This window comes from Oreochromis aureus, linkage group 4 (genome assembly GCF_013358895.1).
Source record: "Oreochromis aureus strain Israel breed Guangdong linkage group 4, ZZ_aureus, whole genome shotgun sequence".
Classification (NCBI taxonomy): domain Eukaryota; kingdom Metazoa; phylum Chordata; class Actinopteri; order Cichliformes; family Cichlidae; genus Oreochromis; species Oreochromis aureus.
In genome coordinates, this window is record NC_052945.1 from 29,241,374 (window position 1) to 29,372,242 (window position 130,869).

Here is a 130,869-nt window from a genome sequence, read left to right on the forward strand (position 1 = left end):
TCTGAAATATTTGATATTTTTTATTTTGAGTTCTGAGGTCAGTTTAAAATCTCACTCACTATCAACAAAGCAATAGATTTAATGTTATGTGTCATAGCTGCGGCTTTAAAGTGTCTCAAATTATTATCTCATATTAATTTAGCAAGAAATAATTTTTTAACTGACGGTAGGTTGATTCACTAGAAGTCCTCTCTGATAGTTTTCGATGAAACCAGTCAAGTAAACCTATTTTATGAAGCCTCTGTGGAAGTTCTTGACTCATGTGCATGTTTAGCAGCGTGTTAGAGTTTACTGGATTGACTCTAAGGAAGGGCGATTAGTAATTTGTTAATTTGAATGGGAGACACCAACGCTGCACAATGCATTAAAAAAAACACTCATTTATTTGCTTTCTATCTCTGGGGTGATATGTTGAACTCACATGGTAGTTTATGTGTAATAGGTGGGGGATGGGGAGCCATAAACATTATTTAATTAAATGGAATTTATAGATCCGCTGTTAATTACACAGAACTGACGTCATTAGCTCGAGTTAGAGCGAAGCGTGGACAAGGAGAATTAGCAGAAAAAGACTTTTCCTGTATCTCCAAAGGAAAACTGATACTGAATGAACAAAGAATGAACAACCTTAAATTATCAGTTTTCATTTCTGCAGCTCTTTCTCTTGCTTCTCTTTGCACGCTTCCATTTATCCCATATGAAACGTGTTTAATCCAATTGGTGCTGGACATGAAATTTTGGAAAAATGGATTTCAGCGAAATCGTTTAGTTTGTTTACAGCTAATTGCATCATGCCGCGGCTGTGCGATGTCTTGAGCGTGCTGATGATGATCTTTACAAGTTGATTTTTCTAACATGCTCAGCTGACTGGAAACCAAACACAACCTTGGAGGTGAGGCAGGAAAAGTTTCAAGGGTCCAAAACACTGAGGCTAAAAATGGTTAACTGGATCGTTCTGTTTGAGCTTCATGGACTCTGGACTATAAACAGGGAGAAAAACACTGGCAATATCCTTGAAACAAGCAGAAGGTTTTGTCGTTAGCAAACTGAGGCCTCTCTCAAGCAGATCATTTCAGCTGAGATAGTTACTGACACATGTTTTGTTACCAGAATGAATTCATGCCCCCTCTGTGATATCTGATGTTTATTCAGAGCAAAGTATTTAAGATAAAAAAAAAAGAATAAACAAAGTGGCTCTTTGAGAAAAACTCTGGCACTTACAACTCTATGAGCTGCAGTGACCCACTCCGCTGGGTGAGGTCTACAGCCAAGCGCATTCCCATCAAATGTTAAAGGCTGGATTGATCTTAGGGCCAGATTATGAACAAATAGATCTTTATCTTATTGCTTCCTGTTGCTGGGAATCTGATATACACTTATATTTGTAAATAACTTACTTAGAAATTTGATGACAGGTTTTTGAAGGTACATGATCATAAACTGACTTTTTTCTTACTTTATTATATTAAAGGCAAAGTTTATATAGATGACTGAGAAATGAGCACAACGACCAGAGAGCACATTCAGAGCTTACATAACTATCACCTGATTCTTAAAGTTTCCACAGGTTCTTTGCAGTTAGCCGTCTTTGCTCTGCTAGCGCGCTTTGATTCATGTTGACAGTAAGGCTCAGGCAAGTGACTTGACTTACGCTGTGGAAACACTGAGGACAGAGGAAAAAAACCAAGTAATTGCAGGGGTCAGAACTGGATATCCCTTGATTTTCTAAAGGTCATTTTTACATGGGGTCTCATGAGAAATGGCAGCATAGTCAAAGGACCTGAAGTAGAGATGTGTAACTGTCATTCTTTGGTCATTTTTTCCCCTTTTTTATGTAACTGGAAAAGTAATATTTTTAGCAGGAAGACATTTCAAAGTCGGATAAAACAGAACAAAAAAAAGTGTTATTTTGAAAGCAGCTTAATAGCTAACAATTCTTCATTCAGTTGCCTTTTAAAACACAGCAAATTGAGCTTTTTGGTGTCTTTCAGCTCAGTGTTTTTTGATTTTGCAGGCTTTGATTTATTTAAAGCACTGTGGCTTCATAAAGGTGGTGAAAACCTGCGATAAACCCAGTGTGTGATACTAAATAGCAAGCTAGGAATCAGCTAGTGCGGGTTGATGAATTTCTCAGCTGCTAAACAGGCATGTGTCTTTCCGCAGAGCTGGCAGAGAGTAAAATTAGATGGTTAGAAAGCCTGAAAAAGAATGATGCTTAAAGGTGAAACAAATGACTAATGTAAGGAGATTGAGCCAAAGCTTTGGCTCCAGTGATCATCCATCGGCATCAGTCCTGTTCATATCTCCCTCTGGCATGCCAAAAATTTAGTCCTCTTAGCAGCGACTGTCTCAGCTACGTCAGGCTCGTCACTAATGGTGCAAACAGCAGCAAAGTGCTGGCCGCAGACCTCAGTGTATCACTTGCATGAGTCATTTAAGTAGTCCCCCTAAATTTAGCACTTTCAAAGGAGAACTCGTGCAAATATAGAGGCAATAAAACTGAGATTCAAAAATAATTCTTGACACAGTGGCTTTTTATAAGGAGAGCGGATTATACTGACAGACTAGTGTTTTTACAGCTTGTTGCACTTGTCAAATTATCAGCTAATGCAAGGGTTAGGATGTTAAAGGAATAGCAGGGAATCAGTTTGATATCACAGCAGTTTGTTAAATAGTCACACAATCTAATCTGTCCATGTGTGGCTATAAGGAGAGAAAAACTTCTGGAACTTCTATGTGTAGTTGCCTTTTAAGTTTGGTTAGAATTTTCACAAACTGGACAGAGCTCTGAATTAAAACAGCAGACTCAGAGACAGACAGTGAGTTTACTGAGGCTTTTACAGAGCTTGACCTCCAAGGCGGGCGTGAACAGCAGGTAAGTGAGATTGGAACAGCAAAGGAAATGTGCCGGAGAGGAGAATACAGGTTTGTGTATGGTGGGCATTTTGGAAGTTCATTTTCCCTAGGCAGTATTTTTAGTTTTAATTCTTACTCAGTCACTTCTTAGAAGGTGGCAAAAGAAAAGCAAGCAGAGGCTCAGAGGATTTCAGATGAGCAGGTGAGAATGTGATGGAGAGTGTGCAGACAGGTTAGTGGAATCTTTTTCTTTTCCACATGCAGGGCCAGGTGAATAGTTGCAGGTAAGTACGTAGAGGTGCATGTAAGGCTTACTTCCTTGTGAAAGTGTTGTAGGTTTTCAGGAGAGATGCAATTTAATTGGGTTTCTATAGCACCAAATCACCACAACCCTTTATGTAGTGAGGTAAAGACCCTACAATAACAGAAGGGAAACCCTCCAGCAGCCCAGGTGTATTGCAGTGTAACTAAGGGAGGATTCAGGGTCAGCTGATCCAGCCCTAACTGTAAGATTTATCAAAAATGATAGTTTTAAGCCAAATCTTAAAAGTAGAGAGAGCGTCTGTCTACCAAATCCAAACTGGGAGCTGGTTGCACGGAAGAGGGGTCTGAAAGCTGAAGGCTCTGCCTCCCATTCTACTTTTAAATACTCTGGAAACCATAAGTAAGCAATGTGAGAGCAAAGTGCTCTATTGGGGTGATATGGTACTATGAGGTCTTTAAGACACGATGGCGCCCAACTACTCAAACCCAGTATGTGAGGAGAAGGATCAAATGCCTCTTTCACTGGAGGCTGATTACCATCACCAGGGCAACATCGATCTGCCAGAGAATAGCTGCTCAAGCCAGTCAATGCTGAAAGGAGCAACAGGTGTGATAGCTGGAGCTCGGAAACATGAGGAGAACACCTGCAGGTGCAGCTCAACTTTCCACCTGAGAGAGAGACAAAGCAGAAGAGGAGAGCGAGAGAGAAAAAGGAAACAAACCCCAGGCCTGCCCGGACCACGACATGCAGTCACCAAACTCCATTCAAGCAAAACACCATCCATCACCGTGTATTCTCTGCAATGTGAGGACATTAAGGGACAAGGGCAAGCTGAAACAAGTTTAATGTCACCGCCTGGAGCTGAGGCTGAGGATGACCAGCAGTCAAGTTTAAAATAGCTCAGACGTGTCACTGAGTTTTGACTTATTGCCCTTCTCCAACGACACCAATGGATATAGTCAATACTCATGAGGGAATTTGTATTTTGAAGGCCAGTAAGGATAAATTGCTAAAATGTCAAAACCACTTAAAGGGAATATTTTTAAAGCGTTGACCAGGGGGCTCAGTCAGCGAACTGCGACTGTCTGTGGAGGACTTTGAGGAGTCACTGCAACAAACACAGCCACCAGGCCCAGATGATGCAATGTATCCTGCAGGCCCTCCATTACATAATCATGCAACACGTCACGAGTCTTGTGAACCAACGTTTTGCCTCATAACTGCAGCAGGCCTGCTCTGAAACAAGACAGACATATGCATTAAATAGAGTTATGCATTGAGGTCGTCTGCAGACTCGTCTCTCTGTGCCTGACCTTTTAGGGATGATTCAGCCTCTTGCTCACGCTGGATAGAGCCTGTTTTTTCACATTGATATTCACTAATGGAGTTTTCATTTGATTTATGCAGAAAGCGAATGATAAGTGGTGTCCGCCCTTGTGCCGCCGCTATTTCGCACTTCTTTTAGTACGGGAAGTGGCCGTTCATTAAGTCCGCTTGATGAAAGACAGGAATTCAAGTGACTACAGTACACCTAGATTTTATCGAAAGGAGCCAGACAGCCACAGCGCTCAAAAGGCGGACCAGAAGTGTTTGACGAGTTTGAATATGTGCAACGCTAATGCCATTGTTTATATGGTAAGCACGTTGGGGGTTGACTGCAGAGATTTAATTGTGCAGCGGCTGTGGCAGGAGTGACATGTGGCGACCGGAGGATCCCAGTGGGGAGGTCAGCTGGGAGAGGGAGAGGATCCTTGTCATGTTAGAAGCAAACAAATCCGCTTTAGTTTCCCTTTTTGACCAGCTAGAGACTAAAAACGACATTAGTGGACGACAGTGGATAAGTTGTGTGAATTTGTGCGGCTGAAAGGAAACAGCACAAAAACGTAAGTGGCTTTCAGGCGGTATTAACTGCTTTCATGGTCACTTGATAGGGGTCGAGCTCGTTTTACACATAACATTAATGTATCGCCTTACACACGATGCATAATTACACATCAGGCGTATACAGTAGAGATCCACATTAGTATTCATTAAAAGTCACCATGATTTTGTGTGAGTGTGTGTGATGGTGTGTATACAGCTGATTCAGGAAGTACCCAGAACCTTTTCTTGCATCCATCTATTGCTTTATCCATCCATCCATCCATCCATCCATCCATCCATCCATCCATCCATCCATCCAACTTTGCACACCTTGGGTCTCATTTATAAAACTTAGTGTTGGATCAATACTGCAGAAAAGTCTCTAATGGCCCTAAACCTTTAGTAACCCATGAACACCTGCAGGGAATCTTCCTTTTATAGATTGCATTCAAACTGGAAATGTGTCCCTCTTGTCCCACCCTCTACACCCCTACATCCAACCATAAACCACTCACCCATAAGCAGTCAATGGAAAGCACCTCTTAAATGTTGATACATAGAAATGAGTCTGCAAAAGAAATGGATTTTCCAGTACCTAGCAGGGCTGCTGAATCCAGCGAGCGTCCAGTGTCACTGCAGCATTTATGTGTCTTTGCAGCAATGCAGCTGATTGATAGTCAGTGCGTCCCCACTCCTACAATGTCATTTGAAAGCTCTGATAATAAAGCGATGTGTACATGTATACCATGCTTTTGGTTCATGAGTTCATTGCTATCTTCTAGCCTTATTTTAATATTACAGCCGTGGATGCCTGTTTATGATTTACTGCCGTAGCAGCACTTGAATTCTTGGTCTTAAATTAGCTTCAGTCTCTATTTTAAGTTTGTTATTCCTCATGTTCAGATGAAGACGTGTTTCCATAACGGTTTCATTGTTCTGTTTCCTTCTGTTTGGTTTGCACTGTTGCCTTGTCCCTGACTTTATGTTAATGTGAGTCTCTTGTCTCTGTTTAGTATTTAGTTACTTTCTGAGGCCCGTACTACAAAGCTGGGATTTATCTTACTCAGGATTAACCTTGAAGGTGGTTCACTTCTTACTGGTAACTTATACTGTGACCCTCTAGATTAGAGATCAGCAAGTCTTAAATCAACACCCATCAGTTTTCTGGAAGAAATACCATCACTGTTCCGGGAAGATCTTGGACATCTGTAGAGTAGGAGGGTCGAAAGTTTCTCATCAGTTAGATATCTTTGTGTTTCCATGGTGACCGTCAGCAACAAATGTTAGATCTTGGACACAGCTTTTTCCCTGATTTCTTTTTTTTTTTCTTTTAGCTGCAAATTTGACAACAATATCATTATTTTATAAGCACCCATTTGTTCTTGTGGACCTTACATCATCACTATATTTGCATGTAGTCAAAGTCTACGTTTGAGTTTTATTCTTATAACTATTTTTCATTATCAGACCATTAAACAGCACCAGGGCTGCAGCTGAGAGAATAAAAACTAAAACTGTCTTTTAAATTAATTTCATAAAACTGATTATGATCCATTAGAGTCTCCCAGTTCTTAATGAAAGAGCCTTGATAAGTCTGTTCACTTACATTAAGGAGCAGTGTGGTTTGCTGGTTGCTTGTTGAAGGCGTGTTTAAGTCAACACGCGGGGATCTTGAGGGAGACCTTTGATATTTAGATGTGTTTTCTCTCGAGCCTGCGGCCTCCTGGATGAAGCGCTGGGCTTCTGATCAGGTTGTCACGCCTTTCAGAGGGATTCTGTGATCGTTGTTTGGCTTTACTGCATGCAGGGAAGAATAGAAGCTGAAAAGTTTCATGATCAAAGCGATCAATAAAGCAACGAACCACAAAACAATTAAGGGAGATGTGTGGCAGTGTTCTTTGACTTTGGCTGATCTGCTGCACCTGAATTGTTTTGATTATGGTGGATTATCAGCATTAAAACTCATATTAATGTAAACTCCAATGTCATTATTAGTTTTTATGTCAAAATGGACCAAAACATTTGGAATATTTAATATTCTGTTTATTGGTTTTTGTGGTGGCTGCAGTTATAGTCACACAGTAGTAATATCCACCAAATATCAGTGTAGAGGCTTACACATAACACTACACTCACATTTTTCTTTCTTTAAATATAGGATTTAATTTACAGGATAATAAATAACTGGTTTTGGTTTAGAATTAATTTACATACTCACATAATACTGTATTCTAAAATAAGTGTGCACATTTTAGTTTACACTGTTATGTATGTATGATTTAATTTCTTTGTTTTCTGCGTTACCTCACTGGCAGCTGCTCCAATCCCTTGATTGATGAGCCAAGAGGTGGAAAAGGGGCGGAGCAAGCCTGCCAATTGGGTCATACCACAATTCTGGATCATGCGGGGGGAATAGAAGTTGTTATGTTAGTTTTAATTAGGTTTTGTGGTTTTACCCCTTTTGTGTTTTTGTGGGCTGATCAGCCACTATTTAAGTTTCTCCTGTATCTTGTTTATGTAGGTCAGTTTGTTTGAGTTAGCAGTATTGTTTGTTACCAGTTTTTGAGTAGAATTCTGTTTTTTTGACCTCTTTTATGGGCCCAAGATTAAAATTTTCTGTATAGTTTAACCAATTTTGTTTTTGGGTTAAATAAAAAACCTTTTTTGGACTTTCACCTGTGCTCAACTTTCCTTCACAGCTCGGTCCATCACAGTTTTTTTCAGTTACATAGCATATGGGTGGCTAATTGGTGACTGCATTGGTGTCTTTTGGGTATATAATTCTAAACTTGAATAAAAAGAAGTTGGATAAAACACTATGAAAGTAGAAAAAGAAAACAAATCTCACGGAGTACTGTGGAAGTGTAGTGCGGACGGGACAGAAACTAAAATCAAAATCATCTGAATTATGAGGAGAAAAACATGCCGGTAATGTGTGTTTTAGTTACATGAGTCATACAGCACTGTAGATATATGTTTGCTATTGTCTGCTAGCTGCTAACTTGTCACTTTTGCTGCTGGTTCGTCGTTATTGTCTCCCCTGTAACTGCTTTTGTTCTGTGTGTGTGTGTGTGTGTGTGTGTGTGTGTGTGTGTGTGTGTGTGTGTGTGTGTGTGTGTGTGTGTGCGTGCGCCTGTCTAGGCCACCGTAGACAGCAAACAAACAACCATAAAAACCCACAAAAAGTTAAATCCTCTTCTCAGCCCAGTATTTTTTGTACACTCCCTTTTAACTTAATATTTTGCCATTAGTTGAGCTTCACCCCTTTTAACACTGACAGCATTTAAAGACTTTTTACCAAAAAAGGAGAAGAATAAGAGAAGAAGAAGAACCAAGAGAAGAATCTTGTGAAGATTAATAGGGACCAATTCCACAGAAATGGCCACCCACACTGTTGTTTTGCACTGTTGTCTCTGTTTTGTCACTTTCAAGAAAAAAAAGTGTTCCTCAGTAACATAAAAGCTCAAAGGCGTCACAACCACACGGCTCAGGCATGACAGCGAGCAAAGACATCAGGATGCTGCTGTCTGTGTAATCGTACATACACTGCACATGTATTTGCGTTCATTTATGTACTGAAATTGTTGCAGTAAAGTTGGAGGAAGTCTTCGGAGGCTTAAGGCAAAGTGAAAGTCCAAATTTCTCCAAACTTCCTCGTCTCTGTTTTTGACAAACGCGCTTTCACTGAGTCAGACCAAACCAAACAGCAAAACATGTGCAATTATGCAAAAATGTCGTTTCTAAAACATGGCAATTATGAGGTTTCCTACTAAATAAATTCCAGATATCAGTCTGACAAACAAGCAGCATTTAAACCTCATCATACTTGAAACTGTCACAAAATGATCCTCATTGTAGACAGACCGCGTGAAAGAAGGGGCACTGACTTTTTCAGTAGACGTGGAAACACGGAGGCAATATAGGAAAACATGGGACTTCCTGCAAAGGTCAGTGTTTCTGTTGAACTTGTTGTTTATATTCGGCCACGGGCAACGCCATTCAGCCCAGAAGATTGCTGTGCAATGAGGCGACGCATTTAAGGTCCAAAACATGACCGCTGGCATGGGTGGACCTTCTGATATTTAAGGTGTCAGGTAGAGTTTGTTTTAAGAACAGTAAGAATTATTGCTTAGCTGACGTCTGTTGTTCACTGTGACACAAAATCACATGAAAGGCGTACTTACAGCTGTTTTTGTCATGTGGTTTCCTGTCGGCCTGCCTGTACACAGCCCGGCACACATCCAGAGATGGAAAAGATGTTTTTAAAGCCACCTTTTCTGTTTTTTTTGTTAGCTTTTACTTTGATTTAATTGATCTCGTTTTGCATCTTCAAGGAAACATTTTCCCTAAAGTATGTTTTGGCATGCGATCTGGAATGAAATGTTTACAGCTAAATAAAACACATTTTTGTATAGCACTGTAATTGGACTCGGTTAGTCATAAAGCCTAAAAAGAAGAAAAATAAACATCTTTTTGGCATATTTGATCACAGCATGCGTGCATGTGTTGTTACAGACCTTTAACAGCCTGTTTTTTTTGCTACTAAAAAAAGGGGGGGAAAAGAAAATGACGTCCTGTTAGGTCACAGTTATGGCTCATTTTGGCGTAGCTCTGCAGATGGAAAACGGTCCATAGTTGGCAACCTTTCCTTTTTTGTTTCCCACAGCAAACTGACTTCCTGTCCCACCATCCTAACAGCCTCCCTCATCAGTGGATCACTCATCTGCACCTCCGTCTCTCCACCCAAGCTCTTTCCCAGTTGTGAATACTGAATTCATCCATTTAGTTCTACGTGTGCAAGGTTTTAAAACTGGACAGGACTGCATTAACCCAAGCTAATGGTGCTTTAGCTGCCCCTTTCTCTAATGGCATGCTGTGTCACTCTGTGGGACACTTACACATGCAGTTCACAAGCTTAGATGTGAAACAGCACTTGTGTTTTTCAATTCAACTTATCTGGTATACATGCACACTCCTCACTTCATTTCCTTGACAGTCAAAGAGGATTTTCCACACACACAGCAGCAGCATTGTGTCTAGGAACATAGAGGTGTATTGTGTACATTAGCCTTATCATTTTACAGCAGATTCCTCATGCTGTTTTGATATAAGGTAACGGTATAATAACACGTTCTCTTGCTCGAGGAAGAATTTCATTAGTCTCTTAAGTGCAGAGATACGGCCGATTGGCGATGTTGGAAATCCGAGTAGCTCCGGATACCTTCTTTTCATTAACCGAGTGCAGTCTTAGCAGCTTATTATCTGTCTGGTTCTCTGGTGAACTGGAAAATCACGGTGTTGCAGCTGTGGGCCCCAGAGGTTGAAGCAGACATGTTTGTATCGGTGGGAGCACAGCTGGTTTACATTGATGAGAGCTGACCACAGAGCTGCTGATGTTGTTCAGATGAGTCTCTGGAGAACGGAGTGCGTGTTTTAATTTCTAAAGGATTAACAGACACGGACACGTCTCTTTAGCAGCAAAAGCAAATATGGAATGCAGATTAAAGTAAATCAAAGGAGGAATTTTAATCGTTTCTAACTTGATGTTTTGCGTCTCGAACTTCAGTAACTTTGCATGCAAAATAAGCCTTCATGCTGCAAGCCCCTCAGTTCACCCGTAGTGTGAAACAAGCTGTTTACAGTCCCTTCACCCTGCCGTTAAGCCAGCTTTCATGTGATTAACTTGCCCCTCACAAAAATATAAGGTTTAAACAGCAAGTTAGTGGCACTTCTGTCCTCACAGTAGAGGACTAGCCCCTCTCTGTGACATCATAGAGAGCCAAGAGAAGAAAAAAGTGTCTAAAATAGGGAATTTAGGGGGTTCATATTGAATTACTCGTGCAAACTGTGCGTTTGTTCTTTGACACTTTGGTTTAATATGTTTAATATAAGGAGTTATCTTTCTAGCAATCACAGAAAATATAATTTGAAACATCCTTAGAAGACTGCTGTCATACAAAGTCAGATTTATTTCAGTCAGCAGCTTCATCACTGCACATTAAAAGAGACACTCTAAAGAAGCTTTTTGTTTTCCTGCAGAATTGTGCAGGTCTGTCCATGTAGATTCAGAATCTATACATAGTTATAGGCTTAACATTTGAGCCCCTGCATTGTTTGGTGAGGTGGAGCCCGAGACAGCCGGATTCTAAAATATTCATATGTGGGACACAGGATTTCTGGCCTGTTCATTCCTTGCACTCATGAAAGTCTGTCTGTCTGCAGGAAATAAGTGATTTTCAATGACTAAGACTCCCAGAGGCGGTGTGTGCACAGTGCAGCTCTTTAGTATAAAAGCAGCCAGTCGCACTCGCGGCTCACAGAGAACATGCTTGTGCAATGCAACAGAGAGGCTGCTTGTTCTGAGAGAGGAGCTCCTTACGTAGTTTACTAATGAGGAAACACTCCAGGTGAAGGAGTCATCGTTCTTGGGCGCAAAACAAGACAAAATAAAAAACTGCTTGGATTAACGTGCTTTCACATCCATCGAAGATGACTGAGTGTCAAAATCAAAGCGATCCCGATTATTCTCATGGATTTTACATTGCACGGGTAAGCAGAGTGGCTTTTAAAATGTTAACTTTACATGAAAAAAACGTGTGTGTGTGTGTTTTGTTCTTCTTTTATATCAGAAGATAGAAAACCTATGAACTCTTAAAAAATGTAAAAGAAACAACTAAACTAAACTTCTTTGTGTCCTTATAGGCTTTTTTATAGCTCTTTTTTTTACCCATGTTTCTGATGATATGTTAACAGGCACAGAATAATATGGGGTTCAGATAAAGAAACAAACCACAACTAAATCTTTAAATCTGTTTTGATGGACAGATGGACAAAGTGTTTAGACTAAAAGACATAATTTTTCTCCCCCGTGTATAGATTCCTGTCTCTGCAGCATGCGCGCGTCTGCATGTATGATTTCCTCTGTTTTGATTCAACATAGCGATAGTTTTGTTGCTGCCTCTGCTGTACTGTAACTACACTTTAAAGGAATGTGTGTAGCAGTGTCTCGATGGCTGTCAGAACTTGTTCAGACTTCTCTTCTTGACTGGTATGAAAAGATAAGTTAGGCTATTTCCTCCGAGCCGTCTGAGGGTGCCCAGAACAAATTTGTGGCTCTCAAATGTAAGTCACGTTATCCCGAGCATCTTTCGCCTGCTCCAACTGAGAAGAAAGTAAATAAAAAGTTCTTGTTATTTTAATGCTGTTCCCATGTACACACACCTGCTGGTCCTCCAGGGGTACGTGGTGATTAAACACGTGAAAGAGCAGTTTGAATGTTCTCAGAGAGCAAGAAGAGGGCAGAGTGGGTGTGGATCTTGAGGATTAGGGTGTTTGTTTGGGTTTTCTTTTTTATTTCACTCTTTGATTTAAACTATTGGCCAGCTGTGATGCTTACCAGTGGTATAAACAGCTGCAGCGAGTTTATGCTGCTCGGTCATAGTGGATTTATGTGGCGGTGGACAGTCATGCAGAACGATTTACATAATTTAGACAAGTTGGAGCATCGTTCTTCAATTTATTCTTCAGATGTTCAGTCTGGGTGGGATAAAAATGTTACAGCTGAAAAAAATCCTAAAAGTATCAACTGGTCGCTGGATTGAAAGTAAAAATCAGAACTTGTTTAAGGGTTTTTTTTCTTCCCCTCATGAATTGGTCAATTTTGAGACACCGGTTAGATATTTTGTGGTTTGTGCAGTTACAGTTGTTATTCCTCAAAAATGAATTAAATTAGGAAGCTTTTGAGTCTCACGTTTATGATTTTAATTCAGAGGGAAGACCCTAAGAACATGCTAACACTCCTTTTTCCCCTCTCAGTGTGTCCACAGCTAAAAGACCCACATCAGTTCAAGAGTCCGGTGGTGATGCTGGCAATGCAGCACTCCAACTCCTCAGGCATTAGTGCCTTACTTCCCCTCTCTAACCACACCGCCGTGGCAAAAGAGCCTAAGATGGAGGCCGTAGTAGCAAAAAACACCACCCAACCCCGAAGCGACCCCACAGCTGCTGGCCTAACCATGACGCTGGGCATCATTTTCAATGTGGTAGCCCTCATCATTCTCGTCAAGGCTTACAACCGCTTCCGTCGGCGGACAAAGGCGTCGTTTCTGCTCTTTGCAAGCTGCCTGGTAGCCACAGATCTGGCTGGACATGTTATCCCCGGATCCCTGGTGCTGAGTAGATACTCTACAAGCACAGAGGCAGAAGCCCGCCTGGGCTCTACTTTTCAAGATAATTCTACAGATCAAGATGCCTCGTGCTTGTTTCTGGGGGGCTGCATGGTGTTTTTTGGCCTGTGTCCACTCTTCCTAGGCTGTGCCATGGCCGCCGAGCGCTGCCTGGGGATCACCAGTCCTTTGCTGCACGCTCGTCTGGTGACCACAGCTCGGACAAAGATGGCGCTAATACTGATCTGGCTCCTAGCTTTGTGTGTAGCACTTCTACCTTTCATCAGTCTTGGTGATTATACATCCCAGTTCCCAGGGACTTGGTGCTTTATCAGGGTGATGGAGGGCACTAAAGCCACAGATCTGGCCTTTATGATATTATTCTCTGGACTGGCTTTGAGCTCGCTGGCCCTGGCCTTTGTGTGCAACACCATCAGCGGGATCACACTGGTGAGAGCCCGGCTAAAGAGGTCCTGCTCCCAGCGGTACACGACCAGGTCTCATGACACAGAGATGGTGGTCCAGCTGGTGGGAATCATGGTCACTTCCAGCATCTGCTGGAGCCCTCTGCTGGTGAGTGTGCAGGACCTTTGATCATCGAACTAGAGTCAATACTGATGCACTATATGATAAAGGTGTGAATTTTCAAATCACAGAGTTCCACAGAGTTTCAAGTTCAAACATTTAGCACCAATGTGAGTTTTTAAAACTTGCATTTTTCTCTTATATTGTCATTTAAATGCACCATTATGTTAAAGAACAAAGTAGATTATCCAGATAAAATACATGACAAAAACAAGTAATTCCTAATATATATATATACATATATTATGGATATACAATGTCCATAGAACACATAACAAGATCCCCTGAATCTCCATAATTAGCCATAATAACAGACCTTTCATAGAAACATAATAGGAGATTCCTATATTTTACAAGCTGGTCAGTATAATAACGAGCTCATTCATTTGTTCACAAATGCGCTCACAATTATGTAAGATTTCAAAGTAGAAAAGCATAGTTAAAAAAATGGGACTCTACACTAGAATATTTGATGAAAGTTGTGATGTCGGCTTAAATATTGCTTTATTGCCACTGATGCCATTTATTAACTGAACGTATCTTTAATTTGTCTTTTTATTGACATCGAAACTATTTGATTTGCAGCTAAACTAGATAAAGAATAATTATGTTACATTGCAACTTCAGTTATAAAAGATACAAAATTCAATTGCAAAATACTGAAAAAAACAAACCAGATGCTTGTTTGAAGATATATGAGCTCACATGACTTTGCATGTATGTATTTGTTATGAGCCTAAAGGTTCTTCTTTTTTTCTTCTTTTTTTAGATCTTTGGATTGATATCAGCTATACGGTCCTACACCAGCTCCACATTTAGTGACAAAGAGACTTACAAACATCTCATGATGACAGGTGTCCGAATGGCCACCTGCAATCAGATCCTGGATCCGTGGGTTTACATCCTGCTGAGGCGTGCCATCCTCAGAAAAATCTACCGCATTACTAAAAAGCAGGCCAGCTTCAAGGGAAGCACTCTCCGGCGCTGGGAATTCGGCTCCTTTCAGAACTCTGAGAAAAACAAAGTTGATCCCAAAAGTTTTAAATAAAAAGAGCACTGGGAACATAAGCTGCCCCGGTTTAAATAAAACTGTTATTGTGAGTGGGGATGTCAAATGTTCTGAGCTGGACTATCACCTACTGCCTAAGGAGAAGCTCTTGTGGCTTTAAAAGGGAAGAAACGCTGACTACAGTAAAGAGAAGAGTTTGTCCTGCTTGAAAGCAGATGTAAAAAATGAAAAAGAGACTATGAGCAGGACTCTTCCGTGTTCCCATTTCCTAAAGTAAAGACTATTTAGTCTTAAAGAAAACATCTCAACTAAAAAGTTTGGCCTTTGATGTTGTCTTTTTCTTCTCTGAGGTAATGTAAATGCTTAGGCAACAGCAAAAAGATGTGAAAAACTCCACATGTGTGCACAGTGGAGGGTTGTGACATGAATGTGAATAAGCGTCTTTATTGTGTATTTGTTAATGTATCAGCAGTGTATCTACTTTTCCCTGAGTGTCGAGGGACTGAAGTGAAGCTATGTGCTGCAAAAGCTAACTGAATGTGACATTGGATTTTTATTTTTATTTTTAAAGGGAGTGTAATAAAAAGTTGTATTGTCTCATTTTGAATTTTCATTTTGATCATTTTTGTACAAGATATGAAAAAGTTCCTTTATTTAAAAAATATCCCAATTAAAGATAAAAGTATGGGAATATTAACATTGAGTTTAGAATGGCAGTTATTGTGAGGGTTTTAGGTTCAGTTTCAAATTTAGACTTTAAACCTTATTTTGGACAGTAAACCACAATTTTTTTGAAACCAGCACACATTTCTTTGTTCTTACAATAAAATAAAAGCTTAAATTTGGGGGGCGGGTGTTGTAGCAGATTGCTGCCCCTCTCTGAGCCTGGTTCAACCAGAGGTTTCTTCCTGTTAAAAGGGAATTTATCTTTCCCACTGTCATCAAGTAGGGGGTCATATAGGGGTCATCTGATTGCTCTTTGTTGGGGGGGTTTCTGTGTGTGTCTGTTTTTTTTATTAAAAAAAAAAAATTATTGTAGTGTCTTTAGCCTACAATATAAAGTGACTTGATGCTACTGCTGTCATGATTTAGCGCTATAAAAATAAAACTGAATTGACCTGAACTTGTAACGTGCGGTGAAGATGAAGCCAGCCGCGGAGGTGTGCAGGTGGATAGCGAATGAGTAACAGCTTCGAACTTTCCACAAATACTTTATTTAAAATATCAAAAATAAAAATGCTACCTCTACTACACATTACTTGAGAGCACACCATTCCGCGTACACACGGAAGAATGTATTACAGAGATGGTAGAAGAAGAACAAAAAAGGGGGGTGACACACCAGTCATGAGACAGGAGGCGCCTGTCTCATGACTGTCTCATAACAATATTTTTCATAAATTATGTATAACGATAACTTGGTGATAGACCTTTGATAAAAAAGTATATGATGGTGTGTCAAAATCAACTGTTTGACTTCCAGATAAGCAGCGCAGTAACAATGTAATGCTGAAATGTTCATGTTTTCGTGAGCTGATTAGAACTCAGTTTGATAAGATGTGGGACAATTTTAATTTGAAAAGACTATTCCAGACTGTAATACTATACCAGGATCAAGAAAAGTATTCTGTGATATTTTCATTATAATTTCTGCAACCCCTTTTTTCATACAAGATGCCAAAGTTACTTTTTATTTTTAAGCATTTTTTTCCAGTACTTTTCAGACCAAATCCTTAAATAACTGTCATTATTCTTGTGAGGGAAACTTTATGGAGATCTCTCACAGTAACACACAAGCGGTGGAAATGACCACAAATATTTGTTATGTAAGATAACTGTCGTGACAATAACATTAGTCCCAAAAATCGCTGAATCAATCAGCCAAGTGTTGAGAATTTAATTCAATGCCTTGATTAGCCACGCCCCAAAGACGGTGTTCCTCAATTCTATTTGTAAATATTCAAGTCACGTGGAAATTTAGTCCAATGAGCACCATTCTCTTCCCGGATCGTGGGCGTTTCCATTTGTGCTCCTGCTGCCGAGACCGGGAGCTAGCGTGTAGCGCTGTGTTAACGACACAACGGTAAGTAACAAGAAAAGATCCGAATTAATGACTTTAAGCATTTATGAATTAACAAACTAAGGAAGCTGAATACCAAAAATAGTTCAGTAGCTCGAGTATATATTCTATCCTGGGCTCGTAGGCTTCAGACGTTGAGCTTTTTTTTGCCATTGTTCGGCAAAGCTAACATGCTAGTGCTAACTGTAGCTGAGGTTTCAATGGGGTCTCGTTTTGTCTCCTCTACCATTTTGGTGTCTGATAAGCAGCAGACAAGGACTTAAATTCAAAATTCTCAGTTAATCTGCATCCTATTAATGAATTTTGCAATTGACAGGAATAATGGTAACACACATGGCTGTGTTTCCCGATTTGTGGAGCATGTCTGCGCAGCTTTAAACCGCAGGCGGTCGGTTTTTGTCGGGGATGCGAGCTAGCTGCCGTCAGCAGCCAGACTCTGCGCCGAATTAAAATGGCGTCTGTTTTTAAATTCACGCGTTGGAGCTGCGAGGGTTCGGGTCCTGGTTGTTTCTTCAGAAACTCGGTTTTCTTCTTGACGTAAAAGTGACGTTTCAGTGTGAAGTTTTAGTGCTTTAGTGGCTCGTGGGGAGTGCGACATGAGCTCATTTTGGCTTTGTGCCATGTTTCGGTAAGTTGTTGACAGGTTGGAGCGTAGAAAACGGGGCAGTGCGAGCTGTGTTTACGATTTCAGCTCTTTTACGTTATGTCAGCTTTGTATCCAGGTACAGAAAGGTAGACAGTTTGTGCTACAGTATGTGAGACCTGTGGGTGTGTCGTGATTAATGAATGAGAAGTCCTGCCCGCCCACTTCACGCCACTATTTGATCCAGATCTCAGCGTTTTGCTGTAGTAACACAGTAGCAGCCACACTCACCACGTCAGACAACACTGATGAACACTCAGTCATCCGTGAAGGTTCTGCTGTTCCCCTCCACTCATATTAATTTGTTTTGTATTTGCACCAGTTTGGTTTTTTATTTTAGTTAGAAATTTAAAAAAAAATCTAACATGATTGCCCTTTATTCTGAAATATTGTGGTTTGTGGACACGAGTGAGTCGCATTAATTGCGTTTTTATTTATTACTGTGAAGCAGGAGAGGCTGGGCCTGTTTAGTGCCTGAGGCGTGTGAATCTGTGCCAGCTATGTTGCTGCAGCTGGAGGCCAGAGATGCCAGTGAAGTGTAAAAACATTTTCACCTCTGAGCCACTGAATGTTGAACACCAACAATCTTGAAATCAAAAAATTGTGGGTTTTAATTTTGCCCTGGTTTTTGATTTTTATTTCCGTCCCTCAGACTCGGACAGCAGCAAAGTCATCTGCTGCCAAGACGACCATTTTAATACTGTGGGTCACTGGATAAAGCAGCCATCACGGTCTCCACAACAGCAATGGTAAAGTTTTCATTTTTCAAGTCTTACTGCGTGTTGTTTATAGGGCAGAGGATATATATTAAATACCAGTGTTAACAGGACAAATGATTGTGACACATCTGATGCAGCCAGCATGTTGTTGTTCCAGGGTGCCCGGGGCTGTGGAAATACATGCTGGCTGCTTTCACATCACCGCCATCACTCTCCCATAACTTGGCTTTGGTTGCCTGTGCATACCCTCTGCTTGTGTAATGACTAGTTTTAGAAGCTTGACCTCTGTGTTCAGTATTTTAATTCATCAAACAAGGTCAGGGGAAGGAGGTCTTAGTCTGGTGGCCCGTTTAATCTTGATAAATGTTTTTTCCAGGTTGAGCAGGAGCTATTTCATAAAGCTGGATTAGTAAAGTTAGTTGAATAACTGTTCTGAATAGGACCTGGACTGAAGTTGGAAGAGCTGCTGCATAAGTGTGTTAATCTGATTAATTGTCCCAGGGTAATTCAAGATGAGGTATTAATGTATTTTCAAGAGCAAAAGTCAGACTTTTATCTGTGGAATGCGAGGTAATAAATGTCATGCACATTCTTGTCATGCATTGAAGTCTGGGTAGTGTTACGATGGGAATGCTTTGATTGAAACTAGTCTCTTGTGACAGATATGTTTCCCTTAAATTCACGCTGTTGTTTCTTCTCACCACTAGCCACCACCAATGCGCCACCGCGCCATGCGTGTTTTCATGAATGACGACCGCCATGTTATGGCAAAACACTCTGCCATCTACCCAACACAGGAAGAGCTGGAAAGTGTACAAAACATGGTGTCTCACACAGAGAGAGCACTCAAGGCCGTCTCTGATTGGCTGGATAAACAGGAAAAAGGGACGACAAAGTCTGACTCAGGCACAGAGACTGATAAAGAAAGGTGAGATGTTGGAGACTTTGGTGAGTAAACAAGTACCTTTTAAAACCAAATCTAACTTTGTTTCGTTTTATTCTTCTCCACTGTGCATCCGGTGTCTTTTCAAAGTGAGCATAAGGATCAGGCCACCCGCTCTCTGCGTGGCGTCATGAGGGTGGGACTGGTTGCTAAGGGCCTGCTACTGAAGGGGGACCTGGACCTAGAGCTGGTGCTCCTTTGTAAGGACAAGCCTACCATCAGTCTGCTGAAGAAGGTGTCTGAAAACCTTGTTACACAGCTCAAGGTGAGAAGTGTGTCGATTCACTCTGTATGTGGAAAGTCTTATTTAACTCTAACATTGCTGATTCAGATAACTTAAAACTAAACTAAAACTAGATGTGATTTAACACAAGTGAAAATAAAAAGTAGATTTAGAAAAATGCAAATTAAGTGAGCAAACGTTTATAAACTCCCAAAAGTAACTCAAATAAAACATGATTACTATATTAGTTTTAGTCTTTGTGGTACATTATCAATCTGACGTTTTGGGTCATGTCTTCATAGAGACTTGGGGTGCCTATGTGGCTGTGATGCTACTTATATTGTGCCTTATGCTTCTAAAGTCTTAGCCTTACCATCATTGTAGTCATTTGAAAAACTAAAACGGCACATTTTAGAACAATAAAAACTAAACTGAAACAAGCAGAAGCTGAAAGCTAACTGAAATTAAACTGAGTTGGGAAAATTATTCTCAATTTTGACATGACTGATGTTCTGGGTGTCCGTGTCATCCTGTGCAGTAAGGCCAAACAAAACTTCCCACTGGCAGCATGCACAGCAAGCAATGACTCCGGCCCAAAAAGCAGCTCCTCTTTCTGTGAGCTGGGAAGAGGAAATGTAAAGCTAAAATGAATTCAAGGGAGTAGTAAACTAATGAAAATGTTATTTGGCTGAAATCATCCGCCTGCCAGTATTTGTATTTTAAACGTATTGATTAACATTGTATTACGCACGGAAAGCTTGTATTTTCGGGTTAACCCTTCACACTTGGGAGTACTTTTTAATTAAAATTTCAGTAAATTTAAGCATTAAATAAGCTCAATCAGAAGCGTCTCGCTTGGGTGAAAACCCCTCTGACCCAAAAGTGTCTGCAGACGGACACATTTGTGGGAAAAATCATAGTAATGGGGATTATGGAAAAGCTAGTCGATGCCTTTGTTCTTATGAAAGTGGAATCTGCTATTGCCTCACCAGTGAGAATTTGGTTGGATGAGAACATATCCATTGATATAAGCCTTGAGATTACATCTGTACTGGTATGTAAACTGTTGGGGAAAAGTTACTGGTAGCAGTTTTAATAAAACAAAATTATCTAGGACCAAGAATCTATATTTGCTAGCTTCATAGATTTAATGGCAAACTCAATATCTTTAGAATGAAACAAGACATTAGGGCTTTTTATAAACCCAAATTTAGAGGAAAACAATATTTCATTCAAAATCCCTGGGTAGTGTTATGGGTTTTTTTGTTAAGGAAATCATACAGTAGAATAGTCTTTGGTATCCCTACACGTGCCCTCCTTCATGACTGGATAAGTTAAAGAAACCAATGTCAAGTCTTTTTTTAAACTGTACTGATTGTCTTGTTTTCTTTCTTTCAGTCGATCACAGAAGACAAGTATGTGGTGACCCAACAGATCCGTGAGGCTAGCATCGTCATAAAGAACACCAAGGAGCCCCCTCTCACCCTCACAATTCACCTGACGTCCCCTTTGGTCCGTGAAGAGATTGAGAGGGCTGCAGCTGGAGGTAAGCTCCTGATTGAAAGCCTCAGTGTTTTTCTTTCTTTTTTCTTTTTTTCTTCTCTTTCTTCTTTTTCCCCTCTTTTTAGTGGCACCCTGCTTCCAGCAGGGAGGCCAGGCAGGTAACCAGCCTAGACAGATATTGTTTATTGGGCCTTCAATGGAGCTAGGGGACAAGAAATGCAGTCACATAATGAAAGTGTGCTATGCTTATAGCTCTCTAGACACTCTCGTAGTTCCATGTAATGTAATTGGACATTTTTGATGGCCCAATATACAGTATAGGGCAGGTAGTTTACTGACTTCTGAAGACGTGGCTTTCTCTTCCCCCTTAATGATCAAGGTCACCAAAGAAATGAAGGCTTACTGAGAATTTAACCAAATACAAAAAGAGAGACCACTTTGTTTGCATGTGTTTTATCATTGATGATGAACAGTTTGCATTGCAGCAAAAATGAGTAGCAAAACGTGCAGTGAAACCCAGCAGTGGGCTATTGACAGTCTCTGATGTTGTTGAGCAGGGAAAGCTCGGGGTTGCAGATAATGACAAGGGACGCTTGAATTCGCCTGCCCAACCACACCCAAAAATCCAGGGATTGGTCCCACATGTCAGCCAGTAATAATTAATGGCAATGTGAAACGTGTAGTTATTTGGATTATTGGTAGCTATACAACTAAACATTTGTTGTATTTTGCGTTTTTTGAGTTTTCAACAATAGACCTCTACCTTGACTTTATCTGTAGCTTCATGCTCACAGTGATGCCCAGTTTGGGACTTTATTTATTTATTTATTTTTTCTTTTTAAGCCATCAGTTTTGCTGCAGTGTGGACTTGTTTTTTTTATATCCACCTTTTGTGTATCTGATCATTTTTGCCTGTGGTTTCAATTCTGATTCTCTCTGTCAAGCCTTCTAGTTTGTCAATTTTTAGGGACGCTGGACCTTTGACCAACTGGCCGCTCTCTGTCTCGGAAGGGGCAAAGCGCAGTGTACCCAATATAGGGGTGAAGGGGAGGGGCTCTACCTCCTGTTAACATCAGAAAAAGAAAACTAGACTGTTTTAGGCAATGAAACTAAAGCATCCATTTGAGTTGAAGCAGCTATGGAGAGACAACCTCCCATTTGATGCAACCTATAATCCCTTTATAAAGTTGCCTTTCTACGTCAGGGATTTATTTTTATTTCTTGTAGTCTTTTATTTTTTAAATATTCCAGTTACAATCCACTCTGCATTACAGTCACTCCGGTGGAATTTAAGTGTAATTGTTACGTGCCGGGTCATGTCAAACCATATTAACTGGGAGGTTGGGAGCGTTTGGTGGTTCTCCAGTGGAGGGGTCCCCCTCCCCTTCCCCCTCCTGGCTGTGGTTTGGGAAGCCTGCCTGTGTTCCCCCTGGCCGGCTGACAGAACTCCCCTTGGTCAAACTGTACCTTGTCTTCTTATTCCACCTGCCAATAGAAACGCTTTCAGTCAACGATCCCCCGGATGTTCTGGACAGGCAGAAATGCCTAACTGCCTTGGCGTCTCTCCGCCACGCTAAGTGGTTCCAGGTTTGGATCTTGTCTTTATTTGTCTCTAAAACAGAAGTAGTTTTGAGTTTGGTTTAATGCTGTTTGTCTTTTATTTGGGCGTTCCATGTGTTTTTTGTTTTTCTTTCTTTTTTAAAATTTACTCTTTTGAAGTGTACTTCCTGTAGTAATTCTTGATGACCTGGATGTTTGTTTCTTAGGAAACCTTTGTCATTACACTGTTGTAGAATTGTTTTACTCACATAACAGATTTTTATTGCTTTATCATTTCATAAACAGAGAAATTGTTGCTTCTCAGTCCCTGATTTTCTTTGTTTTCATGTTTAGCTTAACAGCTTCTTAACTCAAATCAGTAAAAAAAAAAAGGGCGGGGGGGGGAGACTAATCCATGGTTTGTCCAGGTGCAATATTTCTCTAATGTCAGTGTTGCTGTGAGTGCTTTGTCATTATTTTCACACTTCTGCAAGTCGCAAGCTCCACATTTGGTAGTTTTCTGAGAAAGGGTTCCTTGTAGTTAACTGTGTTTGATTATATCTCATTGTAGTATTTTCGCCTGTTTCATTTCTGGCTTTGACACTATAACGATCAGTGCTCCATCTCTGCAGCTTGTTATTGTAGAGTATGTGGCCTCAGCTGTTTCTGCTCTCTGGCTGTTTCTGTTACTCTGTCTGCCACGAAAGCAGCAGAAATATTGCACCTTGAGTCATATTTTAAACTTCCTTTGCCGCTAACTTAGTCATGGCCTCTTTTAATGACAGCACATGTATGCGTATCCTCTGAAATGGCACACTTGTTAATCATTTTAAAGTTGACATAAAGTTTGAGGTGGCTTTAGTCGCACATTCATATGCATGCTTTTTCCCTACAAACAGAAACGAGCAGTAACTACACCATTGATCATGTTGGCTATTGATTTGCAGACATAATTAGGCTCTTCCACCAAAGTGATCAAACATCATTCTATCACTTAATCTCTCTGGACATTTGCCATAATGACAAAGCTAAGCTGCTGTAGTCTGTGTGGCTTCATTTTAATCTTTCCACATATTTGAATATTTATCTTGCTTTTTGTTGCGTACAGTCTGCTTTTCTGTTGTGTTGTTGTTGTTGTTTTTCTTGTTGTTTTGTTTTTTGTTTAACTAAGGCTGTTTGTCCCCCTCGTGCCCCTCCCCCGACCCCTACTTGTTTCCTCAGGCTAGAGCCAATGGGCTTCGCTCCTGTGTCATTGTCATCCGGATCCTAAGGGACTTATGCGCCCGCGTCCCCACATGGGCCCCACTCCGGGGCTGGGTGAGTAAAAGAGAACAGCATTATTATCAAGCCTTTAAAAAAAAAAAAAATATGCTGATGGTGCCTTTTGAGGACTATCAGATAAGTTGTGTATATATATATTGCCTAAGGCTTATTAAAATGGCAAAAACACAAAAAAGAAACTTCAAAATTCCTGTGTTATTGCTTTCAAGACACCACTATCTCACGTTCTAGTACTATGACCTGAAATCTCTTTGTGTAAGTAACTGGGCTTAAAAATAGCATCCTATCTGTCATGCTTTGCAGCCATTGGAGCTGATCTGTGAGAAAGCCATTGGCACAGGGAACCGGCCCATGGGTGCAGGAGAGGCTCTGCGGAGGGTTTTAGAATGTCTGGCTTCAGGAATCCTCATGGCAGGTATACACCTGAGATCTCTTCTCAGAACTTTAATTGTGCAAGTGTAATTGTATTTGTTTAGTTTATGTGCTTATCTCTAAGCACAAGCCAATGCTGTCATTTGTTTATGTTGTAAGATGGGCCTGGAATTTCTGATCCATGTGAGAAGGAGCCAACAGATGCTATTGGTCATCTGGACCAGCAGCAAAGAGAAGACATCACAGCAAGTGCACAAGTTAGTGTGATTAAAATTGTGTGTGTGTATCCACTGAAGAGTTGAAGCCAATGTGAAAGCCTGTAAAGCTGCAGTGCCTCAAAAGGGCCCCGCGAGGCTGGCTACAAAAGCTAGTTGATGTCCGTTGAAATCTGTGTTTAAATTCCCAAATATGCAGCAAAGGAAGAAAAAAATCATGTTTACAGCCTGGTACAAAACAACATAGCCTAACATGATCTGCATGGAGAGTGATTTGTTTATTTTATATTTTTAACTGATTTAAAATTTAGGTTTAAAATTGGGAGAATTGAGAAAAAATTCCAGTACTTTGCTTAACTTGAGTTAGCTGGTTTCTGTGATGCAGTCAAGCAGTTTATGGTTGCAGCATGCTGATGGGTTTTGCTAGCCATAGCTGGTGACTTAGCACTTTACCCTCTTGTCCAAATATAGTCACTTCTGACTTAAAATAAATGAATAAACAAAGCAATGGCTCAGACATTAACAACAGGGCTTCATAAACCAATGAGTGATGTCACCGTGTCTGTGTCCTTCTTTCATATACAGTCTGTGTTCTGCATATTCATGGGTATATAATTCACATCACGTGCTTGTTGCCCTCAGCATGCCTTAAGGCTGTCAGCTTTTGGACAGCTTCACAAAGTGCTTGGAATGGATCCACTTCCTTCTAAGATGCCCAAGAAACCTCGACCTGAGACTCCTATCGATTACACAGGTAAACCTGAGATTTAAGTTGTCTACAAAAGCACAGTAGACATAGAATTTTTTTCTGTACATGGTGTATATTTAATATGTGTTTAGTATAATTTGAATGATCTCATTGCACAACTTTGGTTGTTGTGTTTCAGTGCAAATCCCACCCAGTACAGCATATGCACCACCAATGAAGAGGCCTATTGAGGAAGAAGAGGGTACTGATGACAAGAGTCCCAATAAAAAGAAGAAAAAACTGCAGAAGAAATGTAAGTGCTCTTTTAGCTCGAGTTGCACATGAACCTTTAGCACATGTTTGAGTCCAGTAGGTTTGGCAGGTGTGTGTGTACTTATCTGGGCATGGCAGAACAATCTGTGCCCAGGTAGGTGTGGAAGAGACACACTCCACACCTACAGGTTCAGCTGTATCAGAAATCATGAAGTGTGCTGCCATTGATAATGTTACTAAAATATGTTCCTTTCTTTTTGAGTTAATTAACAATTTTGATTTTTGTTCACTTTCAGTAGGTTAAAAAAGATGTTTGGGTTTAAAAAATAAAACTAAATCACTACTTCCTGGTCAAAGAAATTTCACTAGTCTGATAATTAAAGTAAAACATTTTGGTTTTACTGTATATTATTATTGTTAGCATAATGCTGTTTTTCTGACTTTATCACCAGCTGCAGAGGAGAAGGCTGAGCCTCCCCAAGCCATGAATGCCCTAATGAGGCTCAATCAGTTAAAGCCAGGCCTCCAGTATAAGCTGATCTCCCAGACTGGCCCAGTTCATGTTCCTGTCTTTACGATGGCTGTAGAGGTAGATGGCAAGACATTTGAGGCTTCAGGCCCATCAAAACGCACTGCCAAGCTGCACGTAGCTGTAAAGGTAGGCAAAACATTTGCAAGACTGTCTGAAATGCATATTAGATTTCATTGTTGCCTTAAACCTCAGTGTCTTTCTCGTATGCTGTCTTTTTGTAGTTAAACTTTATTCTTGCGTCTTTTTAAACTACACTGAATCTTCTGTGGGCATCTTTTAGGTTTTACAGGACATGGGCCTGCCCACTGGAGTAGAACTAAAGTCTCCTGAGCCAGCAGTAAAAGCAGATGAGGCAGTAGTAGCAAACACTGTGGAACAGCAGAAGCCAGTAGTGCCACCTGTCGAAACTATCACTGCTGCTGCAGGAGCAGCCAATGCAGAAAGCACTGAGGCTGTAGAGGTATGTGTGTCAGCAACCAGCTTTTGGGTTGTTTCCTGTACTGCTCAATGTCTCATTTTACCCACCATCTCTTTCTTATCAGACTGCTCGCCAGCAGGGACCAATCCTCACTAAACACGGCAAAAACCCAGTGATGGAGCTGAATGAGAAGCGTCGAGGCCTCAAGTACGAGCTCATATCAGAGACCGGCGGCAGCCACGACAAACGTTTTGTCATGGAGGTGGAGATCGACGGGCAGAAGTTCCAGGGCACAGGATCCAATAAAAAGGTGGCTAAGGCTTATGCAGCTCTGGCTGCACTGGAACGGCTCTTCCCTGAGGGCTCTGCACCTGAGGCTGCTAAAAAGAAAAAGGGACCACCCATGGTAAGCATCCCATTTCTAAAGTACAGGCTCAAGATTTTTGCTTAAAGCATGTTTGTGGTGAAAGTAGCTGTGGTGCATGTTGTAATTTGTGTACATCAGTTTATGCACAGCTCAGTGGTAATGTACCATGACAGTGATCAAAGAGTAACATCCAACTTTAAGTTTGCATCTTGCAGTAAATGGATAGCTTTATTCTCTTAAGAAAAAGAAGCCAAAGTAAAGTTGTAAGGTCTTAAAGCACCAGTATATCTGCCGATATGCTTTGCTCCCCACCGCAATCTCATCTCACAGTCACTTGTATTTATATCTGCTGTTAAGGCACAGGAAGCCGCAGCAGTATTCTCTTGAACAGTAGGTGTTACCACATTGGCGCCAGTTTAGCTCGGTGGGATGAGCAGGCGACCATATACCGTTTAACTGAGAGAGGCTGGCCCGGGTTCGAGTCTGACCCACGGCCCTTTGGCCTATGTCTTCCCCTCCAGTTTCTTTGTGGAAAGTTTTTTATTTTTCCACAAAGAAACTGTTCAAACTGTTCTGGCATATTCCTCTATATGTCTCTGAGCTTCTTTATTTAAATATATTATTAAATTGGCAGTAAAAACCGTAAAGATTGTACAACACGCCAAGTTACAAACATCAAGAGTTGCATGACCAGCAGAATTTCCAAAAGAAGATCATGTTTTGTGTCATGGGACATGTTGTGACGTCAAAATAAGCTCATGACACAGGCAATGTAGCAAGTATAATGGCCCCATTACTGCTCAAATAAGAAAATGAGGAGTTAAAATTAAACATACTCTGTTCAGCTTTTCATGCATTTGAGTTGTTTAACTGCTGATGTTTGAAAGGATTGTGTCACATCTTAAAAACATGAGACAGTTGCCTCTTAACAGGCTGACAAGTGATTTCTATCTGAAGGATGCACAACAGAAGTAACTGCAAAAAAACCAAAGGGGGAAAAACACTCCAATGAGCATCTTTCTTCAGTGCTCTCTTCCACTCCCACTGCTACCTTGCATTTGGTTGTCAAGAGAAAATTATAGTCCACAGTAGGGCTTGCAATAAATGGAAATCTTCTGGTTAATGGTGGCAAACGCTGGCTCTCCTGATAACATGGATGAACTGCAGATTATCTTGTGTAGCAAAATATTATCCTGAGTGGATGCTGTTAGCCAGTTTACCAGATTGCACGGTTAACCTGGTAACTAACTACTTGATCTGCTAATGACATGAACAATGGCTAGGTTTCAGCTAACTGGTTAACTGTGTTTGCTAACGCTATTAATAGCAAAAGTATCATGGTATTGATTTGAACTCTTTACCCTTGAAAGTCTACCATGAGTAATCCTTGAAGCTCTTTCCTGGGCTGAGTGCTTCCTGTCATATTTCAGGCCTGCTTATAGAACAAAATGACTGGGTTTGCAACAGTAGTTAGCGAAGGTGGTCTCTGTGCAGCTACCCTTTGAAAAACAAACTATTCTAATAGTTGTCAAACCACGTCTTTATTGGTATTTACTGAGGCCATTAAAGGTACAGGGGAAGTCATCAAATGTCTTTATGTCACAAAGTGTTAAGATATCAGCAAATAAGGTACGGCACAACGCTAAGATAAATAACTAACATTTGCTAATGTTATAACTCATATGGGGGAGGTCGGCTAGCTGTAAAATATAGTTATGCAACATGTACTTTTGTCATTGGTACTGAAACTCGGGTATGCAGGAAGTTATGCTGAACTCTTTTTAAATGATGTTCATTTCCTCTTAAGCACACGCCAGGGTTTGGCATGATGGGAGCCCCTGGAGCTGGAGATGTCGGCGCCCCCAGGGGTAGAGGGAGAGGAGGGCGAGGTCGCGGAAGAGGCAGAGGTTTCAATAACGGAGGCGGCTACGGCCAAGGAGGTAATAACAGATCCTAGCTTTACTGGTACTGCTGGTAGACTTGGGCAGTGGGAGGGACACAGTGTTAAATCTCTTGAAAATAAAATTTATGTGCTCCTCCTAGGTGGCTTTGGAACATATGGTTATGGGAACAGCGCCAACTCCGGATACAGTGAGTATCCATTTCTTCCTTTCTAATCATGTTGTGTGTGAGAATGTAATCTTTGAGAATTTAGTCTCTCATTTACCCTGTGAGCTTCACAATTATATATTTTTGCCAGTGTGTTAGCATAGATGTTGTCCTCCTGCATCTGGCTAGAACTCTGGGAAATGCAGTCTATCATGTAAAAATGGTTTTTCCTCCAGCCAGCAAGACCATATGCTGGGTTGTTCCCAGTTCAGTGATTTTACATTTCTCTGCTTTAAGCCACAGGATTGAATCTGGTTTTGACAAGTCGCCTCTTATGAGTACCCCTTTCTTCGTTCTGGCAGCCTGTTCTGAGGACTGACCTACATGAGCGTGACAGGAGCAGAGAAATCTAAAAAAAAGAAAAAAGACCAAAACAAATCAACAACTCAGTTTGAACAAAATCTGACCAATGAGTATTTCACCTGCCACCATTTTAAGGCAGGAAAAAAAATTCAAACTAAAATCTAAATCTAATTTTGATCATTTTCTTCCCTTCTCTGCCCTGTCTCACTCTTTAGGTGACTTTGTCTCAGACTGCTATGGCTACCACGAGTTTGCGACATAGATGTTCCCCCAGTCTTAGAAAATCCAAAACTGTGCTGTAGCGAGGATAAAAACGGACAAAATACTCAGTAGTTTTCCGAAGCATCACGAACTCCCCTTCACCACCAAGTCCTCAACCCTGGGAACAAAGTGACAACTACCCTCTGCCCTGTCTTGCCAGTTCCTCTTGTCGTAACCATGGCACCTCGGGGAGATGATGTGCCACTTGCATGCATGTAGCCATAACACCTTGTGTTCTCTCAAGTTGCCGTGGATGTACCCAAACTCCTGGATCTCCGCAAGCTGCAGGGCCGATTTGTTGCAGAGTATCTTCACCCGTCATACTGGGGGACGGGGCTTGTTTCTGGAGTGTGATTAGCTGGCAGCTGGACTATACTGCCTTTTGGATTGTTGTCAAGACCACGACGACGGCCTGGTCTCTCTCTTTGTCTTCATAACGTTTTCTTGGATGCAAATGCTGAGAACATTTCCACATGAATTGATTTTAAGTTCACTCTTAATACTTTTTAGTCACTCCCATGTATTTTCCGGTTTGCTTATAAAAAGTGGTCATGTGGTTCATTCGAAAATGACAAAAAAATCTGCTGTTTCTGTGTCACATCAGCAACACTGTTTAAGTCATTACTGCACTGAATGCATGATGTTCTTATTTTGGGGATGTCTGCAGGTTTCAGTTTTCCATCTGTATTAAGTATTAAGTGCTGAACTGAAGCTGTTGGAACACAGAGTGGATGAATTGGAAGATCTGATGCGTGTTTGTGAAGAGAAGACTTGGTCTAGCTGTTTTTATATGGTTTTTGTTTTTTCAAATAAATGTGACTTCATTCATCACTGTGCTACTGCAGGCTTTGTTTTGATTGAGCGTGACAATTTATTGCCATTAAGAAACATGTGAGCAGTAGGTGCAACCCCTGCCATGCTATATTTGTTTTTATGACCGTGCAATGCTGTTGTTTCACAGATTACTACAATAACGGAGGTACAAACGGAGGACCTGGGGCATCAGGCAGCTCATCGGTTGGCCCTCCAGCTAACACAGCACCGGGCCCAGCACAGGGATCCTATGGTTCATACTACCAGAACGATGGAGCTTACACTGCCGCTTCTGCCAGCAAGCCCCTCAAAAAGAAACCCCCTATGCACAAAGGAGGGAAAGCATCTTTTCCAGGCCCCCCAGGGACAAATAGTGGGCCTGCAGGGGGCTACCAGTCTGGTAGCGGCTCAGGGCAGGGCTCCTATAACCAGTATGGCCCGGGCTACGGGCAGGGAAAGAAGAGTTTCAACCAGAACCAGGGGGGAGCAGGTGGATACTCGTACAGCACTGCATACCCGAGCCAAGTGACAGGAGGAGCTGGAGGTAATCAAGATTAGTTATGCTGGTAAAATGTTGGGATTTTAAGGATTCTAAAAAAAATGTTTGTTTATACACATTTTCATCACTAATTGTCATCGTTTTGGTGCAGGTTTCAACAACCAGTCCGGTTACAACTCACAGGGAGGCGGAGGAGGTAGCAACCAGGGCTTTGGTTCTCAGTACCACAACTCGGTGGGCTATGGCAGAGGAGACAGCAGCATGAACTACCAGTACAGATAGACTGCGTCCCTCCATCTGTGAATCTCCAGCACCAAGCACCCCGCATCAGTGTCTCAAGCCTTCTCCAAAGAAAGTGATTGACGGCTTGCCTGTGCTCTCTGCCTTTTCCATGTTTGCTTCGTATGTGCTTTTGGTTTGTATGTAGCACATGTGGGCACAAAACGAGATATCTGGACTTTGACGTGTCAGAGCCGAGTTGTTGCTGAATTTAGTGGTCTGTTTCAGTGGTCTGGTCAGTGCTTAGTCCTGTGTTTTGTTAGTTTATTTTTTCTTTTTTTTTAAATAATATTATTATTTTCTTTTTTTAATCGATACTACCAGTCCCCATTCTCATCACTAAATATGAAAACCGATGCTACAAATCACTGGCTTGCTCTGACTTGGTTTCCTTTAAAAGTTATGTGGCAACAGCATTTATTTCCACATGAATTTAGTACAATCTTGTGGTGTTAAACTACAGGGTTGTGTTTTGTTTTTTTCCTTTTGTTTTTGTAACAATTCAGTGGACCCAAAAACTGCTTTTCTTCAGTGCTTGTAATTTTGGCTTATTTTGTAATTTACCTACTGTGATGTAGTTATTTTAATAAATGGTTTTGGAGATTACTGGAAAGTAGACTTTACGTTCTGGTGTTTAAAGTCACATTTCTGCTCAATGTAGCTTTTGGATTGGGTGGGACTTGTTTCAGTTAATGTAAAACAAACTGTGTTTGTATTAATAAATGACTTTTATTTTGAATAAAAGCCTTCATTACAGTTTTGACTAAAAGTATCGGGTAACAGTTATATTCATATAAAGCGAGGTATTTCACAGGTTATATTTAGCAGGCTCATAGGACATCAGGAAACGCTACCAAAATTACAACTATAAGCATTTGGAAACTGGGTAAAAAATTGTTATGATTTAATTTTATTTATTTTAGTAAAGCACAATACAAATACAGGCCATTTATTTTATTGTCATGAACACATTTTCACCAAAAACTTAGTTAATTTTTCATGATTTATTGTATGTGGCACATGCCGCCTGATGCCACCCCAGTAGCTCCGCCCAGCAGTATGTGACTAGTAAAAAAGCTTTCTATTTGGTATCCATAAAAAAGATAAGATAATTCTTTATTGTCATTGCACAGTCATACATAGTACAGTAGTACAATGAAATTGGAAAAACTGTCCTACGTCGGCACTACATATAACACAACACGACACGATATGACACATCACAACGCAACACAAACAACACAACACAGTATATTAACTTAGAAATAAAAAAGAAGAATAAGTGTTATGTGTATTGCACACTGTTATTATTGCACATTAATTATTATTGCACCTTGTTATAAATATAAATATTGTTATTGTTTTAAACATTGTTACCTCCCCTAAAAAAGTCCAGGCAGGTAGCCAATCAGGTCAGCTATTTGCATTGATTAGGGCTATTGCCCTGTTGTAAAAGCTGTCCTTCAGTCTGTTTGTTCGGGACCTCAGCAGCCTGAACCTCCTGCCAGACGGCAGCAGCTTAAACACCCGGTGTCCTGGGTGTGTACAGTCTCGTAGGATGCTGCGTGCCCTCTTGAGACAGCGAGTGCTGTACAGGTCCTTCAGGGAGGGAAGAGGATGTCCAATGATTTTTGGGCCATATTGATGACCCTCTGGAGTGCCTTTCTGTGTGCTGTGGTGCAGCTGGAGAACCATACACCGATGCAATATGTCAGCACACTTTCAATGGAGCAGCGGTAGAAGACTGTCAGCAGCTCCTTCTTCAGGTCCATTTTTCTGAGGATTCTCAGAAAGTGGAGACGCTGTTGGGCCTTCTTTAAGACCGCAGAGGTGTTAGAGCTCCATTGGAGGTCTGTGTCTATGTGCACACCCAGAAACTTGAAACTGGAGACCCTTTCCACGCACTCCCCGTTGATGCTGACAGGCTGCAGCTCGGACTTCCTCCTTCTGAAGTCAACTACCAGTTCTTTTGTCTTGGTGGTATTGAGGTCCAGGTTGTTATCTACACACCAATCTGACAGCCTCTGAACTTCAGCTCTGTACGCCGTCTCATCTCCCCCTGAGATGAGCCCCACCACGGTGGTATCATCTGCAAACTTGATGACTGCGTTGTCTGGGTGGGTACTAACACAGTCATGTGTGTACAGAGTGTACAGTAGGGGACTCAGTACACAGCCTTGTGGAGAGCCGGTGTTGAGGCTGAGGGCTGAGGAAAGATGAGGCCCCACTCTAACTCTCTGTACACGGTCTGACAGGAAGTCTCTGATCCAGCGGCAGGTGGTAGAAGGAAGTCCGATTTCCAGCAGTTTAACTATTAGTCTGTCCGGGAGTATCGTATTGAAAGCAGAGCTAAAGTCAACAAAGAGCAGCCTGGCGTAACGGCCCTGCACTTCCAGGTGAGATATGGTGGTGTGGAGCGTTGTAGCAATGGCATCTTCAGTTGATCTGTTAGCTCTGTATGCGAACTGGAGTGGGTCGAGTGTGGGTGGCAGGCAGGACATGATGTGACGTCGGACCAGTTTCTCAAAGCACTTCATTATATTATATTAAGCTAGTAAGTCTAAGTATTTATTTTGTTTTATTAAAATATTAGAAATTTGATTCTGAACCAATTTCTTTGTTTGTTTGGTCCAAATTTAAAAACTAAATTGCACAGAAATAGAATATTTACGGTAACCCATTTTATGTCGCCCTAGCTACTCCTGCATGTTCGGCCTCTGAGAAAGCGACGTCACGTCCGGTCTCTTTCGGGTTTCGTAGGGCTACAGCATGGCGGACACCGGTGTGTTAGAGACGCTTTTACAGCGGGTTGAGAAGGTGGACGACGGCGTGGACAGCCTGGACGTGGCGACCAGCCTCGGGGTAGATCACCAGGTCATCGTCGGGGCCGTGAAGAGTCTCCAGGCTCTTGGTGACGTAAGTTTCACGAAGAGGCAGCGGAAGTTAGGCTGTCACAGTCAAATGCAGGGTGACTGATGCAATAGGTTGAGCTGACAGCCGTGTTTCTTACCTGCTGTACAGGTAATTTCAGCCGAGCTGCGCTCCTCCAAGCACTGGGAGCTGACCGAGGAGGGCACCGAGATCGCCGAGCAGGGCAGCCATGAATCCCGGGTCTTTAGCTGTATCCCCCTGGAGGGCCTGGCTCAGAGCGAGCTCATGGTTAGTGTTTGAAATTGTTAATTATTATCAGAATAACAAAGAATCTAATGCATTAGGTACCTGACGGAGGTAACTTGCTACACACTTAACAGAAGCAAGGTTTTGATTCTTAAATATCCCTGAAAGTCCACGATATTACGAATACAACATCCACTCTGCTGTTTATGTTCAGGTTTCACGTGTATGTATTTTATGTCTTGATGCATTCTCAATCATCCAGGAAAGTAAATCTCCAAAAGTTGAATCTGTTCATCTGGACGTAGACTTTTGTGGGAGAAACGTTTCATCACTCATCCAAGTGACTTCTTCAGTCTCAGCTGACTGCAGGTTTCCCCAAACCTTATAAACAGCACATTTGCATAATGACTGAAACCAGCCCACTGAAGGAACAATGGGCTGTGAGGTCAGTTCCTTAATCATAATTATGCAAATTCCCATGACCATTTATCAACAATCACTGACCAAAACCCACTGATCAAAGAACACTGATCAATGGCCATGAGTACCATTCACAGAGAGTCGGGGAATGGCTGCAATCACAGCATTGTAAGATGGCGAAAGATGTACCCTTAGGCCCCCTCCTCGGGGGACCCGATCCTTGGGGTGGACCAGTTTTTGGCGCAGCGTGTTTTGGGGTTTAAAAGCCACAGAGACCCGGTGTTTAGAAAAAATGCGTCTCAACTGTTCCGATACTCCTGACACATATGGGATCACTACAGGTTTTCGCCTGGGCAGCGGTTGTCCTTCTCTCCTGGATCGGCTGGAGCTTTCTTTAGGTGCCTTCCCAGCTTTGACAAAAGTCCAGCTGGGATAACCACATTTACTCAGGGCCTTCTTGATGTGCTGTTCTTCTGCCTCCCTGGCCGCTGTGTCAGTGTGCTGTGTCAATGGGCTGTGTCAATGGGCTGACCTCACAGCCCTTTGTTCCTTCAGTGGGCTGGTTTCAGTCATTATGCAAATATACTGTTTATAAGGTTTGGGGAAACCTGCAGTCAGCTGAGACTGAAGAAGTCACTTGGATGAGTGACGAAACGTTTCTCCCACAAAACGCTACGTCCAGATGAACAGATTCAACTTTTGGAGATATGTATTTTATGTTTGTCGAACATCAGGATTGAATTTCCCAATGTCTGCATCTCTTTTTTTTATTTCCAGCCTTCATTTTTGATGTTTCAGTTAAACTTTGTTAAACTCTGCCATCATCTCTGTGTAGAAACTGCCATTTGGGAAGATCGGCTTCAGCAAGGCCATGTCCAACAAGTGGATCAGAGTGGACAAGGCCCACGAGGGTGGCCCCAGGATATTCAGGACTGTAGGTGTTCCATCATACCCGCCTTTTGTTGTCGCCTTTTCTGATTGAGGTCAGTTTTCTCATTAAGGTGTGTGTTTTTGATCCCCAGGTGGAGAGCATAGAGGACCAGGTCAGGGAGAAACTGTTTCTGGTGCAGAAAGGCAACAGCACTCAGCTGGAAGAGAAGGAAAAGAATGAGCTGAAGAAGAGAAAACTGCTCTCTGAAGTGTAAGTCCTCTTGTTTAGTTAGTGGTGAATGTGTACCTTTTTCTGCCAGTAGGTGGCAGGAGATGATTAATTGATACTCAGGGGTTTCCCTGCTCATCCCATCCTGACTGGTATTACTGGATTCTGATTGTCTTACTGCATTAAGTAGCAGCACTTCTCAAGTTTTCATCAAGCTCAGCAGGAAAAAGAGATGAACATGCATAAAGTAGACAGACATTTCTAGAGGTCTTCAAAAACACATCTAACTGTATTGGATTTCATTCAGTATTGCAACAGGCATTATTTTCACTTCACATTTCTTTATGAAGTCTGCTGCTCATGGGGTTTCAGCCAAATCGCTGCAATGGTAGCTAGGAGCATTAAACCATCAGATTTTTTGTCACTTAGTGGTCTGAATCATGTTAGCTGATTTGTTTTATGGAGTTAGAAATTATTCTTATATACAGGTGGGAGGGATGGACAAATACATGATTTAAATGTTTTTAAATGGTCCCAATAAATATTTGCTGCTGCTGTTTCCAGTCATGGAAAGTGGAAGTGGAAAAAAGTCTTATGATTTCCAGAGTAAAGCTTTAAAACGAGCTTTACTTAATCAGATTAAGGTTGTACTGACACTCCTCTGCCTCAGCATGTTTGACCCTTTAAGTCTGGTTCATTTGATTAAATGTGATGGAAGAGGTGGGCCCCGGTGTGATTCAGCTGCATTCAGCCTGAGTGGAAAAATCATCACTGTGTTAAATAACCGATGAATCCGTAAGGCATGGAAGCGGATGTGCTAAAAACAACCACACTTGCAGTGTGTGTGTATTAGAGTGGCCGTGGTGGTGGGAGGGGTGATGTTTACATTTGAAGGATGAAGTGAAGAATGGCGAAGAGTGATGGAGTAAAATGAGTGGAACAAATAAAGATGTACTAAAGCGCACTGAGGTCCAGGATGCAAAGTAACCGTGTGTGTGTTTGGAATATGGCTTTCGTTCAGATAATATAATATTATATAATGATATTTTTAGGTAAAGCCTTTTATCATTACAGCTGCATATGATCTGCTCCCATAAAACCTCTATAAATCTTTTATACAGGTCTGTTTACATTTACATTCTCAAGTGCAGCTTCGATGCTTTGGAATAACCTTCCCTTCCATATTAGACAAGCATCATCAGGTCTTTAAATCCAGATTGAAAACCTATTTTTATTCCCTGGCTTTTAACTCTGTAGGAAACTGACACCTTTCTTATTAATTTTATTGTATTTGTAATCATTTTATTGTATTTTTAATTTTGCTAGTTGTTTTGATCTGTGTTGTTCAGCACTTTTGTCTGCCTGGTGTGTTTTTTAAAGTGCTATACAAATAAACCACCTGCCTGCCTGCATCAGCACCACTCCAATAAGCCCACAGGTGCCCAAAAGCAGCACAAATTAAGTTTAGCAACCAGCTTAACTTCATTTAAACTGATGTTTGAAGCGACACTCTTGTCCTTAAATGTTGCATCTTCTCTGAGCAGCAGCAGAGCCCCTGCCTAAGAATAATGGATGATGTTTGGGTGGTGTAAACAAACAGCTTAGAGCGCTGGAAAAAGTAATAATGATGTGTTGGATCTACCTAGTTGGTTTTCCCATGTTTACCTAAGTGTAGAACTAGACCTCTTGATTGGTTTGTGAAGTCACATGGGGACTTTGAATAAGAAAGTTGTGTTGTTGAATTTTGCAAAGAAAGATGTCTGTCTCCATCTGTCTCCATCTTGCTGTTTTTAATGGCTGATGTTCTGCCTGGTTAGATCACTTAAATGAACTCCAAAGTGCGTATTCTTCCTAAATCCTCTTATTCACAAGGCAATCGCTCATGAACTGTACGCCAGACAACAAAAGCACAAAGCTGATGTAACTAAGCATCCATCTCTTTAGAGACCCTGCTGTCCTGTCAGCACTTTCCCCCTGACCACAAAAAAATGTTGCTTTTAGTCACCTTTACATTTGATGGTTAAATAATCCTCTCAATGTGAGACAGACTTAACCATCACATTGTGATGTGGCAGGTTTGTCACAGAGGTTCTTGTATTAACCTCACAGGATCTCTGCTAACCAGCTTCTTTCTGTAGTGTAGGGAAGTGATCATGTCGTGGGTATGACATGATGTTTCTGTGAGAACATATATGTGGCTATATAGCGATGTTGGTCACAGCTGACAGTCTTTCCTCCTCTGACTGGTTATTCAAAGCAGACCCTGACGTCGTCTCCTGGGTCAAAACGGGTCCACAGATGGACGGATGTTCATGTTGTCTCCATGTAGAATGGAGGTCTGTTTAAAAAGTGAGAACTCTGGATTATTATTGCAAGAAAGGAGCTAAACATATGTTTGGTTTTCTGAACACCATCACAACTAATCTGTGTGGTACATAATGAATGTGCTACTGTGCCACACTTGCTCAGTAGGAAAAGAAATGGGCTTGAAAGTTTGAGGTCACAAGTTCAAATCCCTGCAGAGGTGTACTTTCTTTCTTTCTTGCTATTAAGAATGTTCTGCTTTATTTTATTCTAATCAATAAATTCACAGTAGAATTTACTTCCTGAACACATGACCTGCAAGAAGTACCTAAAATCCTTTATTTTGGAATCATTTTTCTGCTATGAAAGTATGAATGAACATGAAAAGAACTGCATGTTTTCACGGTCTTTAGACTCTCAACAGCAGTACCTTTCTGCGTACTGAAGTCATTCTTATTTGCGTTCAGGACTGTGAAGTCTTACTGGATCACTAAGGGCAACTCCTTCAGCACCACCATCACCAAACAGGAGACGGAGCTCACCCCTGAGATGATTGCCAGGTAAGAACAGACGCACTCTCCTCAGAGTTTCAGTAGCTCATCTGGTAGAGCGTGCACACAGAGTCCTCACTGCAGAGGCCTGGGTTCAATTCCAACCCAGGCCCGCCCTCCTCTGGCAGTCAGTGTCAGTCTGCAGGGTCCTGAGTGAGGACAGAGAAAAAATCTGCCCATAAAAGGGGACAAGTCCAAAGATGTGGACTCAGTCCTAAAGGCAGGGCAGGACAGATGCTTTAGCTTGCACTGCTTTCATGCTGAAAGCAACAAAATGAAAAGAGCGCCAGCACACTTTTGTTTTTTTGCATGAAATCATATCATAGAGAGGATTTGGCTAAAAGCAGTATCCAGATGTTGCACTGCCCAAAATTCAAATTGATATTCCGCGTGCTTCTCTGTGCTGATTACGTGCACTGTAGATTCGCCCGCCTCAATCATCTCAGCTGCAGATTAAAAATGGCAAAACGATTTGAGAGAAATGCGTTTGTGTTACCTGACTCTTCCTCCCTGCATGTGGTGTGTTCCAGTGGCAACTGGAAAGAGAAGAAGTTTAAGCCCTACAACTTTGAGGCCATGGGTGTTGCCCCAGACTGCGGTCACCTACACCCGCTGATGAAGGTGCGAACACAGTTCCGGCAGATCTTCCTGGAGATGGGGTGAGCAGCTGTGAAATTGGGAGAAATGCACACATGCGCATAAGAAAACACCCAGTTAACCGTCTGTTTCTTGTAGTTTCACCGAGATGCCGACCAACAATTTCATAGAAAGCTCTTTCTGGAACTTTGACTGCCTCTTCCAACCCCAGCAGCACCCAGCCAGAGACCAGCACGACACCTTCTTCCTGTCCGGTGAGCCTGAGGTCACCGAGTGGTGGAAATGAGCTGCGAGTTCAATCGAGAATGATTTCTGATCACCTGTCACTCGCTGTTTTTCAGACCCAGCGCACTCCCACCAGTTCCCACAGGACTACCTGGAGAGGGTGAAGAAGGTCCACTCTGAGGGAGGCTACGGTTCACAGGGGTGAGGCGTCATCACAAGCTCGCTTAACAAGTAACAGTGTCGTTGCTGTCACTGCATCTCATTGCATTTTTATCATCTTTCTTGTAGCTACAAGTATGACTGGAAGATAGAGGAGGCTCAGAAGAACATCCTCCGCACTCACACTACAGCAGTCAGCGCACGCATGCTGTATAAACTGGCACAGCAGGTGAGACCGTAGGGATGCTGCACTTCCCATATAAATCAGAGCTGTCTGGTGATTTGATTTCTTGGTAACACTTCATAATACAGCTCAAAACTAAGAGCGTAATTCCCGTCAGTAAATGTAATTTCAACATAATGTTTGTTTCCTGAAGTGAAACGTAGAGTATGTTTTAGACAACAAGAGCACAGCTTTTGTCATTAGCACGTCTTAAGACCTGCCCTTTAAGCACCCACTGACTTTTTGGACAGTGAACTAGAAACCTGACTGAGAGCCAGGCCTTACGCCTGACCTCACTAATGCTCCTGTGTCTGAATGTGAGTAAGTCCCTCCATAGAAGAGCAGCAGCAGATGATTTTAGGCGTGGGTTTACATTGTTTTGACCTCGTATGTGTCTAGTCAATAACTCTAAAACTCTTCTCCCCTTCCTTTTCTCCTCTCACTGACAACCAGGAGAAGTTCACCCCCGTCAAGTATTTTTCCATCGACCGCGTGTTCAGGAACGAGACCCTGGATGCCACCCATCTAGCCGAGTTCCACCAGATAGAGGGCGTAGTGGCCGACTATGGACTGACTCTGGGAGACCTCATGGGTGTTCTGCATCAGTTCTTCACCAAACTAGGTGAGGACTGATAGAGGACACTGGACTTGAAGGCCAAAGTTTGGGAGGGACAAATGTGCTGATAGTTGTTTATAGGAAACCTGCTAATACTCACTCTTTAAAAAAATTGTAAGCAGGCAGTTACAGTATCCTATTCTTTTACCAAACACCTGAATATTTTCTGTTATTCTTCAGGTGTCTGCTCACACAAACATGTTTCTTTTCTTTCTTTTTTTAGGAATTACCAAACTACGCTTCAAGCCTGCCTACAACCCCTACACAGAGCCCAGCATGGAAGTGTTCAGCTACCATGAAGGTACAGTGCAACTCTGTTTTTATGTAGCACTATTAGTCTAATTTACACACAACAGAAACTAAGCTTTAAGAAAGCCAAAAGAACGTCCTAGTCATCTCTTTTATAGACATTTCTGAAGGTACATATTAGGGGTGTCAAACATAAGACCCGGGGACCAGAATTGGCCTGTCAAAGACTCCAATCTGGCCCACTGGGGGCTTTGGAAAATGTGGAGGAGGACATAAATTTTAGACTTTTAACTAAGTTTTACAGCTTCCACCAATGATAGAGACCTCCCCCATGGCCATTCATACGACGCATCTCAGTCAATAATCGTGTAGTTGATCTTGTTTGCACTAGATGAGATGTAGTGTTGAAATTGTCCTTGTTGGTGGGCTGTACACAGTGAAAAATGAGTTTGACATCCCTGTTTTTTATCATTTCTTTCTATGTTTACAGGATTAAAAAAGTGGGTGGAAGTGGGAAACTCAGGAGTGTTCAGACCAGAGATGCTGCTTCCCATGGGCCTCCCTGAGGGTGTGTCTGTAATTGCCTGGGGCCTGTCTCTGGAAAGGTGAACGTTCATGAAAAGCAATACGAGTTAATTAGCTACAAGGAAAACTGAGAGGTCAGCCGCGCTAAACACAGCATGAGTCTAAAATGGGAGGACGTCAGTACGTGTCTCCCAAACTATAGTAGATGTTCCATGTAGGGATTAAAGGTGTGTGATTAAGTCTGTGTGTACTCGTAATCACTTCTTGTGTACGCACTGAGCTGACCCACATTGAAGAAATGTAGGTTTGTTTCCTGGAGAGGATTACTCCTGCTTGTACGGGAGTTTAATTTCTATTATCCTGTGAAATTATTTGAGGTCAGATTGAGTCTCTGTCTTTCTCTTTGCTTACTGCCGCTTTTCTAAAGTGAAGTCGTCCCAAATGAGTCGCTTGCTGGTCGCGCTGTCGCCGACTGTATTCAGCTTGCTGTTTGAATCGAGCACTAATTGAGTCTTAACTACGACCAACTGTCACAGCTAATAACCGTGGAGTGAGTGAGCTGGCTAATGTTCCATAATCCACGCCGAGTAATCCTTTACTACTCTGACCTCTGTTGTTTTCGCTCTCGTCTATTAGACACAACATAGTCGCGTCTCCCAACAGAACAACCGCTCACGCTGGCTTCTCCTCTGTCTCGCAGGCCCACCATGATTAAATACGGCATCAACAACATCAGAGAGCTGGTGGGACACAAGGTGAACCTACAGATGGTCTACGACAGCCCTATATACCGCCTGGACTCCTGAGTACCGCCCAGCTGTTGTTATTAATGTTATTATTCATTTGGATGGACCCTTTCCTTTTTATCTTTACCGTGTAACACCTCATACCCACGTCTCACCTCAGAAAGCCCGGCACCACCGCTGTCCCCTTTATCAAAGCTCGGCCAGTAAAAGCAGTTGGCCTGAAAGCGACTGTAGCACTAAAAGGGGCGGGGCTTTTTTCACCACAGCCTTCAGGCAGATCTAATTTCAAAGGGCTTTAACACAAAAGAGCAGCATTTTTTTTTTTTCTTATGAACTCCACACTGCAGCTGGGTGAATGTGAGGATGAGCCTTGAATTTGTTACAGACTGCCTTTTTTTACCACCTTGCCCCTGATCTACTACATTCAATCATCTTGTACAGGAAAAATAAAACTGCAACTTTTGGAAGTCAAAATAAAAGCTTTTTCCAGCTATCAGTGCAGTCTGGCTTGTAATTCTTCAAATGACCATGTTGTTACTTGTATGCATGTATGGCTATATAATTTACATGAGAAACATACACTGTAAAGGTAGTCCTCCCACACATTTCTAAAAGCATGCAGCTTTTCAGTGATATGCTGATCAGCAGCAGGATGACTGAGTGACGTCTGCGTCTTTACCAGAGAAACAACAAAGTTAAAAAGCCTTTTCAGTGGGAGAAACATTTCGTCACTCATCCAAGTGACTTCTTCAGTCTCAGCTGACTGCAGGTTTCCAATCTTATAAACAGTACAATGCAAAATGACTGAAACCAGCCCACTGAATGAACAATGGGCTGTGAGGTCAGTTCTTTGGTCATATGCAAATTGCCATGACCATTGATCAAAGACCATGAGTACCATTTGGAGAGAGTTGGGGAATGGCTGCATTCCGAATTTTTTTCCAAACACCGCAAGCTGCCAAAAAATCGGTCAACCACAAGGATCGGGTCCCCCGACACAAACAGAGTAACATAGTGTACGCTGTTAAGTGCCAGGAGGATTGCCATGATTTCTACATCAGGGAAACCAAACAACCTCTGGCGAAGCGAATGGCACAACACAGAAGAGCTACCTCGTCAGGCCAGGACTCTGCAGTCTATTCACACCTACAGGCCAGTGGACACTCTTTCAATGATGAGGATGTACACATCCTGGACAGGGAGGAACGCTGGTTTGAGCGCGGAGTCAAGGAGGCCATTTATGTGAAAAGGGAAAGACCATCTCTGAATCAAGGAGGGGGCCTAAGGGTCCATCTGTCACCATCTTACAATGCTGTGATTGCAGCCATTCCCCAACTCTCTGTGAACGGTGACCATTGATCAATGATCAGTGGTGTTGAAGACTGAAGAAGTCACTGATGGTTGAAAACGCTACATCCAGATGAACAGAATCAACCTTTTGGGATTTACTTACCTGCATGATTGAGCATGCATCAAGGCAGATCAGGTTGTAAAACTCTAAATTTCAGTGTCACATAACAGTCCTGATAGCTCTTATGCTGAATAGCGAGCTTTATGCTCATGCTAATGTTGGTTAGCAAAAACTCACATTTGAAACTGAACTGTACCATGACCATCAAAGAGATTAGAGTAGTATGGGACACCATTTCAGCATGGAGTAATCGAGTTTCTACCAAGTAGCTATTAAACACTGAAAGTCAGCTGACCCAAACCTTCAACAGATAGGCCGAGGGCTTGAATGGACCAAATCAAAATATAACTACTATATTAAAATGAGAGTATTTAGAGCCACTTTTGGCTGTACACATGCCTTTATTTTTAGGGGCTCAAATGTAATTGGACACATTAATCTAATAAAAAGCAGCTCAGTCAGATTAATGTCAGGTGACTTAACTCGGTCACTCCACAACTTATGACTCCTGGGTTGTTTTTCTAGAATATTTTAGGCTTATTTGTTCTGTGAAGCATGGAAGCTCTCAATTTACCGGTCGATCTACGTCCCGACCCTCACCTATGGCCACGAGCTGTGGGTAGTGACCGAAAGAACGAGATCGCGGATACAAGCGGCAGAAATGAGCTTCCTCCGAAGGGTGGCTGGCCTCTCCCTTAGAGATAGGGTGAGAAGTTCGGCCATCCGGGAGGGGCTCAGAGTAGAGCCGCTGCTCCTCCACATCGAAAGGAGCCAGTTGAGGTGGTTCGGGCATCTGACAAGGATGCCCCTGGGCGCCTCCTGGGTGAGGTGTTCGGGCATGTCCCACCGGGAGGAGGCCCAGGGCAGACCCAGGACGCGCTGGAGAGATTATATCTCTCGGCTGGCCTGGGAACGCCTTGGTGTTCCCCCGGATGAGCTGGAGGAGGTGGCTGGGGAGAGGGAGGTCTGGGCTTCTCTGCTTAGGCTGCTGCCCCCGCGACCCGACCTCGGATAAAGCGGATGAGGATGGATGGATGGATGGATGTTCTGTGAAGCAATGTCCATGCTGTTTACTACAGCATGCATTTCAGAATTCCTCCCCCTCCTTCTATCCCGGTCACATCAACAGTATAATACTAGAGATGCATTGTCACTGAAAGCCATGCATGCCCATGCATCACACTGTCTCAGCAGTGTTTTAGAAAGGGTGTAAAAGACTACAAAGATGGTGCGATGCCTTTTTCACCCCATCTTTCTTTCAGTTTGAAGAATCCGCCCAGGTTTAGATGTTTTATGGCAAAGACTAACACGACCTTTCTGTTCATGAAGCTGATGAAATGTTTAAACTCTCTGTATTTTCCTGCCTCGTGGTAAAGTGCTCTTCACTTCTGTATTTTATAATTTACTGTATTTTATAACCACAGAAAGGATCCCGTGATCATCCACCTCAGTTCCATGGATAATCCAGGCTTTTATAAGTTGCAGAGCTCACCACTCTTTCTTTCAAATTTTTATTCATTTATTTTTAGAATTTTGTAGTTGATTCGGCCTCATGTGGAATTTCACAATTTCTTTCTTTCTGAAGACTGCTGATGTCCTGTTTTGCCTGGACAAAGTTCAGAGAAAGTTCAGTTCTCAGATTAATTTGCTAAGCTCTTTCTCAGCACGTGAGATCAGTTTGACGGGTCTTTTACAGTTTTTAGGGCAGTTAACCTGTAAATTTCTTAATCATTTCCCGTCTGGTTTCTGCTCTGCTAAATTAGGACAAATTTGAATGTCTCATTTTAAAATGTTCAGGCCTTCGGTTACCTTTGAGCCATAAGCCGCATTGTCCCGTTCTGTGTACAAGACGGCTAAAGGGAATCCACGAGCGCGTGCAACACCTGCGATAAAGCTGCAGGATTAAGCTGCTCTGCGTACGTAAATGTTGAATAGCTGGAACTCCTTTAAGTCTTCCTCTAATCCCCGAGTGTCTTCAAATAACATTTTACTGAAGTGAGAAGGCCAGGAGGTTGGAAGCAGCTTTGTCAAAGACTCCAGAAAGTGATTTTGTGTACCTTTTTCTTTTTTATGAGTCATACATGAAGCATACCAAAATAACATTAAAGTCACCAACAAAGAGACACATTGCACTGCAAAAGATGCAAATCTGTGAGCAGACTTTACAGCTAATCTGTTGTTGTGCAGGTGGATTATAATGCTGCAGCAGATGGACAGTCTTTCAATCTCAAGGCCTGGATCATCATATGTCACTCACACTGGACACAGTAGCCCCCCTGATACATCCCAGACAGATTTTACTTAAAAAAAAAACAGAAAAAACAACAAAAATACTTTATATCAACACGTTATACCAACATGTCATGCTTTTTGTACTCATCTAAAATGTATCTCGCTGAAGATCAGGCACACAGAGACAATACACGCTGATCTTCTCCTCTTAATCACTTCCTCTTTGGATTCCCTGCCTGAGGTTGTCAGCTTTTCTCATTTTGTGACAACAGTCTTAAGCCATGTGGTGTAATACTGACAAATCCTTTAATGTGTTAGAGACAGTTTCATTACTGCTGCTCGCTTCACAGTCACTGAAGGTCTGCTGGTAATGACGCGGGATATGAGATGTGCAGTTTGTACATGCTGCGTTCCTCGCAGCCATCTCCTTCTGTCAAAATCATGTGTTATGCACACTCAGGCATGTAGTCAAGGTCCATGTCACAATCAGAACTCCCCTGGGATTTCCTTACTTGTTTCTGGGCAGTTGGGGAAACCTGGAGAGCCGTGACTCGGTGGGCTGTGGGAGTGTGGGAAGAATGATGGGATGTAGGGGATGGCGGCCAGCAGCAGCGGACTGGTCTGGGGGCTTTCGTCGCGAGATAGAGGAATGACCACATCGTCCTGGTCCCACACGTGGAAGGCATTGTGAGCAAATGGATGCGCTGAAGGGGGATGGCTGCCCATGCGTTCGGGATCATCCTTGTCTTTGTCTTCATCTCCAGGTGGACCAAGCATACAGTCTAAAGAAGGAAGACAGGGCTTAGCAAAGGAGTGTTCACAACAAACTGGAAGCTGTGAATGAGCAGGCTAATTGACCAAAGGTGATGCATTAATGGCGAAAACTGACAGATAACTGAAGTTTGTCTTAAAAAGAAAGCTTGAATTCCTGAACAGGCTGGCTGAAAGTGATTAACAAGTGGTTCAGTTTAAGCCTCTGTAGTACTAAAGCTAAACTAAAGCTACCAAGCACTGACAGTCCCCATTTTTTGGCATGTTTATTAACATGTAGAGCAAAAATAACAGCTGCTTTGAGTGCAGATGAACCCATTTGGATCACAGTGGTGTTAAAAGTACATGCATCAGTACTCAGTGTATCCTCACTGCTGCTGCATCCCTGTTATTGTACTCTCAGAGAAACAACAGCTGTAATCCAACCATTTCCCCAGAGGTCAGGGGTATCAAACAGGAGACCCAGGTGCCAGAACTGGCCACCAGTTTTAGACTTGTAACTGTATTTTCTCAGGTTTTACAGCTTTTACAACTGATGAAGTTCTCCCCTATTGCCATTCATTCTCCACCAAAGTAGTAAAGATGAATAATTAAAAACACAAAGTTCCTGTTTTTTCTACTGTTGAAATGTAGTATTTTACAGTGGGCTCACAATTTAAAAAAGACATTCTTTCAATTAACAAATAAAGTTCAGTTTTATAATTTCAGCACAGTCTGCACAATGAGCTAACAGAACCTTTTCTGTAATTTTACACATTTGTGTCTTACAATTTAATCCCAGAGCAGCATTTCTTTATCATGTGGATAAAAACTAAGCTGTAAAATTGCACTTCTTTTATTAAAATATCTCAAGCATTAAATGTGTAGTTGAATCTTTACACTGACACAAAGGGGAGTTTCACAGGCGCACTTCAGATCTAAATGGGCTGCATACACGGCCCACGGTGTAAAAGGAGTTTGACTTGCCTGCTCTGGGTGACGGGCACGTACCTGCTATGTCAATGGCCAGATCCTTGATGAGGTGTCCAATAATTGCATAGGCAACTCCAACTACTACCAGGGCGGCCATGAGCAGATACAGCACCGCCTTTGGTAAAGGGATGAGCTCCTTCACCGGGGGTTTGTACTGCCGGTACAGAGGGTCGTCTATCGACGCCGAGTAAGCGTAAGCGTGTGCTTCGTGGGTGGAGTTGAAACCGGTGAAATTATAACCATTCATGGTTACAGGGACAGGTGATGACACGTGTGGGCTTCTTCTTCACTTCTTATAACTAGACCATACTACAAACACGAGGGTGATATTTCTTACACGAAGACATTACGCAAAAAATGATAATAATAATAATACTAATAATAACAATAACAATAAAATCAATTTGCCGTCAATATGAAGTTCAATTCTCCAGTTTTACAAAGAAAATAAAACAAATATGAAGGGCTAAATGAAAACGAAGTCCTGATAAGTTTGCATCTCAATGCTTTACTTCTTCTCAGACACCAAATCCATCCAGTCCTTCAGCGGTAAAGAGCGCTCCTGGGTTGGGGTCCTTATGTAAGGTGCTGTGGGTGCCTGCTGCCTCCTGCTCTGTCCTTGGTGCTGAAATGAAGCGTGCGTCCCGCCGGCAGCTGTAAACTGTCAGGTCCGCCCACTTTAGCCCACTCACCCTCACTCTGCTGGAAACTGTCGGCTCACGGCAGGCTTATGCACCGCTACCGAGAAGTCCCCTGTAAGGAAACTAGTCCTTTCTACCGCGTAGAGATGCAATTTTTGCTCATGCACATAGCTCGGGACGTCCCCGGAGGTGGCAATGTCAGTCTGTCTTTCAGTTAAACTGAATAAAGTGCGGGTTTGTAGACGGGACACGGGGGTGAGCTGAACCTTATTAGCACCTTTGGGTTACCTTGAAGGTAACTGTGGGCAAAGACACTTCTTTGCAGCACATCCACTTTCACAGTCTCAAATGATCACACAAACACATTTTAAAAATGCGTTACCGCACACTGCCATACTGCTGCAGCAGTCACGGTGACTGGTTATGGTCAAAATGTAAATATATTATGTATGTTTTTAAATAGTAAAAAAATTACGAATTATAAATATTTTTTTTTATATGTTTTCAAGTGTAAAATCATGCAGACGTTAATAGGAGAAATGAGACTTTTGCATTCTTCTGCATTTCACAATAATGATGATCACTGTTTTGAAAAAAACAAAAACAATTCGAGACCTTTTAAAATAAAATAAATGCATAATCATAAAGTCAGAGAGGTATTCTCCGAGCATATGAGAGTTCTTCTTATGTCCAACATCTACAGGGAGTGCAGAATTATTAGGCAAATGAGTATTTTGTCCACATCATCCTCTTCATGCATGTTGTCTTACTCCAAGCTGTATAGGCTCGAAAGCCTACTACCAATTAAGCATATTAGGTGATGTGCATCTCTGTAATGAGAAGGGTGTGGTCTAATGACATCAACACCCTATATCAGGTGTGCATAATTATTAGGCAACTTCCTTTCCTTTGGCAAAATGGGTCAAAAGAAGGACTTGACAGGCTCAGAAAAGTCAAAAATAGTGAGATATCTTGCAGAGGGATGCAGCAGTCTTAAAATTGCAAAGCTTCTGAAGCGTGATCATCGAAAAATCAAGCGTTTCATTCAAAATAGTCAACAGGGTCGCAAGAAGCGTGTGGAAAAACCAAGGCGCAAAATAACTGCCCATGAACTGAGAAAAGTCAAGCGTGCAGCTGCCAAGATGCCACTTGCCACCAGTTTGGCCATATTTCAGAGCTGCAACATCACTGGAGTGCCCAAAAGCACAAGGTGTGCAATACTCAGAGACATGGCCAAGGTAAGAAAGGCTGAAAGACGACCACCACTGAACAAGACACACAAGCTGAAACGTCAAGACTGGGCCAAGAAATATCTCAAGACTGATTTTTCTAAGGTTTTATGGACTGATGAAATGAGAGTGAGTCTTGATGGGCCAGATGGATGGGCCCGTGGCTGGATTGGTAAAGGGCAGAGAGCTCCAGTCCGACTCAGGCGCCAGCAAGGTGGAGGTGGAGTACTGGTTTGGGCTGGTATCATCAAAGATGAGCTTGTGGGGCCTTTTCGGGTTGAGGATGGAGTCAAGCTCAACTCCCAGTCCTACTGCCAGTTTCTGGAAGACACCTTCTTCAAGCAGTGGTACAGGAAGAAGTCTGCATCCTTCAAGAAAAACATGATTTTCATGCAGGACAATGCTCCATCACACGCGCGTCCAAGTACTCCACAGCGTGGCTGGCAAGAAAGGGTATAAAAGAAGAAAAACTAATGACATGGCCTCCTTGTTCACCTGATCTGAACCCCATTGAGAACCTGTGGTCCATCATCAAATGTGAGATTTACAAGGAGGAAAACAGTACACCTCTCTGAACAGTGTCTGGGAGGCTGTGGTTGCTGCTGCACGCAATGTTGATGGTGAACAGATCAAAACACTGACAGAATCCATGGATGGCAGGCTTTTGAGTGTCCTTGCAAAGAAAGGTGGCTGTATTGGTCGCTGATTTGTTTTTGAATGTCAGAAATGTATATTTGTGAATGTGGAGATGTTATATTGGTTTCACTGGTAAAATAAATAATTGAAATGGGTATATATTTGTTTTTGTTAAGTTGCCTAATAATTATGCACAGTAATAGTCACCTGCACACACAGATATCCCCTAAAATAGCTAAAACTAAAACTACTTCCAAAAACATTCAGCTTTGATATTAATGAGTTTTTTGGGTTCATTGAGAACATGGTTGTTGTTCAATAATAAAATTATTCCTCAAAAATACAACTTGCCTAATAATTCTGCACTCCCTGTAGTCCAAACCCAGCTGGCTATTATTTTTGTCAAAGCAGTCAATGATATAACGCAGATTCACCTTACACTCAGGTTGTGTTATCCTTATAGTGATATATTTTATTTTTCCATGTAAAAGTCTGGTTAAAAATGGACTTAAACTCCATAGTAGTCAGTTTTGACAGTTTCAGATCCCCGTTCCAGGAGTAATATTATACAAAGGGGCAGCATTATTTACAAGCCTTCTTTCTTCTTAATTTGATCCTGACTCTGGGGACAAACACTTGTAAAAATACTGTGAGATCAAATGTTTCATCACCTGCAGAGAGAAGCACGATTACTTCCTTAAATACATTAATATTGATTTTTTCTTGCAGCAGAGCACGGACCCATGGATTGATGCCTGTGTGCTACAGACCTGCAGCAACAACATCCATGGACACACCTCCAAGATGCACACTTGAGCATTTATTATGCGTTAAAGTTACTGTGCATTAGACAACAACGTAAATCTCAATCTAAGTATGTCTAATTATTGCCAGCTATGCCGAAACTGGACATTTTAGGGGCACATTTAGTAGATCAGCGCTACAAATTGTAAGCCAGGTGTTTCTGATGACAGCCAGTGTTTTAGTCCTGGAAATTATTGATACATTCAAAGTACTGATCCCCGCCAATATTTCTGGAAACACATCACAACTTAATGGGAAAAAGCCACATTTATCTACACTGATACAGACTGGGTAAAGTGTTAGGAAGGAAAGGATGCCAGATCATTCGATGGAAATGAAAATGATCATCCTACAGAGGGCTGAATTCAAACACACCCTGGAAATCAAAGTGAACAAATGATGTGGCAAGCTATAGTGCATTTTGCAAAAATTTAATTGCAGCAACATTGAATGGTACTCTAGTTTGTATGGCCCCACGTGCTGATATGCATCCCTGACAACATCTGGGAATGTTCCTGATGTCATGGGGACTCTCTACCCAGACATCAACATCAGTCTGCTGCTGGAGGTAATTTTGTAGCTCTTGCAGTGCTCTTCCTGTTTCTCCTTGCACAAAGGAGCAGATACCGATCCTACTGATGGGTTAAGGACCGTCTGGCTGGCTCCTCCATGCTCTTGAGGCTGTGCTGGGAGACTCAGGAAACCTTCTGGCAATGACACGTATTAATGTGCCACTAAAACACCCTCCTGACTATTGGCTAATCTGTAATCATAACTCTAATACCTATTATACCGTGGTATAATTCTCAAACACGTAGCCTAAAGCAGATAACTCGTAAGCTGGAGAGGAAATGGCGTGTCACAAATTTAGAGGATCATCATTTAGCCTGGAGAAATAGTTTGCTGCTTTATAAGAAAGCCCTCCGCAAAGCCAGAACATCTTACTATTCATCACTGATTGAAGAAAATAAGAACAACCCCAGGTTTCTCTTCAGCACTGTAGCCAGGCTGACAAACAGTCAGAGCTCTACCGAGCCAACAATCCCTTTAACTTTAACTAGTAATGACTTCATGAACTTCTTCACAAATAAAATTTTTATCATTAGAGAAAAAATTACCAATAATCATCCCACAGATGTAATATTATCTACAGCTACTTTTAGTACCATCGATGTTAAGTTAGACTCTTTTTCTCTAATTGATCTTTCTGAGTTAACTTCAATAATTAATTCCTCCAAACCATCAACGTGTCTTTTAGACCCCATTCCTACAAAACTGCTCAAAGAAGTCCTGCCATTAATTAATTCTTCGATCTTAAATATGATCAACCTATCTCTAATAATCGGCTATGTACCACAGGCCTTCAAGCTGGCTGTAGTTAAACCTTTACAAAAGCCATCTCTAGACCCAGCTGTCTTAGCTAATTATAGGCCAATCTCCAACCTTCCTTTCATATCAAACATCCTTGAAAGAGTAGTTGTCAAACAGCTAACAGATCATCTGCAGAGGAATGGCTTATTTGAAGAGTTTCAGTCAGGTTTCAGAGCTCATCACAGCACAGAAACAGCTTTAGTGAAGGTTACAAATGATCTTCTTACATTCATTTGCGCAACATCTCTAAAATTAGAAATATCCTGTCTCAGAGTGATGCTGAAAAACTAGTTCATGCATTCATTACTTCCAGGCTGGACTACTGTAATTCACTATTATCAGGATGTCCTAAAAACTCCCTGAAAAGTCTTCAGCTGATCCAAAATGCTGCAGCAAGAGTACTGACAGGGACTAGAAAGAGAGAACATATTTCTCCTGTTTTGGCTTCCCTTCATTGGCTTCCTGTTAAATCCAGAATTGAATTCAAAATTCTGCTCCTCACATACAAGGTCTTAAATAATCAGGCCCCATCTTATCTTAATGACCTTGTAGTACCATATCACCCTATTAGAGCACTTCGCTCTCGCTCTGCAGGCCTACTTGTTGTTCCTAGAGTATTTAAAAGCAGAATGGGAGGGAGAGCCTTCAGTTTTCAGGCCCCTCTTCTGTGGAACCAGCTTCCAGTTTGGATTCGGGAGACAGACACTATCTCTACTTTCAAGATTAGGCTTAAAACTTTCCTTTTGCTAAAGCATATAGTTAGGGCTGGACCAGGTGACCCTGAATCCTCCCTTAGTTATGCTGCAATAGACGTAGGCTGCCGGGATTCCCATGATGCATTGAGTTTTCCTTTCCAGTCACCTTTCTCACTCTCTATGTGTTAATAGACCTCTCTGCATCGAATCATATCTGTTATTAATCTCTCTCTCTATTCCACAGCATGTCTTTATCCTGTTTTCCTTCTTTCACCCCAACCAGTCGCAGCAGATGGCCCCGCCCTCCCTGAGCCTGGTTCTGCCGGAGGTTTCTTCCTGTTAAAGGAGTTTTCCTTCCCACTGTCGCCAAAGTGCTTGCTCATAGGGGGTCATATGATTGTTGGGTTTTCTCTGTATGTATTATTGTGCTATCTACTGTACAATATAAAGCGCCTTGAGGCAACTTCTGTTGTGATTTGGCGCTATATAAATAAAATTGAATTGAATTGAATTGAATTGAATAATACCTCAGTTAACACCATTTAAGTGGTATTTAAATCCTCAAGTGAGAATAGAAATAGAAATGCTTTACATTGAGGAAATCGTTCACCATAGATGTGGTGATCAGACAAGTAGGCATGTTATTAGTGAAGGTGTGTTTGGAGTTATTGAGTGTTAACACCCTGATCTACCAAAGTTCACACTGCAAGGGCTTGATATTTCTACGGCAGGGCTGTTAGAGTTCAACCGTCTCACCTAATATACCTAACATACAATGCAAAGTATGGTAGAGCCTGCTGCTATCACATGTAGGATTAAGAAGTCCAAAAAATGTGTAGCCTTTAAGCCTTTGAGTTAAATTGAAGATGGGCTTTAACCTGCCATCCAAAAATTGTACTGCTCATACCGACAAACTAATCCTGTATTTGGATGTGGTCAGAGAATTGTCGTGTTTGTCCCTACTAAATGTGTTACAACTCTGCCGTTTGAGTCCCATCATGACGATGACTCATTTTGACAGAGCTGCTAACTCTCTGGGGTTATAATCCAGATGATTATTTGAGATGAAAAGCCTCCTAATTATCCAAGTATTAGACCGCCATGGCTGCTGCTAATGCCTGGATGAGGAAATACGAGCAGTCCTCTAATTTCCCATAACAAGAGAACCATCATGTCAGCTTCCATCATTCCTGACAGAAAGAACCCTGAAGACAGAGTCCATGCCGGGTACAATTAGTCACATATCCATACCCAAAAGGATGAAAGGCAATTGGATGAGAAAAAAAAAGCAATTTCCTTATGTAAGCACCATGTAAAACATGCCTGGGCATCATGTAAGGCTGGGGATTTGTCAGTTCTTTAATTCCCTCCACTTCAAAGTGGCAGCAACAGACATGCGATGGAGCTGGAGAGGATGGAGGTCTTTATCTGTACAGTGGCTTGCACAACCCAACATCCCTCATGGCCTTATGGATTAAAAAGAAAAAAGATTATCTGAAGCACTGACAATATTTTGTCCTGGATATGAAGTGAGGTAGACATGGAGAGACAAAACAGTAGAGACAAAAGAGCGGATGCCTGTGTAGAAGCAGGAAACTGCTGTGTGCTGTTGATATGTCACAGTTGAAGCAAACGTAGTGTAAGAACTATTTATCATTTATTACTATCATTTATTACCCCGCCTCTCGCCCTATGACAGCTGGGATAGGCTCCAGCGCCCCCCGCGACCCTGAAAAGGATAAGCGGAAGCGAATGGATGGATGGATGGATGGATGGATGGATGGATACTATCATTAAAGTGGAGTTAAATTTGTCTGAATCAGTTGAAAATGATCATATTTCTGGACTGATGTGACCCCTTCAGCACATTACTGCTGTTGTTTTGTATCTGTTCCCATGTAGCTTTAACACATAATAATCTCCTAAACATTTTTTAAAACATGTTTATGGGTTTAAAAAAAACATTTCTTTTCCTTTAACCGGCTACTCTGGGCTGTTGCATAAAAACACCACCTGCTGCACGATGCTACCACCACCATGCTTCATTCTGGGGTTGCTGATTTGCTCTGTTTGATTGTGTGTGCAGAACTGTTAAAATGTCTGTCATTAAGATGTTAGTTTTATTTGAGCATAGAAACTTAGTTTATGTAAAACTAAGATTTCTAGAGGTCACCTTATACTTACAGGATGCGACAGATGGCCGTCCCTCCCTGAGCCTGGTTCTGCTGGAGGTTTCTTCCTGTTAAAAGGGAGTTTTTCCTTCCCACTGTCGTCAAAGTGCTTGCTCATAGGGGGTCATCTGATTGTTGAGTTGTTATCTCTATGTATTAGTGTAGGGTCTACCTTACAATATAAAGCGCCTTGAGGCGACTGTTGTTGTGATTTGGCGCTGTATAAATAAATTGACAGTCCTGTTTCATCTTTTGTCGAACACATAAAGAGTATATTGATACAGGGACAGTTACAGAGAAGATACTTAGATTGGGGGATTTAAATAGAAAACTGTTTAGTATTGCCTTTACTGTATCACAGCTGCTTCTATTCTTGATTTCATTTTGAAAGACCAACAGAATAAAGACTCTTTAATGTTAGAATGGTAGAATTCACAAAACATAGCTGTGTGTAGTGTAGTGATTTTAACAGACTGTAGTGGTAGACAAAGGAACACACCAAGCTGCTCAGTGGAAACCTATTGAAAAAACACAAAGCTGGGAATGGGAATAACAGAGACTCAGGGTGGAGGCTCAGTACACAGTAGCAGATATTTCCCCAGTCACAGAGTTATGGGGGGAAAAAGAATGGCATTCTTAGATTTTTGTGAGCAGTTTGAAGCCACATGACAGATTGGCAGCCTCTCCGGGGTGTGCTCTGCCTCTTGCTAAAAGCCCCCCAGCAATCCTAGCTGGATAAGTGGTTAGAAAAAAGAAATGGATAGAAGCATTACGGGACTACAAGTGCATTTGATTATGCAACCCTGTGATTAAAATGATGAATAAATAAACCTTGTACCTTGGAGCTCATTACATTTTAAAGGGTTGCCAGTTTTACAGTGACTCCTTAAAGTATTCACAGCACTTCACTTTTCCACATTTTGTCATGTTACAGCCTCATTCCAAAATTGATTCAGTTCATTTTTTACCTCAAAATTCAGCACACAGTACCCCATAATAACAAACTGAAAAATGTTTGCTTGAAATTCTTGCAAATTTATTACAAATATGAAACAAAAATATAACATGCATAACATAACAGCCTTTTTTCTACACTGTGAAGCAGCCTTGGGTGCAATCACAGCCTCAAGTCTTTTTGAGTATGACGCCACAAGCTTGGCACACCTACTTTTGGGCAGTTTCTCCTATTCTTCTTTGCAGAACCTCTTAAGCTCCATCAGATTAGATGAGCATCACCACACAGCCATTTTCAGATCTCTCCAGAGATGTTCAGTCATGTTCGAGTTTGGTCTCTGGCTCAGCCACTCAGAGTGATCTTGAAACCACTCTTTGACGTCTCTGTACTTTGTTGCATTTTCCCTTCAACTATGACCAGTCTCCTAGTTCCTGCTGCCAAAAAACATCCCCACAGCATGATGCTGCCCCCACCATGCTTCACTGTAGTGGTGGTATTGACCAGGTCGTGAGCAGTACCTGGTTTCCTTCAGACATGACGCTTGACATTCAGACCAGAGTTCTTTGTTTCATAAGACCAGATAATTTTGTTTCTCATGGTCTGAGAGTCCTTCAGGTGCCTTTTGGTCAATTCCAGGTGGATTGCCATGTGCCTTTAAATGAGGAGTGGCCACACTGCCATACGGGCCTGACTGGGGAGTGGTGCAGAAATGCTTGTCCTTCTGGAAGGTTCTCATCTCTGCACAGAGCAACACTGGAGCTCAGTCAGAGTTCTTGGTCACATTACAGACTAAGGTCCTTCTACCCCGATTGCTCAGACTGGCTGGGTGTCCAGCTCTAGGAAGAGCCCTGAGCTCTTCCATTTACAGATGATAGAGGCTACTGTGCTTACGCCCTTATACACCAGATCTGTGCCTTAATACATAAAAACAAAAAAACGTGGCTCTCACTAAACAAATGCAAGTGAACTGCTGTGAATACTTTCTGGATGCACTGTAAGGAAAAGTTCAGGGTCATCTGATTGAGCCCCAAATTTATCAAAAATGAAGGCTTTAAGTCTAATCTTAAAACCCAAAAGAGGGTGTCTGTCTCCTGAAACCAAAGTGGGATTTGGTTCCACAGAAGAGGGGCCTGAAAGCTGAAGGCTCTGCCTCCCATTCTGCCTCCCAACAGTCTGAGAGCAAAGTGCTGCGTTAGGAAGTATGATATCCAATTAATCAAGACTTTATATTTAAAGAGAATGATTTTGAATTCAATTCTGGATGAACAGGGAGCAAATGAAAATAAACCAATATGGGAGAAATATGGTCTCTCTTTCTAGTCCTTGTCTTGCTGCAGTGTTTTGGATTAACTCAGGCTTTTTAAGGAACTTATAGAGTGACCTGAAAACTAAGTACAGTAGTCCAGCATAGAAGTGATAAATACAATAACTAGTTTTTCAGCATCAACAAACAGTCCTACATATTTGTTTAACATTGTTACGACTGATGCCATGAGGTGTTGTTTATCATGTTATTCTCATTATATAATTATAGTTCTCACCTGTTTATCTTAGTTAGGGAGATAAATTATTGTAATTTGGTTTATTTACTTTGATGAGGCATGTTTGATAAATATTTCTCATAGTTTCCCTTTGTTTGTTGTTTTGGTATAAAGTCCACCCAAAAGTTACTAGTTGCTAATTACAATAACCTGTTTTATCATAAAGTTCATCCAGATCTTTATGTCTTTAAGACATTCCTGCAGTTTAACCATTTGCTGTGTATCATCTGGCTTCATTGATAGAAAAACCTGCATAGCAATGAAAATGTATCCTATGCCTTCTAATAACACTGCCTAAGGGAAGCGTCTATAATGTAAATATAAACCACCCTTGCACAGGCCAGACCCAGACAGCCACTAACCCTGATGACAGCAGTGACAGTTGCCATACAATAACATGAAATCAAAAGCTGATTAAAACAACCTTTAAGCTTATAATAAAACCCTTTCAGCTTTTTCACGTAGAGTTGAAGTCAGTGAGCTCGAGTGTTATTTCACTGAACAACAGGATCAGGCCAGGAGTCCTGACATTTTTGAGTCCCACAGGTGCAGAGATCTGCTCCACACATTTCTCTGACTCCACATGTGCTGTGTCATCTGAGACAGAGAGAGATTAAACTACAACAAAGTGAGACGAGGATTATCAGTGAAATCCGCACCCAATCCGAACAGGGCAGCAACATTCATTTAGATGAGGAAAAGGAAAAGACAGCTAGGATTTGAGAGGTGGCATTAAGCTCCTCATGGACAGAAGAAAGAATCCTAAAGTCAGCTTAAACTGAACAACTTTTATTTCCTGTCAGACACAAATTATTTTCACACTTTATGAAGTCTTGTATGTTGTCTCTTAATCATTTACAAATATAACAATGCCTCACATTTTTCTCCTTTTATGAAGTTGTCACCATAGTGTACCGAAAATGAAAGCAGAGCAAAAAGATGTAGCCGGTCTCATCCAACCTGAACGTCACTTCCTGTGCAGACATTTGTTTGTTTTAATGTTTATTTGAGCGCTGATCAACAACTCTGACCTCTCGCAAATCATGCAAAGTTATGATCCATTAGTGTTAGATCCTGTAAAGTGCTACAAGTAATCACAGTATACTGTGTCTGACACACCAATTCAACATTTCAAATGCATGACACTTCACAAGCAAAACAGGCATTTATGTTTCGTAGCTTCATAGCGACAGTTTTATCTTTTTAACGCAACTATAACGGCAGCAAATCTGGATCTTGACCTTATTTGGAATTATTTAAAATACAAGTTTTTTCAGTAAACAATCCATAAAGTTGCTTCCTGTTGTGAAAAATTGTTCTTTAGGGTGTAAAAGAATCTCTTCTGAGGTAATTACGCTCTACAACAGTCCAAACCTTGATTGACACGTTCAAAACATGACACATTTTTCCCTAAATAACGCACTCACGTATGCTTTTTACAATCAATTATTTCCATAAGGGATCTGAAGCCTGCTCGTGACTTCTAACGGTTTTGATGCGATATGCATTTCTGACAGCTGTCCTGTTGTTTTGGGAAAATGGAAGAAAGGCATCTGAACTATTTGCCCACAGTGAAGGACTGCAATCCAGTGATGGCTCTGCCCAGGATCAGGGCATGGATGTCATGGGTACCTGGAGGAGGAGATAACACGGGGGTTACTCATGTGGAGGTGGGGGCACAGATGGCTGCTGCTCGGGATTAATGCGCTCTTACAAAACGACTCACTAGTGATGAAGCAATTTAGTTAAAATGGACATTTTTTTTGCATAATCTGCTCAGTCATAACCAAACCTCGTAGCGCACTTAAACACACATATTCAGACTGTCAAACAAGCCCTCACCTTCATAGGTGTTGACGGCCTCCAGGTTCATGACATGGCGGATGATGTGGTACTCGTCGGCTATACCGTTTCCTCCCAGCATGTCTCTGGCCTGCCTGGCGATATCCAGGGCTTTACCGCAGCTGTTCCTTTTCAGCATGGATATCATCTCTGGAGACGCTCTGTTAAGGAAGCACCAGATTTGTTAAGCATTGTTTTTCAGTGAAGTGAGAGTCTTTAGCAGGAAGAGCTAAAGATCATTTCTGTGTTTGTATCTTTTCACTGTGTCCAGTACCTTCATGACTACACTACAAACACCCAAAATGAGACTGAAACTTAGGTAATGAAATATTTATCATTTCGATGACATTCAGGCTTTACACTTTTAGCTTTCAGCCTTTTATTGACCTCATGACACTTCTGAGACGCACTGAGGGATTTTTTTCCCCTCGTTACTAGGGATGGGTACCGGTGTCCGGTGCCATGATGGCACCGGTTCTGACATAAACGGTAGTAACCAGACCGAAAAGCAGCGCACATTTCGGTGCTTTTTTTTTCCTGAGCCAATTCTAGCCAATCATTTTACGTTTCCGAGGATAGTAGGCGGGCCAGGGCGCGACGTTCTTTTAGAGCAGAGCTACAGATTAAAAATGTCCAAGGCGAAGCGGTCAAAAGTCTGGCTGTACTTCACAGCAAAAGATACAAACTCAGCAGCCTGCAACAAGTGCTTTAAGCTGATACTGTGATACTGTCAAAGGACGTAACACCTCAAATGTGATGAAACACCTGGCGACGCATAGCGTTCTTTTTTTTAAAGCCGAGAAATGCGCCGTGTTTGATAGCTTGCTGCGAGACCTCACACCGTGCACATCTACTGCGGGTGTGATGCCTGTTATTGGACCCGGAGTTAGCAACATCCCCCAAAAACCCGAAGAGTAGAGTCCTGGCCCCTAGCCCTGTCAGCGTAGCAGAAATGATGACGGATGATGATGGCAGCAGCAGCCGTTCTCCTCTGCGTGAGTAGCTTCATGTTGTTCGTGTGTAATTAACGTTGAGTAGGCTAACCACGTTATTACATTAATGCATGTAAGATGAACTAGCAAACACCGTCGTAGTTACATGCGGCTGTCTTCTTGTTTGATGGCAGATACTCCCTTCACCCTGGCCAAAAAGGCTAAAATGACCAAAGAAAAAGTGGAAAACAGCTAAACATGAGAGGTTTTTGGACAAAGTTTGTGTTTTTTCCATTGTTTAAGCACTGCTTCCAGCCAAGAGTGAGAACATATATGCCCTATAGCTGCAGAAAAGGCTAACATTGTTATCTTTTTACAAAAAAAAAACAGCTGAACATGAGAGGTTTTTGGACCAATTTTGTGTTCTCCATTCTTTAAGCACCGGTTTGAGCACCGTTTAAGCACCGGCACCGTTTCAAAAGTACCGGTTTGGCACTGGTATCGGATAAAACCTAAACGATACCCATCCCTACTCGTTACCCTGACAGAAAGAGACCACAGTGACTATTTGGTTTGAAGGATGGGAAGAGGTGCTAAGAGTCTGCCGCATCCCATCTAATGCCCTTTAGTTAGAGGATAGAGGTGCTTTTACTTCTTCTCATCAATAAGTCTGCCCAGCTGCAGACAGGACTGCAGGCCGATGGCGATTTCTGTCAGCATGTCAGCCATTTTCTTCTGCATCAGCTGGTTTCTTGCCAATGGTACTCCAAATTGGATTCTGTTGTGGAATAAAAAAACAAAAACAAACATTGTTATTATGAATAATTAATACACTACAATAAAGGAAAGTAAATTAAATAGAGTTTAAAAACATGGATTAAAAAAAAGGTCATTTGTTCGTCTGACCTGTCGAGTGTGTACTGACGAGCTGCATGGAAACAAAACTCTGCAGCACCCAGAGCACCCCATGCGATACCGTAACGGGCGTTATTCAAGCAGCCAAAGGGACCCTACAACAACAAACAGTAGTCATGAGTGATAGAAACTATTCAATTAATAAGTAATAAGTCAGGGATCGAATAAAACAAAGGGATGAAATAACATTTTATAAACATGCTGCTATACCCACCCCCAGGCCGGATGCTTTAGGCAGCAGATTCTCCTCAGGAACCTCCACCTCGTCCATGAGGATCATCCCGGTGGCCGAGGCTCTCAAGGAGAACTTCCCTTCGATCTTTGGTGTCGAGAGGCCCTTCATGCCACGCTCCAAAATAAAGCCGCGGACCTTCCCGTCGTCACATTTGGCCCAGACTACGGCTATATCTGCCACTGGGGAGTTGGTGATCCTGAAAGAGGAAGCAAATGAAACATTATCAAGACACATGAGAACTTTTTTTTTTTTTAATAAAGCACACAGAACACCTATATTTTATAGTTTCAGACTGTAGCTTTGTGGATGGTTCTTACCAAACGAAATCAACCAGTTTTACCTTTTACAAAAAAATGTCATATGTAAATTTATTGTGTTACAAGATGTAAATTGCACACAGCTTTACAGAATTAAATTTTAATTTAACTGCTGAACAAAGATAGAATAGGTATGGCCCTGAAAACAATAAAAATGACCCTAGTAAACTTTAGTATTATACACTACACTGTTACTGTTTTAGCTGTGAAGAGCGCCCCCATGTGTACATCTAATGACACAACACCCTAAGAAGAAAAATTCTTAGAGGTTACAAGAAGTGAAAGAAGATCAAAAACCAAACCCACACACACACACACACACACACACACACACACACACACACACACACACACACACACACACACACACACACACACACACACACACACACACACACACACACACACACACACACACACACACACACACACACACACACACACACACACGCGGTTAAAACCGATTGTACCAAAAGAACAAACAAGTCAAGTCTGTTTATACTTTGCAATTTACAGAGAAAAGATTCAGAATATTATGAATACAATCAACATGTCATATATTTACACTTCTTAAAAAAACATGATAAGGCAAAGATGGACACACAGGCATTAATGGGGTGCATCACTCAAAATAACTGCCAAACGTATTATTAATTCTTCAAGCCCTCCTGTCAAAGAGCCAATCATCTGCTTTCTTGCAGCCAGACCAGCAAACACGTGCACGTGGTTGAGAATCTGCACTACATTTGTTTGGTGTTCTTGTGGGATGAGTCAGAGAGCTTGATCGTGTGAGCCCTGACTGAATAGAACTGAGTAATACTGTAAATTATGCACATGTCAAACAAGTAATGTCGGTTTTGGAAAGTACTTTTAAACCATATTTTGGGTCAAAGTTACCACCAAACAACTTTTCAGTAGTTTGTATACAATTGTACCAGTGATTTCTATGAGTAACCACAAAAATTGCACATTTTTTTCCAGTACTTTAAATATGTGGCGTGGGCTTGTTAACTCAAAATAACTGCCAAACGTATTATTAATATGGCTGTTGAGTGGTTAGATGTGTACTAGGAGGACCGTGACTGCTTACCATGTCTTGGAGCCAGTCAGAGTGTAGGTGCGACTGGATGGATTGTATTTGGCTCTGGTTTCCATGCCTCCAGGGTCACTCCCATGGTTAGGCTCTGTCAGCCCAAAACAACCCAGGATCTCTCCACGAGCTGGGGCAGAGGGGATCACACACTCAGTAACACATACACCTGAGAGCTGATGAAGTCTGCATTGGTGTTTCACAGTTAAACCGGCAACATCAGAATTATTGTTGATAAAGTATTTTTACTGTTTTCCCTTCCTACCCAACTTGGGGAGGTACTTTTGTTTCTGCTCTTCTGTTCCATAGGCATTAATGGGATGCATCACCAGAGATGACTGCACGCTCATGGCTGAACGATAGCCGCTGTCCACTCTCTCTACTTCTCTGGCGATCAAACCATAGGCCACGTAGCTTGTCCCAGCACAGCCATAACCTTAGCATTCAACACAGGAAGAAGAGCAGCAGAGACAGTGCATAAAATGGGAACATATCTGTGTAGATTCTCAGTCATCCAGGTCATGGAAGCTTAAAGAGCTTGGAAAGAAAGCAAAATCCAGTAACTCCCTTTCCAAACTCTTTAGACATACAAAAAATAATGTTAAGTATTATATAAAAAGAGGAAAAAAGTGTAAAAGGCTAAAACGTTTGCTATTGAGACTTCCCAAAAGCAAACATTGCACACAACTTCAGTGTGCACAGGTCCACAGTCCATGCTCTGTCATTAATGTAAAAAAAAAAAGGAAAGAAAAAAAAGCCTGTTTTGCAACTGAAGTACGATGAGAGTTTATAGCTTTTCATTAAAACCAACATCACTGCCCAACATTTGACTGGACTGACCTTTAATAGTTGGACCCAGGACACCCATCTCTCCCATCTCTGACACGATTTCTCTGTGAAACACTTGAGATAAAAATGACAAAACCAGACATGATGTGCAGTTATGTAGCTAACACTTGTGTATTACAACACTAAATGAGCATATGCACTAAATGTTGCATATACATGTGGGCAAATAAAAAGCCCTCTCTCACCTTCGTTTCTGTTCGCCATCAGGATTCGAGGCATGAGTTTCTCTTGACAGTAGGTCCGGAAGGAATCTCTGATCATGATCTCCTCCTCAGTTAGCTGACCCTCCAGGTCCAGGGCATCACGCCAGTCAAACTGGACCTTCGCTATCAGGCATTTAGAGAACAAATTTAATACTTAAAGTCTAAAAAATGTTATTCAGAATTTTTTTTAAAGTGAACACGTACGTGCTTTAGGCTTCTGCTCTGTCTTCTCTGCATCTGTGAAGGAACAACACCAACAAAAAAACCCAACAGAAAAACATTAATACTATGAACTAAGGATCTGTAACTATTTAATATATCCTAATATACGATAAATTATTGTTTTTTTCCCTCTATCAAAACAGCAAATGGAAATGCAAGTGGCATTTTGAGAACACTATCTGAACTGAAGGTATATTTACTTCGGTATCAAACGCAGCTTCAAATTTAAAACCATTGTATTTCTACCTGTGGCTGTCAACTTTAAATGATAAGTCTGGACATCATGCTGATCATAACGACACTGATGGCAGGATGTCACTGTGGGTGATGAAACCACCTATACCTCAGTGGTGGGTTTCACAGTACTAACCGTGTGTGATAGGTGCTGCAGTTCCCTGTGCTCTGGAAGCTGTGATGAGAGCACATCTGTGAGGGTTGACTAAGAGACGACACACAGCCCTTCTCAATGCCATGACGAAAACGGGTCTAGAAAATAAGAAGACCTTTAAGATCCACGCTTCTTTATCACTTAGGCTAGTCAGGCTAACTAGTGCTACATTAGGTAACTTCTGTAGCTAAAAGCTAACAGCGCTAGCTCACTATTAACTTGGGAATTAATGTGCTAATTTCCAAATAGCTGAAATAAAAATGTATTATGTGTTGAGAATAACTGTTAACACCCCAATGACAGCCGTAAGACGAACTTTTACCTGCGTCAAGTGGAACAACTGACCCTCGACCTAGCTCTACTTAGGTTCCCTGGATGACTTTTACAGGACTGGACGTAAACACATTCAGTCTACGTCATCACGCAAAGGCCGTGACAAGTGTGGCATAATGCCGTAACTATACGCCTCTGACTGAACAGTAATCCACTATTCCCACATAGAATCAATCATCTTTCTAATGAAGGTTACACATATAATATCCGAGACCAAACAGGTAACACTACAACCGCTCGGCATTTTTGTGGCCATTTATCATCACTGAACATGACCGACTTTAGATGACGCTTCGGCAGCTGTAGCGCACTCTGATTGGCTCATTAGCGGGGGAGTGGCTGTTTGTGCTCCCGTTTCCCAAAATAAAAGCGTGATCGCTACAAGGAAAGAGCCTTATATATCATGTCAGCACCCTAATTCCAGAAGGTGGACGCAAGATTATAATTTCGTTTTTCGTTCATTATTTTTTTATTCAATTTTATTTAAGTTTTTTTTTTTTTTTTTTTTTTTTTACAAATGTATTTTAAAATAGCGCAGTTTAATAATTGTGTGCTCCCTAATAACATTTCCTTTCAATTCGAATCAGTTTTACTTGAATAATGCCAAATCACAACAGCAGTCACCCTTTATAAGGTAAAGAAACTACAATATTAGCAAGCACTTGGTGACAGCGGGAAAGAAAAACTTTCTTTTAACAGAAAGAAACTTCCAGCAGAACCAGGCAGGGAGGGGCAACCATCTGCCAAAATAGGTTGGAGGTAAGAGGACAACACAGTATTGAGACTGCACAAGTAATAATAAGATACCTTCACTTTAAATGTCTGTTTTGATTTCACGTCACAAGATCTGTTACACCACATATTTAGAATAGAATAGAATAGAATAGAATAGAATAGCCTTTATTGTCATTGTACAGGGTACAACGAAATTGGAGTGCCACTCCCTTGGTGCAAAAATACAATAATAAATATAAATGTAAAATATAAAAGGTACATTAAAACAAACAATAGTAAGTACAATATATACAGGATAGCACAATATATACAGGATAGCAGCATTAATATAATGACAGTATGGATAGCAGCATAATAAATGTATGGTGTAGCTAAGCAGTTTCAATTGTTTTTATGCTTATTTACTATGGTGATGGCTCTGGGAAAGAAGCTATCCCGGAATCTGTTTGTTCTGGTTTTATGTGACCTGTACCGTCGGCCTGATGGTAATAGTTCAAACACTTGATTGCTGGGGTGAGAATGGTCCTTGATGATATTGCCAGCTCTGCTGAGGTACCGAGAGTTTGCAATGACCTCCAGGCTGGGCAGAGAGCAGCCAGTGATCTTCTGGGCTGTGTTGATGACCCTCTGCAGTGCTTTCCTGTCTGCAACTGAGCACCCTGCATACCATGTTGTTATGCCGTACGTTAGGATGCTCTCTATGGTGGCTCTGTAGAATGTCACCAGCAGCCTCTCCTCCAGGTTGTTCCTCCTGAGCACTCTCAGAAAGTGGAGACGCTGCTGGGCCTTTTTACCACCGCCGTGGTATTTGCAGTCCAGGAGAGATCATCAGAGATCTGCACGCCCAGAAACCTCATGGAGTGTACCCTCTCCACACAGCTCCCGTGAATGTACAGTGGGGCCGGGTCTGCTCTGCCCTTCCTGAAGTCGAAGATAAGTTCTTTAGTTTTCGTGGTGTTCAGTTGGAGGTTATTAACTGAACACCACTCAGTCAGTCTGTTGACCTCATCTCTGTAGTCCGACTCATCCCCCCTTGAGATGAGTCCAACCACTGTGGTGTCATCCGCAAACTTTAAGATGGTGTTTGAGAGATGGGTAGGGGAGCAGTCGGATGTGTAGAGTGTAAACAGGAGGGGACTCAGAACACATCCTTGTGGAGACCCGGTGCTGAGTGTGATGGTGCTGGACAGGTGGGGGCCGAGTCTGACAGACTGTGGTCTATTTGTTAGGAAGTCCTTAATCCAGAGGCAGATGGGGGTGGGGAGTCCCAGGTGAGACAGTTTCTGGACCAGGATCTCCGGGATGATGTGATTGAATGCTGAGCTGAAGTCCAGGAAGAGCATTCTCACATAGCTTCTCACATTTACACTTAAATATTGTTCGTTTTATTTGATAGCATCGTAGTTTCTATCAGATTTTTTTAAATCAGTGCCAGTGATGATGCATATTGTCGATGCATATCCATATTCTTTATTGTTTTTATTTATTTATTTATTTATCTTTTTTTTACTCTTCAAATAGCTGTTCAGCACATAGCTTGAAAGCGTTTTATAAATAAAGTTATTATTGTTATTATAATTATTATAGGTTATACAGTATTAGTTTAGATATTTTTTGAATCCATAGTGTCTCAAACAATAAAGAAACCCGACTTATTAAAAAGAAGCAACATAGCCCAATTCAAAAATCTGTCTTAAAACAGCTCTTGTCATTTCTTGTCTCTTCCTATGCCACAGTACATTTGATAATGTTATTGTTTATCATGATATCATGTAAGGGTATTCCCCTTCCACAACGCTTTTGCTTTCCATAGCTAAACTGTATTTAACTCAAAATACTTGAGTGATTTCCCGAAGTAAATTTACACCAGGTTTTTATTTGTGTCATGGATCTTCGTGCATTCTCTGGATCAAGGGGAGCTGTCGTGACTCATACACAGCGCAGAGTCTGAATAGGTAATGTTAAGCCTGTAAGTTGAATTATGAATGAATAAATTGCTTTTTATAATTAATGTTGTCTTGGATTTCATCGGCCAATGAAAGTTATGCTATGTCATTGCTTTGCTGCATTCTGGTCCAATGAATATGATTTTTTCGCTGTGAATTGGTAATAATATCCAAACAAATCATCAAGCCCTCGTTAAATATTGAGATGAACCGCATCTGCTGCATTGTTATAGACTGAACAAGCCCTGTATCACTAACGGTACCAGACATTAACACAGTTTCTGGGAACATAAACTCCCGCCTTCGGCATCTGATTGGTTGCATACCCTGTCCATCATGGCATCCCTGATTTTCATTGGTCAACGCTCTCCTTTGAGAAATCCCCCTTTAAACGTTGGCAGAACGGACAAGATTTTGGAGCGGACTTATACAAAGTGAGCAAGTTGAGGGAAGCGCAGCACACGGACGTCTGTCAGGGCTGGAAATGCGCTTTAGTGATCGTACGTGAGCATCTGTGGTCCAGAAGAAACATTCCATAATCATGGAACTGGAAGAGAAATCGAAATACGGTAAATATTTAAAGTGTAAAACGGAGACGCTCACTTCATTTGTCCAAAGTCCTTATCGGCTGTTAATGTAAAACCAAGTTTTATTGTGCTTTTGGAGCGGCGAAAGTAGGTCTCACAATGGTCTCAGCAGCCTTGCTTAACAAAGTACATTTCTTCATTCTCGACTTTTAATTTTTCAAGTTAGCACTTTCTCTGGTGTCGAACCCGTGTATTGTCACAAACTAACGCAAAGCAAGCTAGCTTTTACTTCTGAGTTAACGTTTTCAGTTACGGCACACGAGCCCTGTTCTGCGGTTGTGTTTTGAAAACACGGGATGCCTGAAATATGCTGCTATATTGTCAGGGTGCACAATGCCCCAGTTTGTGTTGTGCTTGTCCAGTTGCTGCCACATTCCTCAGACTGCTATGGCAGGCAGCTCAGCTAACCCAGGATGCATATAGAGCACAGCTTATTAGAAAATTCCTCTAACAAGTGAAGAGGGTTTCAATTTGTCCACCGAGTGCATTCAGTCTGCTTTGGGAAGGCTATCTTTAGTTTCATTTCACACGCAGACTCCAACTATTGACCCGAATACAGTATCAGTCCTTCTCTGTTTTGGCTGTTGTAGTTCGTAATCAGGTAATGTGGGTGTAATTATGCCCCCACTTATCCCAAAATACCTGTTGAAAATGTGTTTTTATTCTTGCACATAACAGTGATTGTAGTACAGCTTTCTGCTCAGTGAAATCAGTACAGGCGAAGTGGTTTTCTATGAAACGAAGAGTGATTTAAACGAACAAAAAACAACAAACAAACAAAAAGTTATGCAGGGAGGTGTTTTTTTCATAGTTTGTTTTTGGATCAATAACAATGTGCCTTCTGTACAAACTTCCAGTCTCTTCACATGCAGCTTGCAGTTTATACTGTTATCATCAACATGATCATAGGGAGGAATGAAAAGCGAGGCCAGATACTTCTGCTTGCAGTTCTTAGTGTTTTCCTCCTGCTCGTCCCTGGACACACCCTTTCCCACTGTGCTTGCCACATGATGGCTAATTGATTACCTTCCACAGATTGCAATGAATACTGTGTATGTGTGTGTGCCTTTTTGTATAATGTGAATTTGCTCAGTGTAGTTAGTTGCGAAAGTGAGTAAGAATGCCTACAGCCTCTCGAATTCTTTAATGTCTTTCAGTGAATCTTCATACCAGTTAAAAGAAACAACTAAAAAAAGAAGAAGAAAAGAACAATAACCTTCATGTTCCATGTGGCAGAAAATGTCAGAACGCACTATAGGATCTCCACCAGTTTTATGCGTTGGAGTAATTTCAGGCTGTAGTATATGAAGAAACCTCAATGACAGGACCTGAAGCAACCATGCAGCCTCGCCCTGGTGCAAGTTAGGCGTAATTACAAGCCATATTTAGTAGTGTAGTTCGAAACCTGATCTCCATGCCCCCCTGATCTCTCCGTCATGTCATGTTAGACTTTGCTGAAACTACATTCAGATTTTTTTGGGAAACATTTCATCCATTCACCTTCTTTTCATTTCACTTTGTGTGCTGCATTGACAAAAAAACCCCAAACAAAATAAAAATACTTCTATTTTTGCAGCTTTCTGTTTCCACTGAACGGTGCATGATCATACCCTTGCAGACCAATCCGTGTTATGTGACTCTGCTAACAGGTTTGTGGTTTTGTCAGCTGCTGTGAACTGCGAGAGTGTGAGGCACTAAGAGTGAGTTACTGGGTAAAAACTGAGCTGTGGTCTTGTATTTATTCTCCCTGGCAGTGTCTGTGTTTGTAGATCACGCCTTAATCTCACTCACAGTTCCTGTTATTACCATCACAGGACATTGTGCCAATTTGTGCTTGAGTGTTCATGTCATATAAACAAAATTTTAAACAGTTTCATAGAGACTTACTGTTGTCAGTTGGTGGTATTTTTAATGATGATTTTCTGGATAAGTGTTACAAATTTCAGTTAAAATTAAGTGTGTGGGTTTCACTTTGCATCATATCTGTAGCAGAAATCTCTCCGTTGCATCTGACAGCAGAGAATAGGAGTTGATATGATCATTAGATGTAGTTAAAGTTATTGTTCAAATGCTCATTTTTGATGAGCTTAAAGATTAGCTGCTGTCTGAAAATACTGCAATTTTCAAAAGAAACACTTCTCTTGCAAAAGTGGAGTCCAAATCTTTGCAACCATTTCCCAAAGGATCCAACAGCTTGCTTGCATTTTTGCGTGTGGTCATTGTGTTGCTTTTTCTTTAATACCGGAAATAGATCTAAACTTGGACTGAAGTTATCCACACCCTCTTTCTGTACTGACAGACATGTGGGACACAGACAGGAAGGGCTGTGACCTTTAGATTCAGGATTTTAAGCTAGTGCAACCAGCGGCAGCCCTTGGTAACATTTATGCAGCTCGAGAGCAAGACAAGCTATTGTGAACATTTGATCTATTTTTACTTTATGCCAGCTGGAGCCTTTCCTAGCCACCATAGAGGAAGATCTAGGGTACACCCTGGACAGTCTGTTGCTGGGCTAACACAGAGAGAGACAGACAACCATATGCACTCACACTTACAGGGAGTTTAGATTTTCCAATGAATCTAACCAGAGAAAGTACCCAAAGAGAACCTACGTGGGTAGTGGCAACCCCAAACAACAACTCTAAAGATGGGCAGTGTTTCCAATATTGAGATCAGCATATGTGCATCAGATTTGAAGCCCAAAAGCTGCATACACACTGGAATCAGGCAATTGGTCAACTATCATTTACTTTCCGTGGTCTCTGGTCACCACAGGTTGCAAACTCTCACAGTGTGTATGGGTTACGTTTCTTTTTACTACATTACAAACTACATTTTTACCACAGCATGCAGTTCTGTCTTTGGTTTTATGTTGGAACCTAAAGGGGATTTTTGTCTCCAGCTGGAATTGAACCAGCAACCTTTGACTTCCTTAGCAAATGTGTTAATCACTACAGCATGGAGCCACACCTGAGCCTGGTTCTGCTGTAGGTTTCTTCGTGTTAAAAGGGAGTTTTTCCTTCCCATTGTCACTAAGTGCTTTCTCATAGGGGGTTGCCTGGTTTTTTCTATATTATTGCAGGGTCGTTACCTTACAATATAAAGCACCTTAAGGTGAAGTGTTGTTTTAATTTGGTGCTATAACAAATAGAATTGAAAGAACTGAATTGTTTCCAAAAAATAAAAGTGTAAAATCTTATTTTAGGAAATGTCCTAAATGAATAGCCAGTATATCAGTCAGCTGATAAATAAAAATATAGCTCCACTTGTGTGTTTTGTGCTGCAAAGGGTCAGAATGTCCTTAGAAAACACTCTGAGAAGCTTTCATGTAACTCCAGGATGCGTGGGCAGGTATCAAGAAAATAAAACAGGGAAGCTCAGGAATGTCGGGACACACTAAAGAGTAAATGCTTCACCTGAAGAAAAAAATGCTGCTGAGCAGAAACAATGGAAGACATGAGCTTTAGCTTCAGTCACAACAGTAATGCAGATTGGACTGTAAACTTCTTTGTGAAGGTTCATTAAAAACCAACATGGCCTTTCATTAGTAAGTTAGAGCGCTTCTACATGTGGGAAATGTTATACTTTTTTATGCTTCCAGTAAATGCTAGTGTGTCTTGCAGCACACTGGAGAGTATTTATCAGATTAAAACTTCAAATAAAAAATGTGCTCTCTTCATTTCCCTCACTGCATCATCCCATGTGTAGTAGCAGCTGTCTGCAGATGGAGGTCATTTCTAATGAGTTACACATGACTGTTCGACCAGTTCCATCACACTTGATTTTAAATCCTCAAGTCAGTTTCCAAGGAAAAGAGCTGGATCGGTGTCGCCGTGCCAGTTATTGCAACGCGTTTTTGCTGTTTAGAGAAGTACAGGAAACCAAAGGCTTGCAGTGATAATTCCCTTGTGCAGTAACATTAGCCAAAAAAAAGAAAAGACTGGATGGAAACTTTCATTACAGCTCCCTTTTTTTCTGGTTTCTGTGAGTGTCTGTGGAAAGCATTCGTGGCATTTAGTCTGTCTGTGGACTCTTTGTTAAAATGATGAGTTCGTTTAACACGCTCTGATTGCTTTGGGCTGTCGGAACAAACAGAAGTGGAGACCAAAATCATACAGGCACCAAGAATGAAAGCTTGTAAGATTTATTGGGTTTCCCTCTGCCCCCAGTGCAGTAGATCCATGGGAAGGAAATATATACTATTTTAGTTTTTCCGCAACACTGGTGTGAGCTGTCACATCGCTGCAGGTGACCATTTTGCAGCCATAAATATCCCAAACACCTGAATTGAGTTAGCGAGAGCATTTACGCAAACCACCCCCAGATGGAGAACTCCTCCTCTGTTTACTGCAAACACATGTTCCTGATCACATACACAAATGAACTTTAGTCTCCTCCTACTCTTTCACACACCCACACCTTCTTTTACTTCCAGCCTCTCTGTAGATGAGTTAAAGTTGCCTGCAACTTTACACGGAAACAAGAGGGGAAAAGCAGGTCGACAGAAGTCATGTTTGGAAGTGCTGGGGAGGTACTGTAGGGGGAGATCAAGGGGGAGCACAGGTCGGAAAGAAGCTGCTTTTTTTTCGGGATAAACAGAGAGCTGTGCGGGGATGGGAATGTGAAATAAGTTGGGTGGAGCATTGGTTGTTGTGCGGCTATTCAGGAACAGGTTGAACTGGTTTCCTGCCAAACCATACTTGCTTCTCCCCTTACTCAGTCATTTGTGGCAGCAGAGAGGAAAGGTGGATGAAGTGAAACAGATAAAGGAGCTGTGAAAAGAAGGAGAAAAACATTTTTGCCCGGGAAGGAATTTCAACATGCCTGAGGATGGAGAATATTATGGAAAGAACGGTATTGACTTGTTTATCTTTACTTTTGCCTCAACTAGCCACTCTTAAAAAAAAAGAAAAAGAATCTAAGGCACGCTGGTGATCACTGAGTAATCTTTAGATCGGCCTTTTTTGTATAGTGCATAAGTGCTCACACCTGAAAATGCAGCGACAGTGTCAGCGGCAGCCTTGAGAATAGGGGTGTGTTTGTGCGCCACTGTCGGCAGTGGATGTGTGTGCACAGTGATACAGGTGTGGGAGGTCACGCAAGTCTCTTATCAGTGTTTTCTCCTGCACTATTGTTACAAGGTTGAATATAGATAACCACCAGAGGTGCAGATCTCTTTCTTGGACTTAATCTGTGTATTTCAAAGTTAAAAAACTAAACCTGTTTGAAATATGTTAGAAGTTAGATACCAGAACACATGTGAAATACAGCACCTACGCTCACTATAACAGGAACTGGTGACTTCTTCAAAAGGCTGTAAATGTTTGTTGCAACATAACCCCACTGACTACATTCATAAGTCACATACTTCAGAGTCATCACAGCTGTTGTTTGTCTATACTTCAAGACTCCATATGCTACACATTATTGATCTGTATGTCTGGGCACCGTTATGATGTAGGCCTGAAGCTGGTGGAGATGTCTTTTTGTGGCATAATTGTCACAGTAATGGCAACAGCAAACAGTCCCTCCCAACGCAAGCTAATAGCATTTAAGTTTTCATTAAGCATGAGCCAAACTGCCCTCCTTCGACAAACGTTGTTTTTATACCGCAGGCTGATTATGCACTGCACTGAAATGCTGACCTTTTTTTTAACTCTTTAGTCAAAGCAAAGCGATGGACCCACTGATCAGGTCAGCAACATAACAATGGGAGGTGAGAGTGTTGAAGTTGCCTCCTTCAGCACTGTTTCACAGATAGTTCTTTGTAATCTCATAGAAAGGTGATATCCCTGGCTGTGAAAGACCAACCGCTTTTTGTTTGTGAGTGTAAGACAAGAAAGAGAGCTGGCTGAAAGGATGAGTTAAAGCTCAAAGCTGCTACACCAAAAACCATAGACAGTATGAAACGTGAAGCTAGCGTGCTGCTACATTAAAACTGTGGTTACAAAAGACATTTCCAGTTCTATAGAAGTGTCTGGGAAAAGAGCCCTCTGCCCAGACTGCTGCAAACACTTTCCAATTGAGCTTTTGTAAATTTTTCTTATTTTAAGTTTAAGAAAGGAGGATTTGCCAGGATATCCCCACTGAAGCACCAACCCTCACTGTCAGGTCGGCTCCTTGTTTACATCTGGCGTCAGGTTTGGGGTGCTTCTTGTTACAATTTAGCATTAAAAACATCATTTGGATTAAAGAGCTTGTGGATTAACCATTACAGAATTTGGACTGGAACTGGAAAGTGAAATTTGCTTAGATAGCAGACACACTACTGTCAGATAACCTGGAGCAAGCTTAAGTGTTTGCTTAAACCTGCAACTTCAGCTGAAAGAACAGAAAACCTAGTCCTTATTGTAAGAGACAGCATGTTGTAATCTAATGATATTTAGACAAAAGAAAAAAGTTTGCTCATTTTATGAACTGGGAAGATGTGTTTGTCTACTGATGAGCATGATAGCTTTGTTTTGACATAGAGCTGTATTAAAATAACAATACTAGCTCCGCTGGTGGCTTTTCACATGGGATGTTTGCTCCTGCTCTACTATAAGTTTTACAAGAGCTCCTGGTTAGTCAGCAGGGAGGAATTTGATGAGTTTCTGGGCGTGTCTGGCCTTCAGGGAAAGTCATCTGTGAGAAGAATGGGAGGAAGACTCTGGTGCACTGCTCCATGTCCTTGATCCAGCTCTGGTTTTAACATAAATTATTGAGCAGCTATTATAAAGATGTTTTCTTAACCCTTTAAAGCCCAGCATATTGTATTTGATACATGTGTTTTGTGAGTTTTTTGTGTGTGACTTCTACATCATCAGCGTGACTTTTTTTTTTTTTTTACCCTCAAAAAATGATATGAATTACATGACATATTTTTAATGATTAAATTGCAAAAATATGCCTTATGTAGCAAATGTGATACAAATTAAAACTCATATATATGCCGATTAAAATTTGATATATTTTGCCTAAAGGTTTCAACGAACACTCCATTATTCAAATCAAAATTCAAGATTTTTGGCAGCTATTTCATGGTTCAGGTTTTAAAGGGTTAAACCTCTCAGGAGGCCACAATGCTAAGAGCTCATTGAGTGATAAATGCACTTCTCTCCTTTCATGCAGGTGAGCCCAGGAAGCATGACCCGAACTTCAGGGGCCCAATCCAGAACAGGTGAGACAGAGATGTGGTTTACCCCTGGCTATTACACTGTGCAGATGACTACAGAGGACTCCATTAACCATTTGAACTCTCTCCACTGTAGGGGCTGCACAGACATTGTTTGCTGCATTCTGTTCATTATTGCCATACTTGGTTACATTGCAGTGGGAATACTCGGTAAGGAGACAACACAGAATCACAAATATCCAAACTGAAAGCAAGTTTCATAACCTTTATATCTCTCTTTTTTCCTTCTTTTCTAACCCAGCCTGGTCCCAGGGTGACCCAAGAAAGGTGATCTACCCCACAGACAGCCGAGGCCAGTTCTGTGGGCAGGTTGGCACTCCACTCGAGTGAGTTGCATTCCAAAGTATAGATAAAACTGTCTCTGCTTTGAATGATTCAGAACAATATCATTATTTTAGTAAAAATGAGATAAATTCCCCCACCCACCAACAGCCCTGCTAACTTGAGTCATTCCTCATTTAAAAAAAAAAAAAAAAAAATCTCGCTAGGAACATTAGAAATATTTGTAACAGTTTATTGAAATGTGTAAACATACATGGATGTATATTAGACGAAAGACAGAGTTTGTACAACTCTAACAAGTGTTTAGTGTGTTGTGCCTAAAGATACATATATTGATTTATTTTTGCCTGTCTCTTTCATGTTAGTTGCCTATTCATGCCTTGATGGTTCATAGGCCAGTGTTAAGTGGCTTAGCAAACAATTCTCTGAAAATGATCAGGTGTGGTGAGAGAGTCTGGCTGCTTGGAAGCAGAAATGAGGGGTGGCTCAAAAGTTTTGGGTGGAACTTTAGATTCCTCAGGCTTTTTGGCGTACCACCATCTAAAAAGTTATATAAAATCAATTGTAAATATATATGATTGGTTTAAAAGCTTAGCTAACTTATTTAGGGAACATTAATAGAATCAGTTTTGACTAATAAGTTAACTTGAAGTTTTTCCTGGCATGTTTACATTAAATGAGTTCCCCAAAAGTTGATTCTGTTCATCTGGACGTAGCGTTTCCCTCATCCAAATGACTTCTTCGGTCTCAGCTGAACACAATCAACTTTTTTGGATTTCTTTACCTGCTACTATTGTGCATCAGTATTGGTATTATTAGTATGGATGTTGTACTTAAAAGCCAAACCATGTATTTTTTGAATGTGTAAGAGTAAACTGGAAAGTACCTATTATGTGTAGGTGAATTAACCCTGCACACACTGTTGTGACAGCATTGTGTTGTCCCTGGAAAAAAATAATTAATTCACAAGAAGTGCAAGACTTTATGAAGCAGTATGAAACATTGTTTCCATGTCGAGTAGTATTCCAGTCATATTCTCACTTGCAAGCCAGGACACACTGATCACAGTGTAAAATAAAACGGCAAATGCATGTTTTTTTTTTATTTTAATTTTAATTAATTAATTAGTCATACTACATACAAAGTCAATTCCCTGTCCACAGAAAGAATTCATGTTATTTAATATAATGTGTTTCTTTGGTTCATTCATGTAGGACTACATGTAAATTCTAATCGTCTCTCATAATTTGCATGGACCTCTGGACAATAACAGTGAATAATAATCATCCTGATGCCCTTTCAGTTTTGGCACCATCAGCCTGTGCTGTGGTTTTTTTCCATCTCTTGTTTTATCATTCAGTGCAAACGTTTAGCACCTCATTTTCAGCCGCTGTCAGAAATTAGTGTACATTTCTGTGAACTTTCTTTTTCTTGTTTGCAACAGGAAGAAGCCCTTTTTGTTCTACTTCAACATCATGAAGTGTGCCAGTCCCATGGTGCTGCTGGAGTTCCAGTGCCCAACCACACAGGTGCCAACTCCCCTGTTTATAAATGTTTATTTTTAAAAAAAACAAAACACTATTTACAGTATGTCCTTTGTTGTGAAGGCTTAAAATTCTGAGTGTAGAGTTTGGGCAGAGTTGCCTTTTGCTTTTGTTTACAGATGAGGATAGAAGTGACTCTCCCAGCCCCCTACCAGCAGGTTTTCTTTAGAAAGAATACATTTCTGATTCTGACACAATAACAGAATTATTTCAGAAAAGAAGACCAGGCCTTCAAAAACTGACCTCAATAAAAATTGAGCCGTAGCACAAACCACTGCTGTGCAATGATATGCTTTGTAATCTTCAAAGCCTATGAAATGAACTGAAAACTGAGGATTTTATTCCAATTTATGCCCAATTTTTATAGAAAAAGCTTCAACATGTGGTTTGAACTGTTCAAATGAAATCAGTTTAAGCTTGAAAAAAGAATTATTGATGCTAATAAAGCAGGAGATGGATATACAAAATTATCACAGCGTTTCCAGATATCACAGGCTAGACTGAGAAGTATCATCAAGAAATTCAGAGAGCCACACAGTACAAAACAAGCCTGCCAGTGGTACAAAATGAAAGCATCCAAAGACTTTGGAAAGAACTCTCAACAGTGCACCCCCGAAAAACTGCCAAGACACTGGTGAAATACTTGGCCAAGATGGGAGTTGCAGTCTGAAAGAAAACGATAACTAGAACCCTGTGCAGCAAAGGACTGGGAGGTTGTAGACCTCACTTGTGTCAAAGAGGCAGCAAGAACAAGCTGAAGGAGGATTGTTATTACATTATTTCCTTTAAAAAAAATTGTTTGACTGCTTTTTGTGATGGGAATGTGGCCTGACTGTCCTGCTGTCCATGTTCATCTTTAGATGTGTGTGGAGAAGTGTCCTGAAAAGTTCATGACATTAGTCAGTGCATACGCTATCAGTAGTGACTTTGCCTACTATAAAAACTTCTGCGAAGAAGGAGTGACCAACACAATGGTGAGTTGTACTTGAAATCTTCTGTACTATCTCTGGTATTGATATATCCGAATGTTTTCTGCAGACCTTCACATGTGTTTTGGATATACTGTGTTTTTAGGGTGTTCCACAGATCCTCAGCCAACGTCTCTGTCCTGCAATGCTGCTTCCCAGCAAACCCTGTAAGTAGAATCTCTAAATATGTGTAAATGATTCTTTTTCAAAAAAATTTTAAGGCAGTGGAATAATCCTTGTTAGTTTTAGAATTTTGTTTTTGGACTCTACTAGAGTATCATTGCATGAGTCATGACCTTTGACCTTTACAAAAAGGCTATCAGAGAAGATTGCCCCCCATCAGATTTACACACACAAACAAACACATCATTCACATTTTTCTGCACTCCTTCCTGGCAGAAGAATTGTAAAATATTTTATTACTATAGTTAAACAAATATCTGGTATATGACCAAAAATTATTTACTATTAGCTGAAAATGTGGCGTTCTTCAGTCTTAGCTGACTGCAGGTTTCCCAGCCTCAATGATCAATGGTCTTTAATCAATGGTTTTTGATCAGTGGTTGTTGATCAATAGTTGTTGATCAATGGTCATGACAATTTACATATTAATGATCAAAGAACTGACCTCACTGCCCATTGTTCATTCAGTGGTTTGGTTTCAGTCATTGTGCAAATGTACTGTTTATATGGAGAAACCTGCAGTCAGCTGAGACTGAAGAAGTCACTTGAATGAGTGACGAAACGTTTCCCCTATGAAAACGCTACGTCCAGATGAACAGAATCAACTTTTTGGATTTCCTTAACTGGATGATTGAGATCAAAAGATCAAGATCTTTACTTTAACACTTCTAAGTTTATGTCTGTTTTTAGATTTGACAGTTGTTTTGACAGAACACCACAGATTCACAGTTCTAACAAATTCACATTTATCTTATATTAGGCCTTAGGGTTTGGCTGATTAATGGAGGGGTTGCACTATCCCTATAAACCAGATTATTTCTGATTGGTTGTGAATCATACCCAATAAATTTGAGCAGCTGATGGGGTGGGGCTTATGTGGTCATAGCCACGCCTCAGAGGACCATATTAGGAATACCTAGAGCTGGGCGATATAAGATTTTTTCATATCACGATATGTTTTTTTCATTTCAGGCAATAACGATATATATCACGATATAAGCCAAATAACTATATTTGAAATAATTAGCAGCTTGTTTTGATTTAAATATTTATTTCCCATAATAAGTTCAACAGGGCAGATGTACTTAAGGAACATGAGACTTCAGTTTCAGATAAATAAAGGCAAATATTGCAAACTACACAAAAGGCAGCCGCTAAAGCGTTTAAGTTTCAAAATAGAACAAACAAAACAGACTAAATTGTCAGTTCCACTTAGAAACAAAATATTAATTCTAAAAATAAATCTTAGTTCGTTTTACAGAAGAACAGACAAAATTGACTAACTTTTGTCAATATCAAATAAACTGAGAACTAAAAGGAAATTCTCAATCTCTCCTTGTTGTATAGCTTAGCTTTTCAAACAGTTTTAACAGTTACTTTAGTCTGACAAAAGCCGAATGACGAATTAGCGCTTTCAGTCAGAGATTGAGCATGCACCGCTTTATTGTATTTCCAGACTTGCTTTCGGCACAATTTACAGTGCGCGCTACTCTGTTATTTGTCAGACTTGAAATAGCTGAAATACCTTCACACTATGGAACTTCTGTGGCCTTTCCGTTCGACAATCTCTCCGGCATTGGAACCATCATCTGTTTTTTCTTCGGTAACCTTCGCTCACGCTCTCGGTTGATTTTTCTCTAGTCGGCAAACTCATTTCCTCCATTACCCAGGCGGCACGGCGGCTGGCTGCTTCCCAAACAAATACACACATGCGGCTTGGCACTTGTGCTGTACATAACAAGTCACGTGACGTGACGCTGCGGCTGTGATTGATTCGGCTCTGCGCTACTTAATTTGGATTGGCTGTTCTTTTCTTTTTTTTTCAAGAGCGCAAGAGAGATGAGGTCTATCGCAATAGTTTAATTTTTTATCGAGCAAAAGTTATTTCGCAATACATATCGTTATCGTTCTATCGCCCAGCTCTAGGAATACCTGAATGAGCCAAAAGTTAAAAAAGAAAAATCTGTTGGAAGCCGAGCCTGAAGTTTTGAACTGTTGAGATTAATGTGAACATCCACCTTTAGAACAGTAAATGTATTAAAGAATGTGAGGAAGATATAATAGGTTTATTTTTAATAGTTTTCAAATGACATTGTTTACACATGTAGGGAACCAAATCTCATTTTTTTTGTTTTCGTATTTTCACAATTACACATTTCTCGACTTTTCTTTCAGTCACCCGCAGGTGCTTCCCAGCTTTGGGCAAGAAAGGCGATGTGATAACTGTGGGAAACAGCTCAACGTTTAATGATGGAAATGGAATTAGAAATGCCAAAGATCTTATAGCTGGTGTACAGTGAGTATACATTAGTGGAATTTTGTGACACAACTAATTTCACTTAGTTGTGTCACTTATATTCTTGGCCTGTGTCAACCTGCCACTACAGATAATGTGCGATGAGAAATTCCTCAAATGGATAAACACACGGGGCTCTCTCCACAGGAATGCCACTGTGGTAATGGAAGCTCGTCAGGTGGTGATGAAAATCTTTGAGGATTTCACACATTCCTGGTACTGGATCCTCTTGTAAGTATTAAACTCTCCCTTTTTTTTTTTTTTATCCTTTTCTTGTCAGTTCTGTTTGTATTGAAAAGAGATTTTCCTTAAATTGACTGTACCTCCTCTTTGCAGGGGATTGGCTATTGCCATGATCATCAGCCTCCTCTTCCTCATCCTCCTCCGCTTCCTGGCAGGGATCATGGTCTGGATCATGATTGGCATGTTGGTAGCGGTGATAGGATATGGTAAGGGACAAGTGGATTAAATGTCATCATGGTTCATAATGCCCTAGTAATCTGGACCTACCCAGAAAGCAGGTCCAGACTAGCCGGTCAGTAAGTAAATCATGAGTGTCAGTATAACTGAGCATGCACAGTGAATACACTAGTATTCACCACAGCAGGAATATTAATGCAGGGTTGGTAACTTTTGATTTCCTTGTTGTCAGAAAACTGTAGTCAGTGTGAAAAAATGGAAACTGAAAGAATTTGCATGAAAGGAAGACGCAAAGTTTGAGTGAGCTGACCCACAAGGACAGCTGTGATGTTAAATGACACATTTTTATTCAAATAGAATTTAGTTGAGTGTGAAGAAAAACATATCCTAACCTGATCTGTTCACACTACAAGGTAAATTAAAATCATACAGTGTCAATATGAGACACACCGCTGGAAAAAAAATGTTGCATGCCAAAACAAACTGAGCTGACATTTGCATGTGCACACCAAGTGTATATTAAAAAACACGTTCATTAGTGTGGGAAAAGAATTTTATTCATCCTTGCCAAGTCGTTGATCATTTGACAGTTTACCTCAAAGTATTTCTAAACAGTGCTGTTCACACTTGGCAAGTTCAGTTTCAGTGTCCCAAAAAGTAATTATATTAACTGCTTTAAGCTTTTCTTTTTTTACCCCTCCTACCAACCACGTAACCTTCAATCTTTGCTACCTCCCATATGGAAAAGAAATAGTAAAAACTTATATGATTTACTCATGAAAGTGGCCACTTTCTCATTACTTTCATGTATTGTTTTAGTAAGTATCCAAAACATACAAGTTTCATTATATAATTTTTCAAGGGATCTTATATCTGTTTCACACAAGACAGATACAAACTTTATAAGATTTATATATATCTTTTCCATATGGGCTTGCTACTCTACAGTGTACTACTGGAGAATCACTGACAGACTGCTTTTGCAGTCAAAGAAAATGCAATGCAAATATGTGTTTTTATGGCTTTAACACACGACCATAAGACTGTCGACTCAAAACAAATCTGTTCTGAAGGACTGGAATTGAAAATCAAATGCAGAGTGTTAGCAAAACAACTAGTTGGATTTTGCAGTTGTTCAACCAAGTAATTTCTCAGATACATTAATCTGAAAGTGCTGATGTTGTCTATTCTCCATCAGCTCATCTATTTGCTAGTAGTAACTCTGTTTACCCACAAAACATGATCTGTAACTGATCTCAGAGCGGTGGCAGCCTGTCTGTTAGCTTAATCTCCCATCAGTGACCAGAGGTTTATCCACAATGGCATGGCACAAAAAATAATGTGTAGGCTAATGCGAAGATAAACATCACTGTAAAATGATGTGCAGCAAATATAGTAAGAATGTTCCTAAGTCTGATCTAGTATCCCATTGACCTTTGATCTTACATTTCTCTGTGTGTTTCTGTGGCTTAGTTAGCTTTTTTATTGACTGCATAGAAGACAGTTTTTTTTCAGGCTCAGCGGGGGACAGAGAGAGGTTTGCTGAGGTAAATGTGAAAGTTATCATTGTAACTGACTCTTGAATGGAAAGAGACCTCCTCATCTGTAGGGAAACAAACCCAAAAGGAAATCACAAAGAAAGGCCCCTTTTGCCACCTGCTTTACAGTTTTTCTGTGCGCTTCCTGTTGCTGTTTAGGTATCTTCCACTGCTACATGGAGTATGCGGCCCTGAAAGGAGAGCCCGGTGCTAATGTGACTATCCAGGATCTGGGCTTCCAGACAGATTTCACAGTCTACCTGCAAATTAGACAGACCTGGCTGGCTTTCAGTCAGTATACATCCACGGATTATCATCCACATTCAAGATATGTTGATCTAAAACTGAGACACTCATGTGATTTTTCTCGTTTTCTTCCTCTTATCTCCTAATGTAGTTATTATTCTAGCCATTGTGGAGGTCATCATCATTTTGCTGCTCATCTTCCTTTGGAAGAGGATCCTCATTGCCATTGCTCTTATTAAAGAAGCCAGCAGGTCAGACTTCATTTTAGAGCTGTAGCAAGTAGAAGAGAAACAGATCAATGAAAGTTAGATGTTAAATTGTTTATTTTAGAGTGACTCACAATAACGAATTAAAGTGCTGGACTAAGGGTGCAGATAAAGAACCTGATACATAACTGTGAAGGTAGATGTTTGCGTTTGACTTTACCGTTGATGCTGTTGTCCTGTTTTCAGAGCAATTGGACATATGTTTTGTTCCCTTTTCTACCCACTGTTTACGTTCCTCCTCCTGGCTGTGGTCATTATCTACTGGGGAGTAACTGCTGTGTATCCTTTCAAGTTATGGTTCGTGGTGGTGTTGTTATTTAGGGTTGATTCTATTCAAAATGCAGGGAGAGAAATTTAATTCTTTGCCCGTTATCCTGGTTTCTAACCACCAGCCCAACTGCATGGTGAGAAAAGAAAACCGTTCAGTTGTACTTTTCGTTATGTTCTTGTCAGAATAACTTTGAAGAATTTTAACTGTTTTTGTGGATGTGAATTTAAAAAATTAATGTGCCTATGAATTAAACAGTTTTGACAAAGACACTTTACACAGAGTATGTGCTGTGATGATGAACAGGGCTGTTAAATCCACATTAAAAGCCAAGGCTGAAGTTTGATTATGCAGCTGCACAGTATGCATGATCAACGTTCACTGCATTCATCAACAAAAAAAACTATCAAAACAGAGGAGCATAAATATTATACTTTATTATTATTATTAGTAGTAGTAGTAGTAGTAGTATTATTATACTCATACTCTCATAATTGTCAGTTTTATGTCATCAGTTAATGACTGTAAGCCTTAACAGAACTGATCAGTTTCTTGTCCACTTCTAATCAAGCTGTCTACAAAATCTTCAATGAAACAAATTGCGACTACTCGAGAAAAACGTGTGACCCAGCTGTAAGTTTTTCTCTTCTTCATTTGTGTTATTTTCATGTCACTTCACTTCCATCCATGTTACTTGCATTTAACATTTTGGATTTGTGAAATACATTTGCGGCGTCACTAAATTAACCGTGTCTTTGTTCAGAACTACTCGACAAGTCCCATGAAAGCCCAGTGTCCTGACTCGAAGTGCCTTTTTGCCTTCTACGGTGGAGAGACCCCTTACCATAAATACCTAATTGCCCTGCAGTTCTACAATGTCTTCCTCTTTTTCTGGTGTGCCAATTTTGTCTTGGGACTGGGACAGATGACCCTAGCCGGGGCGTTTGCTTCTTACTACTGGGCTGCCAAAAAGCCAGATGACATTCCTGCTTTCCCAGTGTTTTCTTCTCTCGGGAGATCTCTCAGGTTTGTATCTGTGTTGGGTGAAGACTTTTGGTAAAACTGTCTTCTGACATTTGCTTTGCTGGGTCCTGAGACGGACTTCCTGTTTTCATTCTTTACTTTTTTAAGGTATCACACAGGGACTCTGGCATTTGGCTCCCTTATCCTCTCCATCATTCAGATCATCAGGGTTTTGCTGGAGTATCTGGACCACAAGCTGAAAGGTTTGCTACTTTTCATGTTCAATATTATATAGGTGTCATCTCAAGGCTGCAGTCCGCTGTTTGTAAGAATACGAGCTATAAAAGTGATCTATTTATGTCTAACATCTGTTAAAGGTTGATTGCTCTCATTCGCAGGAGCCCAAAATAAGTTTGCAAAGTTCCTGTTGTGCTGTCTTAAGTGTTGTTTCTGGTGTCTGGAGAAATTCGTCAAGTTCCTGAACAGAAATGCGTATATTATGGTACGTGTTTCAATCATTATTTATTCAAGTCTCTGAGCTGGCATGATTAAAAGCTTTGGTACTTATAATGTTAAGTGTTATCTTGATGTAATGAGTGTGTTTGGCCTCTAGGCGGCGATCTATGGCAAAAACTTTTGCACCTCTGCCAGAGACGCCTTCTTCCTCCTCATGAGGAATGTGATCAGGTGAGTGTAAAATCATCACCTCATCAGAAAGCATTTTGTTAAATGTTTAATCGTATAAAGCTGACTGGAGTAAATGGCTGTTTTTAAATCCCTGCAGGGTGGCTGTGTTGGATAAAGTGACAGATTTCATTTTATTTTTGGGCAAACTGCTCATTGTTGGGCTTCTGGGTGAGTCTGCTTTTTGTTAATTTATTTTTTTCTTTATTTTATGGTTTTTAAAAATGTTTTAAAACAGGATTTAATTGGAGCATTAAATAGGACTGGATCGCTTCCACAGATTTATAATGTGCAATGTTTTTTATAGCTAATAGAAATTGTAATCATCAGCTCAGACTGTGTAGCATACATGGGAATTGTATTTATATATTTTTTTGGGGTTTCTCTCCACAGGGGTCTTTTCCTTCTTCTTCTTCTCTGGGAGAGTGAAAGCCTTTCAGAATACAGCTCCAACCCTGAACTACTACTGGGTACCCATCCTGGTAAGCAGGGCTGAATTTCTATTTTTTTTTGCTTTTCATTTCATTGCTTTTGTTGAAGAATAATGTTTGTGTGGTTGTTGTCATCTCTGTCAGACTATGGTGGTTTGCTCATACCTCATCGCCCATGCATTCTTCAGTGTGTACTCGATGTGCGTGGACACTCTGTTCCTGTGTTTCTGTAAGTGACACATTCTCAGTCAATTGTGACATCTGTATGTGACTTTAAATTATCCACGCAAACGTCCAAACAGGTTCTGAGGTGAAAGGGAAAAAAAACAGTGGAGGAAGGGCGTAATGTTAGGAATGAACTAAATGAAAACTTTTCTCACTTTGCTTCTGGTGTTGGGCTGTCACTAATTTTAAATTGCATGAAATACGGTGTGCTACATTTCAAAATAACAGCCTGCTCCTGTTAGCCTGAAAAATGTTGCTGCTTGGTGATGAAGTGATACTTTGGGTGCTTTTGCTTGCTTGCCATTTGACTTTCTTTCTCTTTTTGTGTCTCCTTTCCTGTTTCTCACTTCCTAATTCACCCCTTCTTATTTCCCTTTCCCTTCCCACTTGCCCTCTAACACCCTGGTGTATACATACATTTTTCCCGTTCACCCATTAACACAAAATAATCAAAAACATGATAAAGGCGAAGACCTGGAGCGCAATGACGGCTCAGCTGCGAGGCCTTATTACATGTCGCCAAGTCTTCGTGAGATTCTGTGGAAGAACAAGGAGGAGGATCCATCTGAGCCCAACGCTCAGCAGCAGCAGCAGCAACACGATGAAGACAGCCAGCTGAAACAGGAGGCTCATGAGGAGGACGCAGCTTAGAGAGGAGGAGTTTGTGGGGGGAAAAACTCAGATTTTCCACTTAATTACAGGCAGAGCAAAATTCAGAAAGTCTTTTTATTTTGGACCCTTTCAAAGTATGAGCTGGGACTCTGTTATCTGCTCCCGTATTAACTTCTCTCAGATACTAGTACAGCTACAAAACACCACGCCTTAAAATGGCAGGGATTCAGCATTTTGCTTTAGTCCACTTTGTGCAGATGAAACCCCGCAAGTTTCAAAATGAATGAAGGAAGTTTTTCAGTTCAGAGTGATTTCAGCGTCCTCCTGAGGTAATAGGACATTGAACGTTCCCTAAATGGATTGTCTAGGCTTAGTATAGTTTGCCTCTGGTGGTCTTTAAAACTGTTACATCTGACACTAAGTAGCATTTTATACAGCAGCGTATACCACATTGTCTTCAGTAGAATTTCACAAACTCACAGCAAATACAGTCTAATACTATTTTTTTTATATTTAGAAAACTCATTTAAGAGTAAAGCACATGGCTTCATTTTTTCGGTGTCTCTTTTACTCGCAAGGGATCACCACAGCGATCCAATCTGCATATTTGATCTTGTGGATTTTGACACTGGATGCCCTCCTGATGTAACCCTGCTAGGAATTTGTCTCCTCCCCAACTGGTGATCTTTTGCTTGTTAGGCAAATATTTTAACCAAAAGTAAAGCAGACTGCCTAAAATTAAGCCTAAAGCATGGATTGTTGCTAGGAAGTAATTGAAAGAACAAACAAACACACAAACAAACAAACAAAATCGCACTACTGTAGTACAGTGTAGGACAAGAAAACTCTGGTTACAGCTGGTAACCAAACCCTGTAGAAGCTATAACCAGAGTTTTTTAAACAAACTACTTGCTTATGTAATAGGGTAGTTTAATAGAGTTACATTTGTCTCTTAAACCTGCTTTTATCCTAGCGGCAAGTAGGGGGCGACTCCTCAAGTTATATGGAAGTCGGTGGGAAAACAAGCCTACTACTTACTATATTTATGACCTCAGTAAATGCAATCCTCAAACTAGCCATCATCAGTGGCTAGTGTGATATCTTGATGAGTACAGAATAATGATTAAACTACTAATTATGGTCCAATTTACTCTAGCAGACTTAAAGAGATCCACCCTCACACTTGACGTCTTGTTAAAAAAACAAACAAACAAACAAACATTATATGATGGGAAGGGCCAAAAGTTGGGGTTCCAAAAACCAAAGGGTGATGTCATAGTGACCATGCTCGTGTTTTATATACAGTTTGTGATTGTTTCTAAAATAATTCAAATAAATCCCCACAACAGACATTATTCGTCAGTAAGGAGGTCACTAAGGGTCAACTTATGCAAACACAAGGGCTTTACAGCAGGCAGGAGTTTGGTATGTGTTTAATTGTTGTATGAATTTTGTGATGCGAGTGATGTCACCTCACACTCAGAGATTTATTGACGCTCGCTTCATCCTGTTTAGCATGCTGAAAGCTGGCAGATGTTTTATGGCTATTGAAAATGTGAAACTTAAGTGAACATCTGTGTAAATGAATGGCTCCCTATGAGGTGACTTCATATTTCTAACTCTGTGTTGCCTCTATAAAACATGCTCGCACTGCCACTAGCCAATAGAAACTTGAAGCCAATCATGTGCCTAATTTACAGCGTTATTAATGTTTTTCACATTAATATATTGTTTACAGTTGATGCAAACAGAATCTTTTTTAATACACTCAGTGAAGCACTTTAATCTATGTTCACTCTAAGCCATAACACATTTGTCTCTGTTTAATGAATGCTGGTGAGTCTTTTAGTCGTGCAATTTTGTTTTGTTTTTTTTTAAACTGTAAATTAGCGTAGCTTTTCCTTTTAAAATATTTTTTTAATGACGGTGTGTTTTGCAATGCAGTTGGTTTAATAAACACAATTTAACCAGTGATATCTGTTTAATCCCCAAAAAAAGATGCTTTTTTTTTTTTTTTTTTTTTTTTTTTTTTTTGCTTGCAGAACTGAAAGGTTTTCATTCCGATTTCCTACCTGTGAATATACATCACAAAATCTGATGCTCATTTAAACTTATGCCAAGTCCTCAAAAGCACTCACGCTGGTTTAATGTCCTTTTCTTTGACCTCTTTCCAGTGGAGGATTTGGAGAGGAATGACGGCAGCCCGGAGAGGCCCTACATGATGTCCGAGAAGCTCCTCAAAATCCTGAAAAAGAAGAACAAGACTGACCCAGCTCAGTAGACCACTCCATGTAGTAGCGTAAGCCTTAGCAGGGTGAGATCGTGGGCTAAAGACAGCTGGGGTTTTGTTGAGTTTGAAGTTGGATAACAAGCGCATGTCATCGGTTATAAGCTGTATCTGCTGAATTTGGTTATTACTAAATGTTTTATAAGCTCTTCTGAACCTTAGTTTGGACACAGACCTAAAAATGTCCACATTCCCACATTTTATTTCTTGCTGAAAGCATCATGAAGTCTGGCAGGTTTTGTGGATTTTAAAAACGTAGCGATTGCACGTTTATCAACTGAAAAAGAAAAATGAACAAACATGTTAGTGGTATATAGAATTCTTGTTTTTTGTCACGTTTTACTGTTAATATTTGAGTAGTACGGGAAGGTACATATAAAGGGTCATCTGCTACAGTTTTGTAATATGATCTGTTTTTATTCTTGTTTTTTTTTTTTTTCTTTTAAAATATCTATAAATATGTGTAACTTGTGTCATATTTGAATTAACAGTTAACCTTGTAGGCACCAAAGCCATTACCCCGGCAGTCAGGTATACATAGTGCTTTTATACCACTTTGCCTAAAGCATCTGGTGCTGCGGTGTTCCTGTTATCAGCAGCCATATGGAAATATAACCAAAAGCAAATAAATGGTTTGGATGAGGGGATTTTTTTTATGTCATTTTTGTGAAGCTGAACTGTTTTCAAATAAAACATAGTTTTCTATAAAAATCCATGTGAGTCTTTATGTATTCATATACCAAAGGCTTTAAGGTGCTCCCAGTATTTCAGCATTGGTGTCATTCTGATAGTTTCATCCATGCTAGACTTGATGTGACTCGAGTCTTTCAGGTACTGGGGATAAGCTCAGGTTAGTTTCTTTTCTAAGCTTAAATGGTCATACTTTCTGTTCCCTGCTGGAACTGAAAGTATGACCATTTCCCCCCCCCCAAAAAAAATTCTATATATTGATTTTTGAATAAATCCTTACAAAACTAACATATAAATGTCACATCTTTCCTTTTAGCTTTAAACTTAGAAAACATAGTTACAGTTTGTAGAAATCCATAAAATCCTAACTGCTGTTCTACGTTTGACCATGAGAGGGTGTGCATATCCTCACTACAGGTCATTCACAGTAAAATCACCTGTAGTGTGTAAATGCTGACTTTACGTAAGTGTCTAATGACTAATGCGGGAAAGTCTGTCAGGGTTTGATAAAAATCAACTTTCTAGCAGTCATATCAACAACTCAGCAGTAATGGAAAATAGCTGAATACTTTTAAAATACTCTGTTACGGTTCAGAGGCAGGGCCTTCAGTCAGAGAGCTGCCAGTAGACACACTTCTGGAAATGTTTTAATGCAGAGCGTTTTAGAACAGGTAACAGGATGCCCTTGACTTTGAATGAATACACTGCTAAAAAAAAATTAAAGGAACACTTTGAAAACATATCTGATTGTTATGGGGGAAAAAATCATGTTGCGTATCTATATTAATAATTTTGGGGGGGAAACTTGTAGGAAGGAATAGGATGCCACACTGTTTGATGAAAATGACAGTTATTAATTATAGAGGGCTGAATTCAAAGATAAAGGAGGGAACAAAATGACGTGCCAGGTTCGTCCTTTTTGCTGAAATTTCACTGAAGCTGAAGAATGGTTCTCAGTAGTGTGTATGGTTCCCACATGCTTGCCTGGGCTCCTCCCAGATCTGGACCAGGGCAACACTGAGCTTCCAAACACCGAAATATGATGTCGCAGAGTTGTTCTGTTGGATTTAAGTCAGGTGATCGTGGGGTCCAATCAATGGAGTCAATTTCTTCATCCTTCAGGAACTGCCTGCATACTTTTGTCACATGAGACTGGGCATTGTCACGTACCAGGAGGAACCCAGGACCCACTGGACCAGTTGAGGGTCTGACACTGGGTCCAGATATATCATCCCAATATTTAATAGCAGTCAGAGTGTTATTACCTAGCCTGTAGAAGTTTGTGTGTCCCTCCATGGATATGACTCACTATCACTGACCCATCAACCAAACTGGTCATGCTGAACAATGTGACAAGCAGCATAATGTTCTCCAAGGCTTCTCCAAACCCTTTCATGGCTGTCACATGTGCTCAGGGTGAACATCACGTCCAGGGTGGACCTCAAAAATTCTTGTCGGGCAGTGAGCACAGGCCACCCTCATGAAGTCTATTTCTGATTGTTTGTTCAGAGACACACTAGTGTCCTACTGGAGGTCATTTTGACTTGATGCTGTACTCTGATTAAAAAGTGTTCCTTTCATTTTTTGAGCATTGTACTTTCTTGTTTTAAAGAATTCAAAGACTTCTCGAGCTGTGTTTATGGTGCGTGCACTTTGTCACGTTGACTCTGAGCCACCGCCTCAGTGTCGCTTCACTCCATTTTCAGTACAGCTCCTCTGTGACACTAAATGTTTGAAGAATGCCAATACTGAGTGATCTCCAGGTGTCAGCATGAGTGATCTCAGCATGCACAGAGGGCAGGTTTGTGGTATTTTTTGGCCAAGACCTCGCTTATGTAACATTACCCATGACCAACTGATTTGATCTGCTCGTGGTTTGCGTAGATGCAGCACACTGATTCAGTAACCCACCTGACTTGTGGCATAATACATCATCCTCCATGAATGCTTCCAGGGAACCTGCTGGAACAATGTTTAAGACCTCTGATCCCACAAGATGCTGTTTTCTTAGCGGTTTCACGTCAGAGGTCCTGAAGTGGTCAACAAAGCTTGTTTTTTTTTTCATTCCAGAGAACACCTGAACAGCCCGTGAGTCATTTACAAGAGTGGTCGAGTCCTTAAGACTGACTGGTGTGCACTCACCGTCTCTGTGTGAGCCTTCTAACCCAATGTAACACAGCGTATTGGTAAACCCTCAGTCGTTTCTATTTCCAGCGCTTTTTTTCCCTATTAAATAAAGGCTGAGTAAAGATAATAAGGGCTGTTAAGAACTGTGCTGTGACAGGACTTCCTTGTTTTGTGTGTGGGACACAAGCTAATATATTGGAGGGTATGTAATTTCCCATTGTAAATTTATAAAGACATAGAAACTGTGTAGAACCACTTTACTGAATCAGTTAGCTCTCAACACCTTTGTAAAGGTAAGCCCAGTATTTCACTGTTATAGTGGTGCTATAATTAAGTTCAGCAGTTAATGGCTATAAAAGACTTTGACTAAATGCAAATAGATGAAGATGCTGTCAATAAACAACACGTGTCCATTCCAGCTCCTGTCATGAGGTGATGCATAGGGTGACATTAAAAAGGTATTCATCTCAGCTGCTATGCAGATAAGAAACGGTCTGTCCGCATTCCGTACTGCTGCACCTTTTGTGCGCCAGTCAACCTCTGAAGTCTTTGAATTCCTAAATCCAGAGTCTTCTATTAACTACCTGTAAATGTGTTTCTTTATGATGGGATGAGAGACTCACTGGCCAGCTTTTCTTTATCCATTACTGCTACGCAATGTCATAAATCAATCAGGTATCTGGAGTCGAGAAGCAAATGCTGCTCTTTTAGCCCAATTGTTAATCAAGACCGTAACCCCCGACAGGCGTTCTCATTACAGACAGTCTGCCACTCAAGATCCTCACATATTTACACACATTCCTGACAGTATGCGGAGGTAGGACTGAATGTTGAACAGTGACATATTTAAAGGTGGCATGACTCTGAAAAGTAAGTTTGGAGAAACCCAGCTGCCAATCTCAGCAACATCGGTTGTCCTCTTTCTCAAGCATCACCACAATTCACTAGTTCCTAGTAAGACATCCAAATTGTTACTAAATGTAGTTGTTGTTAGGAACCCTAACCCTAAACCCAATGACACTGAATGTGCTTCAGTTGTGAAATAGATACAAATCCTAAACGTTTAGCTGTTTAAGTAAAAAAAACAAACAAACAACTGAGCAAATACAAAGCTTCCATTTCAGAAGCTAATAGAGGAAATCCCAAGTCTAAAAACTGTGATACAGTCTGCCAGAGAACTCAGTGACAGCACAGTTTTACCGTCAGGGACTAGCACCGTGACCTGGTGAAGAAGCAGTACAGATCACAGAAAAGGTGCTGCACACGAATGTAGGAAATCTAACTGCACTTCCCTTCTTCACCAGACATACTTCAGTATGCAAGAAGATATGCATAGGTCTGAAGAAGTCTACAGGGGGCTGTTTTGTGAAGCGATGAGCCTAAACTGGATATATTTGGACCTGTGCATCACCACTTAGTGAGGACAAGTCATGTATGACATCACCCCAACAGTCTGCAAGGAAGTGGGCAGACCCAGTTGAGGGAGGATTTTATTTTCCAGTCAACTTGTCTGCATCACATCATCTTTATTTATTCTAATGGCAGAAAGAGATAATTGCAATAAAGAAAAAAATGTATTCATACTAAACTGTTATATCTCAAATTGCAGCACTGTAGTGGCTTCCAATAATATAAGCTAAAAAAAAGTTTGGTGCTTATACTTTTAGATTTGTCTAAAAAGTCTAAATAAGCAACTATTCTTTTTTCTTCATTTTTGGACTACATTTTTTATGTAAATTGTTTTTTGTTTTTTACATTTTTATCTTGCATTAGTGTGAAATACAACTATATACCATTCACAAATGGTCACTAGTTGTCTTTTGTGAAGCTTTTATTATTTTTTATTAATGTATGCTCTTTTTTCATATTTTAATTTGTCATCAGATATTTTTTGTCCCAATTTACAATGTAACTCTTCATTTCAATACTACGAAGCACCAGTGGAAAGGTTTCTAACCTAAATATAACAATATTAAGAGATGACACAGAGAAACTTCCTTTCTGTCTATAGGAAATCATTTTTGTAGGCTAATACTGTTTTAACACATATAAAACACTCTAAACAAAAATGTATATTTTAATTTTTAAATTTTATTTTAAATCATTTTACATTTAATGTGTCCATTTAGTAAGGTACCAAGGATAGACAAACAGCGGTGCTCCAATTCTGTTACATTCTGCTCCTTTTATATATCATCCATGTTCCAGTCTTGTATTCTAGATAGCAAAGCTTGGATATAATCATGGATATAATCCGAGGATACAATTGACCTAAATTTAAATTCACATTCATCTATACTTTAGGCAGCAAAATGAAAAGACTATAAACCCCAAAAGTAACTTTCTTATGTCAAAATCACTTTTCTGCTGAAGTGAATGAATTCTGCACATTAGCATGCACCGTTCCTAAAAACAAAGTTTCTGCTTTGAGGGACTGAACGTGTTACAATTGGCCCGTGTTACTAGTGCCTCTGGCCTTCCAAGAGAATATGACGCCAACACCATGAACAGTGACTAGAATTTGGTGGATGACGTCTAAGGGTGTCGTAAGTGTCAAAGCAGTGACGTAGCTTTAGGGACTGCTCTGGCTGGAAAATGGAAACGTGATCTGCACCGAGATTTGAGACAAAGTAGAATCAGGAAGTCTCTCCTATCAATTGTTTCACTGCTTTTGTTACCGCAAAACACTTCAATACGACTTGTATGAGATAGCGCTCATGAATAGTTGTGACCCAAAACATCAGGCAGCAGTTGATCACGCATTCGTGGCCGAGTGCTTCAGTGAGTCCCTGAAGGAGACTAAACAAAGACAATGTGATGCTTTTGTTGAATGTTTCACATGAACAATAAAAGAAGGACGTGACCGAGTACAGAAAAGAAGCGCCAGCTTTCACAGAAAAGTTGGCTCTACGAAACGCTGGAGCCAATGGACTCTGACGGAACATGAGTGCACATACGCACTTATTTCCTCATAGTTCATAGGTTAGAGAACAAAAGTAACATGGGGATTAAGCATACATATATTTCCATACAGATCATCAACAATAAAGTTGAATATAGCTTAAAAATCAACAAAATACATACTTAATTACATAAAACTTACTTTCTTTTTAGCAACAACATATCAGTGGAATCAGTGACAGACAGAAATCTGCAGATGTCCTGATCTTATGACCATATCAGGTGATCCTGATAACATTCTCCTACTTTGAATTTCACACATTTTTCCATACTTGTCTTTTCTGTGTAACCCTTTGGAACAGCCAGTAACCAGCAAGCTCTGTGCTTATATGCTTTATGTTCACAGTGGAAAATGATGTGACATGTGCTGAGTTTGACATTAGAAGACTGTGTTTACATTCACCTGCTAAAGGAGAGGCTATGGACTCTGTTCCTGAATGGCCTGTTTTGGTATCTCACAACATGGTCTAATGTTGAACTTACAGAGTAGTTACTGGAGCTTACTGATGAAGACTTTTCAGGCAGATGATGTAGGAGACAGCTTCTGAATATGATAGTGTTTAGTAACACCCCACTATAAAAATAGCCACGCTAACATGATAAAGTTGGAAACCCTGGGCACAAATGTTTGATGGGACCTATCCAACTTTTTTTCTTTCCTCAATGACAAGACCTATACACACATAATAGCTCTGAATCATTACGGAGAGCACAGCATCTCAGTGGAAAATGAAAAGTAACCATCACAACTTCAACCTTAAAGTATCTAATATTGAAAGGAAAATGAACCATCATCCTTTCATAAGGATGATTTATGATTAACAGAAATGTTCTCATACAACTGTTGTTGTCTCCTTCCTGTTCTTAATGTCTGTCTCTATGATGATTTTCTTGCTCTCCTCGTCCTTTTCCCTCTTTCATAACATGAGCTTAGGTATTCTACAAAATAATAATTCTGTTATGAAGAAATAAAAATATATACCCATGTTTTTGGTTATAAAAGCACCGAAACCTAAAATTTGCTGCTTGGGTGTGCTGCCAAGTGGCACAAAACCCTGATCCAGTGTCCACAATGCCTATATGATAATCCAGCCTAGGTATTAGCATCAAGAGCATCAGTTTAAACACTAATTACCCAGAATGCACATTTTGGTTTTGGGTGATTAATACTGTAGCATTTTAAATAGGCTTCTAGTGCATATACAGTATAATATGTCATTTAAAACAATTACAATTGGGTCACTACAAGTCTTTAATCCTCTGAAAAGTCAATTCTTTTGTTAGTTTGGATGTATGTTTGGGGTTTTGCTTTGGTCAAAGGTCCTCTGCAGCGTTCTAGCAGATACCTGAAGGTTTTTCGACAAAACTGACTAGTATTTGTCAGTTCAAAAAAATTCCCTCCACATTGACTAAAGCTCCAGTTCCAGCTGATGATAAAGCGCCCCACAGACACCACCGTGCTTCAATGTGGGTATTTTTGGTGATGTACAGTGCTGTTTTTGTGGCAAACATATCTTTTGGAATTATGGACAAAAAATCAACACTGGTCTCATAAGAAAGACTTACCTACATGCTTTTTTGAGACTTGATGTATGTTTTTGCAAAGTTTAGTTAGGCATGGATGTCTTTTTCTTTGTCTTTCCTCGTTACCACATCGCTCACATGAAGACTACATATATTGTTGTTACATGTAGTACATGACCAGTCCACACCTGGAACTCCTGCAGCTTCTAACCAGTCTTTTCATCAATTTTGGAGGGACATCCAGTTATATTTTCTCCCCTTGTTGATTACTGTGTTTACTGTATTCCATAGTATAGGTAATGCCTTGGGAGTTTTTTTGCAACCCTTTCCTGTCTAATACATTTCAGCAATGAGATCCCTGAAATGGTTTTTAAGCTCTGGTTCCGCCGTAGGAACCAGCAAGTCAAGGAAGGCATTGAAGAGCCGATGAACTTGATACAATTTCAATAAAAGTCACTTGAACTGATGGCAGGTGTGCACTTATTTTTCTCCCTAAAAGATTGCTTACAGTTGAATTGTACATGCTACTGGTTGCAGTATGTGTGGAAAACGTCCTGAAACCATTTAGGCTATATTTATTTATTTGCATATAAAAACCAGATAGACTCACTTTAGCAGTCCATGCTCTCTAAAACTGATAACTGTAGCAAGCTGGTAGCATAGCTAGTTAGCTAGAGCTTCTCGTCAACCTGCGTTTTGCAAAAAATAGTCCCTCAGAATTATTGTATTTTTTTCAACCCCAAATAAACAAAAATGTGTTTATAGCCATAAACACTGTATCTATATTTCCATTTAACTCTTAGCAAACACATGCAAGCAAGCACCTGTCCTTAAAGGGAAAAAGTAAGGCGGAGTCCAAAGCGCCCCCTCCGCTCACAGACACACCTCAGCACTCACTCGGCTCCAGGAGTCGCCTCCTGTTTATAAAGTCGAGGGAGGTTCGGTTAGTCAGGGAGACTGTCGACGAGGAGAGTCCGCAGAGGGTGTTAGAGGACTACTGCGGGTTGAGATGCCGTCCGCGTTGGTTTAAATAGATTGAAACGACCCTCCGCGTTTGTATATCGGCATAAAATGTAGCGAAGACGGTCCGCTGGAAGTCGGGATTTATCGCTAATTGTAAACGGCGTGCGAATGTAGTTCGAGACGAAATTATTGGAGGGAAAAAACACTAACAAAAAAAGAGCAAAGAAACAAGTTTTCAGATGAAGATGAAGCCCTGACCTTACTCTTCGGGAAGGCTGGAAGTTCATTTTAGGTTCAGGACCTGTTGAGATGAAACTCGGCGCTCCTTAAGCGACCCGGCGAGATGGGAAAATGGGAGATAACGATGGTAAGTCTGCAGACCTGTGCTGGAGGTGGCTGTGGGCTGTCACAGGCTCGTCTATGAAGCTGCACAAAGTCTGCTTCCTCTCATGCGTGATATTTGAATATCATTGCTTTTAAAACGTTTAAAGACCTCCAAAGTGTGTTTTAAATGTGTTCCCATCTATCATAATAATCCCAGTCCTGATGTACCCGTAAAACAGCGTTTGCTGTCAAAGGTCAAGTAAAGGGGCTATGGTGGTAAAAGCTGATTTTGTACTATCTGAACGTTGTCACTGTGCCAGCTGCAGAGCTTGCCTGGGAAAAAGGTGCAACTTGAATAGCAGTCGTCATTTTCATGCCTACACATGCTCCTGTGACTCAAACGTATTGTTAGGCCTACAGAAGTTCAAGAGTGACAACATGTTTGCTTCCCCGGTTATGTCTCGTTGGGTCCTCTGGATGAACTCTATCATTGAACCCCAAAGCAGCTTGTTAACCTCCGTGATCGGCTGCACTCAGAGTCAGATAATAAATATCTATGCTTTCTCACTCTGAGATGGATTTGGCAGTGCTTAGTACCGCCAGCACACTGGTGACACAGTGAGTGGAAAACAGTTTTCCATTTGTGCTGCTCTGAGTCCAGTTAGTATGAAGGACAATGGGGCCGGAGTGTTACTGGTTAGCAGACATGGAGGCTGAACGTTTGCCTTTGCAAAATGGCTTTTTAAAAATGATTGACTAAAAAGCATGCAAGACCTCCCACCGTGGTTTTAAATGAGATGTCCGGAGCCTTTTAACAGTCTGATACCTTTATCAGCTTTGTGTCTGTGCAGAGCCCACCCCATATATGATATATGGATATCATATATGGACTGAGCTTATGACACACTGTTTTCAGTACTGAGCTTTCAGTCTCGTTCAGCTGTGTACAGTAGTAACAAATTTCGTGTGACCCAGATTGCTTAGCACTGGCTATGAGCATCTAGAGGTGCAGTCCAGAGTTAATGTGTAAAGCAGAGTTTTTTCAGAATGTGAAAGCAACATGTCTTTGGTTTCAACATCAAGAAACTTTTTTTATTTATTTGAGCTTGTATGTCCTAAAGTCACGATATCTCAGACTCAGCTGAAGCAATTTTGATTATTTACCTAAGATATGACAAGATTAAGTAGACAGAGAAATGGATGAGAAACCGTTCAGTCTTGTTACTGGTGACATTTTACAGTTGTCCTCATATTGCAGCTGATTTTCAGAGTGTTTTGAAAAAAAAAGATGTTTTCGGTTCTCTTCAAACAACCTTTGCAGGTTATGATGCAGCTACTCTCTGCTGCACTAATAATTAAAAAAGTGCTGAGTATTCAATGTTCTTTTTTTTTTTTTTTTTTTTTTTTAAACCTCCATTTCCCTGTCTTAAGTGCACTGAGTTTCAGATCGGGTCAGGTGTCTTGTTTGAACTTTATGTAACGATAAACCATTATGTTTCACTAAAAACATGACACCTGCTCTTGGCACAAACCAACCATAGTCCTCCAGTGCACCCTTTTATTATTTTCTTCATTGCTCACTGTGATGGCAACTTTGTGCTCAGTGAGAATTTTGCTTTGATGTAATATTTGATGTGATAACTTTTGATCTAAAAGCTCTATTTGTCCAAAAACATTCATGTGTACCTGTAAAATTCTAGGAAATTTTAGCTTTCTGCGTTGTAAAAATGAGTACTAAGTATTTTCTCAAGCTAGCACAGCTTGTTTGTGAACTGATAGTAGACTTGGTTATGACTCTAAACAAATATTATGTAGTTGCTGTGGTTCATGTGGGATCAGTGTGGCTTTTTGTGTTGCTCGTTTTTCTGCAGGATCATCTGTGTGTTTGGCTGTGAGGGCTTGCTATTTTTACCTTTTCGTGTGTCAACCTCTGACACTAATGTTGTGACCTGAAACATTCTTCGGTATATACCGTGTGTGTGTCTGTGCATGTTTTCAGCACTGATGATCCCTGCTTTTGTTCTCAGAACCCAGTGCAGGAGTGGGGCGAGGAGACGGAAGACGGTGCTGTTTACGGGGTCACCCTGCGTCGAGAGCCCGTCCCGTCCTCCGCAAATGCTACTGAGGGAAGCCCATGCTCTGGTTTCGTGCAGTACCGAACCTGCAAGGTACGGCGACTGAAGGCCGCCACCCTGGACCTGCTTGTAAATCACCTCCTCGACCTTGGCTGCCAGGAACAGGACTACAGCAGGATCTTCCTCTCCACGTACAGAACCTTCACCAACCCCACGAAGCTCATAGAGCTGCTCTTTCAGAGGTACCGATGCTTGTTGTACATGCAAAGTTGGCTGTTGTGTTGCTTGAGGATCTTTTCATCCGTTGTTTCCACCTGATGAAGCAGTGGTCTCCTGCCAGCTTTGATGTAATAATAAGTAGCTTGCAGGTGCTCATTATCCAGAGGCTTACAACAACAGCTATTATGCACAGAAAGGTTTTAGACTGTGGTTAGCAGCAGGTATTTATAATATGCAAACAAAACAATAACACATGAATTTTTGTTTGTGTTTTATATCCAGAGACAGTGTTTTGTCAGATCTGGATAATGGCAAATGTTACCGGAGGTAGGTAAAGTGTATATGAAGCATGTCTCTGTTATGTTTCTGCTGTGTCTCCTTGGCTTAATGTGTCATTTAAAAATGTAACGGCTTTTCTCCTGCCTTCTCCAGCCCTCTGTTGGCCTTTGTCCAGACGTGGTTGGATGAGTACAGTGAGGACTTCAGGGACCCTCCCCTACACCCGGCGCTTCGGTTGCTCTTGGATCACCTGAGGATCAGCTCTGCGGTGCATGACAGCATGCGCAGCCAGCCCAACTTTTGCTCACTCGCCGGGCAAGCTGAGGAGCTGCTCAGGACATTCCAGAAAGAAGGTGATCCTTCGCTGCGTAGCATGACCCATAGCAATTACGGCCACGCGTCTTGTGGTTGTTTCATAACTTTACTTCGAGGTGTGATTGCACCTTTATGATTATTGCTGATGCTGGCTCTTTCAGAAGTGGCATCAAGTGGCAGTTCTGCTTCTGCAGATCTTGAGCAAGATGATCTGGGGTCTGGTGATGAAGATTCAGGCAGTGAAAACTCTCAGGATCAAGGTGGCATCATGGATTTTTCTGCTGCAGCCATTGCTGAACAGCTCACTCGAGTGGACTCTGTATGTTAGAGGAGAACTTTACACCATTTTTTTTCCCCCCATGTTGTATTATAATGATCAAAGCCTGATTTGGTTTTCTTGATATTTCAGGCTCTCTTTGCCAAAGTGGTCCCATACCAGTGTCTGGGCTGTGTATGGTCCCAACGAGACAAGAAGGAAAACATGTCGCCCACCACCCGAGCCACCATTGCACAGTTCAATGCAGTAACCAACCAGGTCATCGGGTCGCTGCTCTGCCGGCCTACAGATGGCAGTCCCACTTCCTCTCCTCTAGCTCCCACCTCGCCAGCGCAAAGGGCTCGCATCATAGAGAAGTGGATCAAAGTAGCGCAGGTCAGTTGAAATGCTGTGGTTGTTTTGCAGCTTGGATGGATGCTAATATTGGTTCTAAATCACAACACAAGAAGTACTAATGGTTTATTTTTAAATGATGTGCGTTCACTGAGTACAAGTTTATTGTACAGGAGTGTCGTCGCTTGAAGAACTTCTCTTCTCTCAAGGCGATCCTGTCGGCACTGCAGTCCAATGCCGTTTACAGGCTGAGGAAGACCTGGGCGGCTGTCAGCAGGTATGGTTGGATAACTGCAGGTTCAAAGGCCGCTTTTGCTTTTGCTGTTTGTGTAGTTTGCTACATAATCATCATTTAACGAGCGGTTTGAACCCTCATTAAGTTCAATTTACGGAGCGAGTCAGCAAATGCTGGGCTTTTAGGTGACCCGTATTATAGGTCGGGTCATGAAACGCTGCAGTAAGCAAAATCTAAGTTCAAAGATGACTGAGACATAACTTTTTGTGGTTTTCCTTTAATGGTGTAAACGGGCAGTAATATGTCAAGTTTTAACTCCTGCCATCCTGTATAATTGTTAATAATTAAAATATCTAATGGCTATGGCTCTTTATCATTGTCTTTGCAGAGATAACGTGGCTGCGTTTGATAACCTCTGTGAGACCTTCCCTGATGAGAATTGTGTTCTGGCCAACAGAGAGTTCCTGATGGAGGTGAGACTGAAACTTCTTACATATGCTTTAGTGTTTGCACTTGTACTCGTCCATTTAGACTTGTGCCATGTTGAAAGTTTAGTTCAGGGTAAATGGCCTATAATACTATATATTGAAGGGAGAATCCCAATGATCCCTTATAACCAACACCTGGCAACAGTGGGCAGGAAGAACTGCCTTTTCACAGGAAAAGGCCTCAGGGAGGAGCAGCCATCTGCTCTGAGCAGTTTGGAGAGAGGGGACAGGGAAGAAAGTAGTACATAAATGTTACCTGCTGCTTTATGAGGAGTCTACATATTTGAGTAGTGCATCATTTGACACCAGGTGTGTAAATTTCCTTAGAACAATGTTTGATTCTGGCGCTATTCTGAAATACCCAGAAGGCATTATTGGGAAACATGCTAATGAACATCCAAAATAAACCCGCAGGTGCTCAGAGCTATGCGGAGATAGTGGTAAATGTTTACTTGGAATTCCTGTTTCCTGATCCATTATCATTTTTTTAATGTTTTAAATTTTAAACATTTAAATTCTTCATATCCTTCAGTAAAAGCGAGCACCTATAACTCTCCACAGTGAATGCATATGGTTGATTCTTGAACTCTGTGTGCATCTAAGGTTAATGTTTACCAGTGCAGAGAGGTCAGCCCGAGCAGCTGTGCATAATTTTTCTCTCAGCAGTCAATTGAGATGATTGGGATTCAAGGTTAACTGAAATCACTAAGATCAGTTTTAACACAGAATCTTGAATTGTTTTGATTGTAAATTTGCATTAATGCCAAAATTACAACAGAATCTGACGTTTTAAAAGCTACAAAGATTATTTCACATGCTTAAAGTTTGGAGAATATTAGTTTGGAGGTGATTGTTTTCCCGTTTCATGTTCATTTGTTTTTTGTTTTTTCACTCTTAAGCAAGTTTAATTTTTGATTTCATATTTTCAAAAATGTTTACCAGCATTTTGATGGCAAACTAGAACGCAATGTTTTCCATTTTTCTTCTTTTAAGTTTAGTCTCCTTGCGGGAACTGTGTCAGCCGTATCTTGTGTCTGGCTACTGTAGAAGTGTTCAATAGAGAAATGGATTAGATCACCAAAACTTTCTGTACATAGCAACCACAGCTTCACAATAACATGCTTTATTCAGTGAAAAATGACCTCCCCCTCCTTCACTTTTCAGTGTTTTATTCAGCCAGTGGTTTTTATCGATGTAAAAACAATCACTCCTTCTTATAGGGAGCTTGAGTCTGTTGTGAGACTCGTGAAGCTTGCAAGTGGCCTCTCTTCCTTTGAAAGCTAACTGTTGAACAGGATATCTGAGTTAATGTGTAATAAAATCTAATATTGCACCAAAGAAACAAGTAGAGGCTGTGCTGTTTCATAAGCTGGCACACGGGCCGGCATCTTTTACATGCTGCTTTACATACATATACTGAGCACACAGACGGGAGGAGAAATGATCCAAATAACATTGAACTGAATATAGCTTTGTCTGACTGTGTGTGACAGGATGGAGGTCCCACGCCTGATAACGTTTCTCCAAGGATATTGAAACGGTGTCCACTCTCCAGACAGATGGTAAGCCATTCTTCAGGGTGGAGGGTGGGGGGGTGACAGGTTCTGACGACATGCGACACAACCAGTGTCATTTATGGCTGAATTTGACGTAAGCAGATACTACAAGGTCATCCTAGGACTCTCTTTTCGAGTGACGCAGGATTTGTTTTCAGCTTTTGAAAAGGGATTCTTGCAAAAAATCCCTGTTCTACAATTCAGCAAGGCACAAGAGAGCTGATTTCCCTGAGTGTGGGTGGAGTATCTATCTATCATGGCACAAGCCCAAAACTATGTTTAGCCCCACTCAGTGCTGAGCAAGTTTCAAATGGCCTCAGATCACCAGGATTATAGGACAGTAATAATAGACTTGGCTGGGGTCTTGTATGAGTCATATGCACATTCTCCTGGGTTGTAATAAGACCTCACAGTGCTGCTAACAGGTCCTGTCTTGTCTGAATGTTGTAAATTTTAACCCATTTGCCACAATAAAGCAATAAAAACCAGCTATATTGGCACAAGAAAATATAACAGTTTCCCTATTAGCTGTGTGCTTACGTGTCGTCTGCCTGCAGAGTACATCGAGTGGAGCGGTTCCATACCTCGGCACGTATCTGACCGTCCTCACCATGCTGGACACTGCTCTGCCAGACACTGTGGAGGTACGCTTATCTAACACGTCCTCTGGACATTATTTCATAGACTTAAGGGTTCAAAGTGTTCACAATGTGCTGGATACACTCAGTGTGTATGCAACACTATATACTGTGAAACCTGATTAAATGATGTACGCGCTGCCATCAGATGCTCTTCATGGGAGACTATAAACATATAAACTTCAGCCTCAGGAAAACTGCATTTTGCCCATTTATATACACATAAATAAACTTGGTTCTCATAGTAACTGAGAGACTTTTTGGCTCATTCAACCATTTCGGTTTCCCAGTTACTGTGTTTTGGTGTTATCATCTTGGCCTGGGAAACTACTTATCATGGAGAACTTTTCAGTGCATAAATCACCCCTGTTAACTAAACTCGGGTACATTTGGCTTATATTTCATGCTGATGGAAAAACATAAGGGTGTATCATTTAATTTAGTGCTGTTATTGTGTCACTTTGTTATCCAGTTAATGATTGCTATGTAATAAATGAAATACTAACAGTGTACTGTTTTTACAGGGTGGACTTATAAACTTTGAGAAGAGGAGGAGGGTAAGTGTTTCTTTTTGTCACTCCTTGTTTTTGTTTGGCTTTGTTTTTGACTGCTGGGAGGGGGAGGAGGGGGAGGGGGGAAAGGGCAAAGGTGCACATAAGACCATCAGCTCTTTGTTACCCGAGTTTGAACATTTACATTCCTACACCTTAGTATGTGTCAGGCTAAAAGCTTTTTATTTCTTCTTTAACATTTGCACAGACTGTGATTAAAACACAAAAGCTGTATAACCATAAAGAATCTCTTTGTTGTGTCACTATGCGGAAGCGTCTGTAAGCCTGGTTTATCTGTTTATTCATCAACATGCCTCTCCTTGCCTACAGGAATTTGATGTTCTGTCACAGATCCGTCTGCTGCAGGCTTCCTGTTCCCAATACAGCCTCGGACACCAGCCCCGCATCGCTGCCTGGCTGCAGAGACACAAGCTGCTCACTGATCAGGAGAGGTGAGCTGAAACACCCTGATTTTAACATGGACATTAAAGGGAGGCCATCAGAGAAGATATAATGTACATAATACTGTCATGTGATTGTTAAATCTCCATTTGGACAAATAAAGCTGCTTTCCTTTGATATTACTCCACTCAAAGGATCATTTGATAATGTTTGTGCTCACTTTTTGGTGGTAGAAGTACGAATCCTTTTGTATTCATGAGCAAATTATATTTTTTGTAAATATTTAAGATGCATGATCAGTGTTGCCAGACTTGCTGCCCTTCATTGCTTGCATGTGTTTGATATTTAAAATGTGCATGATGGCTTTATCTCGTTGTGTCATGTTGTAAATTGGTAACTCACCCTAGACGTGATGCAGCAGTGTCAAATGTCCTATTTAACTGAGATTGCTTGAGGCAAAGAATGTCTGAATTTGTAAAATTCCTCAACTCCCCCTCTCGTGTCTTCCTCGCCTTCTGTGCACCAAATTGTGGCGCTGATTAACATGCGAGGAGAGGATGTGCAAACTGAGAACTGAGAATGGGAGGATGTTCGCTAGCACCTTTCAGAAAGTCTGAAAGTCTGTCTGCCCCCCCGAGTTCTTTTTCTGAGTTTAATTTTTTGAGTTTGGAATAAAGTGATATGTCAGTAAGATGTCAGGTACCCCGGTGCTCACTAACAGCTTCTTATTACAGCTACGAGCTGTCGAGACACCTGGAGCCTCCTGTGGACTTGTGTTCGCCACCTCCATGGAGCCAGCGCACACTCTCGATGAAACTCTCCTTGTGAGTCTCATGCTATAGTCCAGTTTGCATATTCAAACATGCACATTATACTAAGCACAAAGAGCTGCACGCAAAACTTGGAGTTAAGCCACTGCTGGTTCACAGTACTTGTTGACCCATGTTTTACCGCAGTATAAGAACAATCAGATGTTTAGATTACAACTTGTGGTATGCACTAAAATGGAAGTGAATTGTGTGATGTGTATACTCTGGTATTAAACTACATTGTTCAAGTAACTGAATGGGGCGGGTGTGGCATTTCTAATGAAAACTCGTTCTGTCTTCAGTCTCAAGATGGCGAGTGACGGCACTAAGAAACCGCCGGCTGACCAGATCAGTCTTTCGTCTTCTGGATCCAGTGGATCTGAGATGGAGGATCTGTCCTCCCCAAACCCAACCTGTTCTATCAAGCTGCAGGTAAACGGCTGTGTTTAGCTGCGTGCATCATTGCAATCGTTTCCCTGAATGTTTTGTGTCCATCCTTTGTCATTGGCTGCATTAACAGTGGAGTCTTTGTTGAAAGCTTTGTCACGCTGTGCCTTCAGACCGGGTCTCTCGGTTTTAGAATAAGTCACTATTTACACTGGACAAACAATTGCCCTTTTTAAGTAGTCAAACAAACCCCCGAAACATTCCTAATGTGAACTAAAATGCACTGAATGCCTTTTTAAAAACTGAAAAAGTTACATAATCTCTGCTTCACAAAAGGGCAATCGAAACTAGCGTGAGCGCTCCACAAGTGGAGTTTGTATCGAGGAGGTGCTTAGCTGAGCTGGAGTGGTGTTTAATGGCCCACAGTTCTCTGCTTCACCATGGTTCAATAGCCTCGCTGTCCCCTGCAGACCAGACACTTGTGAAAGGCTTCAAATACTCTAACACAATAATACTCAGCAGTCTTCTTTCTCTCATTTCTGTCCCCCATCTTCTGTCCTCTGCAGTCCTTTCACAGCTCTTACAGCAACGTGTCCGAGTCCTTCTCTTTGTCCTCGTCCTCCTCTTCCTCGTCCTCTCCCAGCATCTCAGCTGCTTCATCTGCAGACTCCCCTGACTGCCAAGCAGACCTCAGCTCCGCAGCCTCACCCTGTGGGGGGGCTCGGCCAAAGCCTCAAGCGGCCTACCACAAGCGCTCGGTGTCTATGACCTCACTGCCCGTGTACAACCGTCAGGTGGATGACTCTTGCATCATCAGGGTGAGCGTGGATCTGGGCCACAACAACGGCAACATGTACAAAAGTATCCTGGTGAGTTCATCATCACGTTGTGACTTATGATGTTCAGTAACTGGAGAATTTGGCAGTTTGTTTATTTGCTTGCTTGTTTTTTAAGATCTCTAATTACACTTAGTCATCTTTAAGCAAAGAGTAAATGTTGTTTACTGTTCTACACATCGTACATGACATACTAGTGGAATGTTTGTAATAATGCAGCTCTCCTCTGGATAAATCCACCTTTTCAGGGTCTCATGCGTAGCACCCAACGATTTCTATCAGAAGTTGTCCCTTTATAACAAAAACACTCCTTCAGCCTCCTCATTAACCTGAATCGCCTTGCTGTTTTCATTGCGAGGCAACACATGCATAAAACCTGAATATACACTGTATTATTTTAGTTAGTTGGCCTGTGTTGCTTTCCCTCATTGGGTCCGCTGATATTTTACCCTCCCTTGGTAGAATGAAGTGAACTGGCTCGGTCTTTGTATACAAATTACAGCTCGCTGTTTATAGATCGACCTTCAACCTTCACAATAATTCGCCCCACTTAGCAAATCTGCCCCTTCATTCAAATCTTCATTCAGTTTGACCATAAGGACTATCAGAACATATGATTGGCCTTTTGCATTTACTTCACCTGTTACTGCTTTTCTATCTCGGTGTGTAGTTAGTGTGATACCTACGATTCAAATAATTTGTCTTATATCGTTCATATCTGCAAAAGTATAAGTAACCTTTAGAAAAGTGAAACCAGCTTCAGTTATATCCTGGAAACAAGTGCTACAGCCAGTAGTTCATTCTCAGTGGATGTGATCAGGAGAACTGATCCTTCTCATCATTTGTCACAAAATCAGACTTGTATGGTAACGGTAAATTCAGATTTGAGGGCAGAGAAACTTTGTTCCACCTGCTGAAAATAAGCTTTTCTGTGAAGGTCACAGTTGTGAGTGGGACAGGGCTACATCTTAAGGCTCAGAATACTTCTATTGCTATCGCAGTGCTCTTTGAATGTGTAATATGAGCCAAAGAGGTAATGCTCCTTAAACGCAGTGGTGCATGAACTTCCGTCTTCACTATTGTGTGTGTGTGTGTTTATGTGTAACAGCACTCGTTATTCTTTGTTTTTCATAGCTGACCAGCCAGGACAAAACTGCACAGGTGATCCAGAGGGCATTGGAGAAACATCACCTTGAGCACATGACCTGGCAGGACTTCACCCTGACACAGGTCATCTCTCAGAGCAAAGGTCAGAAGAGAACTCCTTTTTAAAAAAAAGATGCTTAACTGGTAACAGAAAGGAAAATGCTCTTCTGACTGATTTTTTTTTTTTTTCTTTTTCTTTTCATCTTTCCAGAGTTTCTCATACCAGACAAGGCAAACGTCTTCTATGCTATGTCTACAACAGCCAACTTTGACTTTGTTCTGCGCCACAAGCACAAAAGCCAGAAGAAACCACTGAGAGCAACCGCTAGTCTCGGACGATTCACAAAGTAGAAACTTTAATGTGCAAATTCTCTGACTGCAAAATGAACTGAGCTCTGCTGTGCTTCTGCATAATGGCCTTTATTTTTAGAGGCTTCTTGAGGAAGATGCGTGCTCTGTTTCAGTCATCTTTGGCTGCTGAAAGGGCTTAAAATAGGACAAGAAGACTCCCCACATAGGACATGTGAGAAGGGGAGAAAAAGACCCATTTCTTTGCCTCCAAAAATGTCACTTCCAATAAATCTCTCGACCCAAAGAGGCACAGAATAATGCCTTCCTCTCTTGAGCAACACGTGCTGGCTCCAGTGGCCTATCTATATGTGAACACTGAGCATTGACTGGATATTCCCCTGCACAGCTGAGTGCTGTTAATAACTGGCACGTTAAAAAGGGAATCGGGGTCAGTTGCTGCATAAAGGCGGTGAAGTCCCAGGGCCCCGCAGCAGGCTGTCAGCTCTGAGATGGCTCAGTGCACTGAAGTGTTGGCACGCCAGTGCCGTGTGGGAAGTGGGCGGGGCCGTTATCATCAGGGATCAGTGCGTACTCTGGGAGTTTCAGAAATTGCTCCTCCGGTGTTGCTGTGATACTCGCTGTGTGCGACTGGCAGCTCCGACTGGAAGGATTACATTCTTAAGATTGGGTAACTGAGGCAGCAGATATTTTTGATGGACTGGAGGGGATGTACATGTGGAAACTGCTGCTGAATGCTGGGGTGTAACTGTGATTCTATGAATTGATTAGCTTTCAGTGTTAGTGCTTTGGCTAAATACAGTTGTCTTGTTAAACTTCTTTTTTTGATCTATTTATTTTTACAGTGTCTCCTTTGTGATTCACTCTGACTGCACTTTCATGTAACATATTTTTGACTGCTGGGTCGTCTCAGCTCAAAATACTTTGCATTTTGAAAGAAAATGTTTGTACATAATTTAATTTCCTCATTTTTGATGAATACGGAGAATATTTTAACTGTAATTATTATTTTTTTAAATACTTGAACAAATTGTGTCTTTCATTTGAAGACTGCATTTGCCCGTTGCATAAATGGCCTGATTTATGTTTTTGTTTTCCCTCCTCCCTCAAGCCTAACGAGGAGTTCATGTACTGTAGATCTAATCATTTCAATGATGTCAGTTGCTGCAAAACTTGCGATAGTGCATGACGACCATACAGTTAAAGATCCAGAGAGTATTTGCAAAGATTAGTTGCACTATGAGTTGACACGCATGGCATGTGTCAAGTTTAAGAACTTCTGTCATCTCACTGACCTTTCCTCTTGATCCTCTACGTGATATTCTGAAAACTACAGTTTTTTTTTTTCAACTTTAACCCCCCCCCTTTTTTTTTTTTTTTTTTTTTTTTTTTTTTTTTTTTAAATGACTAAGAACTACAGTTAAAAACGAGGGACTCTGCTTTTTAAAACCAGAATTCAATATGCAATACAGTGCTGTATCTCAAGCTTCATATTAAACACTTTTGTCAGTTATATTTGTCTCGCTGTCTTCTTCTACCAAATGTGGTGTAGCCAGAGGATGCAAATCTCCTGTTCCACCACATTCAATTGTAGTTATATAGCACCAAATCACAACAAAAGTTGCCTCAGGGTGGTTAATATTGTGAGGTAAAACCCCCTGAAATAATTTAGAGAAACCCCAACAATCAGACGACCCCCTATGAGTGAGCACTTTGGCAACAGTGGGAAGGAAAAACTCCCTTTTAACATGAAGAGAGCCAGGCTCAGGGAGAGGCAGGGCTGAGGGGAGGGAGACAAGACAAAAGACATGCTGTGGGAGAGGGCAATAGATTAATAACTCCCAAACATCCCAAAGGTACTCTGCTGGATTGAGATCTGGTGACCGTGGAGTCCATTTGAGTACAATCAACTCACTGTCATGTTGAAGAAACCAGTTTGAGATGATCTGAGCTTTTGTGACACGGTGTGTTTTCCTGCTGGAAGCAGCTGTCAGAAAATGGGTACACTGTGGTCATAAAGGGATGGACATAGTCAGCAACAATACTATGGTAAGCTGTGGTGTTGATAGGTTGGACTGAGTGTGCCAATAGTTCCGCCTTAACTGATGATACAAAATTTAATGTTCAGGCCAAATTTCACAGCAGAAATCCAGACTTTCTTTTTCCGTTGACCAATTTTTGGTGAGCCTGAATTAAAGCCTCCATTTCCGAGTGGTACCCAGTGTGGTCTTCTGCTGCTGCAGCCCATCTGTTTCAAGGTTTGACATGTTACATAATTCAGTGATGGTCTTCTGCTTACCTTGATTAAAACTGGTCATTTGAGTTACTGTTGCTTTCCTATCAGCTTGAAGCAGTCTGGTGTTTCTGTCCTGAAATCAAAAAAGCATTTTCGCCCAGAGAACTGCTGCTAGCTGGATATCTCATATTTTTTGGATGATTTTCTGCAAGTCCTAGAGATTGTTGTGTGGGAAAATCTCAGCAGATAAGCAGTTTGTGAAATACTCAGTCCAATACATCTGGGACCAATAACCATGCCACATTCAAAGTCACCTTCTTAATGCTCTGTTTGAACTTCAGCAGGCCGTTTTGGCCATGTCTACATACTTAAATCCTCTGAGCTGCGGCAGTATAACTGTGTCCAATTAGATATTTGTGTTAACAATAAGTTTGACAGGTGCACCTGAAAAAGTGGCTAGTGAGCTTTAAATCAAATTAATATAACCTAAAGGTGTTCCAGTAAGATTTTATTTATTTTTTGCTAATGAAACAAGAACTAATTAAAACAAGACAGACTAATTGACGTCTTTCTAAAGTCAAAAAATGCATCTCTTTTCCACTATTTTCATCTTTTTTTTTATTAGACTGACTCATCAGTTCCTCCAAGACTTACCTTTTAAATTATTTTCAGAAGCTAAAAAGCAAGTATGACCTGTTACACTTCGAGCGAGGACAAAACTGCAAATAGACGACGCATTAAAAGATAATTAAACATACTTATATACTTTTAGTTTGAAGTGGTTTCCGCAATGCTTGACGTCACTGACCCCTGCAGGCGCTCGTGCGTGGTACATCAATGTCGTTACTGCTCGCGCCTGTTTCTTTCAAAGGTTCAAACACACAAACACACAAGTTAAAATAAGATACTGTGATTTTTTTTCCCCACCTACACAAATATGGTCGCTATAAAGTGTATCTATCTCTTCCCAGCAACGTGCCGCTGCCGTCCCTTGTCTTCCTCAAAGCAGTGGAGAAGAATGAAGCTGCTCACCAATGGTAACACAAAGTGTTAACTAGCTAACAGTAACATCTTTTGTAAACGTACAAAGCCAAACTAGAAAGTGCATTTTCCGAAGAAACTGCAGTGTGAATGCTTGAATCTGAATGTATGCAATGAATAAATTAATTGCTGAATTTTAAGTTAAAAATTTTGAATGAGATGAAAATACAGAAATTTTCACCTGAAAACAAAAGTGCAGAACTTATGATAGCTGACGTTCACACAGAAAAAGTTGGAAAATAGCTTAACATGTTTAAAATGTAAATTAGAAAAACCTAAGAAATGAGAAAAGAAAATTTAAAGTCAGAAAGAAGAAACAGCAAGACATAAAGGAGAGAGAGATGGAATGCAAACTTCACAACATGAAGAAACAAAATGAAGTCTTGCAAGTAGAGATTAATGAAGTACTGCAGAGAAATGCACAAGTGGTTCATGAGAAGAAACTGAATACAGAGAACTGGAAGGCCGAAATAAAGACTTGGAAGAAAGGCACAAGGAAATGCTCGTGAACCAACAGAAGCAGCCCAACGTGGACATCATAAATGAGGGCTGGGGAGTAATGTTTAATCAAGCTAAGCAGCGGATTGTAAGCCTGATGACAGAAAAGAAGCAGAACATCCATGAGTTAAGAACAATGTCCTGCCAGCTTCAACAAGCACAAGCTGTTAGTCTGGAGACCCATGGGAATCTCGAACACGCTGTCAACCTGAATCAGCAGCTGCAAGTACAGCTTGATGAAGCATTGGAGAAAAACCAAGAGCTTCTTCAGGAAAAAGAGCAACAGGAAAAAATGCAGGAAAAGACACAACTTTTTCTCCAAGACTTACAAAGGAAAAGTCTAGAAATACTCGCATGTCATAATGAAATGAGGGAGAAAACCATTGAACTAGAAGGGAGAAAGGGAAACTGAAAAACAATGCTCAGGCATGCAGTATAGGATCAATGACATGCTGAGAAAGAACGCAGAGCTCAAGGAACTTAATAACAAGTTGAAGTGCAAAACAATGACATGCAGGTTCAAGAGCAAGAACTGGAGAAAGCGCATAATGACCTGAAGTGTATGCTTCAAGAAATCCAGAGCAGAAATGAGGAGTTAGAAGACATGTACAACAAAGTACAACAGAGGAATACAGACATGCACGAGGAAAAGCTAATACAGGAGGCAAAATCTAAAGATCTGAAAGAAAAGCTTGAAGAAAAACAAGCACAATTAGAAGAACTGGAGAAAAATGCAAGAAACTTGAGGAGGAAATTACAGTAACAACTGAAGACCTGAAAACCCTCATCCTACAGAAAAAGAGCTCCAGGAACAGTGCCTGAAAAAGAAGAAGAAACGCTTCTGGTTTTTCAGGAGGAGGGACCCTCCTGCTTCCTCACTTGATCATAAGGTGGTGTAGCCTGGTCTTCCTCCACCGCTTTTCTATCTCCTCACCCCTCTACCTCCCCTCTTGCCCTTTCTCTCCTTCCACCTCTCCATCATTCTCCATTTTTCCTTTCCCCTCCCTCACCCCCAACTAGTCAAGGCAGATGACCCTCCTGAGCCTGGTTCTGCAATAGGTTTCTTCCTTTAAAGGGAGTTTTTCCTATCCACCATCGCCGAGTGCTTGCTCAGAGGGATTGTTGGGGTTTTTTCTCCTCCTTTCTATCCCTTTCTTTTCACCTCCCTCTTCTCCCTTTCTCTCATACCACTCTCTCCATCACTCTCCATTTTCTTTCTCCCTCCCTTCTTCATCCTTTTTTTTTTCTTTTTTCACCCTCACTTAACTTATTCTTAACTAACAATAAACACAATCAACCATATTTTTACTTGTGTCAAATCAGTGTCTCTTCATTCAAGAATAATTCATCTTAAGAATAAAAACAACAAACGGGTGATAGCTGTGTGTGTTGGTGGGCGGCATATTTATGTTTTATATTTTAGCAGTATCTGTCGTGATCTGCTGGTTTGACTCACCCAATAAAGAAATGCATAGACAAAAAACACAGAGTTATATTTCTCTTATGTATGAGGACAAAATTTCAGCAGATGTTTAACATAAGAGAAACACCTGCATAATATGCATTATTTACACTGATGAAAAGCACAGATTTTATTTACATTTGGGTTAAAAAATAAAAAAAAATCTATAGATGACCCTCGAGTGGCACTGCATTAAAAATGGGGATGATTCTGTCTTGAAATGACTGCATGGACTCAACACACACCTAAATCACTCTCTGTGATCACAGTTCATTGTGCCATCAACAAATACAGAAAAAAAGCTTCAAGTCATGCCAAGAAGAAACCATAAGTGAACATGATCCAGAAACGCTTCAATCAGCAGACAAATCAAAAAGTGAAATTGTTTTTGAAAAACACGGACATCACATCATCCAGACTAAAGAGGGATGACCCGACTTTCTTACGGTTGTAATTTTACAGTTACAGTTGTAATTTTTGGCTGTTTGTGTGCAACCTTCCTCTTTCCCCTGAACTGAAACATAGCGGTCTCTTCCAGACCATTTCTTCAGATCTGTGTGTTTAATCGTGTAATTTACGTCCACATGGAAGGGAGGATAGATCGTGTCGTTGAAGCCACATGAAATGAAGAGTCCCATCAGGAAGAAGATGGCAGCAAATATGAATATCACGAACCTTTGTGGTCCCTGGAGTGTAAAAAACAAAAACAAAAAAGAGTGGTGTCACACAACAAAATATAATTAGTAGAATACAAATTTTCACATCAGGTATTTCAATTTTGTGCCACATTTAACTCCAAAGGTTTTCTAAGGAAAATTATCTGCTGATTGCAATTACAGATAATAATTTTCATACCGCCATGCTTTGTTGCAGCAAGCCAAATACTTTGATCTGGATAGTGTCGTGAAAATTTCCTTAATAAAAGGCAAACCATTGGTGAGGTTTTATTTCATGTACACATAAGAGACAGTGGATTCATTCATGCAGTCTCTAAAAGGAATGTGGGGCTGCACGTTCCTTTATACACTTGCACACAAAGAAAACTACACAACTCGGCTCACCCTTGGACCCCCCCAACTTCCACTATGTCAGTCATGCCATTATAATAAGACATCCTTTCCTGACTGTCCTGCTCTGAGTGCCGTGATGAGTGTCTGTCCCACTATCCTTCATATAAACAATGCATACATTCCTGATTAAAAGTTTAAGACCACTTAAGCTGCAACAAGAAGAAGTGGGAGTGAGACAAAACATTTTTTGTGCATGCAATTTATTGAAAACATCGCTGAAACAGGATGTTTTACAGCTGATCAAAAGTTTAGAACCACATGCCTTTAAAAGGCCAAATCTGTGCAAAAATGTGGATTCATACTTCATCACATCACAGCAAATACCTTTGTGTCAAAGTAACTGAGAATAAAACCCAGAAAAACATGAAGGAGATTTTCCTGGCCTGGCTTTTTATAGCAGATAACCTTAAAAATATTCTGCAATATTCTGCAGTTTTGCATAATTTTAAAAATTTCTTAAGCATTGAACAGCAGAAATTAGGCTTTCTTGTTCTTGAAGTACACACACAGACAGAGAGAGCTGTGCATGAAGTGTGATTTTATCGTGGTGGAAGCAAAACAGCAAAAGTAAGAGGGAATTAATGACGACAATTTCTAATGGGCAGTTCGCATGCACCTTTTGAATATTTCCTATTTCTTGTCCAATTACCCAATTAATTAATGAAATAATAGAATAATCCATTTCTGAAATAACTGATGAATGCTTGCCAATTACAATTATCCTGACAGCAGAAAGGGAAAAATGAGGCATAAGTTCTCATTTACCAAATGTGAATTTAATTACAAATAATATCTTGTGATATCCGTTGGAGCTGAAAGGATGTTCAGGTTCAAGCTTCACATATTGACAAATTCATTGTACATTTCAAATTGTTGTTTGATAGAATAAATGTCAAGTCAAATCAGTTTATTAATGAGCACATTTCAAAACAACAAGTGTAGCCCAGGGTTGGAACACAACTAAAAACCTGTTAAGACTCAGTCTGCGTTAAATGCCAAGGAATAAAAATTAGTTTTCAAGCAGGTTTTGAAGCTGTCAAGTGCTGGTGTGGTCCTAACTGGAAAGAGCAGACTGTTCCATGCTGATCCATTTATTGTTTTTTTTTTTTTAAGAATAAAATTCTAAAATGCACTGGGAGCCAGCAGATAACTCCCCACATTTTTTAAAAGGGGTTTTCATATTGTTTTTGAGAGGGAGCTAGATTTGTGAAAGATCGCCATAACAGTGAAAATGGCATATTTTTTCAAAATTGAAGATAATGTAAGCATGGCAGTTGAAAAGAGTACTGGTCCACCCAATTTTAAATCTTCACTCCAATCAAAATAGCAGAGAAAGTGAAGTATGTCACAGAAAATTACATTAACAACAAAACAAAACAAAACAAAACAATGCAGGCTAATTGCTGATTGCTAATGCTACCAGTCATATGCAAAGTCTTGAGTCGAATGTGTGACCCACCTGCCCCTGGGACTTTCAAATTGCAGGAAACCACCAGCAATGTGAAGCTGTCACTGTGTCCTCTGAGTAAAACTGTGTTGTGTTTTATGAACAGAAAACGCCATTAAATAAGTGGGGAACTAAAAATTAATCAGTAATGAAAATTATTTGATTTTTCTGGAGTCTGCAAAAGACTTGAGACTGGGGCGGAGGTTCACCTTCCAGCAGGACGACGACCCTAAACATAAAGCCAGGACAACAATGGAATGGTTGAAAACAAAACATATCCATGTGTTAGAATGGCCCAGTCAAAGTCCAGATCTAAATCCAATCAAGAATCTGTGGCAAGATCTGAAAACTGCTGTTCACAAACGCTGTCCATCTAATCTGACTGAGCTGGAGTTGTTTTGCAAAGAAGAATGGGCAAGGATTTCAGTCTCTAGATGTGCAAAGCTGGTAGAGACATACCCTAAAAGACTGGCAGCTGTAATTGCAGCAAAAGGTGGTTCTACAAAGTATTGACTCAGGGGCTGAATAATTACGCACACCCACTTTTCAGTTATTTATTTGTAAAAATGTTTGGAATCATGTATGATTTTCGTTCCACTTCTCACGTGTACACCACTTTGTTTTGGTCTTTCACCTGGAATTCCAATAAAATTGATTCATGTTTGTGGCTGTAATGTGACAAAATGTGGAAAAGTTCAAGGGGGCCGAATACTTTTGCAAGCCACTGTAGAGCAACAGGCCAGCTGATCACAGCCTGTACATTAACAAAATCTACTGGAGCTCTTAATAGAAATGATAGTGAGTTGTACTTCTTTTATTCCCCCACATTGAGCCATTCAAAGCATCAGCACTGACGAAACACCAATGAAATCCTTCACATCGTCTTCTTCTTTTTACCATCTGGGATGAGTGAAGGTGATGTTGTACTGTTTTGCCCAGCGTGCAAACACACGTTTCTCTGTAATAAAACGATGTTGGCCCTGACTTCGCCTGTTCTCATGCTGGAAGTATGTTGCACATTCATTAACCCACCAGCGATCGTAGTAGTGGTATCGCACCTTCTTGATTCCGGGCGTTCTTATGGGAAATAAAAGACATTTCTGGTGAAATGGTTTTTAACATGTCTGTGAGTTTTAATAATGGGTTGAAGTTATGTAAAAGGACAGCATGAGTCTTAATGTTATACTCACCCACAGTGAATGTGTGGAACCATCCCATATGCTTTGACGTTATCACATATCTCAATGGCCATTGTGAACCAGCCTGTACTCAGCTACGAGTGAGATTGGTCTCTGAGCAGGAGAAAAATGATATATGAATGTGATATAATTCAACAAGAAGAATAAGAAAAGACATTTTGTCAGCACACTTGATACTCACCGGTCATATCCTGTCTCTCTTAGGATAAGATCATCAATCCTGTGAGCATCTTGCTAGGGGTGACAGTCAAATAGGAAATGTCTCTGTAGGTCATGCTGACTCTCTGGAGCGATCCATAAAAGGCTGCTTTGGGATCTTTTCTTATCTTGTACGGAGGTCCCCAGAAGATGATCACAGAGTGGCTGTCTGTACGTCGTAGGAACTCATTGGGGTTTCGGAACACATAGGACACACTGGAGTGGCTCCCGACATCAGATTCATACCCCGTCGTAGGAGCGTCGTTAATGCAGATCACACACTCGGTGTGGTCGATCTCATCTCCCACTCCACTACCCAGGATGTGGCCAGAGCTGGTCAAAAAAGCACAGTTATGACATAGCATGGTCATACTCTGAGAAGGAAACATGAGAAGGAGCTTTTTAAGTAAATGCGTTCAAACAGCAACTGTCAGGGACAGTGGTGTGGAAATATGAGTCGACAGATTTTCATCTGCACTTGCACTATGTCAGTTGATTTATTCTTAAAAAGTGACAATACTAAAACAAAGTGATAAATCTAGTCAACATTGTCAACAACAATATGTTAATTGGCCTTTTTTAGCAACACGGCTCATTTAAATGTGCGCAAGTTCAACTTATGTTAACCTGAGAAATGACAAAAGAAAATTTAGAGTCAGAAAACATCTGAATGAATATTAAAAGTTCATATTCTTTGAATCACCAAATCACTGAAATGTGTGTGTCAATGGAAAATTGTACTTAGTAGTCAGTATAATCTTTTAATGATATAAGTTTCCATATATGTTTAGAGGTGTATAATCGATTGTGTAGTGATAGGATGTGTGATCTTTAGTAGGCTGCAAAGGCTTTGTGTGCATTCCAGTGTTCTGGCATTCACACCCACATTCTGGGAGCATGGGAGAGGTCGTACCTTCTCTTATTGTTTCATGGTAGGATAAACGTGTCTATGTCTGTTTTAGACTAAGGCTACGTTCACAGTGCAGGTCTTAATGCTCAATTCCGATTTTTTTTATCAAATCCGATTTTTTTGTCTGCTTGTTCACACTACAAATAAAATGCGACAGCAAACGCGCTCTAGTGTGAACGCTCAAAGCGGCCCGCATGCACAAAAGAAGACGTCACACACAACGCGCTCTGTTTAGACCCAGAGCAAACAGTATTGTTTGACTGATGGCCCTTAATATAAAGACTTCGGACTTTACGTTTCCCAATTTTTGCTTTAAGTTATTTTGTTATTTACATAATAATGTAAATGTTAAAAATTATCCTTATTGCTGTTTTAGAGGAGCGGTGCTTCAAAGGATAGTTGCAGATTTCTGTCAGAATCTGCAGATTATACAGTACAAATAAAATGTTCACGTTGTCTTCCCAACAGTTTCACTGACATCTACACGGGATGGCCAGGAAGCGTTCGCGATGTCTTCTCGGGCGCTTCTCCGGCGCTGATAATTGGCGTCTGTCTCGTGTCAGTGACGTAAAAGACGGATTTAATGCGACATGACCGTTCAAACAGCAGTCGCTTTCTAAAACATCAGATATGTATCGGATTCAGTACCACATACGAAAGTGACCCAGATCGGATTTGAAAATATTGGATTTGTGCCGTTCACACTGTCATACCATGATCGGATATGGGTCGGATTTGATGCGCTTCCGCCTGCAGTGTGAACGTAGCCTAAGTGCCTTTTGTTTAGATGAACTGCTGGACTTCCAGAGCAGCAGGTTTAGGGAAGTCTTTATGGGGTCACACTGACCCCCCCCCCACACACACACACACCCTCTGAACCAATATAAATAAAGATCAGGGCAGTGGCAGGGCGCGAGTCTCGGAGCCCTCACTTCCGTGCGAGTGTTTTGTGACTGCCCTTGCTGCAAGTAAAACTGTGTGTTTCTCCTCTCTGATTCAAAGCTGAAGAAGTGTCCTAGAATACATCTCTTGACAGTGTGAGAATCCACTACAGAAAGATCAATGCTGTAGGTGAGGATGACTCAGAGTACAGACAGTGGACTCTGGACTTTGTTGACTGGTGTCAGCAGAACCACCTGCTGATCAAACCCGGGAAAACCAAGGAGTTGGTGGTGGACTTCCGGAGACGCAGACCCACCACACTGACACCGGTGAACATCCAGGGAGTGGACATTGAGATAGTGGACTCTTATAGGTACCTGGGTGTTCACCTGAATAATAAACTGGACTGGAGCCACAACACTGATGCTCTTTACAGGAAGGGTCGGAGCAGACTCTACCTGCTGAGGCGGCTGAGGTCATTTGGAGTACAGGGAGCGCTTTTAAAGACCTTCTATGACTCTGTGGTGGCATCTGTCATTTTTTACAGTGTGGTATGTTGGAGCAGCAGTTTATCGGCAGCTGAGAGGAAGAGGTTGGATAAACTCATCAGGAAGGCCAGCTCTGTTCTGGGATGCACCCTGAACCCAGTGCAGGTGGTGGGAGACAGAAGGACTCTGGCCAAAATAACATCTCTGATGGACAGAGTCTCCCACCCCATGCATGTAAATGTTGCTGAACTGCAGAGCTCCTTCAGTGACAGACTGCTGCATCCTAGATGCATGAAGGAGCGTTTCCGCAGGTCCTTCCTCCCTGCAGCTGTCAGACTGTACAATCTAAACTGCTCCCAACAATCATAGATGTTTACATCTGTGCTGTAACTGCAATAAGTTAATTAACCGATTCCCACTACAACCTGGTTTGCCTCTTATCTGTAGTTATTTATATTTAATTTAATAACTGTACAGTACTCTGTTTATAGTAACCATTGTCCTTAATGTAAATAGGTAAGAAAAATTGTGTATGTTTCTGTTCTGTGTCCTGTGTACTTACTGTTTGTATATGTGTCTTTTTGGCTGCTGTTACAACCAAATTTCCCCTTGTGGGACTATTAAAGGATTATTCTATTCTATTCTATTCTATTCTATTCTATCCTATTCACCACTAGATGGCGCCAGAGCACTATCTGCTCAGCAAAGGGCGAGTTAGTTTACGAGCAAACTGCACTGACGTGGAGTAGCCACTCGGCTGTAGCACTGGCTCACTACACTGAATATCAGGACAGTTGGTTTATTTTACACTTTACTGTAAAAAAAAATAATACTATAGAGGTGTTTGGGGTATAGGTATTTTGATAGATGATAGCATGAAGGCAACACTATTATCTGTTAAAGCAGAAAAATAAGAGCCCCACATATTCTTGTGGAGGCCCTGTTTTTAAAAATTTAAATACAAATAAATAATACAAACATACCTAAGGGCTCAGCCCAGGAGCTGCTCGGTGGTTCACCTGATCACAGGATAAGCACCGCAGAGGCTGCTGGACCATCTACCCAAACAAAGAACTTGGCAGCAATAGATGCACACTCAGCAAAGGGATGTGGGTTCTGGATTCATTAGATGAGACCTGCCTCGCACTGTGTGTATGTGTGTAAGAGGTTGATGCACAGGTCAGCAGTTCTGGAGGAGAAACAGGACACTTTCTCATGTATTATGCATGCCTGTGATGTCCGGCAGTGAGCTCAGCTGGGTGCGTGAGCTGCATGTAGCCACGGAAATAGTGCATCATCTGTGGCCTTCACTCTGACTGATCAAGAACAATTCTCATCTGACTTTGGAGTGGTGCTGTGCAGGGGCCACACGAGACGTTCAATGAGGATGGACTAGAAACAGAGTCCAGTTGTCAATAAAACCGATGATCTTCACCTCTCTTGACCATGGAGTGTTTGAGGAAGTTAGAGGGTTTCAGTTCATGTTCACGCACACTTTTAAATTGAGGTGTGCATCCTGTTTTTGGCCCGCTGTGGATACATGTTATGAACATCTGCAGGGTCAGAAAACGATGAGACTAATTTCTTTCGCCCTTGCTTATAAATCAGGCAGGCTTGTGGACTTATGTTTTAACTTTTGCACCCACATCTGTGATTCACTCCATATACATTCAATAGAAGCAACTTCTTTTTATCCAGTGAAATCCATTAGATAAAATTATGTCACGGTAAGACAAAAAAAAAAAATCAACCAGCAAATAAAACTTAGCAGGTTCTGTCGCGGTCAGGCCAGTGATCTTTCATCCAGTGACCCCTGTAACTTCTGCATCTCTTTGCAAAAGGTGTAATGACATCACATCCTGTGCAGTGGGTAAGGGGGAAGTGCAGCAAAAACAAAAACAAAGCCAAGAGAGGAGGGCTTGCTTACGGTGGCCAAGCTTGTGATCCTAATTTTTCTTCTTTTGCATCAAGATGAAGTGCAGCATGTGAAAGACGACTTGTCCTTATCTTTATGAAACACACTGCTGTTTTGTTTGTACTCGTAGGGAACATGTGAGGCTGTGAAAAGCTGACTACCACCGTGAGGCAGGTTCCTCACCCACTTTTGAAGAGATGCATTTTCTTTTTTTAACTGCTCAAAAGCTGAGATAAAGTGCGATGATGCTGCATGGGTTGTTGAGGTCAGCGTGCTACAATTGTGGTTTTTAGCACCTCTGCGGATGTCACACGTGTGCTGTAGAAGGTGTAACAAAGCCAGCTTGAAGCCTCGTTTGCATGTGTGGGCCCTGCACGCTGTTGATAAACACAACCTTGTTCCTCATTCTCAGAGGAAGTGGGAGGCGGGGTGGGGGGGTCGAGAATAGTCCACATACTGACCCTTATGTGCAATTAACACGCACGCATTAGAAAATAATCACACAGACACTGTGTATACAAACAGCATATCAGTGTGAGTGACAGTCGTGATAATTTGCACCCGAGCACAGTTGGGCACGCTTGGCAGGGTGCAGATTGGTTACAGCATACGTGCACATGGCTCATGCATATGCATAAAGGGCTAAACATGACGCCCTACTTTGATGGCGACTCTGCACGTTTAAATTCATATACAGATGTTTTGACGCCCACGAGAGTTATTCATGGTTTTCCATTCTCACCTCTGGAATGAACGTAGGATGCTGATTGGAATTTTTAACCGCTTCCTCGCCACGGCTGATGATGCCACAGTGCAGCTTCTTTGTCACACGCTGGGAGCTTGTGAAGCGGGGTTAGTTATAAAGTTCTCTTTTGAGAAACTTTTAATGAAGCTGTGCTACTATGGAGCAATACTGTTGCATCTCTCTTCGCGCTGCTCTGAAGGGTGTAAAAATGTCTTTGTCTTTAAACTAAGTACGAAGATATGTGAGATTCAGGCTTGCCTGATGTTTGTGGGTTACTTCTACTTCTGCAAGTGATCAAGAATCACCATCTTCAGGGGTTTTCAACTGATTGGTCTCGAAGATCTTGGTGGATGTAAGCCAAATTTTAATGGATCGTTAACGTGACCTCACTCTGCACCCCTACAGTGTTTTATCAATATTCATTCAAAACTTTTCAAGCAGTTTTCAGAATGATGACACCCATGGATGCAAATGCTATAAAAACATAACCTCGTTGGCTGAGGTAAGAAAAATGTTTAGGCGCTTCTTAATCAGCTAAAAGTAGCTGGAGCCAGAGACTGTTCCAAAGCCTTTCGAAAACTTGGTTGTTGAACACTTAAGGTGGATTTATGCTTTAGTGGGAGATTTATGCTGTAGCTATGATCTACCCACATACATCTACACCTGATGTGTACTTCCCTAGAAATGTAGCTACATGTCAGGTCAACGCATGATTGTGATTGGCTGTACCGATGTCCTGTGATTTCAGTTCCTCCTGTGCATTTCTGGATACTTTTTGCGCCGCAGTTTTTGAATTTGTCAGTGAGAGAATGACAATCATCCTCTCAGTATAAGTGAGCAACAATCGTCATAGCGTCTGCACAAGGACTTCCAAATGTCAGCAAATTCCTGGAGGTAGCTTCCTGAAACTATCCGAAATATTGGTCCTGGGTTCAAGTCAAATCATTGGACCTGTTTTGTGTGGAGTTTGTATTTTCTCCCCACATCTGTGTGGGTTTTCTCTCTGGGTACTCTGGCTTTCTCCCATGGTCCAAAGACATGCAGTTAGTTGGGTTAGGTTCACTGGTGATTGTAAACTGATGTGAGGTGCACTCCTCCCTCTAGTCCTATGGCAGCTGGGATCCTGATAAGGATAAGCGGAGGAGAATGGATGGATGGATGGATGGATGGATGGATCAAGAAATTATACCACCACCCTGAACCCTTTTTTTCCCTAGCTTTTTGATTGTGTGATTTGGTTTCCACTGACTGACATTTACACAATATGTGTCACTAAAGATCTTCAGCTTCCAGTGTGTGAGATAACCTCATCTCAAGCACACAGCTCTGGCCGTGAGCACAGAAACCCCACCAGGCTTCAATGCTGCATGTTTTTTTCTTCATTCAAGTTCAGAAGTGGCAGCGGTGGAACTGATTTTAAGTAAATGTCATCTGACCTTCTTATTTTCAGTCAGACTCAATAACAGCCCTGAGGTACTCCAACACTCTTTTCTTTGTGACATGCTTTCAGATTCCAGGAAGCTTTGAGCATGAGCAAACATCCTGCTGAAACACAGCTGACCTATCAAAGTCCAAAGGTTTGTAAAATGAATAAATTTATCATTGACGTGAACAGATGACACGTGTGCATTTAAGTAGGTTATATCTCCAAAGGAAAACAACTCCCTGAAAAACTAGTGTGATATCACACTGACTGTGACGCTTGGACTCAGGGAAACACAAAAGAGGACAGAAGAGTAAATGATGCCTGTGTTGACTCAGCAGTGATGAAATTAAATGAGAAAAGAGGGGGCGTAATTATTTGAAAGTAATACAGAACGCCTTAGAGCCTCGCTGCATTTATTCTGGTATATGTTGAGCCATCACCTGCCGCTCCTAAAATGCATCTTCCTTATTCTTATCATTGCATCTTCATTAAGTCTGAGGCCTGGCGTGGCAGGGTGGGCCTGTTGTGTTTACTGTAAGTTCCTGGTTTGAGTGCATTTCCAAGGGTTATTTATTCGTCTCGTCTATTTTTAGGCGGTCGCGCTTCTGATGGATTTATCCGTGTCTACGTGTGCATCTGTGTGTATGTGAATGGAGATGTGCGAAGAGCAACCTTCTGTAGTGTGAGTCATGCAGTGACGCGAGCAGCTCCAGTCACTCACACGCCTGGCTCGAGCACATGGCTCTCAGACAACACACTCTCTGCCTTCACATGCTGTCCTGTCCCCCCCACCCTTCTCCACTCCACTCCCACTCCCTTTTCGAGCCGGGTTTTTTTTCCTTCTTCTGAAGAACCCACCCTTTCCCTCAGCTCTGCCTGTTGCTTCACAGACAATGGCAGCCATTCTCCCATCCCCACTCCCTGATTTAAGCGCACGCTGATAACCTAGTTTCTCCCGAACAACAACAAGCTACGTGTGTTAGTTTAACGGGAATAGGAAGTTTGTTTTGTGGCTGGAGCTTTTTTTATTCTCCACACTCTGGTGCAACTCGTGGCAGAGTCCTGCTCGGGCTGAATATTAACACGTCCCAACGGCTCAGGCACTTGCTGCTATTAATAAAGATTTGTCAGTGCAGGAGTTGCCTCAGAGCCGAGAAAAGGCTTTGCCACGAATCCCAGTGGATTTTTTGGAAGCAGGAGGGGGCTTCTTAGAAGAGCAAGAGGAGTAAAAGAGGAGGTCAAATACAATTTAGGTGGGGGCGGCTCCCACCCTGCTCACATACAATACTTTGGAAGCTATTTTGCTGGTGTAAAAAATACACACTCATGAAAAAAGGGTTCTGTGTATACACCCAAATGCTAAACAGTTCTCAGACTCTATCACTGCTATTCTAGGATTTACCCTGTTTGCTCAGCGCTCAGGCAGAAGGTCACTCTGCAGCCAAGTGTTTGAGCTGAAATGTTAATTGTCATCACCGGCATCACAAGTGGAGCCCAAATCCTCGACCCGCACTCTCTGAGGGGGATTTCAGCTGAACTTTCCCACAAGTAGAAGCCTTATGGAGACGCTGCCTCTGTGTGAACGAGTGTGTGCTTAACCCTGTTAGCCCATCTCCCAGCGCTCCGCAGCGCCAGACATGTCAGCTATACCTGGGATCACATAGACCTGGACTACAAAGAGGAAACTACTCTCGCAATTTGATTTTTCATCTCCTCTGATCATTACACTTCCAGTAAAACCTGCCTGAATCTAAACTGCTGGCACATTGTGTTTTTTAGGCAGCCGGCTTGTGTGCTTATTGCTAAACGCTTTTTACTGTAAACAGCAGGACAGCAAACACAAACAACAGCTGATGGTTTTCAATCCCCTCTGTCCTATTTGCTGTCACGTCCACCTGCTAACCTAACTAGCTTTTCCCATGCCCTTGGTTTATATATATGTATGTGTGTGTGTGTGGTGTGTGTGTGTGTGTGTGTTTTACATAACTGCCTGCCATGGCCCCATTAAAGGTGTTACTGTAACACGTTGAGTCCTGGCTGCATGTGAGCAACCACTCACATGGGGCCTGCTGTTCACCCTCCCCCCCCCCCTCCAGGTGTTTGGATTAGAGGAGGAAGGATTGAGTGGCTGGGAGGAGCAGGGAGGCCCTTACTGTAAACTGACTCCTTTGCTGTCACTGTGTGCACTTATAGCTCACTTCTGCCTGCTTTACTTCCTCCTTTCCCCTTCAGCGTATCTGCCTCAGGGATCTCACTTTTTGTGTGTGTTTTTTTTCGCTACTGCGCTCGTTTTCTATTCCATCTGCTTCTGTAATCACAGCTGTTGCTTTTACTTCCAGCGAGGCCTCAAGCGTTCTCCTAACTTTTTCTTGGCAGTCGGCGAGAGGCAGCGCTACTGAATGCAATGCTGCATAAATGTCTTAAGAAGCAGGCCACAGTGCTTCAGCAGTTTATACCAAACATGTGGTAAACACAAGCTCATTTCAGCCCCAAATACTTAAAATTATCTAACAACAATTGAAGTGATTGTATTGTCAAGACATCAAGGTGGCATGATCAGAGTTTATAATGTGAAAAAATGCAACTGTAAGGCATGCATGTGTTTTTGTTACTGGCTTTATGGTGGTCATGGATTTATCAGTGTATATATAAAAGCTGTATATAAAAGCATGCCATCGCTCACTATTTTAGCATTTTGCTTCTCCGTCTTAGTTTTCGGATTCAGAAGTGACCTTGTTTTGGACTGGAGCATACAGATACAGATGTGACAAGGTTGAATAGCACAGACAGTATCATTTGTTGCATAACTTCATTAAAATTGCTCAGGAGTGCACCAACAGCACAAAGAGGGTGGAGGGATTTCATTGATTCATAATAGCAGAGGTGAAACACAGCTGGTGGCTACAATCACCTATCTTTATCCACCTGTCATTTAAAGCGACTACACCATTAAAGCAAAAGCTCCAAAAATGTTTCTTCACTCTCAATTAACATGAAACAATAATTTTTAGTAAAAAGGTTTCTTTATTCAGATAATTAATCGCTGAGGAAAATGTGCTTGGTAAACTAAATGTGTACAAATCAAATAAATGTCATATGACCAGACTGACCACCGGCCGCTAGAGAAAAATGGGATTCGTGGTTGAAGTCACACATGCCTAGAAACCAGCCAGTAACCCCTTTCTTAGCTAGGAAAAATGTGTATTCCTCAACCGAGTGGCAAGTAGTTGGAGATTGCTTGCTGTCTCAAAGAGGTATGCAGTAAGGTTGGGCGATATGTCAAATTTTTCAACCAACATTCATCAGTCCAGTAAATGACGATAATTAATATAATTGCGCAGGTGACTTTTTGATGGGCGGAGCAATGCAATCATGCATGGACTGATTTGCACTTTTAGAACACGGAAGAAGTCCAAACATGAAGGAACTAGTTGCCAAAAAAATACAAAGTCAGCAAATTGGGATTTCTTTGGCTTTAAACTGGATGAAAGAGGTAAACCTGATTATGTAACCAAAGTGGTGTGCCACTTGTGCAGACGTATAGTGCCAGCAAAGGACTCAAACACGACTAACTTGCATGAGCATTTACGTGTCCACCACCTGTTATGAGTTTGAATAAATGAATCGCTGCTGCATTTGGGCGCACTCTAAGGAGGGTGCATTTGCTTGCAGCTTGAAGAGGGTGCCATTAAAACAGCCCCATTGATTTTCGTTGACTGCTTCTCTTAGCTTCAACGAACATTATTAGCAAACTTACTCATGGGCAAATAAATAAATCGCTCTTGTAAAAACGATCGGTGAACAGCTCAGCCTGTTGTTGATGGTCGATAAATTCGTCTAATCGTCCAACTTTAGTATACAGTGATGCACTGAAAACCTCATTTGGTCGTGAGCAGTTTTCTGGGGCCTCTTCTTGCATCGAAGATGCCAAATTCTCTGCAAACAGTTGCCAACCACTTGCTGAGCTGTAGTGAAACTGTAAAGAGTGCATCTGGAGATTGTTTACTTTCAAAAGCAGAACTTGTTGTTTTAGCGGTAAGGCACACCTTTTACTTTGAAGGTGAAGTTCCTCTACCGCTTGGTGGTTCGCCGGCAAGTCTTTGCAGACAAATTGGCAAATGCATGCCAAATAACCACTCTAGGCCTCTAGGAACAAGAAGTCTTGATCTTACAATTCTAGGAAAAGTTGGTGAATAAAAATAATGCAACTGGTGCATGTCAAACTCTAGCACTGGCAGAAGCCACATGCCCACAGAAGAAACAAGGTTCTTTTGTTATGTGACTGCTTGTATTCTGGCACTAACACGAACCCTTCAGAGATTTATTCCTTCAAATTGAAACTGTAGATGCTTTTGGAACTTGATTGTTCTAAATTTTTTCGAACTCCAGGCAATGTACTGGAAACTGTTACCATCAAAACAAATTATGAATAAAAAGTACACAGGCTCAAAGTCTTCTTAACTGGAAATCTTATTCACCCGAAAAATGAGAGTGACTAACGGGATGCCAGTCATAGTTTGCTTTCAGTTGCAGAAGCGAAAGATCAGGAGAAAGACAAGACAACAAAACAGTGAAATTCACCAAATTCTCACTGTTATCATAATTTATTGTGGTCACAGAATACGAGGTGGGCTTTTAAAGTATGTACAATCCATATATTCATTCGTGTACTTATTTATTGTCTTACTAACAGTGGATGACAGCTTGTATGTTGCAGACTCTTTGCATTGCCACCAGCCTTACAGTTGCATTTCCACTCTACACAGCAGACACTGACAGTGTCTGCTAACACACAGGGGCATGTTTAGAGGCTAAAGAGACAAATATTTTTAGGAGAGACAGAGATAAAAGTAATTGCTGTACTGTATCTGATGGATTTATAAATAGGCACACCAAGAAACTGAATGTCAGCTCTGTGTTTCTGTGAGAAGAAAAAAGACAACCCTTTCTGTGCTCATGAAGTTGTGCTTTGTTTTCTTACGAAAGTAATAAAACATTTTAAACCAGAGAACTTCCTCATTACATACAGATTAAAAAACTTTTAGCCCCTTGCTGGCTTTACCAGAGACGCTGCAATTGGACACTTCCTGTATATGTTTCAGTCAGCAGTCAAAACACTCCCAGAGGGTTGTTTATGAGGTTATTGCACCAGGAAGCCACCCCCATCCCCCCCTACCTTCTCCACCTTCTTTTTGTTGTTTTCTCCCGGTTCGTACTTTGACACACTACACAGCAAACAGGATGTGTTGCCACAGGTGTAACTTCACCAGCCTGACTCGGTGCACTGCTGACCGCACGTTCCCTCGTGTGGATGTTTGCGTGCACAGCCTACAGGTTATCTGTGTGGCTTAACTTGGCTGAACCGGGGGACAGGTACACAAACCCCTGCTGCTCTTCTCATGGTCACTTGAGCCAAGATGGCTCTAGACAGATGGATGGGCCTGTTGACACTAATCCACTACGTGAGGTAATGGAGTTAGCTCGTGTTTGTGAACTCCTTCCCTGCCACTCCTGACTTACTGACTGACCTACTTAACCAGGAACTCACGTGGCACCAAAGCAAGTGCGCACGCATTTGGTCTTTCTTTTCCCAGAAGCTATAGAGGACCATAATATATGTGCGACTGTGCATCTGTGGGTGTTTGCACTGTTCACACTGGTACTCCTGCTGTGAGCAGGGAGATAAGACTCCGATTTGATCATTAATAAAGTCTAGGTGTATGCACATATGTTTGTGTGTGTTTGTGTGCTTTTTCCTTGGAGTTGTGCGTACGTGTATATGTGGGTGGATGGGTGGGTGAGTTCGTGCAGTGATTCACTTCTTCAGAATTAACTCAACTCAGGGAGCAGGACTAAAATGTTGCTGCTAGAAATGTGACTATGCAGGTGTTAGTTGAAAGCCATGGTATGCGGTTTTCAGAAAACACTAAAACACTTAAATGCTGTCAGTGCGTTCATGCACTAAAGTGAAGATAATGGACTTATCATTATCCTGATGTAACTTTAACCCTATTATGCCCTTTGTATCATATTTGATACATGAGTTTCTGAGACCTCTATCTCATCAACATGATCAGTACTTGCCATAATTTTAAAATGTTATGGACAAAACTCTGTTTTTTTGTCTAAAATTAACATTGTTGTTAACAAAAAGTTGCCAAAAACACCCAACGTATCAAATGCGATTCAAAAAAATATATAATAAAAATATATCATGCATAACATGATATAGGACATTTTTTGTGGATTTTGTTATAAGGGTTAATAAACATCTCAGTGCCAAAAAATCTGAATTTTCTGGCTATTTTTTGATGGGTTGGGTCTTACAGGGTTAACTTCAAACACCATAGCCCCCACAGCACTACAGATCCACCAGGTCTCCCTCACTGCAGCAAGGTCAAGAGTTTCTTGCTTTAATCAAGTCATCAGACTGTAGGCAACTCACTAGCAGCAGCATTAAAGTGAAACAGAAAGTTGAAGTCTTTTGTTTGGAAACAAAGATTGCATCAGAGAACACGGCGAGGTCAGTCTCACTTGTGCCAGTTAGATTCATGCGCCCGGTGTGAATGTGTACGTGCTGTTGTGCACTTGGCTGCATGCCCGCTAACTGTATGAACAACTTAAAGGAACAGTTTGACCTAGAGGGAGGGGCACGTGCTCTGCATGTTTCGCTTTGGCTGGCATAGCACGGGCAGGTTACTGTGCTGTGAATGGTGGTTAGGGCAGATTTGACGTATAATAAATCATTTTATACATCATTTTATACATAGTGTCTGACTCTCCCCCAGTTCAAGACAAGCTAAAGGTAAAAGAGAAGTAATCATTAAGAAGGATTTTGATTAGGTCATGTGGCATTCAATGAATGTGTGTAGGTCTCTTGCGCAGTAATCTCTTGGAGAATATGAAAGTAAGGACGAGACGGAAGAAAATGTTTAATGAATGTACACGTGAGCGCTGACCCCGCGGTGCTTTTGTCAAGCAGTTTCACAATATGGTGTGTCATGGTTGGCCCGGTCACATTCAGCAGATGTTCTGAGGACAGGTTCAGACTCTGACCACAGTCAGCCGATCTCCAGTGTCAGCAAGAGTTACCCTCCGGGGAGCTACCCCAGATGTGGTCTGTCTTACCACATTGTTCTCTGACCACACTGTGTAGGTTTACTACTTGCATTTACACATACATTGGCCACTTTATTAGGTACACCTGTTGCTGCTTGTTAATGCAAATATTTAATGAGCCAGTCACAGGGCAGCAGCTCAAACATTTGAGTGCATATATTTGGTAAAGTTCAAACTGAGGATCAGAATTTGGGGAAAAAAGGGGATTTAAGTGACTTTCAGCCTGGCGCGGTTGCTGGTGCCAGATGAGTATTTCAGAAGCTGCTGATGCACAAGGATTTTCTCACACAACCATCTCTAGAGTTTATAGGGAGTAGAGAAAGAGAAAATAGCAGGAAGGAAACAGTAACTTAAATAACCACTCGTTAAAACAAAGCAAACACCGGGTATCGCTGGTCTGATGAATCATAGTTTCTGCTGAAACATTTGGATGGAAAGAATTTGGCTTAAACAACATGAAAGCATGGATCCATCCTGCCTTGTATCAACAGTTCAGGCTGCTGGGGGTGTAATGGTGTGGGGGATACTTTCCTGCCACATTTTCGGCCTCTTTGTACCAAATAAGCATCATTTAAACACCGCAGCCTACCCGAGTATTGTTGCTGACCATGCCAACAGTGTACACATCTTCTGATGGCTGTTTCCAGTAGGATAACAGACCATGTCGCAAAGCTCAGATCATCTCAAACTGGTTTCTTCAACATGACAATGAGGTCTCTGTACTGTACTGTACTGGTCTCCACAG

At 41.2% G+C, this 130,869-nt stretch overlaps 6 protein-coding genes and 1 pseudogene across 12 annotated transcripts; 5 read left to right on the forward strand and 2 right to left on the reverse strand.

The window, feature by feature from the left end:
- Positions 1–11,307: 11,307 nt before the first annotated feature.
- On the forward strand, positions 11,308–15,344 carry LOC116326928 (prostaglandin E2 receptor EP1 subtype-like). The gene is made up of 3 exons (XM_031748370.2): positions 11,308–11,533; positions 12,800–13,722; positions 14,504–15,344. Exons 2-3 carry the CDS (start codon positions 12,847–12,849, stop codon positions 14,780–14,782), a joined length of 1,155 nt encoding a protein of 384 aa, XP_031604230.2. The 5' UTR covers positions 11,308–11,533; positions 12,800–12,846; the 3' UTR covers positions 14,783–15,344.
- A 1,392-nt stretch (positions 15,345–16,736) lies between these two features.
- Positions 16,737–31,542, forward strand: LOC116326906 (interleukin enhancer-binding factor 3 homolog). 3 transcript variants are annotated; one of them, XM_031748347.2, is made up of 18 exons: positions 16,737–16,826; positions 18,119–18,215; positions 18,893–19,113; positions 19,219–19,393; positions 20,750–20,897; positions 22,350–22,441; positions 23,615–23,710; positions 23,978–24,089; positions 24,206–24,303; positions 24,904–25,015; positions 25,149–25,262; positions 25,675–25,880; positions 26,035–26,214; positions 26,297–26,578; positions 28,347–28,479; positions 28,583–28,630; positions 30,174–30,569; positions 30,676–31,542. In XM_031748347.2, the coding sequence occupies exons 2-18, from the start codon at positions 18,213–18,215 to the stop codon at positions 30,804–30,806; spliced, it is 2,547 nt and encodes an 848-aa protein (XP_031604207.2). In that variant the 5' UTR covers positions 16,737–16,826; positions 18,119–18,212; the 3' UTR covers positions 30,807–31,542. The 3 variants fall into 3 exon arrangements, with proteins under 3 accessions (XP_031604207.2, XP_031604210.1, XP_031604209.2); XM_031748350.2 differs by lacking the exons at positions 30,174–30,569; positions 30,676–31,542 and adding an exon at positions 29,167–30,041; XM_031748349.2 differs by lacking the exon at positions 18,119–18,215 and having other exon boundaries at positions 16,770–16,826.
- A 1,640-nt stretch (positions 31,543–33,182) lies between these two features.
- farsa (phenylalanyl-tRNA synthetase subunit alpha) lies at positions 33,183–42,127 on the forward strand. The gene is made up of 14 exons (XM_039611668.1): positions 33,183–33,199; positions 33,564–33,719; positions 33,825–33,962; positions 35,176–35,274; positions 35,363–35,481; positions 38,211–38,303; positions 38,825–38,953; positions 39,030–39,145; positions 39,233–39,317; positions 39,405–39,504; positions 39,952–40,120; positions 40,338–40,415; positions 40,854–40,968; positions 41,589–42,127. The coding sequence occupies exons 2-14, from the start codon at positions 33,573–33,575 to the stop codon at positions 41,692–41,694; spliced, it is 1,494 nt and encodes a 497-aa protein (XP_039467602.1). The 5' UTR covers positions 33,183–33,199; positions 33,564–33,572; the 3' UTR covers positions 41,695–42,127.
- A 15,709-nt stretch (positions 42,128–57,836) lies between these two features.
- Positions 57,837–64,535, reverse strand: gcdhb (glutaryl-CoA dehydrogenase b). Of its 2 annotated transcripts, XM_031748322.2 has the most exons (12): positions 64,379–64,535; positions 64,039–64,154; positions 63,651–63,683; positions 63,429–63,569; positions 63,235–63,297; positions 62,660–62,830; positions 62,395–62,524; positions 60,967–61,183; positions 60,744–60,847; positions 60,490–60,615; positions 58,906–59,066; positions 58,622–58,695 (listed from the first exon to the last, which is right to left on the reverse strand). In XM_031748322.2, exons 2-12 carry the CDS (start codon positions 64,139–64,141, stop codon positions 58,622–58,624), a joined length of 1,323 nt encoding a protein of 440 aa, XP_031604182.1. In that variant the 5' UTR covers positions 64,142–64,154; positions 64,379–64,535. The 2 variants fall into 2 exon arrangements, with proteins under 2 accessions (XP_039467449.1, XP_031604182.1); XM_039611515.1 differs by lacking the exon at positions 64,379–64,535 and having other exon boundaries at positions 57,837–58,695; positions 64,039–64,141.
- Positions 64,536–67,462: 2,927 nt separating this feature from the next.
- On the forward strand, positions 67,463–88,486 carry LOC116326864 (choline transporter-like protein 2). 4 transcript variants are annotated; one of them, XM_039611108.1, is made up of 22 exons: positions 67,463–67,639; positions 74,768–74,816; positions 74,908–74,981; positions 75,073–75,157; positions 76,558–76,642; positions 77,518–77,631; positions 77,732–77,792; positions 79,984–80,104; positions 80,252–80,335; positions 80,441–80,553; positions 82,222–82,353; positions 82,460–82,559; positions 82,761–82,853; positions 83,391–83,475; positions 83,606–83,868; positions 83,974–84,068; positions 84,204–84,307; positions 84,419–84,492; positions 84,590–84,660; positions 84,883–84,971; positions 85,065–85,149; positions 85,612–85,887. In XM_039611108.1, exons 1-22 carry the CDS (start codon positions 67,612–67,614, stop codon positions 85,794–85,796), a joined length of 2,190 nt encoding a protein of 729 aa, XP_039467042.1. In that variant the 5' UTR covers positions 67,463–67,611; the 3' UTR covers positions 85,797–85,887. The 4 variants fall into 4 exon arrangements, with proteins under 4 accessions (XP_039467042.1, XP_031604153.2, XP_039467041.1 ...); XM_031748293.2 differs by lacking the exon at positions 85,612–85,887 and adding an exon at positions 87,932–88,486 and having other exon boundaries at positions 67,465–67,639; XM_039611107.1 differs by lacking the exon at positions 67,463–67,639 and adding an exon at positions 72,102–72,511.
- A 7,775-nt stretch (positions 88,487–96,261) lies between these two features.
- LOC116326890 (ral guanine nucleotide dissociation stimulator-like 1) lies at positions 96,262–109,001 on the forward strand. The gene is made up of 17 exons (XM_031748326.2): positions 96,262–96,676; positions 98,661–98,950; positions 99,210–99,254; positions 99,360–99,559; positions 99,683–99,840; positions 99,931–100,173; positions 100,305–100,408; positions 100,755–100,839; positions 102,348–102,416; positions 102,968–103,054; positions 103,573–103,605; positions 103,930–104,051; positions 104,736–104,825; positions 105,113–105,242; positions 105,764–106,066; positions 107,168–107,282; positions 107,391–109,001. The coding sequence occupies exons 1-17, from the start codon at positions 96,653–96,655 to the stop codon at positions 107,528–107,530; spliced, it is 2,238 nt and encodes a 745-aa protein (XP_031604186.2). The 5' UTR covers positions 96,262–96,652; the 3' UTR covers positions 107,531–109,001.
- A 7,134-nt stretch (positions 109,002–116,135) lies between these two features.
- Positions 116,136–117,028, reverse strand: LOC116326879 (annotated as a pseudogene).
- Positions 117,029–130,869: the final 13,841 nt, after the last annotated feature.

Coding starts and splice junctions, on each gene's coding strand:
- LOC116326928 (XM_031748370.2), top strand. CDS start 12,847: ATGCTGGCAATGCAGCACTCCAACTCCTCAGGCATTAGTGCCTTACTT. Junction 13,723..14,503: donor TCTGCTGGAGCCCTCTGCTG/GTGAGTGTGCAG, acceptor TTCTTTTTTTAG/ATCTTTGGATTGATATCAGC.
- LOC116326906 (XM_031748347.2), top strand. Junction 23,711..23,977: donor GGGCCCCACTCCGGGGCTGG/GTGAGTAAAAGA, acceptor CATGCTTTGCAG/CCATTGGAGCTGATCTGTGA. Junction 28,631..30,173: donor CAGCGCCAACTCCGGATACA/GTGAGTATCCAT, acceptor GTTGTTTCACAG/ATTACTACAATAACGGAGGT.
- farsa (XM_039611668.1), top strand. CDS start 33,573: ATGGCGGACACCGGTGTGTTAGAGACGCTTTTACAGCGGGTTGAGAAG. Junction 35,275..35,362: donor GCCCCAGGATATTCAGGACT/GTAGGTGTTCCA, acceptor TTTGATCCCCAG/GTGGAGAGCATAGAGGACCA. Junction 38,954..39,029: donor CAGATCTTCCTGGAGATGGG/GTGAGCAGCTGT, acceptor TGTTTCTTGTAG/TTTCACCGAGATGCCGACCA.
- gcdhb (XM_039611515.1), bottom strand. CDS start 64,141: ATGGCATTGAGAAGGGCTGTGTGTCGTCTCTTAGTCAACCCTCACAGA. Junction 62,525..62,659: donor AAAGTACCTCCCCAAGTTGG/GTAGGAAGGGAA, acceptor CCTCTGCCCCAG/CTCGTGGAGAGATCCTGGGT. Junction 59,067..60,489: donor AGACTTATTGATGAGAAGAA/GTAAAAGCACCT, acceptor CTTCCTTAACAG/AGCGTCTCCAGAGATGATAT.
- LOC116326864 (XM_039611107.1), top strand. CDS start 72,478: ATGCCTGAGGATGGAGAATATTATGGAAAGAACG. Junction 74,817..74,907: donor AGGGGCCCAATCCAGAACAG/GTGAGACAGAGA, acceptor TCTCCACTGTAG/GGGCTGCACAGACATTGTTT. Junction 84,661..84,882: donor GCTCATTGTTGGGCTTCTGG/GTGAGTCTGCTT, acceptor TTCTCTCCACAG/GGGTCTTTTCCTTCTTCTTC.
- LOC116326890 (XM_031748326.2), top strand. CDS start 96,653: ATGGGAAAATGGGAGATAACGATG. Junction 100,409..100,754: donor ACCTGGGCGGCTGTCAGCAG/GTATGGTTGGAT, acceptor TTGTCTTTGCAG/AGATAACGTGGCTGCGTTTG. Junction 103,606..103,929: donor ACTTTGAGAAGAGGAGGAGG/GTAAGTGTTTCT, acceptor CCTTGCCTACAG/GAATTTGATGTTCTGTCACA.